Below are 134756 nucleotides of genomic sequence, written 5' to 3' on the forward strand. Positions count from 1 at the left end.
GTATTGGCAGCTCTCTTTCCTGGTTGGCTTAACCATAAGGAAAACCCTGACACATAGGACGCACTAAATAAATACTCATTGAATAAATAAAATGAAAACCCATGTCGGCCAGGTGCAGTGGCTCATGCCTGTAATCCCAGCACTTTGGGAGGCTGAGGCGGGTGGATCACCTGAGGTCAACAGTTCGAGACCAGCCTGGCCAACACGTGAAAATCCGTCTCTACCAAAAATACAAAAATTAGCCAGGTGTGGTGGCGCGTGTCTGTATTTCCAGCAACTCAGGAGACAGAGACAGGAGAATTGCTTGAATCTCGGAGGCAGAGTTTGCAGTGAGCCAAGATTACACCACTGCACTCCAGGCTGGGCGACAGAGTGAGACTCTGTCTCAAAAAAACAAAAAAAAAAAAAAAAAAAAAAAAAAAGAAAAGAGAGAAAGAAAGAAAGAAAGAAAACCCATATGTTCATGAAGATCATGGCAATAAATAAATAAATGAAAAGAAAACCCAGAAAAACTCAACATTATTTTAAAGCACTGAGGATTTTATTTCTGCCATTATGCATGAATTTAGAAAATTTATTCTTTTTGGCAAATATGAAGTGTCAGGGATAAGTGTAGTTACAGTAACAGAGTTTGGATCATGGGGTTGTTAAGCCTTCAGCCAGCTCAACAAGAACACCTGTGCCAATTGCACACCCCCGTGCTTGGGCTTGTCAGGTTGTAGGTGAGCTATGAGCATTCAGCTGGTGCTGCTTATCTCTGACCCAACTTCACCCTCTCAGCTGTCCAAGTGGATTAGTATATTGTCTTGGCTCCTGGTCAAGGCTGGCTTAAATGTGTATTTCTGAAATGTTTATGGCCAGTGAGATTCCTGCCTGAGTGATGCTAAGCACATTACTCTGCTGAGGTATCACCCCTAATAGGATATACATTCCAATGAAAAGTAACCTCTGGGAGAGCCATTCATTCCACTTGCAGTACCTGAAAGATTCCCTCCACATTGTTGGGTTTTCTCTGTGTTTCCAGCATTTTTGAAAATTGACCTTGTGAAGAAAATAACAGGCCGGGTGCAGTGGCTCACCCCTGTAATCCCAGCACTTTGGGAGGCCGAGGCAGGTGGATCACAAGGTCAGGAGATCAAGACCATCCTGGCTAACATGTGAAACCTGGTCTCTACTAAAAATACAAAAAAATTTAGCCAGGTGTGGTGGCGGGCGCCTGTAGTCCCAGCTACTCCGTAGGCTGAGGCAGGAGAATGGCATGCACCTGGGAGGCAGAGCTTGCAGTGAGGTGAGATCGTGCCACTGCACTCCAGCCTGGGCGACAGAGCAAGACTCTGTCTCAAAAAAAAAAAAAAAAGATAAGGAAAAAAAGAAAAGAACAATAGGTTTCCTGGAAGATCTATCACTTTTTTTTCTAAAGCAAATTTATTTAACTGTCAGATACAAGTGTCTTTTGGCTACCAGAACCTAAAAAGTATATACCTTAAAACACAAATCCTTTGAAAAAATTCATAAAACTGCAACTTTTATCTTTTTTTTTTTCAACAAGTTCACCTGCTGTCAAAAGCAACTTTTATCTATTCCAGCTGTACTTTGCTCATCTCTTCTGGACATTCATAGAACAGAAAAGAATATGTCTTTGATGTTTTAAATCAATAATCCATTTTTGAAGAGTTTTGAGGAATTGATACTGTCACTAAGTATCACCTTAAATAGCCTACTTTTGTTGTTGTGTTCCCTTTGGGTAATTCCCTTGAATATCCTGAGGATCTGATGCTAAGTGGATTTGCTTAAGGAACTGAAAGGATTCCAACTGTTTAGAAATGTGAAATCTATCCAATATTCTTCTAGAATTTTCACTGGATATCACAACTGTAATAGTTTATATAGTAGATCCTCACTATTTGCAGAGTTGGTCCTACTTCCTTTTGTTTCAGAACAAAAGATAATCCTCTAAATTTGTTTCTGCAGATTAGCTTTTTGAGCTTTGGGAGGAGACCATTTCACCTTGCTTTAAGTAGTTGAGAAACAAACAGTTAAATTGTTTATTATGAAAATATACAAGTTCCAATTTGACAAAATAAAGTGTCAAAGCAGACAGTGATGGAGCTGATACATACCCGGGAGGTTTTGGCATGCCCTAAATATGCTGTTTGCTTTCTCTATGCATTTACCAAATGAGATGTATCTTTTGAATAGTGTAGCACATCGATTTGGATGTGAAAAGCTTTTGGAATGTAAACTAAGACACAAAAAGGACACCTCTTCCCACAGAGTATTTTACATAGATATGTACTATTACCAAAGATAAACTAGCTCTTCATTTTTTTTAAATTTATTTTGAGATAGAGTTTCGCTCTTGTGCAATGGCTAGAGTGCAATGGCGCGATCTCGGCTCACGGCAAACTCCGCCTCCCGGATTTAAGCGATTCTCCTGCCTCAGCCTTCTGAGTAGCTGGAATTACAGGCGCTTGCCACCACGAGCAGCTAATTTTTGTATTTTTAGTAGAGACAGGGTTTCACCATGTTGGCCAGGCTGGTCTCAAACTGCTGATCTCAGGTGATCCGCCCGCCTCGGCTTCTCAAAGTGTTGGGATTACAGGCGTGAGTCCCCGCGCCCAGCCAATGATGATGATGATGATGATGATTATTATTATTATTATTATTATTATTATTATTATTATTATTGAGACAGCGTTTCACTCCGATGCCCAGGCTGGAGTGCAGGGGCACGATCTCGGCTCGCTGCAACCTCCGCCTCCCGGTTCAAGCGATTCATGTGCCTCAGCCTCAAAAGTAGCCGGGATTACAGGTAATCCCAGCACTTTGGGAGACGATGTCCGCTCACTACAACCTCCACCTCCCGGGTTCAAGCGATTCTCCTGCCTCAGTGTCCTGAGTAGCTGGAACTACAGGTGTGCGCCACCACGCTCGGCTAAATTTATTTTTATTTATTTATTTTTTTATTTTTAGTAGAGATGAGGCCTTGCTATGTTGCTCAGGCTGGTCTCCGACTCCTGAGCTCAAGCAATCCTCCAGCGTCAGCCTCCCAACGTGCTGGGATTACAGGCCAAAAAGCATTATATTTGTTACCTTTAAATCCAGATATCCAGGCTGGGCGCAGTGGCTCACGCCTGTAATCCCAGCACTTTGGGAGAATGAGGCAGGTGGATCACCTGAGGTTAGAAATTTGAGGCCAGCCTGGCCAACATGGTGAAACCCCGTCTCTACTAAAAATACAAAAATTAGCCAGGCGTGGTGGCAGGCCTGTAGTTCCAGCTACTTGGGAGGCTGAGGCATGAGAATCACTTAAACCCGGGAGGCGGAGGTTTCAGGGAGATTGCAGGATCAGCGCCACTGTACTCCAGCCTGGGTGACAGAGCAAAACTCTGTCTCAAAAAAAAAAAAAAAAAAAAAAAAAATCAGATATCCAGTGTCTTCACTGCTTTGATCTTGCATATCAGCTGCCAAGCTGAGTTTAGGAGTTTTAAACTATATAACACCAATTTTTTGTTTGTTTTGTTGTTATTGTTGTTTTGTTTTGTTTAAGACGGAATTTTGCTCTTGTTGCCTAGGCTGGAGTGCAATGGCGCGATCTTGGCTAACTGCAACCTCCGCCTCCCGAGTTCAAGCGATTCTCCTGCCTCACCTCCCCAGTAGCTGGGATTACAGGCATGTGCCACCACATTCGGCTAATTTTGTATTTTTAGTAGAGACAGGGTTTCTCCATGTTGGTCAGGCTGGTCTCAAACTGCCTACCTCAGGTGATCCGCCCACCTTGGCTTCTCAAAGTGCTGGGATTACAGGCGTGAGCCACCACGCCCGGCCATAAACACCAATTTTTAAGACTTATTAGGTGTTACTGACTCAATCTATTCTCTCAAATCACTGAATCTCAAATTATTTGAGGGAGTTGGGGGTTGGTCAGACACCTGTCTCTGTTCAGTTCTGTCTTGTTTTGCCACATTGACATCAATCCCCTTTAAACTTTTTATCCTTTCTGATGTGTTCCATTCTGAAACATTCCAAAGCATCTAGCCTGACCAACCAACATTCTATAAGTAGAATGTAAAGCTCACCTTTAGGCAATGATTAAAACCTCTGAAATTGATCCAAAACCATTTTCCTCTGTCCTAATTGTGTATTCCTCATTCTTATCTTCCTTGGTGTCTGACTCCTTCACCTCTGCACTTTCTCCTAATACCTGCCTTGGGGCACTTACTCACTCTGACCATTTTGGTCACACATCTCTGGGATGGTGCTGTCTTGGGTGGTGTGGATCCACACAGTAGTAGTTGCTGGTGAAGGAATCTGTATTCCCAAGCTGACACTGAAGACCATTCCCTGCTGCATCCCCAGGGGCGATCCAGAGGGTGCTTAGCTTCTGCTCTGGGTGCTGTTTAGGGTTTTAAGGTCATTACCTGCCTCCAGCTGTTTCTAATTAACCTTTTCAGGCTCTCCCTGAATGACTAACTCAGACCTTACCTTTTTAAAAAGCCCCCCCAAAATTACGGTTAATCACAAAACTAACACATTTAACATCTTTTTTTTTTTTTTTTTTTAAGACAGCGTCTTGCTCTGTCGCCCAGGCTGGAGTGCAGTGGCGCGATCTTGGCTCACTGCAACCTCCGCCTCCCGGGTTCAAGCGATTCTCCTACCTCAGCCTCACTAGTAGCTGGGACTACAGGCGAGCACCATCACGCCCGGCCAATTTTCGTATTTTTAGTAGGGACAGGGTTTCACCATGTTGGCCAGGATGGTCTGGATCTCTTGATCTCGTGATCTGCCCGCCTTGGCCTCCCAAAGTGCTGGGATTACAGGCGTGAGCCACAACGCCTAGATTTCTTTAAAATACCTTTTATTGGCCGGGCACGGTCAATAAAAGGTATGGAAAGTATTTACATGATGAAAGATTTCAGAACTTCAGTGGAATGGGCAGCTTCACATTGATGCCATTTCAATAGTGACTTATTTCAGTCTACATGCTTTCCAAGAATGTCACCATCTCGGCCGAGCGCGGTGGCTCACGCCTGCAATCCCAGCACTTTGGGAGGCTGAGGCGGGCGGATCACGAGGTCAGGAGATCAAGACCATCCTGGCTAACACGGTGAAACCCCGTCTCTAGTAAAAATACAAAAAATTAGCCTGGCGTGGTGGCGGGCGCCTGTAGTCCCAGCTACTCGGGAGGCTGAGGCAGGAGAATGGCGTGAATCCGAGGCGGAGGTTGCAGTGAGCTGAGATCACGCCACTGCACTCCAGCCCAGGAGACAGAGCAAGAGTGCGTCTCAAAAAAAAAAAAAAAAAAAAAAAAAGTCACCATCTCTAAATAAGAAATAATCCTGCTGGGCACAGTGGCTCACGCCTGTAATCCTAGCACTTTGGGAGGCTGAGGCAGGCGAATCGCCTGAGGTCAGGAGTTCAAGACCAGCCTGGCCAGCAAACATGGTGAAACCCCGTCTCTACCAAAAATACAAAAAAAATTAGCTGGGCGTGGTGGCGGATGCCTGTAATCCCAGCTACTCGTGAGGCTGAGGCAGGAGAATCGCTTGAACCCGGGAGACGAAGGTTGCAGTGAGTCGAGATCGCTCCACTGCGCTCCAGCCTGGGCGACAGAGTGAGACTGTCTTAAAAAAAATAAACAAATAAAAAAAATCCTTGTCATCTACAACTACTTTGGTGCCTCCATATTCTTGAAGAAGAACTTTATCTTCAACTTTCATGCTAACTGGTTGAATCTCTCCCCTTTTCTTTAGAACCCGATCCAATAGCGACTACTCTTGCTTGCAGTACTTTTCCTTGAGATTTTTCTGGAAGCATAATGCCTCCTTTGGTTACAGTTTCGGCAGTACTCCTTTCAACCGATACTCGGTCAGAGTGGAAGAAAGTTTCTAAAGGTTTGTCCCGACGTGACTCCCTCCGCCGCAGCCTCGTACTCTGCGTGCAGCGCCGCAAGGAGAGACCTCTTTCCCTTTTTTATATAAACTCAAGGGATACAAGTGAGGTTTTGCTACATGGGTATATTGTCTTGGCTTTTAATGTAACCATCACCCGAATAGTGTAACTTGTACCCATTAAGTGACTTCTCATTGTTCCTCCCCTTCCCACCCTCCCAGTCTTCCAACCCTCCAACTCAAGGGATACAAGTGAGGTTTTGCTACATGGATATATTGTCTGGGCTTTTAATGTAACCATCACCCGAATAGTGTAACTTGTACCCATTAAGTGACTTCTCATCGTTCCTCCCCTTCCCACCCTCCCAGTCTTCCAACCCTCCAACTCAAGGGATACAAGTGAGGTTTTGCTACATGGATATATTGTCTGGGCTTTTAATGTAACCATCACCCGAATAGTGTAACTTGTACCCATTAAGTAACTTCTCATCGTTCCTCCCCCTCCCACCCTCCCAGTCTTCCAACTTTCCAAAGTATAGTATCCCACACTCTATGTCCATGTATATACATTATTTAGCTGCCACTTATTTGTTTTGTTTTTTTGTTTTTTGTTTTTGTTTTTGTTTTAGATGGAGTCTTGCTCTGTCGCCCAGGCTGGAGTGCAGTGGCATGATCTCGGCTCACTGCAAACTCCGCTTCCCGGGTTCAAACGATTCTCCTGCCTCAGCCTCCAGAGTAGCTGAGATTAGCTCCCACTTATAAGTGAGAACATGGTATTTGACTTTCTTTGAATCCTGGCTTCCCCTGCTCAAGTGATCCTCCTGCCTCAGCATCCCGAGTAGCTGGGACCACAGACTTGTGCCACCATTCCTGGCTAATTTTTGTATTTTTATTTTATTGTATTCTATTTTATTTATTTTGAGGCGGAGTTTCACTCTTGTTGCCCAGGCTGGAGTGCAGTAGTGCGATCTCGGCTCACTGCAACCTCCACCTCCCAGGTTCAAGTAATTCTCCTGTCTCAGCCGCCCAAGTAGCTGGGATTACAGACGTGCACACCCGGCTAATTTTGTATTTTTAGTAGAGACGGGGTTCCACCATGTTGGCCAGGCTGGTCTCGAACTCCTAACCTCGTGATCCACCCACCTTGGCCTCCCAAAGTGCTGGGATTACAGGCGTGAGCCACCGCGCCTGGCCAATTTTCGTATTTTTTTATGGAGACAGAGTCCTACTATGTTGGCCAGGCTGGTCTTGAACTCCTAGGCTCAGGCTGCAATAAACGTATGAATGCAGGTATCTTCTTTTTGGTATGGTGATTTCTTTTATATTTTCTTTTCTTTCTTTCTTTTTCTTTTTTTTTTTTTAGACAGGGTCTCATGCTCTTGCCCAGGTTGGAGTGCAGTGGTGCCATCATAGCTCACTGCAACATCAAACTCCTGTTCCCTGGTCTCCTGCCTCAGCTTCCCAAGTAGCTGGGACTACAGGCAAATGCCAACATGCCCAGCATATATATATATATATATATATAATTATATATATATATATATAAAATATATTATATTATGTATTATATATTATATATTATATATATACATTATATATTATATAATATATAATATATATATATAATATATATACATGCCCAGCATATATATAGAGAGAGAGAGAGAGAGAGTGATAGAGTCTTGCTATGTTGCCCAGATTGGTCTTGTACTCCTGGGCCAAGGGATCCTCCCACCTCACGCTCCTAAAGTGCTGAGATTACAGGTTTGAGCCACTGTGCCCAGCCAACTATTTCTTTTCTTTTCCTTTGGGTAGATTGCCAGTAGTGGGATCACTGGGTCAAATGGTAGTTCTATTTTTAGTTCTTTGAGAAATCTCTAAACTATTTTCCATAGAGGTTGAACTAACTTACATTCCCACCTGGATGTGTAAGTGTTCCGTTCTCTGCATTCTCACCATCAGTTATTTTTAGTCTATTTATTTATCTACTTATTTATTTTATAAACAAGGTCTTGTATGTCACCACACCTAGCTAATTTTCAATTTTTTTGTAGAAACAGGGTCTCACCATGTTGCCCAGGCTGGTCTGGAACTATTGGGATCAAGAGTTCCTCCCCACTCAGCCTCCTAATGTGCTGGATTACAGGCTTGAGCCACTGAGCCTGCCCAGTCTTTTTAATAATAGCCATTCTAATGTGTAAGATGATATATCACTGAGGTTTTAATTTTCATTTTCCCTTTTTGTTGTTGTTTTGTCTTTTTGTTTTCTGTTTTTTGAGACAGAGTCTTGCTCTGTCGCCCAGGCTGGAGTGCAGTGGTGCGATCTCAGCTCACTGCAACCTCTGCCTCCCGGAATCAAGAGATTCTCCTGTCTCAGCCTCCCGAGTAGGTGGGATTACAGGTGTGTACCACTATTCCTGGTGAATTTTTAAAAAATATTTTTAGTAGAGACAGGGTTTGCCCCTGTTGGCCAGGCTGGTCTCAAACTCCTGACCTCAGGTGATCCACCCCCCTTGGCCTTGCAAAGTGCTAGGATTACAGGCGTGAGCCACATTGCCTAGCTGAGTTTTCACTTTTCTGATGATTAGTGATGTTGAGCATTTTTTCATGGGCTTGGTGGTCATTTGTATGTCTTCTTTTGAAAAATGTCTATTCATGTCCCTTGCCCACTTGCCTACTTTTTAATGGGATTATCTGTGGGATTTCTTTTTATTTTTTATTTTTAGGAGTGGAGGTTTAATAGGTAGAAGAGAAGAGAATGAGAAAAACCCAGCGGGCACGGTGGCTCACACCTGTAATCCCAGCATTTTGGGAGGCCGAGGCGGGCGGATTACGAGGTCAGGAGTTTGAGACCACCCTGGCCAAAGTGGTAAAACCCTGTCTCTACTAAAAATACAAAAAATTAGCGGGCGTGGCAGCGCCTGTAATCCCAGATACTTGGGAGGCTGAGACAGGAGAATCGCTTGTACCTGGGAGGCGGAGGTTGCAGTGAGCAGAGATCGCACCATTGCACTCCAGCCTGGGCAACAAGAGCGAAACTCCATCTAAAAAAAAAAAAGCCTTGCTGAGGACTCCTATACCTTTATTATCTGTCCAAGTAATTTCATCTTAACTCCTCCTGTATCATTCCCCTCTCCGGAGTGGTAACCCTAACTGCTGTTAGGGGTGTTGGACGATGATTATTTCTGGCTAATCCTGCCGAAAAGGGGTGTTGTATGGGGAACAGCAGCTAGGGCTCCTCCTGTGGTCGATCTAAGCATCCTCGGAAGAAAATTGTGTCCATTCGTGGTTCTGTCTACAGCACCATTGGAGTTAGATTGCTGTCAGCCATTCCAATGGGTGGTAACCCTGGTTTGCCTCCACCAGATGTTGCGTTTCAATGAATGTTGTACCTTGGTATCCCGGATGAGGGTCCCAGTATGAAGTGGCTACATTGTCTGGGGCATATACCCTGGGGTTCATCGTCTCCCATCAGGAAAATTTAGGACACAGACACACACAAGGAGTTTAGGAGCAGAGGTTTAATAGGCAGAAGAGAAGAGAAAGAGAAACAGCTCTCTATATGTAGGGAGAAGGATATCTGAGCAGAAAGGGCGCTGATACTTATTTATTTATTTAGAGATGGAGTCTTGTCTTGTTCTGTTGCCCAGGCTGGAGTGCAGTGGTGCCATCTCAGCTCAATGCAACCTCTACCTCCTGGGTTCAAGCAATTCTCCTGCTTCAGCCTCCCGAGTAACTGGGACTACAAGCGCCCAGCTAATTTTTGTGTTTTTAGTAGAGATGGGGGTTTCCCCATATTGGCCAGGCTGGTCTCGAACTCCTGACCTTGTGATCCGCCCGCCTCGGCCTCCCAAAGTGCTGGGATTACAGGTATGAGCCACCATGCCCAGCCTATTTATATCTTTTTAAAATAAATTGTTTGTCGTCTTTTGTTGAGTTGTTTGAGTCCTTTGTAAAATCTGGATATTAGTCCCCTGTTGGATTCACAGCTTGCAAATGTTTTCTCCCAATCTGCAGGTTGTCTGTTCACTCTTTTGACACCAGGTACTTACAAAACATCAATTGCATAAAGATAATGAAAAGTTTTTAAGTTTTCATAACCAAATGTGAAAGGGATTTTCTGTCCTGTGTAACACCCTCCACCCCCAAATTTTTAATATAAGGCCCCAGAACTTATGCCATCAAAGGCAAACAATTTTAGCAAGAGAAAGGTTTATTTTCTGCTTGTAGATGCTGCAGATGAACCTGAATGTTAAGGCCTGATGTCCTCCCAGGATGGAACCAGTGGCCGCAGTGTCAAGGACCCCTACTGTGTGGTGTATGTCAACAGGTTGGAGCCTGGAGTTTATCAGGGAGAACAAATGGGTAGAAACTGGGAAAATAAAAGAGACCAGGGAGAGTGTCTCTCTCGTGGCATACTGTGACCACTCATGACATACCTGTGAGTACTAAAGGCAACTCAACGGCAAAAGAAATGTTTTACATGGTACAAGTGTTTTCAGGTTCAGCCAGCAAAAAGATTGGTTGCTTTCCAGTAGAGAACTGTTATTCCACTCTTTCACAGGCTGTGAAGCACCCACCCATAACAATAGTGGGCTTGGGACTGAAGGATAAATGGAGATCCCACATACCTTATGTCAAAATATTTAAAAGTTACAAGTTAAGCCAACAAACTGTTGAATAAAATATGTCTGTCAGGTCGGGTGCGGTGGCTCATGCCTGTAATCCCAGCACTTTGGGAGGCCGAGGAGGGTAGATCACCTGAGGTCAGGAGTTTGAGACCAGCCTAACCAACATGGGGAAACCCCGTCTCTACTAAAAATACAAAATTAGCCGGGCATGGTGGTGCATGCCTGTAATCCCAGCTACTAGGGAGGCTGAGGCAGGAGAGTCACTTGAACCTGGGAGACAGAGGTTGCGGTGAGCCGAGATCTCACCATTGCACTTCAGCCTGGGCAACAAGAGTGAAACTCCATCTCAAAAAAAAAAAAAAAAAAAAAAAAGGCCAGGTGCAGTGGCTCATGCCTGTAATCACAGCACTTTGAGAGGCCAAGGCGAGCAGATCATTTGAGGTCTGGAGTTCAAGACCAGCCTGACCAACATGGTGAAACCCTGTCTCTACTAAAAATACAAAAATTAGCTAGGCATGGTGGCACACACCTGTAGTCCCAGCTACTCGGGAGGCTGAGACAGAATCGCTTGAACCCAGGAGGGGGAGGTTGCAGTGAGCTGAGATCCCGCCACTGCACTCCAGCCTGGTGACAGAGTGAGACACTGTCTCAAAAAAAACAAAAAACAAAACAAAAAAAAAACGCCGGTCGTGGTGGTTCACGCCTGTAATCCCAACACTTTGGGAGGCCGAGGTGGGCAGATCACAAGGTCAGGAGATCGAGACCATCTTAGCTAACACGGTGAAACCCTGTCTCTACTAAAAATGCAAAAAATTAGCTGGGCGTGGTGGCGGGTGCCTGTAGTCCCAGCTACTTGGGAGGCTGAGGCAGGAGAATGGCGTGAGCCTGGAAGGTGGAACTTGCAGTGAGCTGAGATCCTGCCACTGCACTCCAGCCTGGGTGACAGAGCAAGATTCCGTCTCAAAAAAAAAAAATAAAAGTTGTTTTGTTTTCTTTTGTTTTAAGAGTCGGCGTCTTGCTATGTTGACTAAGCTAATCTTGAACTCCTGGCCTCAAGCAATCCTCCCACCTTGGCCCCCCAAAGTACTCCAATACAGGTGTGAGCCACCATGTCCAGCGTTTTAAATTTTTTTAGGCTTTACCCCTTAGTACTTCAGTGACTATTTCCTAAAGATAAAGACATTCTCAGCCGGGCGCGGTGGCTCACGCTTGTAATCCCAGCACTTTGGAAGGCCGAGGCAGGCGGATCACGAGGTCAGGAGATCGAGACCATCCTGGCTAACACGATGAAACCCCGTCTCTACTAAAAATACAAAAAATTAGCCGGGCGAGGTGGCAGGCGCCTGTAGTCCCAGCTACACAGGAGGATGAGGCAGGAGAATGGCGTGAACCCCGGGGGGCGGAGCCTGCAGTGAGCCGAGATTGCACCACTGCACTCCAGCCTGGGTGAAACAGCGAGATTCCGTCTCAAAAAAAAAAAAAAAAAAAAAAAAAAAAGATAAGGACATTCTCTTACATAACCAGAAAGTCAGGAAATTATCATTGATACAATATTATTATTGATAATAGATCTTATTCAGATCTTTCCAGTTGTCCAAATAATGTTCTTTATGGCAAAAGAAATCCTACATCATGTATTGTGTTCAGTGAATATGTCTCTTTAGTTGTCTTTAATTGGAAACAATCAATTTCTTTTTTTTCTTTCATGACATTAATTTTTTTAATAGATATGGGGTCTTGCTATGTTGCTCAGGCTGGTCTCCAACTGCTGGCCTTAAACAGTTCTCCCACCTTAGCTTCCCAAAGTGCTGGGATTACAGGCATGAGCCACTACACCTGGCCAACATTAATATTTTTGAAAAATACTGGTCATTTATTTTCTAGAGTGTCCTTCAAGTTTGGGTTTGGCTGGAGCCTTATGATTAAATTCAGAGGAGGTATTTTTGGCAAAAACTTCACAGAATTCTCAGTGCATTATATCCAGTAAGCACATGACGTCAATTTCTTCTGATCTGGTGATTTTTAACTTTGATCTCAGGATAAGGATGTGTTTGCCAGTTTTCTCCACTGTAAGATAATTCTATTTTTCTCTTTATAAGTAAGATTGTAGGGAGCCACATGTTTCAGATGCTAGGCCTGATTTCTTCATCTTCGTGGTAGGAATAATAGTGTATATGAGGCTTTTCAGGCTATGACTCCAGCTCACATTCTCACCTGCTGAGCAGCTGGAGCTACAGACATGCACCACCATTCCTAGCTAATTATTGTATATTTTGTAGACACAGGGTTTTGCCATGTTGCCCAGGCTGGTCTTGAACTCCTGGGCTCAAGTCATCCACTCACCTCAGCCTCCCAAAATGCTGAGATTACAGCTATGAGCCACCATGCCAAAGCATTTTCCAAATATTGTCAATCCCTAGTTGGTTGAATTCACAAATGCTGAACTCACAGAGAGGGAGGGCCCACTGCAGTTATGTAATGATCAGTAGACTGCAAATTTCTTGGGGATAGAATTGGGTTTTGTGTCTTGGAATATGTTAAATTGTTACTGTTTTCATTTTGTGTTATGTTTGTTTGTTTTTTGAGACAGGGTCTCACTCTGTCATCCAGGCTGGAATTCGGTGGTGCAGTCATAGCTCACTGCAGCCTCAGACTCCTGGGCTCAAGGAATTCTCACTTCTCAGCCTCCCAGTACCTGGGGCTACAGGCATGCACCACCACATTTGGCTAATTTTTGTTTATTTCATAGAGACAGGGTTTCGTCATGTTGTCCAGGTTGGTCTGGAGCTCAGGCGATCCGTCCAGCCACTTCCGCTTCCCAAAGGGCTGGGATTATAGGTGTGAGCCACAGTGCCTGGCCTTTTTGTTTTTTGTTTGTTTGGTTGGTTTTTCTGGATGAATGAGTACCTAGGTAAGGAGACACCAGTAAAAATGATTTGCTTGGGTTTCAACGCTTATATCAGATCACAGTCTCTAGGCTTACAGAATAATGCAATGTAAAATGAGCCCTACTGAAAAATAACAATAAAGATATAAATCACCTCTTGATTCTAAATCAAACAATTTACAACTGGAAGAGATCCAATATTCAAATCTGCTATTTCATAATAGAAATTGAGGCATATCGAGAGTAAAGGATCCCCAAGATGAAGCAGAGCTGGGACCACACCTCAAACTTTGTGTCCAAGCCATTTCACAGGGCTAAATTCTTTTCAGTTTTGATCCAGCTCTTTACAAACACAAAAGAGGATGGATAAATTTCATGACCAGGAAAGATTTTCAGAGATACCAAATTAAGGTAGTTTCATTCATTTTTTTATTGAGGTAAAATTCACAGAAATAAAACAAACCATTAACCTTTTTTAAGTGTACAATTCAGTGGCATTTGCGGCACTAGTTTGTTGTTTCTTTTTCTCATATTAAAAAAATAAAAATTTCACACATGAAATTCCATTAGACCCTATCCCACTTAAGTTCTAGATAAAGAGTTATTTTCAGGAGGAGGATAGGTGAAAGCTTGTGTGGAGAAAGAATGTAATCAGTCCTCTCCTCTCTCCTCCCACACAGACTCCTTGGAAGGGGTAGATGCTGTGTTAACCCTTTAGTCAACACTGGCCAAAAACAGTAACTCCTTCTTCAAGCATACTATTTTATTGGAGAAGTTTATTTTTGTTTTGTTTTCTGTTAGGCTGTAAGGGAGAAAAACAAAACAAAATGAAACAAAACCTTTCCTCTTAGGTTTAGTAACTGGGGCCTGCAAATTAAACTCACAAAAGACATTAACAGTAGCAAAGGCATACGTTACTTTATTCTCTTTGTTTTCTGTTGCTTAGAGCAGAACACTGGAAACTGGATAATATATAGACAAAAAATATTTATTTTTTGTTTTTGTTTTTGAGACGGAGTTTCACTCTTGTTGCCCAGGCTGCAGTGTGGTGGCGCAATCTTGGCTCACTGCAACCTCCACCTCCTGGGTTCAAGCGATTCTCCTGCCTCAGCCTCCCAAGCACCTGGGACTACAGGTGCGTGCCACCATGCCCAGCTAATTTTTGTATTTTAGTAGAGATGGAGTTTCACCATATTGGCCAGGCTGGTCTCCAACTCCTGACCTCGTGATCCACCCACCTCAGCCTCCCAAAGTGCTGGGATTACAGCCGTAAGCCACCGTGCTCCGCCAACAAAAAATATTTCTTACAGTTATGGAAGCTGAGAAGTCCAAGGTCAGAGGGCTGCACTTGGTGAGGGCCTTCTTGCTGGTGGAGACTCTCTACAGAGTGACAAGGCAGTGTAGGGCACTGCATGGTGATGGGGCTGGGCATGCTAGCTCAGATCCTCCTCTTCTTATAAAGCTACCAGTCCTATTACCACACTATCCCACTAATTCATTATTCACCTCTTAAAGGTCCCACCTCTCAGTATTACCACATTGAAAATTAAATTTCTTTTCTTTTTTTAAATTTTTTTGAGATGGAGTCTCCCTCTGTCGTCCAGGCTGGAGTGCAGTGGCGTGGTCTTGGCTCATGCAACCTCTGCCTCCTCGGTTCAAGCGATTCTCCTGCCTCAGCCTCCAGAGTAGCTGGGATTATAGGCGTGCACCACCATGCCCGGCTAATTTTTGTATTTTTACTAGAGATGGGGTTTCACCATGTTGGCCAGGCTGGTATTGAACCCCTGACCTCAGGTGATCCACCTGCCTCAGCCTCCCAAAGTGCTGGGATTACAGGCGTGAGCCACCACACCTGGCCTGAAAATTAAATTTCAATATGAGTTTTGGAGGGGACAAATATTCAAATCATAGCATTTATTAATGTTAACATTTTTATGTGCACGGGGACTTTACAGAAATAAAGTGGAAACCCAAAGAGGTAGTTAGACCTAAGGGCTTATATACCATTTTAATGAAAAGCAATAACTGGTGGAGAAGTGACCAGACAGAGGAAAAAGAGTTTGGCCTTCTAAAAGTGGTAAATGGCAGGAAGGTGACCAGGAAATGTATAGTAGATAAGTGTCGTTTAGTAAGCCTTGTTATGCAAATAAGAGTCATTTTCCTCTCTCTGATATAGAAAAGGAAAACACCTTTACAAGGAGGATTTTATGCCCTGCTTTTAGGCAGAAAGTGGGAGGACACGGAGTTCTTCCTTCATGTGCTGCTTCCTAATTGCCATCAGCTCAAAATCATCTTTATGCGGAAGTGGCATATTTGGGGGTGGCAGATTCTGATCTCCTTCAGTGCCTTGAGGATTTCGTCTTGGGTCTAAAAACAGCAGGGGGCAAAAAGCCTGGCAGCTTTGATGAGAGTTTTAGTTGACTCATCATCCAACTGAAAAGAGTGGGGGTGGTGACTATTTAGGAACCCTGTGTAGGTGGAAGCGGTTGGTTTGTCGTTGTGTCTGACTCTTGCTCAGGCTTCACAGTCAGAGTAGGTTCTACCTCTCACTTGAGGCCCGCCCCCAGATCCCCAGCCCACCAGGATTTCCCTTCAGTGGCGCTTGCTTTGAAGGCTACTTCTTTGGCTCCAAGCACAAAACCCAGGGATTTTTAGTGGGTTGTGGTTCTTTTTCTTTTTCTTTCTTTCTTTCTCTCTCTTCTTTCTTTCTTTCTTTCTTTCTTTCTTTCTTTCTTTCTTTCTTTCTTTCTTTCTTTCTTTTTCTTTTTCTTTCTCTCTCTTTCTTTCTCTCCTTCCTTCCTTTTCTTTCTTCCCTCCCTCCCTCCCTTTCTTTCTTTCTCTTTCTTTCTCTTTTTCTTTCTCTTTCTTTCTTTCTCTCCTTCCTTTCTTCCTTCCTTCCCTTTCTTTCTTCCCTCCCTCCCTTCTTTTTCTTTCTTTTTCCTTCCTTCCTTCGTTTCTTTTCTTCCCTCCCTCTCTCCTTCCTTCCTTTCTTTCTTTTCTTTCTTTCTTTCCTTCCTTCCTTCCTTCCTTCCTTCCTTCCTTTCTTTCTTTTCTTTCTTCCCTCCCTCTCTCCTTTCTTTCTTTCTCTTTCAGTCTTTCTTTTCACTCGTTCTTTCTTTCTTCCTTTTTTAGACGGAGTCTCGCCCTGTGGCCCAGGCTGGAGTGCAATGGTGTAGTCCCGGCTCACTGCAACCTCTGCCTATCGGGTACAAGCAATTCTGCCTCAGTCTCCCGAGTAGCTGGGATTACAGGTGCGCACCACCACGCCCCGCTAATTTTTTGTATCTTTAGTAGAGACGGGGTTTCACCATGTTGGCCAGGCTGGTCTCGAACTCCTGACCTCGTGATCTGCCCGCTTTGGCCCCCCAAAGTGTTGGGATTACAGGCGTGAGCCACCGCGCCTGGCTCTTTTCTTTTTTAAAATTTATTTTGATTTTTTATAGATACGCGGTCTTTCTATATTGGCAAAATTCTTGAGCTCAAGCAATCCACCCACCTCAGCCTCTCAAAGTGTCGGAATTACAGGCATAAGCCACCAGGCCCACCCTGGTTGTTTTTAAAAATATATTCCTTGTTCAGTCTCCACAACTTCACTGTAGACTCTGTATTTGAAATATCTTTGTTTTTTCTTAACATACTACTTTTTATTTAATTTGACAAATATATGTTAAATAAAAAAATTTTTTGTTTTGTTTTGAGATGGAGTCTTGCTTTGTCGCCCAGGCTGGAGTGCAGTGGGGCGATCTCGCCTCACTGCAAGCTCCGCCTCCCGGGTTCACGCCATTCTCCTGCCTCAGCCTCCCAAGTAGCTGGGACTACAGGCACCCGCCACCACGCCTCAGCCTCCCAAGTAGCTGGGACTACAGGCACCCGCCACCACGCCCGGCTAATTTTTTTGTATTTTTTTTTAGTGGAGACGGGGTTTCACCGTGTTGGCCGGGATGGTCTCGATCTCCTGACCTCGTGATCCACCTGCCTCGGCCTCCCAAAGTGCTGGGATTAAAGGCGTGAGCCACCGCTCCCAGCCCTAAATAAATGTTTTAAGTCCTTTCCCTGTGCATCAAATTTGTCAGATCTGTGTCCAATCTAAAGTTTAAGTCCACGTGGCTCTTAATCTCTCTGAGAAGAAAAGTCTAGTAGGGAAGATAAATGATATGCTTATTTGATAAATATTTATTGAACTTCCTAATAACAGGAATGATGCTAGGCACTAGGGATGCAAAGGTGAATTGGTCAGGGTTCTGGTGCTGGAGGACTCAGTGTGGCGGGAATTGTCAGTTTCCGCTGACAATAATGTTACCAGCGGAAGAGATCAGAGTCATCCTGAGTTACCAGCCACCTATCCAGCCTTACATCTGTATAGGTACGCAGCAACTTTGGTTCTTGCCTTCTCAGAAGAAAGAATTCTACTGAAGGGCATAAGGAGCGAGACAATTTTCGGAGCAGGAATAGAAGTTTGTTTAAAACGGCTTTAGAATAGGAAAGAAGGAAAGCACACTTGGAAGAGACCCAAAGAACAAAAAGGGAGAGTCAAGTGCCCCATTTAACTGTGATACTAGGACTTTTTTTTTGAGACGGAGTCTCCCTCTGTCACCAGGCTGGAGTGCAGCGGTGTGATTACAGGCATGAGCCACCGCGCCTGGCGATATTAGGACTTGTATAAGCTCACCTCTTTCCCATGATTCTTCCCTTAGGGTGGGCTGCCCGCCTGCACAGTGCCCTCCTTACCCTTTGGAATTGAGCACAGCGCAGTGTGTTTAGGGAGTCATAAGCATGCCTATCTGAGGCTTTCTTCCTTTTGCCCGTGGAGTTTACCTGGAAGATCATACTTCGCCATTTTTGCCTCTTAATATGCATGCCCAGGAAGTTTCTTCTCCCTGAGGCTTGCATTCAATTAACATTTGATATTAACAGGTGTGGACCCTCAGGAAATGCCTTTTCCCTGGCGCTGCCGAATTATCGCACTCGGAGAGGCAATGCCGTAATTGCTGATAGGCTTAGTGGGTGGGGGAGAGCCCTCTCCTGTCTGGCTCCTGCCTATCCAACTACCTGTACGTAACAATAAGACTCACTCACTGAACTTAACGAAAAAACCTCTAAGAGATGTTCGAAATTTGCATTTAGACCAGGAAATGTGTGATCTTATAAGACATCCTCACAAAAACTTAGGACTAGGAGTTCTCTTAAGATCGTCTAACAATTATTTGAGTGATAAAGAACACTAGGCCAGGCCCAGTGACTCATGCTTGTAATCCCAGCACTTTGGGAGACCGAGGCGGGCAGATAATCTGAGGCCAGGAGTTCGAGACCAACCTGGTCCAACATGGTGAAACCCTGTCTCTACTAAAAATATGAAAATTAGCTGGGCGTGGTGGCAGGCACATGTAATCCCAGCTACTCGAGAGGTTGAGGCAAGATAATTGCTTGAACCCGGGAGTTGGAGGTTGCAATGAGCCGAGATTAAGCCACTGCACTCCAGCCTGGGCAACAGAGCAAGACTCCATCTCAAAAAAAAAAAAAAAAAAGGCCGGGCGCGGTGGCTCACACCTATAATCCCAGCACTTTGAGAGGCTCAAGGCAGGAGGATCACGAGGTCAGGAGTACGAGACAATCCTGGCCAACATAGTGAAACCCCGTCTCTACTAAAAATACAAAAATTATCTGGGCGTGGTGGCACGTGCCTGTAATCCCAGCTACTTGGGAGGCTGAGGCAGGAGAATCACTTGAACCAGGAAGTCGGAGGTTGCAGTGAGCCAAGATCGTGCTGCAGCACTCCAGCCTGCCGGCAGAGCAAGACTCCGTCTCAAAAAAAAAAACCAAAAAAAAAAACAAAACACTAATTGAGAGAGTAGAAGTCAATGAAAGGATGTTCTAGTTAGCTACAGGTTGGAACTCTAACCCAAATCACCATTTGCATTCTTAATATGCCCCCAGTTTCAGGCGATTTCTTTTTGGGCACACCAGAGATCAGACAAATGCCATAATGCCTACTCTGCCCCTAATGGGGATTTTCAGGTATAGCAAGTGTAAGTATAGTTTTTTCCAGAAGAAGCGGGGTTGGGTGGGAGGGGCAAAATCATACAATTAATTTTCATGACCGAGATCCCAAGAAAGAAAGTGGAGGTGCTTACTGTGATTTCAGTTTAATTAGAAACACATCCTGAATGTTAAGACAAAACCAAAATTGTTGGTTTCATTTGAACTTGAGAAGAATTGGAGACTATAGACTTAATTATGTTTCCCATCCCCATAGTAAACAATAAACACCTATTATGTTCTTCCAGAGTTAACCAAGTCTATGAGCCAATGTAATCAGTCCAATGAATGTGTTAGAATGGATACTACACATTTTGTGGGTGCTACTGCAGCTTGTATGTGTTGGCAGCAGTTCCGCTTTATTTCCTGCTGATTTTTTTTTTTTTTTTTTTTTTTGTACCTTCACTGCCATATAATGATTTAGGACTTTTGCTTCCTGAGGTCAGTGAGAACATTCATATCTGATACTTAACTCCAGAAGAAGATTCTTGTTTAGTTATGAGAAAGTGAATGGCTTTAGTGATGATTCGCAGAAATCTCCCAAGTGATGATGGAATTCTGAAAGGAAGTATAACGTATTTTTACTTAAAAACAAAAAACAAAAAACAAAAAAACCCCACAAAAACTACCCAGGACAAAAAAAAAAAAAAAACATTTAAGTTAACAGACCTCATATTTCCCCCAGAGTCCTTAAATTATTGTCTAAAACATTGTGTTAACTTACCTTCAAGTAATTTAAAACACATCAGCTTTAAGAAAATGTGGCACATATACACCATGGAATACTACACAGCCATAAAAAATGATGAGTTCATGTCCTTTGTAGGGACATGGATGAAATTGGAAATCATCATTCTCAGTAAACTATCGCAAGGACAAAAAACCAAACACCGCATGTTCTCACTCACAAGTGGGAATTGAACAGTGAGAACACATGGACACAGGAAGGGGAACATCACACTCTGGGGACTGTTGTGGGGTGGGGGGAGGGGGGAGGGATAGCATTAGGAGATACACCTAACGCTAAATGACGAGTTAATGGGTGCAGCACACCAGCATGGCACATGTATACATATGTAACTAACCTGCACATTGTGCACATGTACCCTAGAACTTAAAGTGTAATAATTAAAAAAAAAAAAAACAAAAAAAAATCACATCAGCTGTAGCTGTTTGGAGTCCTTGTACTTCAGAAAGGACAGTGGGAAGTGGCAGATGACCATATGATCTTTATTTTACCATAAGCCAGAAATTCTGTGTTAGCACTGAAATAATATCATATTAAATATTTGTGCTGTATTATATTAAATTAAATATTCTCTGGTCACAAGGGACTAAAAACTAAAACAGCTTAAGCAAAAAACAAAAACACAAGGGGGTAGAGGCACTACTAGAATACCAGAGCAACCCTGAATCCGGGGAAGAGTGGGAGACCAGGCCTCAAGGGGACAGAAGCCAGGGCACATCTGGAGAACTCTGTGAGCATGCACACATGCAGAGACCTTCTCCTTAGAGTGCTGCCTCAAGCGCTTCTTCATCAAAATGTCTACTTCCTGGAAAAGAGAAGCTAATTGCTCCTTCTGTGCTCGGGGTCACCTCTGGGCCAGTGAGCCATGATAATATGATAGGATAGAACCACACAGCAGAAACAAGGCTGAGAAGCATCCACTCCTGAGGACACATCAGGAGATTCTCAGAGAGCACTGGGGGCAGTGCATTGCCAACCACACATAGACTTTAATGTTATAATCATGTATTACAGCTAAAGGCAAGTTTTGCTTATTTTCTATATAGAGTGATCATCACATTAAATGACATGCTCTTTCCTAACATTCTATTATTCAGCCTTAAAAAAAAAATTAGGCTGGACGTGGTGGCTCACGCCTGTAATCCCAGCACTTTGGGAGGCTGAGGCAGGGCAGATCACAAGGTCAGGAGATCAAGATCATCCTGGAGAACATGGCGAAACCCCGTCTCTACTAAAAATACAAAAAAATTAGCCAGGTGTGGTGGCGGGCACCTGTAGTCCCAGCTACTCGGGAGGCTGAGGCAGGAGAATGGCGTGAACCCGGGAGGCGGAGCTTGCAGTGAGCCGAGATCGTGCCACTGCACTCCAGCCTGGGCGACAAGAAAGAGACTCCGTCTCAAAAAAAAAAAAAAAAAAAAAATTAATTAATTAAGGCTGGGTGCTGTGGGAGGCTGAAGTGGGCGGATCACCTGAGGTCGGGAGTTGGAGACCAGCCTGACTTACGTGGAGAAACCCCATCTCTACTAAAAATACAAAATTAGCCGGGCACAGTGGCACATGCCTGTAATCCCAGCTACTTGGGAGGCTGAGGCAGGAGAATCGCTTGAACCCAGGAGGCGGAAGTTGCGGTGAGCTGAGATTGCACTATTGCACTCCAGCCTGGGCAACAAGAGCAAAACTCCATCTCAAAAAAAAATAAATAAATAAAACACAAAAATTAGCTGGGCATGGTGCATGCCTGTTATAGCAGCTACTTGGGAGGCTGAGGCGGGAGAATCTCTTGAACCTGGGAGGCAGAGGTTGCAGTGAGCCAAGATCACTCCACTGCACTCCAGCCTGGGCAACAGAGCCAGACTCCGTCTCAAAAAATAAAAGCGAAAACAGCTTTGTTGAGACATAACTCACATATTATAAAATTTATCTACTTAAAGTGTATAGTTCAATGGGTTTTGGTATATAAAATTATTAATTTTTAAAAATTGTGAAAAATAAAAATTATGGTAAAATACATGCAACAAAACTTGCCATCTTCACCGTTTTTAAGTGTACAATTCAGTGCTACTAGTTACATTTATGATGTTGTGCAACCATTAGCACTATTTCCAAACTTTTTCATCACACCAAACAAAACACTTAGAATATTGCTCTATTATAACTAGGCCTTTTTTTTTTTTTTTTTTTTTGAGATGGGATCTCGCTGTGTCACTCAGGCTGGAGTGCAATGGTGCAATCATGGCTTCAAGGCTCGCTGCAGCCTCAACCTCCCAGGGTCAAGCCATCCTCCAACCTACCTCAGCCTCAGCTGGAACTACAGGTGAAAGTCATCACGCCTGGCTAATTTTTATATTTATTTTTATTTTTCTAGAGAGAGGCCTCGATATATGTCCAGGCTGTATTTTCTTCCCCCTTTTTTTTTTTTTTTTCGAGACGGAGTCTCGCTCTGTAGCCAGGCTGGAATGCAGTGGCACGATCTCGGCTCACTGCATCCTCCGCCTCCTGGGTTCAAGCGATTCTCCTGCCTCAGCCTCCTGAGTAGCTGGGACTACAGGTGTGAGCCATCATGCCCAGCTAATTTTTGTATTTTTAGTAGAGATGGGGCTTCACAATGTTGGCCAGGATGGTCTCGATCTCTTGACCTCATGATCCGCCCACTTCGGCCTCTCAAAGTGCTGGGATTACAAGCATGAGCCACTGCGCCCGGCCTCCACTTTTTTTTTTTTAATGGAAGCTTCACAAATTTGCATTATACTTGCACAGGGACCATGCTAATCTCTGTATCATTCCAATTTTAGTGTATGTACAGCCAAAGCGAGCACTATAATTAGGCTTAGACTAAAAGAGTTTTGTTTGTAAAAGAGGTTGTTTAATATCATCATCCTCTGCACATGGCTTTCCACCACAGGTGGTCTTACAACCGCGTGCCTGAGCTTGGTACCTGAGCTGACAGCCACAGCCTTGCCGTGACTCCTGGCATGACCTGCAGGCTCCATTCTGCTCTGCTCCTCTCCACACCCAAAGAATGCAAGGCTGGAGCTCCTTTCTCTTCTGGAGATCTCAGGGACAGAGGAAATGGCAGCAGGCACATTGGCCAGAGGCCTTCAGATACAAGCCCTGCATTTTGCAAAAGAGTTTCGGGGCCTAGACCTCGATAAAGGGATGAGGTTTCCCTTCACTATTTCCCAACTGCCAGTGAAAGCCACCTCTTCCCCTGGGGCCCCCTTATCTCTCCTGCCGCCCCTCCCACCTGTCCTCTGCAGCCTCCCCTCTCCCCCGTTTGTCCTCCTGGACACACCTCCCTGGCTTACATTAAGGAAAAATATACACATAAATTAATGATCTTATCTTCAATTAGATGTCTTTTGTGAGTAGTATACAGCTTATAAGAAACTATACTTCATGCCCTGGTTCCTCTCTCTTTTTAATTCTTTTTTTTTTTTTTTTTTTGAGATGGAGTCTTGCTCTGTCGCCCAGGCTGGAGTGCAGTGGCACCATCTCGGCTCACTGCAAACTCGGCCTCCCGGGTTCACGCCATTCTCCTGCCTCAGCCTCCCGAGTAGCTGGGACTACAGGCATCCGCCACCATGCCCGGCTAATTTTTTGTATTTTTAGTGGAGACGGGGTTTCACCGTGTTAGCCAGGATGGTCTGGATCTGCTGACCTCGTGATCCGCCTGTCTCGGCCTCCCAAAGTGCTGGGATTACAGGCATAAGCCACCGTGCCCAGCCTCTCTTTTTTTATTCTAAGTCACTATTCCAGAGGCTCTGTGTCCCTTAGGGTTCTTTAGAATCAGTAACAGAAGTTGATTCTGGCATAAGCAGAAAAGGACAGTACTGAAAACATTTTGGGTAGCTCACAGAATCACGGGAGGGCAAGAAGTCCAAGGTCAAAGGAGGCTACATACCAGGGTCCCATGATGTGTCTGAGCAGGTCATTGCTGCTGCCAAGAAGGAGGAGAGTCTACAGCTGCCACACTCACCAGCACGTAGGATGGTGCTGTCGTCCCCGCTGCCTTTTTTTTTTTTTTTTTCCAGAAATGGAGTCTTGCTCTGTCGCCCAGGCTGGAGTGCAGTGGTGTGATCTCCACTCACTGCAACTTGGGCCTCACAGGTTCAAGCAATTCTCGTGATTTAGCCTCCCAAGTAGCTGGGATTACAGGCATGCACCACCATGTCTAGCTAATTTTTGTACTTTTAGTAGAGACATGGTTTCACCATATTGGCTGGGCTGGTCTCGAACTCCTGACCTCAAGTGACTCGCTCACCTTGGCCTCCCAAAGTTTTAGGATTACAGGCGTGAGCCACAGCGTCCGGCCCCGACTGCCTTTTGAAACTGGGTGTGGCTACAAGAATGGATGCGCCTCTCTTCCATTGCTTTGACTGACTGGCTCCAAAGTCAAAATTCTGGAGCTAGGCATGGTGGCTCACACCTGTAATCCTAGCACTCTGGGAGGCCGAGGCAGCTGGATTGCTTGAACTCAGGAGTTTAAGGCCAGCCTGGGCAACATTTTTTGTCTCTACGAAAAAATAGCTGGATGTGGTGGTGCAGAGGTTGCAGTGAGCCGAGATCATGCCACTGCACTTCCCTGCCTGGGCGACAGAGCGAGATCCTGTCTAAAAAAAAAATCTGGAGCTGGTACACCTGATTGGCGAAACCTAGGCCTGCAAGAGAAATAGGTGGCTGACATGGGTGGATGGCTTTTTAGCATCTAGAGTGGGAGCAGGACCCTGTTTCTTACTAAGACTCAAATGGTGAGGAATTCCTCAAACATAGGAAGACAGTTCAGAGGGTGAGCAGCCAAAAAAATTGCAAATGTCTCCTGTAGGTAGGAAGCATCTGGTGTTCTGTTCAGATCTGGGTCACAGCATTATTTCGTCTAACTTAGAAAACTATTCTAAACTAAAGTTGGTTTGCTTCCCTTTCCTTCTGTTATTAAAATAAAAAGATACACTTGGACAATTTATTCTACCAAGTTATTATAGCGAGGTAAAAATTCTGCCATCAAAACCCCATAGTTTTTTATAGTTTGTCTTCTTTTCCAAGTTTACATTGTTGCTTTTGAATACAACTATGGAGCAAGTCTTTTCATAGTAAGCTTAGCTACAGCTTATCTCTAAGATTCTAATCGGATTCATATTCTAAGCCAATATTTACAGTTTTGAAATTTTCAAAGTTTATTTTCTATTTTCCTATTGCCTTTCCTTTCTAAAGCTGGCACTGTTTTTAAAAGTGTGTGGCTTGTATTACTACAAGTTAGAAAAAGAGAAGAAAGAAGTCAGAACAAGAAAGAAGTATAGGGAAAAAACAATGTGTTTTTTTAAAAAAAACGGAATCCTAGGTTAGCAAGAGATTTTTTTTTTTTTTTTTAGTGAAACAAACATCAGTTTATCCAGATAGCATTATTTCTCAGGCAAATAGGAGAATCATATTTCTTGTCTGGTGATAGCTAGTCTATATTTGTTTACTCATTAGAAAGTTCGCTGCTTATTCTGTGAAATCTCAAAATCTTAGTCTGCTTTGCTGATGCCCTATTTATTCTATATCTCTTTAATGAGTGAGGGATTTGAGCTGTCACTACTGTTTCAATTAAATGTCCCCTTTCACCATTTCCTGTGGCTTTATGGTGAAATACCCTACATTTACTGAATAATTTGGCATCTAATTTCTGCCCCCAAATCCTTAAATAAAATTGATGAGAGAGACTCAGTGTAGGAATTAGATACCTGTTGATCATTAGACAACTGTCAATTACAAAATGGACTGGATTCCAGAGCTATTTTCCTGGATAGAGAGGAAAAGATGTTTTAGGTAAGATAACAGGGATCACGGAAGGAGAGAGCATTGCTGATGGAGAGAGGAGGTAATTTGTGTAATCTCGTTTGAGTTTTAGAAATTCATGACTTAAGGTGCTGCTGAAGCCTGTTCTTGCCGCTTCCTAAGAAGGCAAATGTCTCTGGCCTCCTCAAGCCAGAGGGTGCAGGAAGAAACTGGCACTGGCGGCAAGGGGTGACCAGCCAGATGGTGGGGCATGGAGGCGAGAGTGGGGGTGGGGTGAGGGTGCTAATTAGCTTTTCTTGCCTCACCAGGAGCCAGTGACAAGCAGATGGCTGCACACTTAATGCCACCCTTTTTCTGTCTAGCAGGCAGTAGTGGTTGGTCTTGTGGTCATGTAGAAAGCACGCATTTTTTTTTTGTCTTCAGAATGTGGATGTGGTGCAGGGACATACAAAGGGAAAATGTAGATTAAAATATTATGTGTATCTAAGAAAAATAGATCTTATCTTCTTCCATTTTTTGCAATAACTAGGTGCCTGTTTATAGTTTCTTTTTTTTTTTCTTTTCTTTTTTTTTTTTTGAGACAGAGTCTCACTCTGTCGCCCAGGATACAGTGCAGTGGCGCGATCTTAGCTCACTGCAAGCTCCGCCTCCCGGGTTCACACCATTCTCCTGCCTCAGCCTCCCGATCAGCTGGGACTACAGGCGCCCACCACCACGCCTGGCTAATTTTTTGTATTTTTAGTAGAGACGGGGTTTCACTGTGTTAGCCAGGATGGTCTCGATCTCCTGACCTCGTGATCCACCCGCCTCAGCCTCCCAAAGTGCTGGGATTACAGGCGTGAGCCACCACGCCCGGCCGCCTGTTTATAGTTTCACAACATCAGCTGAAAGTGATTTATCCTTTCTATTATGAAAGTCAATTCAAATTAATCAAACTGTTCCAGGATATGTAAGAAATAATCACTAAAACGGTACAACTGGCTATGAAATCCAAACTCAAGCCACAGCATCTTGTGTTTGGAGAGAGGTTGGGTTACTAACAACGCAGGTCTTTCCTTGCACACCCTGTTAGTTTCTGTGTCTTGATCATTTCATAATTTCTCTGGAGCTGACTATAGTAACAGTAACTGAAAGTTTGTTAAATTGAATCAAGTTATAGTAAGTCAATCACTACATACGTTATTCAATATTTGTGTAAATATTGACTCCATGCCAATATAAACATTAGTGAGTATGGCAAGGTAAAACAGTTAACATTTTGAAAATGCAATGTGTAACTAGCACTGATTTTTATTATAATGCCTTATGGGCTAAATTAAATAGTTGCTTTCAAAATTGAGAAGCAAGGATCCTAATATCTATTTTTGTAGGGGAAGACAAAGGAATAAATATTTACTGAGTACTACCCTTGTGTCAGATACCCTTGGCATACATCTAACATATTCAATTCTTTCAACATCCCTATAAGGTAGTTCTTTCTCTGCTTTTTACAGATGAAAAAATGAAGGTTTGCAGATGTTAAGTAACTTGCTGGGGTCACAAAGGGAGTGACTGAGCAGGATTCTCACGTGGGTATGCCTGACTGTCCTGCTGTCCTGTACTGTCTTACTTTTATTTACCTGATCCTCAAAACCTCATTATTCCCTCAAATGCTCCCAGTTTTATCTGTCTAGAGATTGGTAAAATTAGCCCACTCTATCTCCAAAGCATTCTCCACATTTTTTATTGCTCCCAGTCCAAAGGCCAGAATAAGATCTGTAGCCAGATTTTCTTTTTTTTTCTGAGACGGAGTCTCACTCTGTCCCCCAGGCTGGAGTGCAGTGGCGCGATCTCAACTCACTGCAACCTCCGCCTCCCGGGTTCCAGCAATTCTCCTGCCTCAGCCTCCTGAGTAGCTAGGATTACAGGCATGTGCCACCATGACCAGCTAATTTTTGTATTTTTATTAGAGACGGGGTTTCACCACGTTGGTCAGGCTGGTCTCAAACTCCTGACCTCAAGTGATCCACCCCCCCTTGGCCTCCCAAAGTGCTGGGATTACAGGCGTGAGCCACTGCTCCCGGCCCAGATTTTCTTTCTTTTTTTTTCTGAGACAGAGTCTCACTCTGTCCCCGAGGCTGGAGTGCAGTGGTGCAATCTTGGTTCACTGCAACCTCTGCCTCCCAGGTTCAAGCAGTTCTCTGCCTCAGCCTCCCGAGTAGCTGGGATTACAGGTGCCCGCCACCATGCCCCACTAAGTTTTGTACTTTTAGTACAGACAGTGTTTCGCCATCTTGGCCAGGCTGGTCTTGAACTCCTGACCTCTTGATTCACCCGCCTTGGCCTCCCAACCAGATTTTCAATGGCTTAACTTTCCCACATTCAGATCATTTTTGGACTTTAAAAGACAAAGGGAAGTGAAATGGTGTATTGCCCGTGATCTATCACAGAGCAATAATTCTGTTCCTTATTTATTTATTTTTTTTTGAGACGGGGTCCTGCTCTGTCGCCCAGGCTGGAGTGCAGTGGCACGATCTTGGCTCACTGCAAGCTCTGCCTCCCGGGTTCATGCCATTCTCCTGCCTCAGCCTCCCGAGTAGCTGGGACCACAGGCGCCCACCACCATGCCCAGCTAATTTTTTGTATTTTTAGTAGAGATGGGGTTTCACCGTGTTAGCCAGAATGGTCTCGATCTCCTGACCTCATGATCCACCCACCTCGGCCTCCCAAAGTGCTGGGATTACAGGCATAAACCACCGCGCCCGGCCCAATAATTCTGTTCCTAATGTGCAATTCTGTAACCTCCTTTTACCAAATTCCCAAACCTTCACATTCATCTTGTGCTTATTAATATGTGATGTAGGTATCTTATTAGCTGAACATCTTTTAGCTCTAGTAAGATGTCTAATGTTAACTAGATTCTATTTGATGCAGCTGCTACATCCATGGCTCTCTCTCTCTCATTGCTTAGCACACTACACAGTATTTAAAGTATGCATTTTAATTAAGTGGTTGATTTCCTCCAGTTTCTTCATCAGTTGTCATGACCAGTTGATGAAGCATTTGACATGACACAGTAAACTTGAAACTGAAATAGTCTGGTGGTATTTAGAGAGCATAAGTCTTACATTACATGTTATTTACTATATTTGGTACTATCTTAACACGAATAGATATATGTTCACTAAAATAAACATTACAAATCAATTTCTTATTTTCAGACAAAAGTAATAGGAAATAGGATACATTCCACATGTAATTATTATAAAGAATTGTTGGCCGGGTGCAGTGGCTCATGCCTGTAACCAGCACTTTGGGAGGCCGAGGCGGGTGGATCATGAGGTCAGGAGATCGAGACCATCCTGGCTAACACGGTGAAACCCCGTCTCCACTAAAAATACAAAAAAAATTCTCCGGGCGTGGTGGCGGGCGCCTGTAGTCCCAGCTACTCTGGAGGCTGAGGCAGGAGAATGGTGTGAGCCCGGGAGGCGGAGCTTGCAGTGAGCGGAGATTGCGCCACTGCACTCCAGCCTGGGCGACAGAGCGAGACTCTGTCTCAAAAAAATAAATAAATAAATAAATAAATAAATAAATAAATAAATAAATAAAATAAAATAAATATTGTTTTGAAAAGTTTCAAAAGTATGTATCTCTTGATTCACGTCCATTAGGGTGCTTTACTCAAAGGAAGTATGCACAAGTATCTCTTTGATATGGTAGATTCATTATGAGGAATAAGAGACTGGTGAAAGATAAGGGTACTTAGATCTTCCATTGTCCTATATTGGTTCTACTTGCGTATGGGCGCTGGCAGACAGAAAGATGACATCATTGCATCATTGCATTGTCCCCCGGGGAGACATTCTGCTGCCTTAGAGTCATGATTTAGTTGAAAAGGTAGACTAAAAAGCAATATGTTGGGTTCCAAATGACTGCTGTAGTAGTTCATAGGAAGAATGGCGTCTTAATTCATCTGCAGTGAAGAAGATATTTTGATTCACTGTAATTTAAAAAATAAAAACGATGGACTCACCCTTCTAACTTCATGACTTCCCTTTTCCTTATGACAATAGAGAATTCATTTCTCCATCCTTCACTTTGAGATCAACCCAACTTAAACCTGTTAAAGGAAGTATATAGTAAATGAAAGTAACTAAGAAGTTACGATTGGAGAAATGAAACCAATTTCTTATAAATGACAACAGGTTCCTGAAAACCTTATGAATAAGTTGATTCAGGTTACCACAGGGTGATTTTCCCAAATGAATGTCACAGTGACTACTGAACTTTTCTTTTTTTCTTTTCTTTTTTTTTTTTGAGATGGAGTTTTGCTCTTGTTGCCCAGGCTGGAGTGCAGTGGCGTGATCTCGGCTCACCGCAACCTCCGCTCCTGGGTTCAAGCAATTCTCTGCCTCAGCCTCTGGAGTAGCTGGGATTATAGGCGCCCGCCACCACACCCGGCTAATTTTTGTATTTTTGGTAGACACGGAGTTTCACCATGTTGGTTAGGCTGGTCTCGAACTCCTGATTTCAAGTGATCTGCCCACTTTGGCCTCCCAAAGCGCTGAGATTACAGGCGTGAACCACTGAACCCAGCCAATTTTTTTTAGTAGGGATGGGGTTTTACCATGTTGGCCAGACTGGTCTGGAACTCCTGATGTCAAATGATATGCCCACCTTGGCCTCCCAAAGTGCTGGGATTATAGGCATGAGCTACTGCACCAACCATTTTATTTATTTTTATTCTTTTATTTTTTATTTATTTATTTTTTTCCAAGACGGAGTCTTGCTCTTGTTGCCCAGGCTGGAGTGCAATGGCGTGATCTTGGCTCACTGCAACCTCCGCCTCCTGGGTTCAAGCGATTCTCCTGCCTCAGCCTCTTGAGTAGCTCGGACTACAGGCGCGTGCCACCACGCCCAGCTAATTTTTGTATTTTTAGTAGAGACGGGGTTTCACCATGTTGGCTGCCTCGGCCTCCCAAAGTGCTGTGATTACAGGCATGAGCCACCACACCCGGCCTTTATTTTTATTTTTATTTTTGAGACGGAGTTTCCTTCTTGTTGCCCAGGCTGGAGTGCAGTGGCATGATCTTGGCCCACTACAACCTCTGCCTCCCAGGTTCAAGCTATTCTCCTGCCTCAGCCTCCCAAACAGCTGGGATTACAGGCATGCCCCACCACGCCTGGCTAATTTTGTACTTTTGCAGAGACCGGGCTTCTCCATGTTGGTCAGGCTGGTCTTAAACTCCCGACCTCAGGTGATCAGCCTGCCTCGGCCTCCCAAAGTGCTGAGATTATAGGCATGAGCCACCGCGCCCAGGATTTTTTTTTTTTTTTTAAGACGGAGTTTCGCTCTTGTCGGCAAAGCTGGAGTGCTATGGCCTGTTCTCAGCTCACTACAACCTCCACCTCCTGGGTTCAAGCGATTCTCCAGCCTCAGCCTCCCGAGTAGCTGGGGCTACAGGTGCCCACCACCAAGCCCGGCTAATTTTTGTATTTTTAGTAGAGATGGCGTTTCACCATGTTGGCCAGGCTGGTCTCCAACTCCTGACCTCAGGTGATCCACCCACCTTGGCCTCCCAAAGTCCTGGGAGCCACCACTCCTGGCTTTTTTTTTTTTTAATAGAGATGGGGGTCTCACCATTTTGCCCAGGCTCATTTTGAACTCCTGAGCTCAAGCCATCCTCCCACCTCGGCCTCCCAAAATGCTGGGATTACAGGTGTGAGCTACCACGTTGGGCCCAGAAAGTTTCTTAATGACTCTTTCCAATCAATTCTCAACCCTGTAGGAAATCACTGTTCTGATTTCTTTCACCATAAATTTGATTTACTTGTTCTTAAACTTATATAAATAAATCTTACAAGATGTACTTTTTATTACCTGGCTTCTATGGCTCAATATAATGTTTATGAGATTCAACCATGGTTAGTGTACCTGCCATTCCTTTTTTTAAAATTGCTAAATAGTACTTATACCACAATCCGTTTTTCTATTCTCCTGTTGATGAACATTTGGATCTTTTTCAGTTTTGGCTGTGTAGGGAGGACAAACTTTCCCCTACTCTTAGCTTCTATGGCTGGGCCTGAGAATTAAACTGACCTGATACATTTCTTTGTGGCGTGATCTTCGCTCACTGCAACTTCTGCCTCCCGGGTTCAAGCAGTTCTCTGCCTCAGCCTCCTCAGTAGCTGGGATTACAGGTGCCCATCACCACACCTGGCTAATTTGTGTATTTTTAGTAGAGACAGGGTTTCACCATGTTGGCCAGGCTGGTCTTGAACTCCTGACCTTGTGATCCACCCGCCTTAGCCTCCCAAATTACTGGGATTACAGGCGTGAGCCACCGCGTCCGGCCAACCTGAGACATTTCAATAGGATAAAAGTATACAAATTTTACTTAATATTTTTAATTGTACCAGAGGCTTCATAAGAAAAAACAAAGACCGAAGAAGTGGTTAGGACTGAGAGTTTATATAAATGTCCTTTCTTTTCTTTTTCTTTGAAGTGGAGTCACACTCCATTGCCCAGGCAGGAGTGCAGTGGTGCGATCTCACATTGCAACCTCCATCTCCCGGGTTCAAGCTGTTCTCCTGCCTTAGCCTCCCGAGTAGCTGGGATTACAGGTGCCTGCCACCATGCCAAGCGAATTTTTGTATTTTTAGTAGAGATGGGGTTTCACTGTGTTGTCCAGGCTGGTCTTGAACTCCTGACCTCAGGTGATCCACCCCCCCTTGGCCTCCCAAAGTGCTGGGATTACAGGCGTGAGCCACTGTGCCTGGCAGAGTCTTTTCTACATCTGCTGTAATTCCCAATTGGCTTCAGCTCAAAATAATCAATATGCCAAAAGCGACATATTCTGGGGTGGCATGTTCTGAACCCCTTCAGCTACTATGAGTAAAGCTACTATAAACTTCTTGTTCAAGTCTTTTAGTGTACATATGCTTTCATTTGTCTTGGGAGTGGAATTGCTGGACTATAGGATCCATTTTTACCTTTATAAAGAACTGTTAAACAACTTTCTTTCTCTCTCTTTCTCCTTCCTTCCTTCTTCCCTCCCTCTTTCTCTCTCTTCTCTCTGTCTTTCTTTCTTTCTTTCTCTTTCTTTTTTGAGTCTGGCTGTATTGCCCAGGCTGGAGTGCAGAACCATGATCTCGGGTCACTGCAACCTCTGCCTCCTGGGTTCAAGAGATTCTCCTGCCGGGCGCGGTGGCTCACGCCTGTAATCCGAGCACTTTGGGAGGCCGAGGTGGGTGGATCACGAGGTCAGGAGATCGAGACCATCCTGGCTAACACGGTGAAACCCCATCTCTACTAAAAATACAAAAAAATTAGCCGGGTGTGGTGGCGGGCACCTGTAGTCCCAGCTACTTCGGAGGCTGAGGCAGGAGAATGGCGTGAACCCCGGAAGCAGAGCTTGCAGTGAGCGGAGATTGCGCCACTGCACTCCAGCCTAGGCGACAGAGCAAGACTCCGTCTCAAAAAAAAAAAAAAAAAAAAAAAGAGATTCTCTTACCTCAGTCACCCCAGTAGCTGAGATTACAGGCACCTGCCACCATGCCTGGCTAATTTGTTGTTGTTGTTGTTGTTGTTAAATTTTAGTAGAGATGGGGTTTCACCACGTTGGTCAGGCTGGAGAACTGTCAAACAATTTCTGAAGTGGTTGTACTATTTTACACTCCCATCAATAGTATATAAAAGTTTCAGTTGCTCCTGTACTCTGTATGTGAATCGGAGAGGTCCCTATTTACTTTTCAGTGTTATCTCTTTTCAGAGACTTTAACAGAATGTATTTTGTAGCATTAAATTCCAAGTATGTGGGCAACCAAATCCTGGATAATTCTTGCCCAGTTACCAATATAAATTCTCAACATACACAAACACAATATTTCATACAAAAGATAGTCATCTCATTTTATGTGATAGTTTTATTCCTGAAAAACTTATAAAGCTAATTTGTGTAATTCAAATCATTAACTGAATGCATCTTCCCCTACTTCCATGTCCAGTTCAAATGGTCCTCTTGCAGGATGTTCTATCATGTTGTCCTGAAGTGAAGTGATTCCTTCTTTAAATTTCGGCAGTTTCAGCCGGGCGCGGTGGCTCACGCCTGTAATCCCAGCACTTTGGGAGGCCGAGGCAGGCGGATCACAAGGTCAGGAGATCGAGACCATCCTGGCTAACACGGTGAAACACCGTCTCTACTAAAAAGCACAAAAAAATTAGCCAGGTGTGGTGGCGGGCGCCTGTAGTCCCAGCTACTCGGGAGGCTGAGGCAGGAGAATGGCGTGAACCCGGGAGGCGGAGCTTGTAGTGAGCGGAGATCGCACCATTGCACTCCAGCCTGGGCAACACAGCCAAACTCTGTATTACCAAAAAAAAAAAAAAAAAAAAAAAAAATTTTAGCAGTTTCAGTGATTTGACACTTGTCATCAATGTCAGTTCTTTGGGCCTTCATCATTTATGGCATCATTGCTTACCCTATTTAATCACATGTAAACATTTTATTTACACACACACACACACACACACAAACAATACAGTGCCTTCACTGAAGGAAGGAACTATATCTTATACTTAAAAACAAACAAACAAACAAAACAAAAAACTCCTAGGCCAGGCATGGTGGCTCATGTCTGTAATCCCAGCACTTTGGGAGGCCAAGGCGGAGGATTGCCTGAGCCCAGGAGTTGGAGACCACCCTGGGCAACATGGCAAGACCTCATTTCTTTTCAAATTTGAAACAAAACAAAACAAAATTCAATCATCCAGTGGAGTGTCTTGCACATAGGAGGTACTCTAGCATTTCTTGCTTCATTGGTTTTTCTGTTTTTGTTTTGCTTTAGGCAAGGTATAACTGTTTTTTGTTTTTTGTTTTTTTTTTGAGACGGAGTCTCACTCTGTTGCCCAGGCTGGAGTGCAGTGGCACGATCTCGGCTCACTGCAAGCTCTGCCTCCCAGGTTCACGCCATTCTCCTGCCTCAGCCTCCCGAGTAGCTGGGACTACAGGTACCCGCCACCACACCCAGCTAGTTTTTTGTAATTTTAGTAAAAATGGGGTTTCACCATGTTGGCCAAGATGGTCTCAATCTCCTGACCTCGTGATCCACCCGCCTCGGCCTCCCAAAGTGCTGGGATTACAGGCGAGAGCCACCACGTCCGGCCTTTAGGCAAGGCATAACTGTTATGACAGCTTAAGTAATTTACTTTTTAAAAATTATATGGTAATTTTCTCAATTTTCCATTTTTCTTGACTAATGTAAGCCAGACCTAAGTTAAGATTATTGACTAAAATACACTTCTCTTACCACTTTACAAATTCCTAGTTTAAACCACCTCCTGCTTGGTGTGGTTTGAAATAAAAAGCACACCATAAGGAATTAGAGATTCTGTCTGGGGTTTCCCTCTAATTCTCCCTGGGGGCTGTGGGTTGCCATTTACAGCCCTCCACAAGGTTTTGAGTCCTTTTGCCAGTCCCTGGAGGCTGATATTCTCAGAAGCCCAGCTTAGAGATCATCTTGTCTGCTCCCTCCTCCTGCACACAGAAACTTGCTCCATCCTTAACATGCCTACACCGCTTTGTTCATGCCTGTTTAGTACTTGACATTTTGAGGCATAATTTATGATATACATGTTTGCCTGCCCATAGCTGGACCGTTGAGCTTCTCCAAGCAGGGATCATGTACCTTAGACATTCCTTGCTTGGCATGTAGTAAGTGTTCAACAAATGTTTGTTGAATAAATGCACGGATTAATGAGTGAGCAAATAAATATGACTTTTTTTTTTTTGAGACAGAGTTTTGCTCTTGTTGCCCAGGTTGAGTGCAGTGGCATGATCTCGGCCCCGCTGCAGCCTCTGCCTCCTGGGTTCAAGTGATGCTCCTGCCTCAACCTCCCAATTAGCTGGGATTATAGGTGCTCACCAGCATGCCCGGCTAATTTTTATATTTTTAGTAGAGACGGGGTTTCACCATGTTGGCCAGGCTGGTCTCGAGCTCCTGACCTCAGGAGATCCGCCCACCTTGGCCTCCCAAAGTGCTGGGATTACAGGTGTGAGTCACTGCATCCGGCCAGTTTTCCTAAAATTTGTGAATCTCTGGGCATTTAGGCCTGAAGGAGACTAGTTTCTCTTACTCAGGCTACATGAAGTAGATATACATATGGTATGTTGTTTTTGTTTGTTCAGCCTCTTCTTATCCCTTTTAGGCTGAATTCCTCATTCTTGTGGGAATCCCATGTGGTTTGTTGTCACTTGACTCTCCTTTACCCCTATTTCTTTTTTCTTTGAGATGGAGTCTTGCTTCATTGCCCAGGCTGGAGTACAATGGCGTGATCTCGGCTTACTACCACCCCTGCCTCCCGGGTTCAAGCGATTCTCCTGCCTCAGCCTCCTCAGTGTCTGGGATTACAGGCACCTGCCACCACACTCAGCTAATTTTTGTATTTTTAGTAGAGATGGGGATTCGCCATGTTGGCCAGGCTGGTCTGGAACTCCTGACCTCAGGTGATCTGTCCGCCTTGGCCTCCCAAAGTGCTGGGATTACAGGCGTCAGCCACTGCTCCCGGTCATTCACTCCTATTTTTTTTTTAATTTTAAAATTTTTGTTCTTACTCTCAGAATTTAAAACCCCTACCTATAAAGAAAAAAAAAAAAAAAAGAAAACAAGTTTGAGCAGTATAAAAACTTCAGGTGGCTGTGCTACCTGAATCCTCTTAAAGGTGGTAAATACACTTTAAAACTCCTAAGCTTTTTTTTTTTAACACAAAAATCAAAATCAGACTTGGAAGACATTCTGGATAGTCACTCAACCTTCTAAAACATGATGTCTACACTTTTATAATAACTGGAAAAAGTATCAAGTTTGTAAAATATATTTAGTCAAACAATCTGTTCCAGGAGAAGATCATGTATTCAGTTATTTCTTCATTCATCCATTCAGCAAACATATATTGAAGAGATACCATTTAGCAATTTTTTATTTCATTTTGTGTCGCAGTCCTAGCTATCCTATTTGTTTGCAATGTATACTCAATTTATCTGCCAGCTGTCACTCCCCTCTCCCGAGACAAAAGTGGGTTACTGCTAAGCTTTCAGTCTCTCCTCCCCGTTCCTTCTCACCCCATCCTAGTATGGCCCCTTCTCCCCAGATGTCTTATGTATCGTATATTTTTCTGTCCCAGATCCAAATGACATACATAAAGTAGGACAAATGTCAATTAAGTTCTTTACATGTAGTGAGGTAGCTGTAGGAGGAGTATGGACGAGGGAAAATGATGGCATGGCATTTTGAGACTTGGTGGGGATATATATGGTCTAACCAATAATCAGGACATGTGCCCTGACAAGTAAATGGAGGTGTATAGTAAAAACAAAGGCAGGATATTTGAAATCACCACTATCCTAGTAAATGCAGAAGTGTTGTCACCAAACTTACAAATTTGTTACTTCTAATTCACTGGGGAAAACTTTGGAGGGATAAGATTTCAGGAATTACTTGAATAAAGGGAGCTTGACTAACCTAGTATGAGAGTACAGAAGGCCATAATCCAGGTTTAGCATTAGGTATGGGAAACACCTAGAGAATAAGGAAAGTGTATATTTTGTAAAGTAGCTGACCAAAAATGTGCACAATTGTCTAATTCTTGTGTGTGTGTGTGTGTGTGTGTTGTTTTTGTTTTTTTTTTTGCTACGGAGTTTCACTCTTGTTGCCCAGGCTGGAATACAATGGCACTATCTCGGCCCACTGCAACCTCTGCCTCCCAGGATCAAACGATTCTCCTGCCTCAGCCTCCCGAGTAGCTGCGATTACAGGCGCCCACCACCACGCCCGGCTAATTTTTTGTATTTTTAGTAGAGATGGAGTTTCACTGTGTTGGCCAGGTTGGTCTCAAACTCCTGGCCTCTAGTGATCCACCCACCTTGTCCTCCCAAAATGCTGGGATTACAAGGGTGAGCCACTATGCCCGGCCACAATTACCTAATTCTAAGGCTTCAAGATTTTCCATTCTTTTTCCTTGATTTTCACTGGAAACACATGATTACTATTAGTAAGCGTTACTATTTAGCCTTCACATGTTGTATGTCTAACACACTGCATATATTGTTTATTAAATCTTTACAAATCCTGTGCAAGGTAAAAAATCATTCCCATTTTCTTTTCTTTTTTTTTTCTTTTCTTTTTTTTTTGAGACGAGTTTCGCTCTTGTTGCCCAGCCTGGAGTGCAATGGCACGATCTTGGCTCACCGCAACCTCCACCTCCCAGGTTTAAGTGATTCTTCTGCCTCAGCCTCCCGAGTAGCTGGGATTACAGGTATGTGCCACCACGCCCGGCTAATTTTATATTTTTAGTAGAGATGGGGTTTCTCCATATTGGTCAGGCTGGTCTCGAACTCCCGACCTCAGGTGATCTGCCTGCCTCGGCCTCCCAAGGTGCTGGGATTACAGGCGTGAGCCACCGCGTCCGGCCCCCATTTTCTTTTCTTTTTCTTTCTTCTCTTTTTTTGAGACGCAGTTTTGCTTTTGTTGCCCAGGCTAGAGTGCAATGGTGCCATCTCAGCTCACCGTAACCCCTGCCTCCCAGGTTCAAGCGATTCTCCTGCCTCAGCCTCCCGAGTAGCTGGGATTACAGGCATGCGCCACCACGCCCAGCTAATTTTGTATTTTTAGTAGAGACGGGGTTTCTCCACGTTGGTCAGGCTGGTCTCGAACTCCCGACCTCAGGTGATCCACCTGCCTTAGCCTCCCAAAGTGCTGGGATTACAGGCATGAGCCACCGAGCCCGACATGTGTTTTTTTGTTTTGTTTTGTTTTGTTTTTTTTGAGACGGAGTCTCGCTGTGTCACCAGGCTGGAGTGCAGTGACGCGATCTCGGCTCACTGCAACCTCTGTCTCCTAGGTTCAAGAGATTCTCCTGCCTCAGCCTCCTGAGTAGCTGGGACTACAGGCGCGCACCACCATGCCCAGTTAACTTTTTTGTATGTTTAGTAGAGACGGGGTTTCGCCGTGTTGGCCAGGATGGTCTCGATCTCTTCACCTCGTCATCTGCCCGCCTCGGCCTCCCAAAGTGCTGAGATTACAGGCGTGAGCCACTGTGCCCGGCTCCATTTCCATTTTCCTTGAAGGAAATCACGGAATAATTTTCTTAAAGTTATACAGCTATCAGTAGCACATCCTCAATTGTCTGACTCCAAGAAAGTTGTTTTATATAATAGGATATGTATAATGTGAGCCTCTTCAAATAATCTGAAAATTGAGGAACTCTATCAATAGAAAGCTTCAGGCCGGGCGTGGTGGCTCACGCCTACGATCCCAGCATTTTGGGAGGCTGAGGCTGGTGGATCACGAGGTCAGGAGTTGGAGACCAGCCCGATCAACATGATGAAACCTCGTCTCTACTAAAAATACAAAATTAGCCCGGTGTGGTGGCACACGCCTGTAATCCCAGCTACTCGGGAGGCTGAGGTAGGAGAATCGCTTGAACCCTCCAGGAGGTAGGAGATGGAGGTTGTGGTGAGCTGACATCGCGCCACTGCACTCCAGCTTGGGCAAGAAGAACGAAACTCTGTCTCAAAAAAAAAAAAAAAAAAGCTTCATGGGGTTGAGAGCAATAGAGATCATTGCTGGAATCACATATAATCTTAAAACTTAAAAAATGGACGGGAAATAATTTTAAAAGAAAACTGACAATTTTTTTTTTTTTTTTTGAGACGGAATCTCGCTCTGTCACCAGGCTGGAGTTCAGTGGCGCGATCTCGGCTCACGACAAACTCCGCTTCCCGGGTTCAAGCGAGTTGCCTGCCTCAGCCTCTCGAGTAGCTGGAACTACAGGCACGTGCCACCACGCCCAGCTATTTTTTTTTTTTTTTTGTAGTTTTAGTAGAGACGGGGTTTCACTATGTTGGCCAGGATGGTCTCCATCTCTTGACCTCGTGATCCGCCCGCCTCGGCCTCCCAACCAAGAATTTTTAAAAGACAGGTAAAGGGGAGCAAGGAATGAAAACCATAAAACCATATGGATTGACTATATCACCTGTCGTAGTGGAAAGGGTCTCACAACCAAGTGAGAACAAGCAGATTTACATTCCAATCCTGGTTCCACAGCCTGGGACCCAGCACTCACCTTCTTTTGGTCTAATTTCCTCATCGGTAATTTATTTTATTTAACTTTTTAAATTTTTTTTTATTTTTTTGCAGATAGGGTCTTGCTTTGACGCCTAGGCAGTGTCGCAATCTCAGCTCACTGCAACCTCTGCCTCTGAGGTTCAAGCGATTCTCCTGCCTCCTGCCTCAGCCTCCGGAGTAGCTGGGACTACAGGCGCGCGCCACCACACCCCGCTAATTTTTGTATTTTCAGTAGAGGCGGGGTTTCACTATGTTGACAGGCTGGTCTGGAACTCCTGACCTCAAGTGATCTGCCCAACTCGGCCTCCCAAAGTGCTGGGATTACAGGCTGAGCCACCACACCCGGCCGGTTTTCTCATCAGTAATTTAGATTTTAAAGTTCCCTTGAAGATTACTTGAATACTTAAAGTCTAAGCTTTTCGATTCTTTATTTCTCAATGAGGTTAAGAAAGGAAGTATTTCATGGCCAGGCGCGGTGGCTCACGCGTGTAATTCTAGCACTTTGGGAGGCCGAGGCGGGCGGATTGCCTGAGCTCAGGAGTTCGAGACCAGCCTGGGCAACACGGTGAAGCCCAGTCTCTACTAAAATACAAAAAATTAGCCGGGTATGGTGGCGTTGGTCCCAGCTACTCAGGAGGCTGAGGCAGGAGAATCGCTTGAACCCGGGAGGTGGAAGTTGCAGTGAGCTGAGATTGTGCCATTGCACTCCAGCCTGGGCGACAGAGCAAGACTCCGTCTCCCTGCCACCCTCCCTCCCACCCTCCCACCCCCAAAAAAGCAAGGAAGTATTTTAGGAAACCGGACAGGAAATAGAACCATTAATAAGGAGAATGTCATCATTCACAGAGTGCCAGAAATTGATCTGGGATGAATATGCAGCTCCCAGTGCTCTTCACTAATTCTTATGTACATGACTTGATTAACAGTTAAAGAATATCCTGGTCTCCATTTCTGCCATTTTAAAAGTAAGTAACCATTAATTACAGAAGCGTTCCTAATAGGTGGTAAGTTGGTCATCTAGGGTATAGCTAAGGGCCAGATTCGAGTCAATTAGAATCCTGGGACCTGTCAAACGCAGTCCTGCGGAGCAGCCTTCAGACAGTGAATCTATAAAATGGATGGTTTCTTTCTTTCTTTTTTGAGACGGGGTCTCCCTGTCACCCAGGCTGGAGTGTAATGGTGCCATCTCGGCTCACTGCAACTTCCCCTTTCCGGGTTCAAGGGATTCTCCCACCTCAGCCTTCCAAGTAGCTGAGATTACAGGCACCCGCCATCATGCCCGGCTAATTTTTGTATTTTTGTAGAGACGGGGTTTCACCATGTTGGTCAGGCTGGTCTGGAACTCCTGAGCTCAGGTGATCCTCCCCCCCTCGGCCTCCCAAAGTGTTGGGATTATAGGCGTGAGCCACCGCGCCCGCCCGGATGAATTTTCAAATAGAAACAATCCAGTTTCCCACATCACACGGAGATTGTGTGGATGGGTAATCCATGAAAAGCCTGGTGCTGGCACTCAGTCCCAATAAATGTTAGCTAAAAATTAGGAACTTTTCAAAGGGATGAATGTGCTTTCTAATAGAAGTAGCTGCCAGTGACATCTTGGGAGCCTCTTTTTAAAAGCAAAAAATTATTTCATCTTAAATTTTCACAAGTTCAGATTTTTATGTATCTGATTTTAACGGAGTATGAAACAGCTTGCTCTCGTAGTTACTCACCGACATATGTTAATCGTATCATTTCTGAGCTGTTTTTTGATTTTACAAACCCTTAAATTAAGAAACGGATTAGGAACCGCCCATTAACACTGGTGGCAAATGATTTAAAATTAGGGTTGCTGGTTTTTCTGTGATAATCTATCGGCTTCAAGACGCACAGATCTCAATTTCATGGAAAGAAGTTGCCTGATACAGTTTTCCACCGGAGAGAAAAATAAAAGGCTGGTACTTGGAACCTGCAAGCCGGGAATTTGGAACCTCGGACTCAAGTGCCTATTACGTAATTCCACAGCGTCCCGGCCTCCAGGCCGTTTCCCGAGCCCTCCAGCGGAGCGGGGGATAAGGTTACCACGCCCGCGGTGGCCGGGGACACTTTGAGTTTCGCGTGTGGCTTTTAGGGACGTTTATATTTGAATTTCCCTGAACCGCCGAGTGTGGGCGGTGGCGCAGATCCGCCCCGGAAACCTCCGGGCTCCTTCCCGCCTTTCTCAGGCCCGGCCCCTCCAAGGGGTCCCCGCGGGGCGGCGGGAGGGCCCGGAGGGCGCTGGGCCCAGAGCCGCGCGGGTGGGCAGTCCCAGGCGTCCTTCCTTACAGCCCTGAGCCTGGTCCCGGAACCGCCCAGCCGGGCGGGCCGAGCGGACGGTTGCCCGAGGGCCAGATTTTAAATTTACAGGCCCGGCCCCCGAACCGCCGAAGCGCGCTGCCTGCTCCCCATTGGCCCATGGCGGTCACATGGAGGCGCCGGGGCGCGCCGGCCATGTTGGGGAGTGCGGCGCCGCGGCCCGCGCCACCTCCGCCCCCCGCGGCTTGCCTCCAGCCCGCCCCTCCCGGCCCTCCTCCCCCCGCCCGCCGCTCCGTGCAGCCTGAGAGGAAACAAAGTGCTGCGAGCAGGAGACGGCGGCGGCGCGAACCCTGCTGGGCCTCCAGTCACCCTCGTCTTGCATTTTCCCGCGTGCGTGTGTGAGTGGGTGTGTGTTTTCTTACAAAGGGCATTTCGCGATCGATCGATTGATTCGTAGTTCCCCCCCCGCGCGCCTTTGCCCTTTGTGCTGTAATCGAGCTCCCGCCATCCCAGGTGCTTCTCCTTTCCTCTAAACGCCAGCGTCTGGACGTGAGCGCAGGTCGCCGGTTTGTGCCTTCGGTCCCCGCTTCGCCCCCTGCCGTCCCCTCCTTGTCACGGTCCCGCTCGCGGCCTCGCCGCCCCGCTGTCTCCGCCGCCCGCCATGGCGACTGCGACCCCCGTGCCGCCGCGGATGGGCAGCCGCGCTGGCGGCCCCACCACGCCGCTGAGCCCCACGCGGCTGTCGCGGCTCCAGGAGAAGGAGGAGCTGCGCGAGCTCAATGACCGGCTGGCGGTGTACATCGACAAGGTGCGCAGCCTGGAGACGGAGAACAGCGCGCTGCAGCTGCAGGTGACGGAGCGCGAGGAGGTGCGCGGCCGCGAGCTCACCGGCCTCAAGGCGCTCTACGAGACCGAGCTGGCCGACGCGCGACGCGCGCTCGACGACACGGCCCGCGAGCGCGCCAAGCTGCAGATCGAGCTGGGCAAGTGCAAGGCGGAACACGACCAGCTGCTCCTCAAGTGAGTGCTAGCTGGCGGCCGCGTTAGCGCCAAGGAGGGGCGGGGGCGCAACCGCGGCGACCAGCTCACCGGGTTCTGCCGTGGGGAGGGAGCAGAGGCCAGGATGCACGCGTCCTTCTGAAGGAACAGGGTCTCGGTCTCCGGAAAGGAGAAAGAATCTAGAGTTCATAGCGGAGCAGGGGTCGCGGAGGGGGCTCGAGCTGTAGCGATGGGGGGCCGTGATGCCCATTTCTAGGTTTTGGATACCCGCTGGGACGTGGTAAGTGCGCGCCTGGGACTGCCGAGAAGGAGCTCCCGCTTTCGCACTCGAATCCGGGGAGCCGGCGCGGAGAGGCGGCCCCTCAGGCCCCAGGTGCGGGGAGCTGGAGCGCGAGCGCGCGCTCGCGTGCGCGCCCCAGTTTCCGGCCGGCGCGAGACAAAGCGTCTAGCGGATTTGCAGTGCCGGGATGGCCGGCCGGGGAGGACTGGCAGCCCGCCTCTAGAATGAATGAGCTTCGCGCGGGCAGAGAGAGGAAGGGGAGGGACCTTCCCGCAGTATCCGCGTCTCCTGGGGGTGGGTCCCGCTTTGGCGCGCTCAGTCTTGGCCCTGTGACATTTTGCGAAGATTCTACGCCTGCTTTAGGCGGGAGAGAGAGGCGGAGCTTGATCCGTGCGCCTCCAGCCAGCCCCGGGCAAGTTAGGTTTGCTAGCTGGTTAGCTTTCTCTGGGGAAATGTGTCCTGTCCCAGCGGGGATGGTGCGGTCCCTCGGGTGGTTCTGCGCAGGGAAGGAAAGCTGGGTTTGTGCATGTCACGGCTACTGTTCTTAGAGTTGCGGTTCTCCTACCCCTCAGGCAGCGGCCCTCTGTCCCCAGCTTTTGCCTCCTCGTAGTATAGTCAGGCTTTCGGGTAGAGACTGTGCTTAGTACCCCTTAGTCGGCCACTGTGCAGATAGTAGACCAGGGCAGGTGACAGGGTGCTGTGTAAATGCTGAGTGTTTGAGCGAAGGAGAGTTTCTAATTCACCTAAGCGAGTGCGAGTTTTCATTCCAGTGCACAAGGATACATTTGCAGACCTTTGCTGGCCTTATTTTGACTTTCTGATAAGCAAAATGGCCTGTCATCAGTAGGCAACAAGTGTTGATGTCATGCTTTAGAGATTTGCAAAATTTGGGTCTGAAATTCATGGTCGCCATTAGCACTGCCAGCTGAAATTTCTGGAGGTACCTTATTCTCACTTTGACACCCTTTGCCCCTGGATGTCTTTCTGTCTGTATCTGCGTGAATGTCCCTGTCCGAAGTCTCTATGAGATTTTGTGTATTTTTACTTATCCCTCCTATCATATATTTTCGATTCATAAAAAAGCATGTGCACGTGGTAAGAATAAAATAGTATAGACCGGTTTGTAGCGAAAAACGATAACTGCACTACCTCTTTCCGGAGGCAATCACATTTATCCCTTTTTGTTTTTATTTCTTTGGATATTTAGTTATACAACTCGAAAATAATACTAAGCTTGTATTTCCCTTTCTTGGATTTACTAAGCCTTGGTTTCATCTTTTAAAATGAGCAGTCAGTTAACTCACACTATTATTGCTATGTTCCTCCAAATTTTTTGCCACTGAATTCCTTCAAATCTTAGATATCGTTGCTTGTAAGACTTGCCATTATTATGTGTACCACTAAGAAAATAAAAACATCAGGACCAACTGTGTAGGATCCATCCTGTTGGACCCATCACAGGATGGATCCTGGTTTCATAGATATTAAAATGTCACACAGGGCCGGGCGTGGTGGCTCACGCCTGTAATCCCAGCGCTTTGGGAGGCGAGGTGAGCGGATCACTTGAGGTCAGGAGTTCGAGACCAGCCTGACCAATATGGTGAAAACCCGTCTCTACTAAAAATACAAAAATTGGCCGGACGCGTGGGCTCACGCCTGTAATCCCAGCACTTTGGGAGGCCGAGGCGGGCGGATCACGAGGTCAGGAGATCGAGGCCATCCTGGCTAACACGGTGAAACCCCGTCTCTACTAAAAATACAAAAAATTATCCAGACGTGGTGGCATGCATCTGTAGTCTCAGCTACTTGGGAGGCTGAGGCAGGAGAATCGCTTGAACCCAGGAGGCGGATATTGCAGTGAGCTGAGATTGCGCCATTGCACCCCAGCCTGGCGACAGAGTGAGACCCCGTCTCAAAAAAGAAAAAAAATCCGGGCGTGGTGGCGGGCGTCTGTAATCCCAGCTACTGGGGAGGCTGAGGCAGGAGAATCGCTTGATATCCAGGAGGCAGAGGCTGCAGTGAGCCAGATGGTCCACTGCACTCCAGGCTGGGTGACAGAGTGAGACTCCGTCTAAAAAAAAAAATTAACACAGACCAAATATCTGTTGCGTACCAGTCACCGTTCTATGTTAGAGGATATGAAGATTTTTTTAAAAAAATGAATTACTGTTCTTTGTTGCTGAGAGTGTAGTGGGGGAGCTGTATCCCAGCAAGTAAAGAAAGATTGTCTTTTGTCTGATGTGAAGCATTTTGATGCTGGCGCTTTTGTAATCTTTCCAGGAGTTAGCCACAGGAGGTTTTTCACACAGTAACAAGGCTGCCACCTGGCTGACAGTAGTTGTAAATGTATCGATTCTAAAATGCATGCTGGTTTCAGCGGGGTTAAAAAATGAGAATAATGTGTATTAGAATCAATGAAATAATGCATGTGATACAATTTAGGTAATAGCAGATGCTAAGGGAATAAAAATAAAGCGGAGTGAAGGGTTAGTGTGATTAAGGAAGGCCTGTCTGAGGAGTTGACAGTACCTATTCTCTGAGGGTTAGTAGTGTTCTGGGATTATATTTTTCTTAAGTCTGTGCTACTGTGTGTATATTCCTATTGCCAGGATTAGATGACTCTTCTTTTCCCCCCAACATACCATCATTTGCTCAAAACATGCCACATTTTAGTTTGCTCCTTATTTGAATTAGGACTTTTTTTATATGGATTTATTCCTCAATAGCTTTTCATTTTTCTTGTTAAGAAAAATTTGCCCTCAGTGTGTTTGCAGACTTTTTGAAGATACTTAATCATAATATCTATCACATGAATCTGCTTTCTTCCCTAGAGTTCTCTTTGCTTAAGGTAGGCTGTGTACTGATGTCCTGTAACTTATTAAAGACAGCTTCCTGGCCAGGCACGGTGGCTCACACCTGTAAAGCACTTTGAGAGGCCTAGGCAGGTGGATCACCTGAAGTCAGGAGTTCAAGACTAGCCTGTCCAACATGGCGAGACCCCGTCTCTACTAAAAATACACAAATTAGCCGCGTGTGGTAGTGGACGCCTGCAATCCCAGTTACTGTGGAGGCTGAGGCAGGAGGCATTGCTTGAACCCGGGAGGCGGAGGTTGCAGTGAGCTGAGATCACACCACCGCACTCCATCCTGGGTGTATTTTCCTTTTCCTTGGTTTCTTCATATTTTGTTGAAGAACATCCTTAAGCAATTTATTCAGAAAGGATGGCAGGAGGTAAACTTTCTGAGTCCTGTACGTCTGAAAATAGCTTTGGGCTAGGTATAGAATACTAGGTTAACATTTTTCCAGAACTTGGAAAGTATTATTTTGCCCTATTGTCTTCTGGCATCTAGGGTTGTTAATGTCTTTCTTTTTTTTTTTTTGAGACGGAGCTTGGCTCACTGCAACCTCCGCCTCCCAGGTTCAAGCGATGCTCTTGACCCAGCCTCCCAAGTAGCTGGGATTACAGGTGTGCACCACCACACCCGGCTAATTTTGTATTTTTAGTAGAGACGGGGTTTCACCGTGTTGGCCAGGCTGGTCTCAAACTCCTGACCTCAGGTGATCCACCCACCTCGGCCTCCCAAGGTGCTGGGATTATAGGCGTGAGCCACCATGCCTGGCCTATATTTAATTTTTTATTTGGAACTAGAGTGTTTGTAATTAAGTATAATCATCATTTAGGTAGATTTAGATTAAGAAAACAGCTTTGAGAGAATTATAGATTCCAGGTTACTTAGTTTCTTTTTGGTTCCTCAGCAAACAAGATACCTTAGAGGCAGAGCATGGAAATGCTTGGTCTAAAGAGAATTTGGCAACAGTTTCCATGCAGGTGGTGTCTGAATCCATAGAAAACAGATCTCTTATGTAAGGTACAGTTACTTTGATTCAGTCCAAGACTGATTATATTTTGCTGAAAGCTTTTTTGGGAGAACAGTTTCCAAAAATGATGATGAATGCCATCACTCAACACTTTAAACAAAAAGTACAGAGAAATTGACTTGTTTCAGATTTTCACTGTTAACTATACGGGAAAACTAGATATAACAGAAAGTTAAGTGTTTACATCAGTCTTCAATAACTGATTTTGTGGATTCAGACATTTATTTTCCTTCAGTGATACAGGTCCCGTATCTTTTCTGTAAAACCCTGGGGGCCAGATGTGCTTTGGAAGTTAAAGCAATTCCAATTTAAGACGGTAATATGATGCACATACTGGATATGACACCCCCAGTGGGGTTTATAGATAGAGTTAGGGTAGATAGAGTTAGCACTCTATCATGAAACATTTCTGAGGGAAAGATATTGTCATGGCAAGTGGAGAAAGACAGATTGAAAATAGACCTGGTTTCAGGTCAGGTTTTGTCACTAAATGTGTTAATAAAAATGTTAGGTTTTCAAACTCTGGAAGTATAGATAAAAGATGGTGAATTTTTGTTTTTATTTATTTATTTTTTGACACAGAGTCTCGCTCTTTTGCCCAGGCTGGAGTGCAGTGACACAATCTCAGCTCACTGCAACCTCTGCCTCCTGGGTTCAAGCAATTCTTCTGCCTCAGCCTCCCAAGTAGCTGGGATTACAGGCACCCACCACCACGCCCAGGTAATTTTTATATTTTTAGTAGAGACCAGGTTTCACCATGTTGGCCAGGATGGTCTTGATCTCTTGACCTCGTGATCCGCCCACCTCTGCCTCCCAAAGTGCTGGGATTACAGGCGTGAGCCACTGTGCCTGGTCAAAAACATGCTAATCTTCTTTAGGAGTGTTTTCTTTGTACATAGGATGATTAATTGAAAAACAAAAACCTTTGGCTGGGCGTGGTGGCTCACGCCTGTAATCCCAGCACTTTGGGAGGCTGAGGTGGGAGGGTCATGAGGTCAGGAGTTCGAGACCAGCCTGACCAACACTGTGAAACCCCATCTCCATAAAAATACAAAAATCAGCCGGGCGTGGTGGCGCACGCCTGTAATCCCAGCTACTTTGGGAGGCTGAGGCAGGAGAATCTCTTGAACCCAGCAGGTGGAGGTTGTAGTGAGCCAAGATCGTACCACTGCACTCCAGCCTGGGCGACAGAGCGAGACTCTGTCTCAAAAACAAAGACAAACAAACAAAAAAACCACAAAAAAACAAACCTTCATCATCCTGTGTATTACTATATCTTTTTTTAATGTACTGATTTTGCCTTGTTTGAAGCAGATTGACAGTATACACCTTGGCCTTAATATAAGAGTTATCAAACTTTTATATTTTTATAACTCTTAAAATATAAGAGTTATAAAACTAGTTTTCTTTATAAGAGTTATAAAACTAGTTAAACTGCTTTTCATAGTTCTTTTATAACAGAGTTATGTTAAATGTTACTTTAATTTTCAAGGGAAGACTTGGAAGGACCAAACCCCTAAAAATGATTTAAAAGTCTAGGAAGCAGGTCCCAAGTAATTAAACTGTCATGACATTTCCTTCCCATGCTTTCAAAAGATGTTTGATAAAGCAAGATCTTTTGGAGTTGTTTATTTAACTTAGGGGATGAGACTAGGTAATATTTTGCATACCCAGATTCAAGGAAGTAAACAGGCAGAATGAAAGATAAAGCACTATTAAAATATGGTGGGTTTTTTCTTTTTTGTGTCTTTACACAGTTGCTGGTTATATTTATTCTTTCGTTTGTATAGATGGTGTCACCTCTGATATGTCTGAGTTAGAAATCTTCAGACTTTTTTTTTTATGCCATTAGTGTAAGTCTCTTTCATGTACAAATGTTGAGAATGAGCCTCAGGTATCAGTTGAGTAATGGGACCCTGTATAGGTCCCATTATTTTTAGGATCAGGGAAGTTTTTAAAATCAGTTTTAAACCCTTTTTACAGTGTACCTCTTTGATAAGGAGATTGTGCTTTGGCTGTCATTTGATTTTTTTTTTTTTTTTTTGAGACAGAGTTTTGCTCTCGTTGCCCAGGCTGGAGTACAGTGGTGCGATCTCAGCTCACTGCAACCTCCGCCTCCCGGGTTCAAGCAATTCTCCTGCCTCAGCCTCCCAAGTAGCTGGGATTACAGGCATGCGCCACTACGCCCGGCTGATTTTGTATTTTTTTTTTTTTAATAGACGTGGGGTTTTTCCATGTTGGTCAGGCTGGTCTGGAACTCCCAACCTTGGATGATCCGCCCGCCTTGGCCTCCCAAAGTGCGGGGATTACGCCACCGCACCTGGCCGGCTGTCATTTGAATTTTTATTATTTTATTTTATTTTTTTGAGGCAGGGTCTCGCTGTGTCGCCCAGGCTGGAGTGCAGTGGTGCGATCTCGGCTCACTGCAACCTCCGCCCCTCCAGGTTTAAGCAATTCTCTGCCTCAGCCTCCGGAGTAGCTGGGATTACAGGCACGTGCCACCACGCCCGGCTAATTTTTTGTATTTTTAGTAGAGACGGGGTTTCACCGTCTTGCCCAGGCTGGTCTTGAGCTCCTGACCTCGTGATCCACCCGCCTCGGCCTCCCAAAGTGCTGGGATTACAGGCGTGAGCCACCGTGCCTGGCTTGAATTTTTTTTTTTTTTTTTGAGACGGAGTTTTGCTCTGTCGCCCAGGCTGGAGTGCAGTGGCGCCATCTCGGCTCACTGCAAGCTCCACCTCCCGGGTTCACGCCATTCTCCTGCCTCACTCAGCCTCCTGAGTAACTGGGACTACAGGCGCCCTCCACCACGCCGGGCTAATTTTTTTTTATATTTTTAGTAGAGGCTGGGTTTCACCGTGTTAGCCGGGATGGTCTCGATCTCCTGACCTCGTGATCCGCCCGCCTCAGCCTCCCAAAGTGCTGGGATTACAGGCGTAAGCCACTGCCCTCCGCCCGAATTTTTAAAAATTAATTTTATTATTATTATTTTTGAGACGGAATCTTGCTGTGTCACCAGGCTGGAGTGCAGTGGCACAATCTTGGCTCACTGCAATCTCTGCCTCCCGGGTTCAAGTGATTCTGCCGCCTCAGCCTCCCAAATATCTGGGATTACAGGCACCCGCCACCATGCCCGGCTAATTTTTTTTTTTTTTTATTTCTAGTAGAAACGGGGTTTCACCATGTCGGCCAGGATCATCTCGATCTCCTGACCTCGTGATCCGCCCGCCTTGGCCTCCCAAAGTGCTGGGATTACAGGTGTGAGCCACGGTGCCCTGCCTAAAAATTAATTTTTTTTTTTTAATAACTGAGTCTTGCTCTGTCGCCAGGCTGGAGTGCAGTGGCACGATATCAGCTCACTACAGCCTCTGCCTCCCTTGTTCAAGCAATTCTCCTGCCTCAGCCTCCTGATTAGCTGGGACTACAGGCACACGCCACCACATCGGCTAATTTTTTTTTTCTTTTTCTTTTGTATTTTAGTAGAGACGAGGTTTCACCAGGTTGCCCAGGCTTGTCTTGAACTCCTGAGCTCAGGCAATATCTGCCTGCCTCAGCCTCCCAAAGTGCTAGGATTACAGGTGTGAGCCACGGTGCCAGGCCAAAAATTAAATTTTTTATACAGCAAATGTATATTCATTATAGAAAAGGAGAAAACACAAACACCAAGAAGAAAATTCTTGGTTGGGCCTTAGGGTGGGCCCAACCTAAGGGTTGGGCCCAGTGGCTCATGCCTGCAATCCCAGCACTTTGGGAGGCCGAGGTGGGCGGATCACTTGAGGTCAGCAGTTCGAGACCAGCCTGGCCAACATGGCAAAACCCTGTGTCTACTAAAAATACAAAAATTAGCCGGGCATGGTGGTGGGCACCTGTAATTCTAGCTACTTAGGAGGCTGAGGCAGGAGAACTGCTTGAACCTGGGAGGCAGAGGTTGCAGTGAGCCGAGATCGTGCCACTGCACTCCAGCCTGAGTGACAAAGCAAGACTCCCTTTGGGGGGTGGGGGAAAAGATGCAGGAAAAAAAAAAGCTGACATTTATTTTGTGCCAATTCTTTTTGCCAGGCATTACAGTAGATGCTTTACAGACATTATCTTTTTTTTTTTTTTTTTTTTTGATGCAGAGTCTGGCTCTGTCGCCCAGGCTGGAGTCCTGGAGTGCAGTGGCATGATCTCGGTTCACTGCAGGCTCCATCTCTTGAGTTCACGCCATTCTCCTGCCTCAGCCTCCCAAGTAGCTGGGACTACAGGTGCCTGCCACTACGCCCGGCTAATTTTTTGTATTTTTTAGTAGAGACGGGGTTTCACTGTTAGCCAGGATGGTCTCGATCTCCTGACCTCGTGATCCTCCTGCCTTGGCCTCCCAGAGTGCTGGGATTACAGGCGTGAGCCACCGTGCCTGGCCAGACATTATCTTTTAAGCTTATGATAACTGCTGACGAGTAAGGAAACTTCAGGCTCAGAGAGTTTAAGTATTTTGCCTGGTATTACTTAGCAAGTAATGAAAGCTAGAAAGGATGGTAGCCTGACTTCTAGCATTGTGATAGGGTTTTCACATACATAACCTTATTTCATCCGTACAACAGTGTTCTACAGGTATTACTCTGGTTTACCGACATGTAGCAGGCTCACAGAGCATCATTATCTGTGGTTGGTACTTGAAGTCTCAGATAGGATAGTTGATTTTCAGATCCCTTTGGGTGCTACTTTTGGAAATGCTACTAGTTGCATGTTTTTCACGTTGATAGTTTGTAGCCTTCAAGGGAGGTAATTTTGGATTTGTCAGAAGGGTAGTGGTCAGTAGTTGAAACAGCTGTTTGAAATACTGAGGGCTTCATTTGCTAAAGAAAGGTGAAGATGAATTACTGAAAGAGATTGCTTTTATCTTTTTTCTCTTCTTAAAAAGCTACTTTCCAACTTTATTCCATGCCTTAATAATTTAAAAGAAATTAAAACCTCTAAATAAATCTTTAATACTCATGACAGGGTGTTCTTTCATTCTTTATTCAAGACACATTTTTGTGGAACAGGTACTATATGCCAGGTCTTGAACCAGATGCTGGGAATAGAGAGATGGGATACTCAGTCCCCATTATCAAGTTACTTACAGTCTAGTGGGGAAGACAGAAAACCAACACTACAGGATTGTGATACTGTAAGTGCAGTATACTAATAAAATATATTCAGTGCTGTGATGCCAGTATCCAGGTGTTGCTGTGGAGAAACAAGGACCGCTACCTAAGGCAGGCTAGGAGCCCTGTGAAATTTTGAAAGACATCCCAGGGGAATCTGAGCTAAGTGCAGGGAGGTAAGTAGGGATTTGCTTCTAAATGGAAAATGGAGAGTGAGTTGTCCTGAATGTCAAATAATTTATATAACTGGAGCCATATATATGTGTATGTGTGTGTATATATACATCTTATATGTATATGTTATATATAACATATACTTTATGTATATGTTACTTATATATGAAGTATATGTTATATATAACGTGTGTGTGTGGGTATATATATATTTTTTTTTTCTTTTTTTTTTTTTTTTTTGAGATAGAGTTTCACTCCTGTTGTTGCCCAGGCTGGAGTGCAATGGTGTGGTCTCGGCTCACTGCAAGCTCCACCTCCCAGGTTCAAATGATTCTTCTGCCTCAGCGTCCCAAGTAGCTGGGATTACAGCCACCTGCCACCACACCCGGCTAATTTTTGAATTTTTAGTAGAGACAGGGTTTCAGTATGTTTGCCAGGCTCGTCATGAACTCCTGACCTCAGGTGATCCACCCACCTCGGCCTCCCAAAGTGCTGGGATTACAGGTGTGAGCCACTGCACCTGGCCTACTGGAGCCATATATATATTTAATACATGGGGTGGGGAAGGGGATTGTATTTTTAGTAATGAGTGGACCCAAGATTTTAAGGCAGAATTGTGACATGATCATTCTGGCTATGCTGTGGAGGGAAAAAAAGAGGAGAGGTACAAACACTAGTAAGAACACTTGGGGAGTAACAAGGCAGCCCTTGAACTGAGGCAGGTGGAAGAAAGGAGAGAAGGTGGATTTAAGAGATACTGAACATAAGGGACTAGGGAGAAGAAAGAGTCTAGGTGACTGCTTCCATGCTTGGGTGCCTGAGTAGACAATATTGCTCTTAACCGAAATTGGTGGGGAATGAACAGGTTTGGAGGACCCTAAGTCAGTGAATTAGTGGTGTTTGCCGGACTTTAGGTAGCAATGTTAGTTGGCAATTTGAAGTACTCAAGAGACATGGAAAGCATGCGCATATGAGGACTGGGTAGAGAAAGGATAACCCACAATGGGGATGATAAGTAATAGAGAGGTGAGGCTGGGCGTGGTGGCTCATGTCTGTAATCCCAGCACTTTGGGAGGCTGAGTGTGTGGATCACTTGAGGCCAGGAGTTTGAGACCAGCCTGGGCAACATGGCGAAACCCCGTTTCTACTAAAAATACAAAAATTAGCCAGGCGTGGTTGCACATGCCTTTAATCTCAACTACTGTGGAGGCTGAGGCAGGAGAATCACTTGAACCTGGGAGGCGGAGGTTGTAGTGGGCTGAGGTTGCAGTGAGCTGAGATTGCGCCTCTGCACTCCAGCCTGTGTGACAGAGGGACACTTCGTCCTAAAAGGTGAGAAAAGAGAGGTGAGTCATGGAACAAGGGTTTTTTGTTTGATGAAGCCTAAAAAGTATCTGTTGTCATTGGTGTTTTTGGTGCCTTAGGTGATTGTTGACTGAGAGGAGAGCCTTTGGTTAATAGAGGAAACCACTGGCCATAATTAAGGGGAGAATGAGAGGAAAAAGATTATGAGTTTAGAACACTTGTTTAAGAATGTTGGCAGTGAAGGGAAGGAGACAAGTTTTTTTTTTTGTTTTTTGTTTTGTTTTTTTTTGAGACAAGGTCTTGTTCTCTTGCCGGTGCTGGATTGCAGTGGTGCATGGTTCACTATAACCTGGACCTCGCAGGCTCAAGTGATCCTCCCACCTCAGCCTCTGGAGTAGCTGGGACTACAGGCACACACCACCACGACTGGCTAATTTTTTGTGGGGAGAGGGTTTTGCCATGTTTCCCAGGCTGGTCTTGAACTTTGAGCTCAAGCAATCCGCCTGCCTCAGCCTCTCAAAGTGTTGGGATTACAGGTGTGAGCCACTGTGTCTGGCGGGAGGGAGGCATTCTTAAGGGTCAATTTAAACTAGATTCTTACTCAGTGTTTATGTAACAAAACATTGGACAGGGGACCAGAACCCTTATCTCTCTAAGGTTGTGTCCTAAAATGTGATCATTTCTCCCCTTTTGGTATAAAACATTTTAGTAGCTTCTAGGGTAAAGACTAAGACCCTACTAATAGTAGGGTGACCATATAATTTAGCATCCAAATTGGGATACTTTTGTGTATGAAAGAGGAAGCTGTTAATAATTATGCAGTGACAGCTCGCATAAATGGAACTTGTCCTTGGCAATCTGGGACATATTTGCCCAGGTTATCCTACCTAAAAGTTCTTTCCCTACATGGGCTGGTCCCAGTCTGACCCTCCAGCTTCATATCATACCACAGTTGAACTTGTTTACTCCTCTTTAGCCATGAAATCCTTTATTCAGTCCCTTTTACTGTGATCCTCTTAAAATAGGGACTTTGCATTTGGAGTTTCCTTTGAATTTTTTTGTTTGAGGACGAGTCTTGCTGTGTCTTCTTGGCTGGAGTGCAGTGGTGTGACCTTGGCTCACTGCAACCTCTGCCTTCCAGTTTCAAGTGATTCTCCTGCCTCAGCCTCCTGAGTAGCTGGGATTACAGGCACTTGCACTGTGCCCAGCTAATTTTTTTTTGTATTTTTAGTAGAGATGGGGTTTCACCATGTTGGCCGGGCTGGTCTTGAACTCCTGACCTCAAGCAATCCACCTGCCTTGGCCTCCCAAAGTGCTGGGATTACAGGTATGAGCCATCGCATCCGGCCTCCTTTGTCTGGATTTCTCTCATCATTGGGTTACTTATCCCTCAGGTTTCCTCTCAATATTCATTTCTTTAGAGATGTCTTCCCTGACTTCCCTGATTCAGAGTTTTCTAATATGTATGTACCTTGGGAAAAAAACCAAAACCTATAACTTTCTAGCAGTGTGGTGCGTGCGTGTGTGTGTGTGTGTGTGTGTGTGTGTGTGTACATGTAATTTAAGGACTCAAAATATTTCTCCAAGATTTATCATGAGAAGGATTACTTTCACCTATTTTCAGTGCTTCTTTGCTATTTATTCTCGTATCTAGATGACAGTGCGATAGTGTTGACTTTGTGCTATGGACAACAAGGAATTGAGCTCTTTTATTCTATTGTCTTCATGACACATTTTTCTTCTCCTTATCCTCCCAATAGTCATATATTATATTTTAGTTTAGACCAGTTTTTGGTATCTAAAATATTGATTCAGTGTGTTCTGACACAAGTACTTCAGTGACATCAATTAGCTCATATGTGGCAGGTAAATAGAGAGATGATATTATTATAATTGGAAGTTGTATTGCATTATATGTGCCTCGTCCTAGTGAATCCTAGTAAAGGTGAGCCAGAATAGCTAGAGTATAGTATTAATCTTAAGAAGGAAAGAAGATCCTCAGCTTTGCTTTCACCTCTATTTTAAGAAAATTAAAAGTGAGTGCCCTGGGCTGGGCGCGGTGGCTCACGCCTGTAATCCCAGCATTTCGGGAGGCCGAGGCAGGTGGATCACGAGGTCAGGAGATTAAGACCATCCTGGCTAACACGGTGAAACCCCTGTCTCTATTAAAAAATACAAAAAATTAGCTGGGCGAGGTGATGGGCGCCTGTAGTCCCAGCTGATTGGGAGGCTGAGGCAGGAGAATGGTGTGAACCCGGGAGGCGGAGCTAGCAGTGAGCCGAGATCGCGCCACTGCACTCTAGCTTGGGCAACAGAGTGAGACTCTGTCTCAAAAAAAAAGAAAAAGAAAAAAGAAAAAAAAAAGTGAGTGCCCCCAGAGAGGTGCACCTCTAGCTTTGCTCTTGTAGCCAGTCTTATTCTTGTGTTCAGAGCTCTGTTTCTCTTTGTATTGCCTAAATTTTTCCAAACCAGCATTTCTACTCTGTTGTTTTTGTGCATTTTTTTTTTTTTTTTTAATTTTGAGATGGAGTCTTGCTCTGTCGCCCAGGCTGGAGTGCAGTGGCATGATCTCAGCTTACTGCAACCTCCACCTCCTGGGTTCAAGCGATTCTCTGGCTTCAGCCTCCTGAGTAACTGGGATTATAGGCATGCGCCACCATGCCCGGCTAATTTTGTATTTTTAGTAGAGACAGGGTTTCACCATGTTGGCCAGGCTGGTCTCGAACTCCTGACCTCAAGTGATCCACCCGCCTCGGCCTCCCAAAGTGCTGGGATTACGGGTGTGAGGCACTGTGCCCGGCCTTTTTTGTGCATTTTAAAACATCTTTTGACGCAGCTGTAGCCACACTAAACTGACTGCCTGGGCTGTCCAGATTACCTCATGAGATACTAATTCTTTTTAATAGAGACGGGGTTTCTCTATGTTGGTCAGGCTGGTCTCGAACTCCCGACCTCAGATGATCCACCCACCTCGACCTCCCAAAGTGCTGGGATTACAGGTGTGAGCCACCATGCCCAGCCGAGATACTAATTCTTTATATTATTGCTGGTGCTCTGTTTCAGAGTGGATAGGTTTTGAGTGGTCTATTTATTCCAGTGTTATTTTTTCTACTTACAATGTTATTTTTATTTTATTTTATTTTATTTTTTGAGACGGAGTTTCGCTCACGTTGCCCAGGCTGTAGTGCAATGGCACAATCTCAGTTTACTGCACCCTCTACCTTCTGGGTTCAAGCGATTCTCCTGCCTCAGCCTCCTGAGTAGTTGGGATTACAGGCATGTGGCACCACGCCTGGCTAATTTTATACACACACACACACATATATATATATATTTGTTTTTGTTTTTGTTTTTGTTTTTTCCTTGAGACAGAGTCTGGCTCTGTCGCCCAGGCTGGAGTGCAGTGGCACAATCTTGGCTCACTGCAAGCTCCGCCTCCCGGGTTCACGTCATTCTCCTGCCTCAGCCTCCCAAGTAGCTGGGACTACAGGCGCCTACCAATGAGCCCGACTAATTTTTTGTCTTTTTAGTAGAGATGGGGTTTCACTGTGTTGGCCAGGTTGGTCTCGATCTCCTGACCTCATGATCCACCTGCTTCGGCCTCCCAAAGTGCTGGGATTACAGGCGTGAGCCACCATGCCCGGCCTAATTTTACATTTTTAATAGAGACGAGGTTTCTTCATGTTAGGTTGGTCTTGAACTCCCGACCTCAGATGATCCGCCCACCTCAGCCTCCCAAAGTGCTGAGATTACAGACATGAGCCACTGAGCCCGGCCTTATTTTATTTTATTTTTGAGACAGTCTTGCTCTGTTGCCCAGACTGGAGAGTAGTGAGTGGTATGATCTCTGCTCAGTATAACCTCCATCTCCCACGTTCAAGTGATTCTTGTGCTTCAGCCTCTCCAGTAGCGGGGATTACAGGCGTGCACCACCAAGCCCTGTGAATTTTTGTATTTTTAGTAGAGATGGGGTTTTGCCATGTTGGCCAGGCTGGTCTCGAACTCCTGACCTCAGGTGATCTGCCTGCCTCGGCCTCCCAAAGTGCTAGGATTACAGATGTGAGCCACCACATCTGGTCTGCTGTGTTATTTTTAATTTGTGCAGAATGCAGGAGTTGTCAGAAGCAACATATGTTATAGCAGAAATACTTACATAGTCCCCAGCAGAACTCAGTAGTTTTTTTTGCCTATCACACCTTTTGATCACCTATAAAAATAATACTTTTTCCCACTTACTTTTTTGTATAATTATATAGAGTCTATGCCAGTTGTTAGAACATCAAATCATTTAGGATCATTTTTAAATTAATTTTACCTCGTTAAATAAAGAATTACCTTTGGGTACCTTGTGTTTTTCTACAGTCTAGTTGTATTGTATAAGCATTGATAGTTTGGGTATAGAATTCTAGGTTGTAAATGCTATTTTCTTAGACTTTTGAAGGCATGTTTTGGCCGAGGTGGGTGGATCACCTGAGGTCAGGAGTTCGCAACCAGCCTGGCCAACATTTGTACTCTACTAAAAGTACAAAAAATTAGCCGGTGTGGTGGTGGGTGCCTGTAATCCCAGCTACTCAGGAGGCCGAGGCAAGGGAATTGCTTGAACCCGGGAGGTGGAGGTTGCAATGAGCCCAGGTTGCGCCATTGCACTCCAGCCTGAGCGACAAGAGTGAAACTCTGTCTCAATAAATAAATAAACAAATTAACAAATAAATAAAATGAAGACATGTTCTTTAGTTTTCTAGCTTTCATTAGCTGCAGAAGTAATGACGAGTGAAAAATTTAAAAGCTTGTAGGATCTTCTTTTGATCCAGTTCTAAAATTTCACAGGGATGTTCCTTGTTGTAGATCTCTTTTCATCCATTGTGTTGATCATCTGATTGAATTCTTTTGGTCTTGAAATTTATGTCCTTCAGTTGTTGGAAATTTTCTTGAGATTTTCTCCTCTTTTATTACCATATGAGACTCCTATTATTCAAATGTTGGATCTCTTACATTGATCCTTTGGTTTTCTTCCCTTTTTTAAAAAATATTTTTTCTCTACTAAGAGATGTTCTCAATTTTGTTTTCCAATTTGTGCTATTGTATTTTAAATTTCTAATAGCTTCTTTTTATTCTGTCTCTTTTTTTTAAAGATAGGGTCTTACCCTTGCCCAGGCTGGAGTGCAGTGGCATGATCTTGGCTCACTACAGCCTCAACCTCCTAGGCTCAAGTGATCCTCTCACCTCAGCCTCTGGAGTAGTTGGGACTACTGGAGTAGTTGGGTGTGTGCCACTACACCTAGCTAATTTCTTGATTTTTTTTCATAGAGACAAGGTCTTACTATGTTGCTGGTCTCAAACTCCTGAGCTCAAGTGGTCCTTCTGTCTCAGCCTCCCAAAGTGTTGGGATTACAGGTGTGAACCATCACGCCTAGCCTTTTTTGTTCCCTTGATGTCTCTTTTTTTGTTTTTGAGGCAGGGTCTTGCTCTGTTGCCCAGGCTGGAGTGCAGTGGTGCGATCTTGGCTCACTGCAACCTCTGCCTCCGTGTTCAAGTGATTCTCATGCCCCAGCCTCCCAAGCAGCTGGGATTACAGGTGCCCACCATGACACCGGGCTGATTTTCGTATTTTTAGTAGAGATGGGGTTTCACCATGTTGGTCAGGCTGGTCTCGAACTCCTGACCTCAAGTGATCCACCTATCGCTGCCTTCCAAAGTGCTGGGTTTACAGGTGTGAGCCACTGCACCCAGCCTATTCTCTTCTTGATAGCTCTATAGCATTGTTTTTGTCTAAATTTGATGGATTTTTTTTTTTTTTTTTTTTTATGAGACGGAGTCTTACTCTGTCACCCAGACTGGAGTATAGCGGCATGATCCCAGCTCACTGCAACCTCCGCCTCCTGTGTTTAAGTGATTCTCCTGCCTCAGCCTCCCGAGTAACTGGTATTACAGACACGTGCCATTACGCCTGGCTAACTTTTGTATTTTTAGTAGAGATGGGATTTTGCCATGTTGACCAGGCTCGTCTTAAACTCCTGACCTCAGGTGATTCGCCTGCCTCCCAGAGTGCTGGGATTATAGGCGTGAGCCACTGTGCCTGGTGTGTTTGGTACTTTCTCTTATCTTTGCAGAAGTCTTCATTGTCCTTCATAGTCCCTCTTTGCTAAGTTAATTTCTTTTTCTGTTTAGGTCTTTGTGTCATCACTCAGTGCAGGGAACAGAAGGCAGTAGGGATTTTTTTTTTTTTTTTTTTTTTTTTTTTGAGATAGAGTTTCACTCTTGTTGCCCAGGCTGGAGTGCAATGGCGCGATCGCAGCTCACCACAACCTCCGCCTCCCAGGTTCAAGAGATTCTCCTGCCTCAGCCTCCCTAGTAGCTGGGATTACAGGCACGTGCCACCACGCCTGGCTAATTTTGTATTTTTAGTAGAGACGGGGTTTCTCCATGTTGGTCAGGCTGGTCTCAAACTCTCGACCTCAGGTGATCCACCCGCCTCGGCCTCCCAAAGTGCTGAGATTACAGGCATGAGCCACCGCGCCCGGCAGCACTAGGGATTTTAAGCAGAAAGGGAAACATATGAGATGTAGGTGCTTAGAAATGATTTTTAGAGGGGCTAGAGGAGCAATAATGATGCTTAGAACATTGTTGTAGAACTGACCTTCTTTGGGAGCTTTTATGTGTGAGGCCACCAATGGAACCAGTAAACTGTTTTAAAAACAGTATATAGCTACTATTCAGGACTAGGAAGCTGCCACTGCTATTGCTTTAGGAATAGCTGCCTCATAACACCCAGCAAACTGGAGAATGGACATTGGAACACTGTTTCAGAAATATTTTACACCCAGGTCAGTGCCTAGCACGTTGTAGATGAGTGACAAAGGTAGTAGTTATTGGTTTTTCTTTTTCTTTTTAAATGAATCAGTCATTTTAATTAAGACTTAATCTGTAAGAGTCTGCTCCACACTCCTGTGCCTGTTTATGTTACAGTGATTTTTTTTGTTTGTTTCAAAGAAGTGGTTTTGTGGTCCAGTTTCAATCTCATTTAGTATTTTTCCTAATTTTACCTGAGTTTCAACTAGGGTTTGCCTGAGTCTGATTAGGTTGTTGCTAATTCATTGACAGATTAGTTTATTCAGTGAGTAGCAGAATTTTATTGGCACCGGAAACTATCCTTTGTAACTTTGAGTTTATGCAAAAGCATCTTCTTAGTCTTTTTGCATATGCCAGAGGAGACCCTTGTTAATAGAAATTGTGATCACAAGGCCGGGCATGGTGGCTCACGCCTGTAATCCCAGCACTTTGGGAGGCTGAGGCAGGTGGATCTCCTGAGGTCAGGGGTTCGAGACCAGCCTGGCCAACATGGTGAAACCCCGTCTCTACTAAAAATACCAAAAATTAGCCGAGTGTAGTGTCGGGCGCCTGTAATCCCAGCTACTCAGGAGGCTGAGACAGGAGAATCACTTAAACCCAGGAGGCGGAGGTTGCAATTAGCTGAGATCGCGCCATTGCACTCTGGCCTGGGCAACAAGAGTGAAACTCCATCTCCAAAAAGAAAGAAAGAAAGAAAGAAATTGTGATCATAAGACCTTCTAGAGTTTTTGTGTAATTTTTTTTTTTTTGAGATGGAATCTCACTTTGTTGCCCAGGCTGGAGTGCAATGGAGTGATCTTGACTCACTGCTACCGCCATCTCCCGGGTTCAAGCGATTCTCCTGCCTCAGCCTCCTGAGTAGCTGGGATTACAGGCATGAGCCACCACGCCCAGCCAATTTTTGTATTTTTGTATTTCACCATGTTGACCAGTCTGGTCTCTAACTCCTGACCTCAGGTGATCTGCCCGCCTCGGCCCCCTAAAGTACTGGGATTACAGGAGTGAGCCACTGTGCCTGGCCGAGTTTTTGTGTATTAAGTTATATTTGTTTTAATTTCGGGGAAGTTCATTAATTTTCCTTTGGAAAAATACTGTGGATCACATCCTTTTTCCCTTTGGAAGGGAAGTTAACATGAGGACAGTGTTGAAGCTGATGAGTGGCTGTTGGAGCAAATGCATGCTTGATAGGCAGTTTGAGCCTGTTATGAAATAAAATTATCTAGTTTTAGGACAAGGTTTTTATGTGGGTATATTTTACTTTAAATTGAAAATAAGGTTTATTTTTTCTCTAAAGGTCTGGAGCATGGCTAGATATAAGAGACATGGCATGTTGATGCTGAGCTCTGGGTGTGAAGAGATCCCCAGACACGGATTTGTGTGATAGTCACTTGAGTACTGCACTAGTGTTGAGTGGTGTTCAGGGGCTACCAGACAGCTGTTCAGAAGAACCTTACAGTATATGAAAGCAGGAACAGAGCTTAGCCAGCTAGGCCTAATTGGCCTGGCTCTGTATGTACAGTGGGTCTGTTTTAAGGGATTTAAAAATCCTTGTTTTATGGCTTTGATTAGAAATAAGAATTTTGTATAGAATGATTTCTGTTAGCTGATTACAGGTGAAAAACTAAATGGCTTTTCTCTTTCATCTCCTGTAACATATTTGTTTTTCTAAATAAGAATGGGCCTGAGGTGAAATGTTAGGGATAGGTACTGACACAAACTGACCAAGAGAATGTTAACAGGTGGGCAATAATTTGCCATTACCAAATTAATTAAAACTATTCTGTAATGAGCTTCAGATTATGTTGTATTTGTCCCTGCAAGTTTACTTATTGATTTGTTTCACACTAATTCTTTGTTCCCTGTTTAAGTGGACAATCTTATTTTTTCAAGTGTTTATGGTTGGAATATGCTAACTAATTCCTTTTCCTTTTCCTTTTTTTTTTTTTTTTTTTTTAAATAAGGATCTTGCTCTGTTGCCCAGAGCGACAGTGGCTGGAGTGCCGTGGCATGACCACAGCTCACTGCAGCCTTAACCTCCCTGGCCCAAGCAATCCTCCCATCTCAGTCTCTCTAGTAGCTGGGACTACAGGCGCAGGCCACTACTCCCAGCTAATTTTTGTATTCTTTGTAGAAATGGGGTTTCACCATGTTGTCCAGGGTGGTCTCAAACTCCTGGGCTCAAGCATTCTGCCCATTTTGGCCTCCCAAAGTGCTAGGATTACAGGCATGAACCACCGGGCCTGGCTCCCTAATTCATTTTCAAGTAGTTATTGTTATTGCAGGCCTGGAATGACTTTCTGCATGTTATGTATGTGGTATGACTTTTGGAAGAATATACCCTAAAGTTATCACCTAGTAATGATATATTTCTCTAAGAGTTCCATTGAGGGTTAATTTTCCAGTGATTCTGTGATTGGATGTGGTTTTTTTGTTTGTTTGTTTGTTTTAGATGGAGCCTTGCTCTGTCGCCCAGGCTGGAGTGCAATGGTGCGATCTTGGCTCACAGCAACCTCTGCCCCCCCCGGGTTCAAGCGATTCTCCTGCCTCAGCCTCCCAAGTAGCTGGGATTACAGGCACGCACCACCACACCTGGCTAATTTTTTTGTATTTGTTAGTAAGACGGGGCTTCACCATGTTGGATCAGGCTGGTCTCAAACTCTTGACCTCATGATCCGCCTTCCTTGGCCTCCCAAAGTGCTGGGATTACAGGCATGAGCCACTGCGCCTGGCCCAGGATGCTTTTTTTTTTTTTTTTTTTTTTTTGAGGCGGAGTTTCACTCTTGTTGCCCAGGCGGGAGTGCAACGGCGCGATCTTGGCTCACCGCAACCTCCGGCTCCCAGGTTCAAGCAATTCTCCTGCCTCAGCCTCCCAAGTAGCTGAGATTACAGGCATGCACCACTACGCCCGGCCAATTTTGTATTTTTAGTAGAGACAGGGTTTCTCTGTCTTGAGGCTGGTCTCGAGCTCTTGACCTCAGGTGATCCGCCAGCCTCAGCCTCCCAAAGTGCTGGGATTACAGGCGTGAGCCACCGCGCCCGGCCCTGGATGCATTTTTTAATCTCCTTTTTTTTTTGCCTTGCCCTGTCTTCTTATGGTGCTGACTGATCTCTACTTTCTGACTGGTAGGACTAGTCTGGAGTAGGGTACACCTAGACAAATGAAGGACACCTAGGGAGTGAGAGAGAGTCATCCTCACAGAAGGACTAGTGCAGAGGCCAAGCAAAGTTCAGACACTAAGTTCCAGAACCAAGTAGTTCAATGCAGAAGCCAGGGTTGGAAATGACCTTAAAACAAGTCAAGGTCAAACTGGTGGCATGTTGAACAACCAGCATGATTAAAGCAGCAGAGTATATGGTATTGCTGGTGGTAGAAGGTGCCTAGGAGCAATTTAGAAAGTGTTAACCAACTGGATTTAGATTAGTTCTATAGGCCTCAGGAGAGGATAGGCATGTGTCCCAGATACATGGTACTAGGTTTTATTGGGAAAGTACAACCATAGTAAAGCTGTGTATGTTAGTCTTAAGTCACTGCTGTAGAATGTTAGCAGGAATATAAATACATCCTTTCTAGCTTATTTTCTTTTTCTTTTCTTTTCTTTTTCTTTTCTTTTTTTTTTTTTTGAGATAGAGCTTCGCTCTTTGGCCCAGTTGGAGTGCAGTGGCACGATCTCAGCTCACTGCAACCTCCACCCCCCAGATTCAAGCGATTCTCCTGCCTCAGCCTCCCGAGTAGCTGGGATTACAGGCATGGACCACAATGTCCGGCTAATTTTTGTATTTTTAGTAGAGACGGGGTTTCGCCATGTTGGCCAGGCTGGTCTTGAACTCCTGGCCTCATATGATCCACCTGCCTCAGCCTCCCAAAGTGCTGGGATTACAGGAGTGAGCCACTGCACCCAGCCTGGCTAATTTTCTTTTTAATGGCCAGATACTTGATTACACCTGGTTACTTGTTATGACGAATAAAATTCAAGCTTACTTGAAGTGAAAGCTAATTTGGTTTATTAAGGGAGGAAATTCTTAATTAGCATAGAATGCCAGTTACATTTATAAAACTTTATTTTTTTCTGGTTGCAGTTAGAGTTTGGTTCTTCTGTAAAACATCTAAAGCAAATGGGTATGTTTTGTGACTTATTTTCAGGAGCGTGTATATTTCTAGTATTAGATTCACATGTTGAATTTAACATAGGAAGATCTCCTTATCTGGAATATAAATAGTTTAATCAGGCAGGTGGATAACACAACAAATCCAGTCAGGAAATGGACTCAAAGTAAATGTATACTAATACCTTAAGTGTTAGATAGCTTCTAGTGATTTAGGATTCCTATCTAAATTGCTCTGTGTTTGGAGGCATTGTCAGATGTCATTCTGTGCTTAGGTAATAGCTGCAGCAAATCCATATATATATGTTTTAGGATATCAGTTCTACAGGTTTCTGCACTTTGACTATGTGCTGATAATTACACTTGGACTTTCTACATTATATTGATGAATGAAAAATAATATGGTTAGGAAATTATGACAAGAATATGTTCAGAATATTAACTCACTGCATGGCTCCCCATGTGTCCTTGACAACTCATGTGACGTAGAAGACTCATTGATTTGGCTGAGTGCAGTGGCTCATGCTGGTAATCCCAGCACTTCGGGAGGCTGAGGCGGACAGGTCACTTGAGCCCAGGAGTTTGAAACCAGCCCGGGCAACATAGGAAAACCCCGTCTTCCCATCTGCCCCCGCAAAATACAGAAATTAGCCGGGCGTAGTGGCACATGTGTATACTCCCAGCTTCTTGGGGGACTGAGATGGGAGGATTGTTTGAACCCAGGAGGTGTAAGTTACAGTGAGCCATGATCGTGGAGGATTGCTTGAACCCAGGAGGTAGAGGTTGCAGTGAGCCGTGATTGTGCCACTGCACTCCAGTCTGGGCAACAGAGCGAGACCATCTCAAAACAAACAAACAAACAAGCTGGGCGCGGTGGCTCACCGAGCCTGTAATCCCAGCACTTTGGGAGGCCGAGGCGGTTGGATCACGAGGTCAGTAGATGGAGACCATCCTGGCCAACACGGTGAAACCCCGTCTCTACTAAAAATACAAAAAAATTAGCTGGGCATGGTGGCGGGTGCCTGTAGTCCCAGCTACTCGGGAGGCTGAGGCAGGTGAATGGCGTGAACCCAGGAGGCGGAGCTTGCAGTGAGCCGAGATCGCGCTACTGCACTCCAGCCTGGGCGACAAAGCGAGACTCCGTCTCAAAACAAACAAACAAACAAAAAAACTCCAACTCATTGATTTATTGCTATTGTCTGATGGAGACATGGGTGTAACCTTAAGAATTTTTTTTCATGATTCATTCAGCCTGGGAAATTGGTAGGAAGAAAGAGAGGATACCCATGCATGTGAGTCTTAGAGATTATAGAAGCATCAGTTATTATTTTTTTCTTCTTGGAAGAAAATGATATTTTACATAGGATGAAAAAAGAGAAGTTGTGTGTGTCTGTGTGTGTGATTTTTTTTCCTTCCTGGAAAACACATGATACATTTTACATAGGATGAAAAAAGAAGTGTGTGTGTGTGTGTGTGCGCGTGCGCGCGTGTGCTTGTAACATTTAGCAAAATAGTCATTATCTGAGTTTTATGTGCAGAAGATGTAGGAATAATAAGTCATGGGCCTTGCCCTCAAAGGGTTTACAGTCTCTTGAGGTAGCTAAGCATATCCACAAATATAGGGATTTGTATGATCAATGCACTGTAAGTGCTGTATATGCAAGAGGAAGAGATAGTAGTCAGTTATTCTCTCTCTATTAGCCACTTTATGATGCATTGACTTTTTTTTTTTTTTTTTTTTGAGACAGAGTCTCGCTGTCGCCCAGGCTGGAGTGCAGTGGCGCAATCTCGGCTCACTGCAGGCCCCGCCCCCTGGGGTTCACGCCATTCTCCTGCCTCAGCCTCCAGAGTAGCTGGGACTACAGGCGCCCGCCACCTCGCCCGGCTAATTTTTTGTATTTTTAGTAGAGACGGGGTTTCACCGTGTTAGCCAGGATGGTCTCGATCTCCTGACCTCGTGATCCGCCCGCCTCGGCCTCCCAAAGTGCTGGGATTACAGGCGTGAGCCACCGCGCCCGGCCGCGATGCATTGACTTTTTCACTGTTAATATTGTGGCCTAAGGAGGAAGAGGAAAAATATATGAACACAGAACAATTTGTTTGTGGAGTTAAAGGGCTCACAATGTAAGGACAGCTGTAAGAACTGTCTGCCCTGAGCTCCCAGTGCAGGTAGCCCCACAAGTCCCTTTTCATCATTTTACTTCAGCATCTGCAAGATAAGCCTTTATGCTACCCAGACAGCTACACACCTAAGTGTGGTGACATGGCCTAGTGCCTGACCCTGAGCAGTAAAGGTACTGAGGGTCCAGAAGAAGGAAGGGAATACTAAAAACGCACTTAGCTGGGACCCTGTCTTATTTATTTTTCTCTTCCTGGTAGTACATAGTAGATACTCAGTAATGTCTGCTGGATTAGGTAAATATGTCTCAAAACTAAGGACCTGGACTGAGCCTTTCCCCACCGTCTCGAAACTCTCCTGTGTACCTGTGCATAAGAGTGCATATAAATGCCACTGTACATTTGTGTGGGTTAGAAAAAGCAAAAGTGTGTTCATAACCTCTTATGAGAAGAGACTATAAATTACTTTGCACCAAGGGCGGTAGCTGACTCGAGTTCTCTTCAGTGCCTGGTACAATGCCTGCTGCCCACCTGCTTGTGAAGGCTGTGGTGGCTTGTACAGGCACTGCAGGGCAGATTTAGATTGACTATTTGGGTCTCAGAATAACCTTGGTCCTCTGTAACAGAGGCTGAGTACTTATCTTTTCATGAGTTGTTATACTAAAGTAAAGTTGTAAGTACTGCTTTCCTGTGGCTTACTTCTTTCATTTTTTAACAGAAATTTTATTGAGTATCCCCACCCTATACCAGACATTGCCAGGCACTGAGGATCTGAAGGTAATCTCATTTTACCCACATTCCAGTGTAGGAGACAGACATGGAATCTTAAATTTTAAAAAGATGTATATACCATGCACCATATGAGAATGATGCACCAAGTGCTATGGAGCCCAGAAAGGTACATGATTTTTTTCTGCTAGGAGAGGTAAAGCAGGGAAGCATTACAGAGGAAGGATGACATTTGTTCCATCCTTGGTCTTAGTTTCCAATGGCAGTTGGTTAGGAATTAGATGGAGTTAGGAATGGGAATAGATGGCATGGAGTGGGGGAGAGTGAAGTCCGAGAATCAGAAGGTCTTTAGGACTTAGACCTGAAGGGCTTTCTAGGGGGACTGCCATGCCAAGGAGCTTGCATATTTCTTGATGGTCAGAAGTTTTCAAACTGTTTTGCAGAAAACTAGGACTGTTGGGATGGGGCTTGATGGGACACTGGACCCTACACTGTATCTTCTTCTTTTTTTTTTTTTTTTTTTTTTGAGACGGAGTTTCACTCTTGTTGCCCAGGCTGGAGTGCAACGGCACAATCTTGGCTCACCACAACCTCTGCCTCCTGGGTTCAAGCGATTCTCCTGCCTCAGCCTCCTGAGTAGCTGGGATTACAAGCATGTGCCATCACGCCTGCCTAATTTTGTATTTTTAGTAGAGACTGGGTTTCTCCATGTTGGTCAGGCTGGTCTTGACCTCCCAACCTCAGGTGATCCGCCTGCCTCGGCCTCCCAAAGTGCTGGGATTACAAGTGTGAGCCATTGCAGCCAGACTATATATATATATATATATATATATATATTTTTTTTTTTTTTGGTGGTAGGGTCTCACTCTCTCACCAAGGCTGGAGTGCAGTGGCACGATCAGGGCTCACTGCAGCCTCGACCTCCTGGGATCAAGTGATTCTCCCGCCTCAGCCCCTCTAGTAGCTGGGACTACAGGCATGTGCCACCACGCCTGGCTAATTTTTTTAATTTTTAGTAGAGATGGGGTCTCACCGTGTTGCCCAGGCTAGTCTCCCTTCCAAAGTGCTGGGATTATAGACGTGAGCCACCGCACTTGGCCAAGAAGTAATTTATAACAGAACAATTTATATTTTCATAGAACAGTGTTTTATGTGACTAAGAACTTGACATAAAATGAACAGTAGAAGCATTAGTCATGATTGAAATTAAAGTTCCTATAAAATTTCCACTGGTATCACTGGGTGGCCCTCAGGGTACCACAAGTAAATACTCTCTTCATCCCCTGTCCTCCTTATCTTCTTTGGTTTTTATTTTTATGGAAGAAATCACCATATTCTAGTCATCTGGGTGTACTGCCTTGGGTTAATTTTTGGCTTCTTGTGTTTTCTACACTCCACAAGATGTTGCACACAGTATCTTTCACTTGGTAGTATGACATCCTGAGTTTTGAGCGATTTGCATGTATTATTAAATCTGTGAAGTCAAATAAACAAGAACAATACTGCATAAAATGTGCCGATTTTACAGGTTGTTCCATACAATAACTTGTAAAGTTGACGTGCTGTTTTATGCAGTATCATTCTTGCTGGACCATTTTGGTCCCTGGAAGGCACAGGTCATTCTCCTGCCATGAGGCAGGATCACATTGAGAAGTACCACATTATGACCTGAGCTTTAAAAATTACTGTTTGTAATTGTTAAGTAATTAATTTTGAGTCAGTAGCTTTTGTAAGTATTGTGTAATACTGCATTTAAAATATGGTTTTATTTTCAGTCATATGTATTATAACATGTATCCTAGCCCTTCTGGTAGTTTTATAGTGGGGCAAAATAGAGGCTCCTTCACAAGTGTCAGTTCATTCCTGTGGAGACCCAGCACTTGTGTGAACTAGGCATTTTGGTTGTAAATTATTACAGTATGGGATTTTTTTTAACAGTTAATTTTTTCCTCTTCTGGACTAGTCTTCAGTTAAAGCCTGCCATCTTGTGGTGTTTTAAAGCATGAGATTTAAGCATGTGGCATGACTGCTGAGCTTTTATGATGAGTAAAAAGTGAATACTATTAAATCTTTTCATATGTGATCAACATTTGGCCAGTTTATTTCTTCACTTTATTTTAATATTACAATATTATTTTGAAATTTTTATTAAAGATTCCTCCTTTAGCCAGTCCTCAAACATCAGTAAGTAACAGTACTCTTCTATAATAGCTGTTTTTTAGTTTATTTTTAAAATCCTGTTTCTCCAAGAAAAATACAATAGCAGTTTTAAGAACAGGTATTAATAATTTTGATGTTATTATTATTTTTTGAGACGGAGTCTCACTCTGTCACCCAGGCTGGAGTGCAGTGGTATGATCTCGGCTCACTGCAACCTCTACCTCCCGGGTTCAGGCAATTCTCCTGCCTCAGCCTCCCAGGTAGCTGGGATTACAGGCGCACCCCACCATGCCCTGCTAATTTTTGTATTTTTTATAGAGACAGGGCTTCATTTTGGCCAGGCTTGCCTCAAACTCCTGACCTCAGGTGATCCACTTGCCTCGGCCTCCCAAAATGCTGGGATTACAGGCATGGCCCACCATGCCCGGCAATAATTTTGGTATTATTAAGGCTTCTCTGTGTAACTACTGTTAATAATTATTTGGATGAGAGAAATACTGACCTTTAAAATATAATTATTGGGCAAAATATATCCAAATGAACTATAATTTTATAATGTAGAACTCCATTTTTAAAAAAGTGGTTATTTAGAGGCTGGGTGCAGCAGCTCATGCCTGTAATCCCAGCATCTTGGGAAGCTGAGGCTGGCAGATCACTTGAGGCCAGGTGTTCGAGACCAGCCTGGCCAAAATAGGCAAACCCTATCTCTACTACAAATACAAAAAATTATCTCGGCCTAGTACTGCATGCCTGTAATCCCAGCTACTTGGGAGGCTGAGGCATGAGAACTCTTGAACCCAGGAGGCAGAGGTTGCAATGAGCCGAGATCGCCCCACTGCGCTCCAGCCTAGGTGATGGTGAGATGCCATCTCAAAAAAAAAAAAAGTGATATTTAGAGAAAAGGAAACTTCAATTTGAACCTCAGCTTGTTTTTTGTTTTTGTTGTTTTTGAGACGGAGTTTCACTCTTGTTGCCCAGGCTGGAGTGCAGTGGCACAATCTCGGCTCACTGCAACCTCTGCCTCCTGGGTTCAAGTGATTCTCCTTCCTCAGCCCCCCAAGTAGCTGGGATTACAGGCATGCGCGTCCATGCCTGGATAATTTTTTTGTATTTTTAGTAGAGACGGGGTTTCTCCATGTTGGTCAGGCAGGTCCTGAACTCCCAGCCTCAGGTGATCCGCCCACCTCAGCCTCCCAAAGTGCTGGGATTACAGGCATGAGCCACCACGCCCGGCCTGTTTGTTTGTTTTTTTGAGACAAGGTCTCTCTCTGTCACCCAGGCTGGAGTGCAGTGGTGCGGTCTTGGCTCACTGCAACCTCCACCTCCTGAGTTCAAGTGATTCTCCTGCCTGAGCCTCTCGAGTAGGTGGGACTACAGGCATTGCGCCACCATGCCCAGCTTAAGTTTTTGTATTTTTTGGTAAAGACGAGGTTTTACCATGTTGGCGAGGCTGGTCTCGAACTCCTGACCTCAAGTGGTCCGCCAGCCTTGGCCTTCCAAAGTGCTGGGATTACAGGCATGAGCCACCGTGCCCGGCCCTGAACCTCAGTTTTTTGGTAGTTAGTTTTATAAACTGAAATAATTTTTATGCAAAATATTAGGGAGGCTGTTATTTATTGTTACCTCTATGTAACAAAATGGGAGGTACTTGCAAGCTTGGGGTCAATTAGTTCTTATTAATATCAGGGGAGTTTCAGTATCATGCATTGGGTTATAACATTACTTTTTAAAATAACCTTTTCTTCTCATTTAGTGTAATTTGATTTTCTTTTTTTTTTTTTTGAGACTGGGTCTTGGTCTACTGCCCAGCTGCAGTACAGTTGTGCAGTCATGGCTCACTGCAGCCTCAACCTCCTGGGCTCAAGCGATGTCCCCGCCTAAGCCTCCCAAGTAGCTGGGACTACAGATGTGTGCCACTGTGCCGGGCTCTTTTTTTTTTTTTTTTTTTTTTGTAAATTTGGGGTCTTGCTATGTTGCCTAGGTTGGTCTTGAATTCCTGGTCTCAAGTGATCCTCCCACATCAGCCTCTCAAAGTGTTGTGATTACAGACGTACGCCACTGCGCTTAGCATGATATCCTGACTTACAGTTCCTGTATGTTTTGGCTTATAATATGCATTATATTTAAAAAATGAATTTTCATTTCTTCAAAAATATCCTGTGTTAGTGTGCCTCTTTATAGAACAAGGGGGACATGCAGTCTCACTCAGGGACAAGCAGGATTCTGGTACATTGGTCTTTAATATGGACGTCTTTGACCCATAGTCATTAGTAATCATGTGACATTGAAAGAGAATGGTAGCCAACAAAAACTCTAGATCCAATGCTTGTGAATTGCTTCTCTAATTTTGATAGGTGATGGGAACCTTTATTTAAACAACTACTTTTGTTTGTCCCTTCAGCAGAGAGGGAGAAGACCTCAAGTCATCAGTGTGGTTTGATGTCTTATGCTTTTTAAATCTGTTCCAGCTATGCTAAGAAGGAATCTGATCTTAATGGCGCCCAGATCAAGCTTCGAGAATATGAAGCAGCACTGAATTCGAAAGATGCAGCTCTTGCTACTGCACTTGGTGACAAAAAAAGTTTAGAGGGAGATTTGGAGGATCTGAGGGATCAGATTGCCCAGGTAAGGTCAAGTCTACTCTTGAGCCATATGTGACAGGTTAATTGCCTCATCTGCCTTAAGCCATAGTTTGATTGATTGATTGATTTTCAAATGTATTTTATTTTTGAAATTTTATATATTTGTTTTCTTGTGGTTTACTTGAAGAAAAGTCTTGAGGTAGCTAACGTGCAAAACATTATCACCTCCCAGGCATTATATCTGGATTGTCCAGATCTTGTGGTTCCCTTCTTCTTCCCTATTGTGCACACACTCATTCTGTCTCTGCTCTCAAAGCCTATTTTGTTAGTTAGGAAATAAGTAAGAAAAGAGATGCCAAAATGCTGCTCTCCACACAGGAAAAAATGAAAGTGGTTAGCTAAAATAACTAGTTTGATTTTTGAAATGTGAGTGAGTCATACGTCTCTATTCTATTCCCTGTTGCCAATTAACAATTTGACTGGTGGTTTGGTATGATACTCTGTGGGTGGGACCAGCAAATGAATACCCAGTTCTGTGATAAATGTTAAGATGAAGTAATTATACATTGATAAATATATAGGAATTTTAACACTTGATTTGATTTGATTCATAGATATCTTAAGTTCATTATTAAATGATTGCCATGTAATTTTTATCACAATTCTTTTTCCTTGTAATAGTTGGAAGCCTCCTTAGCTGCAGCCAAAAAACAGTTAGCAGATGAAACTTTACTTAAAGTAGATTTGGAGAATCGTTGTCAGAGCCTTACTGAGGACTTGGAGTTTCGCAAAAACATGTATGAAGAGGTAACTATATATAATGTTGCTTTGTAAAGGAATGGAGGGGTTCTAGAATGACTTTGTCATTCCTAAACATGTAATTATATTTTATTTATGATTTCTTTGCCACAAAAATATATCAGATAAAGAGATAATAAGGTTTGGGCATGGGGAGAAATTTTGCACGTAGATTATTCAAGCTACTGCTGCTAAAAGACCGCATTTGAGAACTCAAGCTGTTACTGTAAACAGATATGACTTCACTTCATCTTACTTTTTTTTTTTTTTTTGAGACGGAGTCTTGCTCTGCCGCCAGGTTGGAGTACAGTGGCACGATCTTGGCTCCTTTCAACCTCTGCCTCCTGGGTTCAAGCAGTTCTCCTGCCTCAGCCTCCTGAGTAGCTGGAACTACAGGCGTGTGCCACCACGCCCAGCTAATTTTTGTATTCTTAGTAGAGACGGGGTTTCACCATATTGGCCAGGGTGGTCTTGATCTCCTGACCTCATGATCCGCCCACCTTGGCCTCCCAAAGTGCTGGGATTACAGGCGTGAGCCACCGTGCCCGGCTCACTCATGTGGAAATCTTAAAATATCACTTATAAGCCTTAACTGCTGTGGTCAAGGGGCAGGGGCAAAACCGTTGTCAAACAAAGGAAGTAATAAAATTGAGGAAAGGGGAATGTATATTTCATGAAAATTGTAGAGGGTTGAAATCAACTCATGGGGGAGAACATGCTGTTAATGTGCTAGGCTTAATGTTTTTAGAAGTAGTGTAATTTTGAAAACAGTGACTAACAATAAAATAGGAATTCATTGTAGCAGTTAGCAAACCAGTTTTTTAGTTGGAGGAAAAATAATAGAAATCTGATTATTTTTTTAAATTACAGGCTTTAAACAAAATAGATATTAGTGCAAGGTGCACCAGACAAGCAGTCAGACCTTGGACAACTCTTAGTGTCAGTTTCTTATTTAAAATGAAATACTGATACTGCTATTTTTTTCTTCAATGAGTGGTAAGGATCAAAGTGGAATACTGTGTGTGAAAACTCTTTGGATACTGTAGCGAGTGCTGTCATATAATTGTTACTAAGTGTTGTTTTGTTAAAGCAGATATTTTTATATGAGGTTGACTTACATTTTTTTTTTTTGTAAAAATTGTGATTTATCATTACTTATTTCTGATGTTGTGTGTAGACAACCAGGAGTAGGGTTTTTTTTCTTTGTAAGGTCACTGGTTCTATATAAAAAATAGCATCAGTAAAAAGAAATTTAATATTTTTAGAGTACATAGCATCTTTGAATTTTTGGCTTTTGCCTTTTTGAGAATGGATGTTAAGATAGTCCTCTTCAGTTTGTTTTTTTTTTTTTTTTACTCTTTTTGGAGACAGAGTCCTGCTCTCTCGCCCAGGCTGGAGTGCAGTAGTACGATCTTGGCTCACTGCAACCTCCACCTCCTGGGTTCAAGCGATTCTTCTGCTTCAGCCTCTGGAGTAACTGGGTCTACAGGCATGTGCCACCATGCCCGGCTAAGTTTTGTATTTTTAGTAGAGACAGGGTTTCACCACGTTGGCCAGGCTGGTCTCGAACTCCTGAACTCAAGTGCTCCATCTGCCTCGGCCTCCCAAAGTGCTGGGATTATAGTTGTGAGCCACCGCACCTGGCCTTTTTTACTTTAAAAAAATTTTTTTTTGTGAGACAGAGTCTCACTCTGTTGCCCAGGCTGGTGTGCAGTGGTACGGTCTTGGCTCACTGCAACCTGTGCCTCCTGGATTCAAATGATTCTTGTGCCTCAGCCTCACGAGTAGCTGGGATTACAGGTTCACACCCTCACAACTGGCTAACTTTTTTTTTTCCCTTACTTTTTACTAAGTAATACCATGTTGGCCAGGCTGGTCTAAAACTCCTGGCCTCAGGTGATCCACTCGCCTCAGCCTCCCAAAGTGCTGGGATTACAGGTGTGAGCCACTACGCTGGCCTTAACTTTTTTTTTTTACATTCATGATATATATTCGGTAATAATATCTAACTTCCTTATTATGAACAGTTGGGGGAAAAAAGGAAGGAGAAAGACGAAAGAGGAAGGAGGAGGTAGACAAAGAGCAAACCATTAGCAGTCGCTCTCTTCAGTGTTTTCATGATTTAGGTATTATTTGCTTCATGAAATAGATGTGATCTCTGGGAGGGTGATAGCAGAATCCTCCTGATTTTTTTGATTTTTCAGATTTTGTCAAGTGCATGCTCCTGTGTAGTAGTTAAGAGAAAGATGAAGAAATGCACAGGAAAATACATGCACTAATATACACAAACAGCAACTTTGGTGGGTTATACTTCCCTCTTGTGGCTTCTTCAGATATTACCATTCTAATTATTATTTTTTTTTTTTTTGAGACGGAGTCTAGCTCAGCTGCCCAGGCTGGAATGCAGTGGTGCGATCTTGGCTCACTGCAACCACCGTCTCCCGGGTTCAACTGATTCTCCCATCTCAGCCTCCTGAGTAGCTGGGATTACAGGCACCCTCCATCATGGCTGGCTAATTTTTGTATTTTAGTAGAGACAGGGTTTTACCATATTGGCCAGGCTGGTCTTGAACTCCTCACCTCAGGTGATCTGATTGCCTTGGCCTCCCAAAGTGCTAGGATTACAGGCGTGAGCCACCGCGCCCAGCCTTCCATTCTAATTTTATTTAGACACTTCCTTAAAACAGAGTAAAGGAAAGGATCATGACAACTACTTCTATTCTTCAATGGTAAATTTTTCATAAATATTTGAGTTAGTCAACTAATATTGTTAATAAGATCCTGTGTCACTTGATAATGATAGCTTAATACCGGCTTTTAAAGAAGTCATGTAAATTAGCTTGTGCTGCCTATTATTATGTCTAAGAAAATGGTTTTATGGCTGGGCAAGGTGGCTCACACCTGTAATCCCAGCACCTTGAGAGGCTGAGGCAGATGGATCACCTGAGGTCAGGAGTTTGAGACCAGTCTGGCCAACATGGGGAAATCTCATCTCTACTAAAAATACAAAAATTAGCTGGGCATGGTGGTATGTGCCTGTAATCCCAGTTACTAGGGAGGCTGATGCAGGAGAATTGCTTGAACCCGGGAGGCGGAGGTTGTAGTGAGCTGAGATCATACCACTGCACAACAGCCTGGGCGACAGAGTGATACTCTATCTCAGAAAAGAAAAGAAAAGGAAATCGTTTCATTTCACATAAATCTTTACATGAATTTATCATGACTGTTAAGTTTAACTTTCCATGTGCTGTTTTTTCAGAGGTGTTCTTAAGATTATCAATGAAACAATTCAGAAAAATAATTTTTGCTTAGTGTTTAGTATAGTATACTGTGTATAAATCCTTGATTGCAGGTAGTTTTAGTAGGCCATCCAGGCCTTTTCTTGGCTTCAGAAAAATAAACAGCTATGCTCCTGAAAAGGAATAGAAAGTTCCTAAGGCTTGAGATGCTACCACTTCTGTCATTAGTTCCATTTCAAAAACCTTCTCAACTGAAAACTAAGAGGCAAAAAAGTGTTTATTCACATGACCGCCTGAGGACAAACAGGAGGAGGTTCGTGTGTAAAACTTCAGATGGCTGTGATGTCACTCAGATGTGTCCCAGTGCAGCCATGGTAAGTAACTTGGCTTTATGCTTTTTGTTTTTTCCCCAGGAGATTAACGAGACCAGAAGGAAGCATGAAACGCGCTTGGTAGAGGTGGATTCTGGGCGTCAAATTGAGTATGAGTACAAGCTGGCACAAGCCCTTCATGAGATGAGAGAGCAACATGATGCCCAAGTGAGGCTGTATAAGGAGGAGCTGGAGCAGACTTACCATGCCAAAGTGAGCTCTCTTCAGAAGATTCTTTTGAACACTTAAAATCATTACTTCACAATTCCCATGATGAACATGGCTTTATGTTTATTTTGTTATAGTTTTTAAAAATGATTCCCCTAGTCTCCATGAAATATATAGAAAATTGATTTTTTCAAAAAAGTGCAGTTTTCTATAAACTAAATGTTATTAAAAATTACTAGAAGAATGTAGGGTTGTTGCAATTTTATTAGAGGTTAGGTTTTGTCTTTTTGTCCCATTGATCATTCGTATTATGCCATAGTAGTTGAACCCAAACCATGTGAAATAACTTTCTTCCAATAACAAGTACTGATCATGCTGTCCTACATAAACATCCATTTAGTAATGAATGAATGTCAGACTGCATTAGATCTCACTTTCATGTCATCATTGTGCATAGATTGTGACTACCACACTTCGGGCTTTTTTGCATAAGGGCCAAATGGAAAGTCTCTGCTATTTCTTCTTCTGTCACTATTATTCACTTAAAAAAATATTGTAGAAACTTCCCACTTATATTAGCTGACCTTACAAGAATTCATAAAAATCACCAACTAGTACAGGCTTTCCCTGGTAAATGATTTTGCCTCGTGTTTTAAATGTTACATGATTTGATTAAAAAGACTTTTTTGTGGCTGACTTAGAATATTAGAGTCACAGAGTTATTGAAAATTTTCATTGCATGGCCTTAAACTGTTCATGTTGCTTTTTATCTATTGTATGAAGTAGCAGTTAGTGAAAGTGAAAGATCTTATTATAAGCAGTAACTTCAGTTGTATAACATTTATCTAATATCACACATTGAGCTAGACAGTGAAGGAGCTAAAGTAAGGATCAGTCACAGACTGTGGCCTCATAGGGAGCCAGGGAGGAGACACAGGAGCATGTGCCTGAGACACACATACACAGTAGTGTTAAGGGATTTGTATTTTACTCAAGGAGCTTTTTTTTTTTTTTTTTTTTTTTTGCTTCTGAAAGGAAGTGTTTCTATCTGGTTTGAACGAATCTATAAACTAGTATTTTCTGCTTGTTGGTTTACATTCTGTATTGGATTTGGTGGGTTAGGGATATGTGATGTTTCTTTTCTTACAGACACCACCACAGTCAAGTTGCTATTGCCCAGTCTTCTTATTATCAGTGTTATCTTAGACATTAAAGGTTTAATAGATGAAATATTGAAGTAATAAGCTTTGGGTAAAGGCCTAGGTATATTAGCATTCTTAAAGCTCATTATTTAGGAAGTGACTCTAAAAGTCACACAGAATTACCGTCATTCACACCATATCAGCAAACTTCATGATGCTTTTCCTGTGTTTCATCTACCAGTTACCAGCAGGACTTAGGTTTGAAATGCCTTGAGGTGAATCATGCTTCCTTTTTTGTTTCAGTTCTAGATAAGACTGACTATGCTTTGCTTCTTCTTTTAGCTTGAGAATGCCAGACTGTCATCAGAGATGAATACTTCTACTGTCAACAGTGCCAGGGAAGAACTGATGGAAAGCCGCATGAGAATTGAGAGCCTTTCATCCCAGCTTTCTAATCTACAGAAAGAGGTAAATAATCATCTTTCTGTAAGAAGTTAGACTTGAAGGCTACCTTCACCATGGGTACCTACCTGCTTTGCTTGGGCTGATGTCACTCCTCCCTCTGTTTGTTACAGAGGATGGTGTCATCCTGCGCTTTCGTCTTCACAGTACTTTTCTAGATTCGTTCATTTTGCATTGCATAAACATCCTGTGAGCAGATACTATTGTTCCTAATTAGTAGATTACACAGAGCTAAGAGACTTGCCCTTGAGGAAGGAGCCTGCTAGTTTATTCACTGTACTTACCCTAGGACCCGGATCTTCTGACCTAACAGCTTCATCTCTACAGAGTTATTCTCAACACATTCCTTTTTTATATCATTTGAAAACCAAAATGAAGAAAAACATGCAAAAATTCTTTGTGGGTGGTGAATGCTTTGTGTTTCTAGACAAATTCTTTAGTGCTTAAAGTATATAACAATTAGGATCCAGGAAAGTAGCTTTAATTTGCATATTCCGATAAGAATTTAGTGACTCATTCATTCGTTGGTACGCCTAAGTGACAAATGGCATTATTGCCAGCTGTGTTGACTGGCTGCCTATCAGGGTGTGATGGTGTGCTTCAGGTGCTGCTTAAGCAGGCATGGACACTACTTCAGATCAGTTTTAGCCTAGGGTGATGTCAGTGTGGACACAAAGTACATATACTCCATATACTGCATTCAGAATGATTCAGCAATTAACTCGTCACCTTAATTATTTTGGAAATAACTTCAGCTTCTATTTTCCTCAAGGGAGGAAATCTTGTTTTGAATTTTCCACATGAGAATAAACTTTATTTTACTCTTTTTTTTTTTTTTTTTTTTTTTGAGATGGAGTCTCACTCTGTCGCCCAGGCTGGAGTGCAGTGGTACGATCTTGGCTCACTGTGAGCTCCGCCTCCCGGGTTCACGCCATTCTCCTGCCTCAGCCTCCCAAGTAGCTGGGACTACAAGCGCGTGCCACCACGCCCGGCTAATTTTTGTATTTTTAGTAGAGACGGGGTTTCACCGTGTTAGCCAGGATGGTCTCGATCTCCTGACCTCATGATCCACCCGCCTCGGCTTCCCAAAGCGCTGGGATTACAGGCGAGAGCCACCGCGCCCAGCCTATTTTACTCTTGATTAGGCTTTTCTTCCTTCCTTTTTCTTTTTACCATTTTTAGTAAAATATTTTTCTAATTATAAAACTGATGACCTCTATTGCAGGAACTTAGAAATAAAGCAGAAAATGAGTCCCATAAAATGGGGTGATATAAAATAATTTAGTTAACACAGAGGCTTTTACACTGTCTATCATGTGCTTTGTTACTTACGGCACAAATTTTTAAATTATTTTAAACCTATTTCGTGCTGAGAGTGTTTTGAAGATTTTCATTTAATAGCAGAGCTGGAAGCACCTCTGAGTTCATTCCATATAACCACAGATCTAGGTGAGTTTAATGATTTGCCCATTGTCCAGAGGCTGCAGACTGATAAATGGATTTCTCTACTGCTTCCCAGTTTTTCCTTTTATACCTCATTCTCTTCAAAGAAGATTTACTTTTAGAAATTTAACAGATAATCTTTTTTTCCATTGCACCATCTATCTTAGTCCTTTTGGGCTGCTATAACAAACTACTATTGACTTGGTAGCTTATAAACAACAGATATGTCAGAAATTATTTCTCACAGTTTTGGAGGCTGGGAAGTCCAAGATCAAGGCACTGGCAGATTGGATATCTGCCTGGTGAGGGCTGTTCCCCGATTTATAGATGGTGCCTTCTTGCTGTGTCCTCACATGGTTGAAGGGTGAATGAGCACCCTTGGCCCTATATTATAAGGGCATGAATCCCAGTCACTAGGGCTTTCCTCTCATGATCTAATTACCACTCAAAGGCCCTACCTCTTAATATCATCACCTTGAGGGTTAGGATTTAAACATGAAATTTGTGGGAACACAAACACACAGACTGTATTACTGTCTTTGTTTTTCTTGTTGCTTTTTTTTTTTCTGAGACAGAATTTCGTTCTTGTTGCCCAGGCTGTAGTGCAATGGCGCAATCTTGGCTCACTGCAACCTCCGCCTCCCAGGTTTAAGCAATTCCCCTGCCTTAGCTTCCCTAGTAGCTGGGATTACTGGCATGCACCACCACACCCTGCTAATTTTGTATTTTTAGTAGAGACAGGGTTTCTCCATGTTGGTCAGGCCGGTCTTGAACTCCTGACCTTAGGTGATCCGCCCGCCTCAGCCTCCCAAAGTGTTGGGATTATAGGCGTGAGCCACTGCACCCGGCCTATATCAACTGTCTTAACAGGTACTTTTCCAAAAATGGGCCTCTCTGTTCTTGTACTGAGTTGGCATTTACTACTCTTTTCCATTTACTAATAGTAAGTTGTCTACTAGTTACTGTCTATCCCTCAATTTTATTTTTTCCTACTGTATTATTATTTTTTTGGCTGCTGCCTAATCCATTTGATTTACTTAGTACAGATCTTCTCTTGAGGTTGATCTTCACTGTGCTTTGGATGAGGAGACTGTTATTAATAAGTAGTAGTGGGCTCTGAAACTTAGTAGCTATGTGTTCTAACCTAGGTTCAAGGCTGTTTCCCTGTTAATTGAATTCCCATTTTTGCAAGTTTTTTTTTTTTTTGTTTTTTTTTTTTTGAGACAGAATTTTGCTTTTGTTGCCCAAGCTGGAGTGCAATGGCACTATCTCAGCTCACTGCAACTTCTGCTTCCCAGGTTCAAGTGATTCTCCTGCCTCAGCCTCCTGAGTAGCTGGGATTACAGGCACGCGCTACCACACCCAGCTAATTCTTTGTATTTTTAGTAGAAATGGGGTGCACTATGTTAGCCAGGTTGGTTTCAAACTTCTGACTTCAGGTACTCTGCCTACCTTGGCCTCCCAAAATGGAAGGGATTACAGGCGTGAGCTGCTGCCTTAAATGCTGGGATTACAGGTGTAAGCCACTGTGCCTGGCTGCAAGTTTTTTTTGTTAACCTTAGCTTAGTGGTTTTTAAGTAATGTTAGGCAGTGCACTGGGGGTTTCCAGGAGCTAACTCCTTAGCAGATAGGAGACGAGCAATCCCTTTAGCCAAAATAGTTTTTAATTTCTCTGTCTGGGGTGAATCTTTCCTCTGTTCATTATTGGTAACAGACTTTATGGTAAACAGTATATTTTGAGGGATATTTTTATTAGTTGATAAATTTTAGCCTTAGAAAAATCATCAAAAATAAAAATGTTATCTTTTTGAATATTTTCCTATTGTTTGTCTTAATAGTGTTTGTTGCTGAGTCATATCAGTTTCATCATGCTGCCTATTAGGCCATAAGAATTTCCTTTTGGTTAAATAACTCAGGTTAGTGAAGTACTTCTTAAATTTTACTTAAAATTGACATGGCTTTAAAATACTGGTTTTACAAGATATATTTAAATAATATATAGATGGTAGCAGTGTTATGTTTTGGAATTAGAAATTTTACATTGCTTATAGCATCTCTAGATTTTTGACTTGGGACCAAATGAATTGGTTGGTTAGAGTCTGCTTGCCTTAGAGAAGAGTACAGTATGGTACTTAAAAACACCTCTAATTTTTGTTTTTCTAACACCCAGATTCTGGAGACTTTGGTTGCAGCTAGACCTTAATAAACCAGTACAATTACATTACATACTATAAAATATTTAAAAACCCCAAGATCATCAGAAGTCATAAAATTTAGGGTTAGTGGCAAGATCTGAGAGATCATCTAGATAGTTAGAGCTCTTCATTTTCCTTATGTGGAAACTGGTTTAGTGAGGTTAGTTACAGCTTGCTTATAGCCTCATAGGTAGTTTCAATGGCAGAATTAGAAAGGAGAATCTAGGTCTAACTTCTCATACTGTGTTCCTTATATTTCACTACACAGGTATAAGTGCAGCTACTGAAAATAGAATTTAAATATTTCTATTTAAAATACAGAATGATTCAGAGTAACTTTAAAACTTCTATACCTAGATTTTGATTTCTCCCTCTTAAAGAGCTCTACAACATCAAAGGCAGTCAAACAGAGACATCATTGGGTTTATAAATCTCGGCTCAGGTTATCTGTGAATCTTGGGTAGTTTATATCTCTCATCAACTCTCCTTTAGATTCTGCCTTTTTGCCCATTCAAATATATCTTCTACCTCTGATATATGAAATAAAGGGAGGCATTTTGAACTTACATGACTTTTTTTTTTTTTTCTTTTGGAGAAAAAATACAAGGAACATGGTAGCGGGGAAATGGATTTCTCCATTTATAGCATGATTTTTGCAAACGCAGTTAAATGCAAGTTCTCTGAGGTTCAGGGACTACCTTTGTCATATCCATCTTAAGAGGAGTGCCTGTCTAAATAGCATGTCAAGTCATATACTACTCTGGAATTTAATTAATTGATTGGTCAATTTTTTTTCTTTAAAAATATATTTTTGTGTGTGCATGTGAACCAGGCACCCCCTCTGCCTCCAAATAGGTTTACAGTGACTCTTGATTATTTTTTAAATAACCTTGTTATTTTGGCATAATTTTAGATTTACAGAAAAGTTGGCAAAGTACTATAGACAGTTCTTGTTTTCCTCTCACCCATTTTCCCCTGTTGTTAGCATCTTATGTTACCATAGTATATTTGTCAAAACTAAGAAACTGACATTGGTATATTACTGTGAACTCGTCTCCAGACTATTTGGATTTCACCAGTTTTTCTGTTATCCTCTTTCTGTTCCAGGTGCCACATGCCTCCCCTGGTCTGTGACAGTTTCTTGGGCTTTCCTTGTTTTTTATGAGCTTGAGTCTTGAGTAAGATTGTCCAGGTATACTGTAGACTGTCCCCCAATTTGGATTTGTCCGGTGCTTTTCACGTGATTAGACTGGGGTTTTGGGTTTTAAGTGCCCGTTTTGTCACATCGTATCAGGGATTGCACGTATGTGATAACCACATGACATCACTGGTGGTGTTTGGTTTAAGATAGTGTTTGTCAGGTTTCTCCACTGTCAACAGCGCTACTATTTTTCCGTTCCCATACACTATTCATGGAAAACAGCTCACTAATTCCAGCCTACCCTCAAGGGTGAAGGACAGGGCAGGACTTAAGCGCCACATTCTGGAGGGAGATCTACATTTATTAAATGGCATTCTTCTGTAAAGATTTATCCATTCCCCGTTTGTTTGTTTATTTGTGTCGGTATGGACCGTGGGCATTTACTTTATACTTTGGGTTGTAAGCTAATACTGCAGTATTTACTTTTTTGGCTTAGATTGTTTCATATTTGGCCATTGGGAGTTCTGTCAGCTTGGCCACTATGTCCCATTGTTTTTTGAGCACTTTGTTGCTTTCTGGTACTATAACATGCTCTAGGCTCATCTTGCATTTTCCCTGCCCCAGTCCTAGAATTATCCAGTCTCCAAGGAGCCCTGGTTCTTGCTATTGGAGAATGGTATATAGAAATTAAGATCTGGGCACTGAGTGTGCTCACTGGTACTGGGTGTCACTGCTTCTTGGCCCTCTCACCGATAAACGTGGGTAACATTTTGTGTATGCTAACCCATGTGTATGCACATATTTATAACTTTTTCTGTCTAATCATTTGTGTTAAGATAAACATGAATTCATACAGATGTCTCTGACTTGAATCTAGTACGACAGGATTCATTTTTGGCTTCCTTTCTGACATACCTGTATCTTTTCTCTCTCAGAGTGAGAAACCTGGTTTTTATCATCCATTTACTTATCTGTTCAGCCCCAGTATATGTTAAAGCAGTTTCAAAATTTGGAACCTGTACTGCTGTGAAAAGTAAATTTACCAGCAAGAGTACAGTTTTTATGTATTTGGTAGCTCCTTTTTATCTCTAGCCTTCTAGATTTAGTTTTTGCACATTAGATGCCCTTTCTCTCCTGCTCTGTTGCAGGTACTTGTGATTCTGAGGGCCTAAGCTATCCATCAGTCTTTTTGAGTTGTCACTTTCTGAGGCTACTGAGATGAATTCTGTCATGGAGAAACACAGAAGAATAATTACCCAGCGAGCCACAAGGTTTCTAAGATGAACTTTCTGGTGTAGGATGTGTGATTTTTAATTTTTTTATGCCAAATATACAGCTTCTATATTCACAGTAATACTTTACAAATCACCCTATATTGTGTGTCCTTTGTGTGCTAACTGAACATGAGATAGCCCAGCAATCCTAAAGGGACACTAGGTAGTGCCTTCCACATAGTAACCAGAGTCCCTTTGCCTTGGTTTCTGAATATTCCTCAGCAGTCTGCTAAAACGTACTTTTACCCACTCTTAGGTTTATTTTGTCAGTCAGTGTTTATATCTTTTTTTTTTTTTTTTTTTTGAGACAGAGTCTCACTCTGTTGCCCAGGTTGGAGTGCAATGGCGTGATCTTGGCTCACTGCAACCTCCGCCTCCGGGGTTCAAGCGATTGTCCTGCCTCAGCCTCCCAAGTAACTGGGATTACAGGCGCCCATCACTACACCCTGCTAATTTTTTTTGTATTTTTAGTAGAGACGGGGTTTCGCCATGTTAGTCAGGCTGGTCTCAAACTCCTGACCTCAGGTGATCCGCCTGCCCCGGCCTCCCAAAGTGTTGGGATTACAGGCGTAAGCCACCACACCCAGCCAGTGTTTTTATCTTTTTAAGTTCTTTATTTAATTTATACTTTTGGAAGTAAAGGCTTTGTAAGGTAGCCAGACTTGACTTTTACCAAAACCACAGCTTAACATTTTTTTGGCTAAGTACAGAAAAATTATATATGTATTTACAGAACTTACATTTGTGGAATATGTCTTTTATTCTTTTATCAGCCAAAACTATCCTGAGGTCTGTGTTTTGTATTTGAGGAATTTGGGGTTTTAATTTCTTAAAATCTCTTGAATTCTAGTGAGTTAGAGATTCCATAGGGTTGTACTTGTTTTCCAGTCTAGGAAATGATTTAAAATAGCTGCCTGGTGCTAATGTTGGAATGTTCCTAGAAAGTAAATATGTTTCCTTGCATCTTAAGTCTAGAGCATGTTTGGAAAGGATTCAAGAATTAGAGGACTTGCTTGCTAAAGAAAAAGACAACTCTCGTCGCATGCTGACAGACAAAGAGAGAGAGATGGCGGAAATAAGGGATCAAATGCAGCAACAGCTGAATGACTATGAACAGCTTCTTGATGTAAAGTTAGCCCTGGACATGGAAATCAGTGCTTACAGGAAACTCTTAGAAGGCGAAGAAGAGAGGTAAGGAACTTAAGGGTCACCCTACCTTATGGTCCACTTTTTGCCCCTCACCCTTTTTATTGAAATGAAAATAAATAGCATTTTTAAAAGAACTTTATTTTCTTGGTCATTTCTTTTAACACCTAGGTATAGAAGTAGTAATAGATCATATTTCTACCTCAACGCAGAAAATGTTGCTCAAGTACTCTTAGTTTATTTATTATTATTACTTTAAATGCTGAACTGCATCAGGATGGATTAGTTCCTTTGAGATTTTAAGTGTTTTGGTGATTTAATATATTGTAAAATGCCAAACTGGCTGAAAGAGACTTTACATATTATTTATTTATTTATTTATTTATTTATTTTTGAGACAGAGTCTCAGCCTGTTGCCCAGGCTAGAGTGCAGTGGTGTGATTCTCGGCTCACTGCAACCTTCACCTCCTGGTTTCAAGCGATTTGCCTACCTCAGCCTCCTGAGTAACTGGGATTACAGGCATGTGTCACCACACCCGGCTAATTTTGTTTTTAGTAGAGACGAGGTTTCACCATGTTGGCCAGGCTGGTCTCAAACTCCTGACTGCAAGTGACCCACCCGCCTCGGCCTCCCAAAGTGCTAGGATTACAGGTGTGAGCCACCACACCCGGCTGGCTTTATATATATTTTAAATCTGGTCAATGTATAAATATTTTTGACACCTGTTCTCAGAAAAGAGTTGCAAAAGGGCCAGGTGCAGTGCCTCATGCCTGTAATCCCAGCACTTTGGGAGGCCAAGGCAGGCGGATCACATGAGGTCAGTAGTTCAAGACCAGCCTGGTCAACATGGTGAAACTCCGTCTCTAATAAAAATACAAAAATTAGCTGGGCATGGTGGCAGGCGCCTGTAATCCCAGCTACTTGGGAGGCTGAGACAGAATTGCTTGAACCTGGGAGGTGGAGTTTGCAGTGAGCCAAGATTGTGCCATTGCACTCCAGCCTGGGTGACAAGAGTGAAACTCTGTCTCACAAAAAAAAGAAAAAGAAAAGTTCCAAAAGGAAAGTGGCTGATTTAGGATAAAAAGCCAGATAATTTTAATATTATATCTGTTGTGATCATAAGAAAGTACAGGTACGAAAAGAGAAAAAAGTACACCAACTATAACAGTGGCTGTGGTGGGTGGTGGTAGATCAGATGACTTTCTACCCATTTACCAGACTTCTTGCATTATGGTTATATTACTTCCATCCCTAGAGAAAACATTCAGATTGTTATTTTTTAAAAAAGAAAATTGACGATGGGCACCTTATGAAGAAGTTTACATTAGTTAAGGTAAACTTTTGCTTTGACTAACAGATTGTAAGTAATATTTTGCTTTAGAAATGCATGGGTGGGATATTCTTCTTATTATTATTTTGAGACAGGTTTTCACTCTGTCACCCAGGCTAGAGTGCAGTGGTGGGATCTCAGCTCACTGCAGCCTCTGCCTCCCGAGTTCAAGCCATTCTCCTGCCTCAGCCTCCTGAGTAGCTAGTATTACAGGCGCCCACCACCACGCCTGGCTAATTTTTGTATTTTTAGTAGAGACGAGGTTTCACCATGTTGGTCAGGCTGATCTTGAACTCCTGACCTCAAGCAATCCACCTGCCTTGGCCTCCCAAAGTGCTGTTGGGTTACAGGCATGAGCCTCTGTGCCCAGCCCTTGTTTTGTTTTTTATTTAAGGCGAGAAGGGCATATGTGTTTTAAAAATGAATTGTTTTATTTTTCCCATATAGGTTGAAGCTGTCTCCAAGCCCTTCTTCCCGTGTGACAGTATCCCGAGCATCCTCAAGTCGTAGTGTACGTACAACTAGAGGAAAGCGGAAGAGGGTTGATGTGGAAGAATCAGAGGCGAGTAGTAGTGTTAGCATCTCTCATTCCGCCTCAGCCACTGGAAATGTTTGCATCGAAGAAATTGATGTTGATGGGAAATTTATCCGCTTGAAGAACACTTCTGAACAGGTAATAAAATAGACCCTTTTTTTTCTAGCAAGGCTTTGTGGATTGCTAGATTCTCTTGCAATTGTCATAGCTCCTTAGTTTTTGTTTGGATTCATTAAGTCTTCATGGAATAAGGGTTTATGTCCTTTTTACTTAAATTCATAAAATAAAATAAAAATTAAAATAGGAGGAGGAAGAGTTAGGTACCCTTAGTAGTTTAAAGATTTGCTTCATTAACCCTTCTTTAGAGGGCCAGGGCTTTTTTGAAAAGCATGTTCCTTTTATCACAGTGGTTCTGAGGATGAGTTATTATTATTCTCTGCCCTAGCCAAATTTGTGAAGAAGTTGGAGCAATTGGATGAAAATGGTGGATATTCTTTCGGTCATTAACTTAATAAAAAGCTTACTGAAAGAAGGAGATAAGAGCCTGGACTCAGATATTAAGGGAATATTTTTCCCTGCAAATAAATGAATGAACAAATGCTAATACTTTACATGAAAAATAGCATGAAGCCTTATTTTGAAATATGTTTAAAAGTAAACATGAAGTATTCATAGCAGAGATTTCTGAAATTTAGGGCTGGGGCTTTCGGGAGCTCTGTAGTGTGGGCCTTCCCTAGCTCTGCATCAAGGAGCTGGAGGCCATGATGGGTTGTGAGATGATACTAGAGGAAGGCATGGTCTGGGAGCATGCAGGCGGCAGTGGGATGGATGTCACTTCTTGAAACATATGTTCAGGGGCTGCTAAAAATAGTTTTGAAAATTAGTCTTACCACAGTTATTAAAACTATCTTGCATGTGGATGAATACATAATTTGGATGAGTGAAGGAGCACTAATGAGCACCAACAGTTTTAATGCTAAAGAGAATAGGCTCTAAGGTCTCCTTGTAGCATTTTTTTTTTTTTTTTTTTTTTTTTTTTTTTTGAGTCTTGCTCTGTTGCCCAGGTCGGAGTGCAGTGGCATGATCTTGGCTCCTCCACCTCTTGGGTTCAAGAGATTCTCCTGCCTCAGCCTCCTGAGTAGCTGGGATTACAGGTGCACGCAAGCACGCCTGCTGATTTTTGTATTTTTACACAGGGCTTCACCATGTTGGCCAGGCTGGTCTCCAACTCCTGACCTCAGGTGATCCACCCGCCTTGGCCTCCTAAAGTGCTGGGATTACAGGCATGGGCCACCATGCCCAGCCCCACTGACCCTTTTTTTGAGCCCCTTTTGCTTTCATGTACGAGAGCTGAATGTGGGCAGAAGTGGGACAGATGCAGGAGGAAAATGACAGATTTTCTTCTGTTGCTAAGCTTATGTGTCTATTTTAAAAGCTTGAAGTAATCCAATACTTGATGTTTAAAAATTGTGATTATGACAGCTAGATAGTGTTGTAAATTTGAAAGACCCACCTTATCTAGCATTGAATTTGACCATTTAATTTGGTTCATACCCTGTTCTTCCAGTTCTGTCCTCTTTAAAGTCAAGTACCTTACTAATTAACTCATTGTTGAAGTTACTGTTTGACAAAATGACAGAATCGTGTTTTCTTTTTATAGTAGGAAAACCTGAAATGTGGGAAGATGACCATAAAGCGGTCTTAGTTTAACTGCCTTTATGGATTAATTTATTTGATTATTCCACAACTTTCTTTATCTTTGAAGTAACACCCCTCACCCTCCTTTCTGTGTGTAGGATCAACCAATGGGAGGCTGGGAGATGATCAGAAAAATTGGAGACACATCAGTCAGTTATAAATATACCTCAAGATATGTGCTGAAGGCAGGCCAGACTGTTACAGTAAGTGAATCTAGTCATCATTTAATTTAACTTCATTGTGTTAACTAACAAAGTAACTCAAAAAGTTTTTTGGCTAAAAGAGAAGCATTTTAGAAATGGCCGTTAAAGTACTTTTTATATTATTAGGGCATTACAAGTGCTATAAAAGATTTTTAAAATTCTGTCTTATTGAGAGTAGTGAAGAATGGACCTTTGAATTATTTTTATCTTGTCTATTCCAGTAGATATAAAAGCTATCTCTAGACTGATACTTATAGCCCAGTGTCATTCAGGAGACACTGCTTGGCATAAAGAACTGTTAAGAATTTAGCATTAACATATGCCTAAAACAGCAATCTCTAGCCTTGGGTGAGCTTCAGAATCATTTGGGTAGTATTTTGGTGTTCAGGCCCTACTTCACCCTTTGCTATCTTTGGGGTTGGGGTAGGAGCCTAGGTTTTGAATAAAAGTCCTTAGATTATAGGCACCCTTGTAAATTTTCACTAATTGGCATTCTGTGTCTTGATTTCTAAATGGCTCTCTATTGGTATGTTCTGAAATACTACATCTTTAATAGTTACTGAAATATTATTAGCTTACTTTTTAGAGAAGTATGTTTCATTGAGTAATCAAAGATTCTTTTGCTTTTACTTAGTAGGTAGATTTAGCTAACAATAAAATATGTTAACTTTGATACAGATTTCAAAGAAGTCACTCTTTTCATCCTAAAAGAATGTAGAGGTGACTGTCTCTTTCCTTTTATATATTCTTTAAAAAATATTAAACGCATGTTTTAAATGTGTTTATAATTTTATGTTGATACAAACCTTACTGTTGAAGATCAAAGGCTCAGACTTCTCTTTAAAAAGGTGTATTCAGAGAGCATGATGCCACTTTGTGAAAATATCAAATGCTAATTTGGTAATAATGGGTAAAAATGGGATCAACTATCCTAACTACAATATCCTTTCTTCTCATTAGTAATTACTATAGTGAGAAAAAATTGCTCACTATAGCAATTGCTATTATATGTCTTATGGAAGCTGTATAATGTGGTAAAAAGAATCTGACATTTTAGTTCAGAGGATTCAGAATTGAGTGTGCTCTCTATCTCAGAAGTAATATGGAAGCCTTATGCCAATCATGTGCTTTTTCTACTGGGTATACTACCTCAGGGACTAAATACATGGATTCTAGAGATCTAGTGGAGAACTCAATTATCATATAAAATAATGTGATACTTTTTTCCCTTCAGTAACTGGCATTAAATGTGATAAGCAGCTATTTGGAACATGGTAGTAATAAGTGATCTTTCTGTAAAATTGCAGAGGCAAAAGCAAAGATCAGTTTAAAACTCTAGAATAGAAATATGAGAACCACATGTGTAATTTTAAATTTTCTTATAGCCGCATTAAAGTAAAAAAGAAAGACATGAATTTTAGAACTATATTTTATGAAACCCAATATATCCAAAATATTGCTTTAACATGTAATCAGTCTAAAAAGTCAGATATTTTTACATTCTTTTTTTTTATGTTTAGCTAAGTCTTCAAAATCTAGTGTGTATTTTACCCTTACAGCACATTCATTTCAGACTAGCCATATTTTAAGTGCTAACAAGCCACATTTTGCTGCGGTATTGAATGACATGGCTATAGGACATATTAGTTTTAGGTTAAGTTAGCCAGCAAGTATACTGACATTTTATGATGATGATTACTAACATAAACCAACTATGTGATTACATATAGGCTAGTGAGAAATATTGCTTACAATTAGGAAAACACTAACGTTCCACATAGTCTGAATGTTGGACCAGATTCAGTTCTTTTTTTCAGTTTAATCCCAGTTAATATCTTGTGCCCCTTTCCATTTGTAATGCTGATGAAAGATCTGGATGCTTCAGGGGAACATCTCAAAAGTAAGGGCTCTCTCCTAATCAGTAATTCATAGATTTTTTTTTTCCTGTTTCCACCCCACCCCCCACCCTTTCTTTTTTTTGATAGAGACAGGATTTCACCATGTTGCCCAGGCTGGTTTTAAACTCCTTAGCTCAAGTGATCTGCCCGCCTCGGCCTCCCAAAGTGCTGGGATTACAGGCTGGAGCCACTACACCCGGCCCCCATTTTGAAATATGCTTGTCTTTGCCATCTTCAGCTTTCCTTTTGCAGTCATAAAGTCTTTTATATTCTATAACAATGTATGGATTACAAACTTTTTTGTTTCTATTTGTTTTTAAATGATCTTTCTAAGAGATCAGGGCTAGTAGTATCCCTGTAGCTAAAGGCATTGAGTTTCCTAGAGGTGTAGTGATTTGTCCAGAATTCAAACCTAGGCTTTCTGACTGCCAGGTGTTCTTCACTCTATCCATTCTCTTTTGCCAGTAGATATATAAAAAGAATTTCATGCTCATGAGAAGGGAAATATAATTATTTCTTTGACCTATTTCAATAGCAATTATATTTTCCCTTGAACAGCGAGTGATTTATACATTTCCAGCATTCTTTTTGGAGCGCAGTCTCAGATACTCTAGGGTATTGTGACATTGTCTGTTTGGAGACGTACCAGTTTCCGTAAGATTATTCTAGATAGGCTGTCTGCTGCAGAAGGTCTCTTTAATTCTTGCTGTAGGCAGCCAGAGAACATTATTAGAGGGAGTCACAGAAGGCTCTAACATGGAAGGATGGCCTATAAAACCCACAGAGTAATAGAATGCTGAGGCTACCATTCACTGAGTTAGCCAGCCACTGAATGTGGGTTATCACTTGCTCTTTTCAATAATCGCACCTGTTACAGGTGCCATTTCTACCCTGTTTTATGGATGACTAAAGTAAGGTAACTTGCTCAGGGTCAGCTGGTGTGTAAAGGAACTAGGATGTGAGTGTAGGCAGTTTTACTTCAGGGCCTTATATATTATCATCTTCACTTATTAGATGGGGAAGCTGAGGCCTTGAGAAGCTCTGTGAGTTCTCCTGGCCACATAGCTGTGTATAGCACTCTGTAGCTGGGGCATAGTTCTCAGACTTCTAGAATCAAGTGTTTGAGTCTCATCGCATTGCTGTCATTGGCGTGTGGGAGAACTGGGTTCTGGGTGTACTGACATGCTTTGGTTTTTTACAGATTTGGGCTGCAAACGCTGGTGTCACAGCCAGCCCCCCAACTGACCTCATCTGGAAGAACCAGAACTCGTGGGGCACTGGCGAAGATGTGAAGGTTATATTGAAAAATTCTCAGGGAGAGGTATGGCCAGTTTATCAGGACCACCACAATGTTAATTTCACTTAAAGTTCACTGTGCAAGTATAATCAAGATCAGATTGAAACGTGCAATAACCGATTGCATAAACAGACCAAAGCTGCTAAGTAAATTGAACTGAAGCTGTCTTTAAGTTTTAGGAATAAATAGGAGTGTATTATAGAGTACTGATTATTAGCACAGGCTCCAGAACAGATTGTCTGTGTCCTGTTTCTGTTTTCACTGCACATTAGCTTTGTGACTTTGGGCAAGTTACTTCACCTCTCTTAGATTTGTCATTTAAAAATGGATATTAATGACACAATATCCATGAGCTAATAATAAGAATGAGACAGTACTTGGGAAATGCTTGGAATAGTATCTGGCATAGTACCTTTATCTAGTAAATGCTTAAATTATTAACCTTGTTACTAGCTCTCAGAATGTTCATGAAACTGTGAGTTTGAAGATTGTGGAGTGTACATCTTCTTGGAGTGTATGTTTTCAGTGCGTCAGTCTTAGAATCCTTGTCAAAGTACCTTACCTTCCCCATTGCCACGTAAAGACACTGCATATACCCCTACCAATACTAGTCTTAGAAATACTACTTCCTAATAAAGCAGCTAAAGTGTGCTTTGAAGCTAGTAAAACATGGCTTCCTCCTTGTCTTTCCCTAGCGAATCACCTTATCCAGGTGCTGTACAACGCATCACTGAGCCTCTGTTTAGAATTTGAGTCCCTCCTTTGTTGCTATTGCCATAAGCATATTAATGGAGCTTGTGTTGTGAGTTCAGGACGGTTTGTTCTTCTCATTTTCCTTTTAGTGGTAATACTGCTTTTTCATCCTTTGCCTACCAGGAGAGCTGTAAGTTGGCTTGCAAGGAAGCCATTGGTCATAACCTTGTTCTGACATGCTTACTGGTTCTGACCTTTTCACCCAGTTTCCAGGCTGGCAGGCTCTGCTGTTTGTACCTTACAACCTGACTGGGTATGCATTTCAGTCTGAGTGGTGCTGAAAGGAGATATATAGGGGGAATGTTAGGCTGGCAAACCTGGTAGGGAAGCTAACCATATTTACAAGTGCAGGGCTATTCATTTATTTGGAAAATCCTGAGTATCTGCTGTATGCCAGCCACTTTGTGTTAGGAATAAGCAGGAAAAAAGCCATACATGGTTTCTGGCATCATGGAGCCCACATTGTAAAGAGAGTAAGGGAGCCAGGGAATAAGATAAAGTGATTTTCTGATAAATGTAATAAAGATAAACTGTGGTATCAGGCCCAGCGCAGTGGCTCATGCCTGTAATCCCAGCAGTTTGGGAGGCCGAAGGTGGGTGGATCACCTGAGGTCAGGAGTTAGAGACCAGCGTGGCCAACATGGTGAAACCCCGTCTCTACTGAAAACACAAGAATTAGCTGGGCATGGTGGCACGTGCCTGTAGTCCAGGCTACTCAGGAGGCTGAGGCAGGAGAATTGCTTGAACTCGGGATGAGCTGAGATTGCGCCATTGCACTCCAGCCTGGGCGACAGAGCAAGACTGTGTCTCAAATAAATAAATAAAGTTACAGGACTCGCTGAATAAAGTTTGTCAGGAGAGGGTCCAGAATTGAGCCCTAGAAAATATTGACATTAGGAATAAGAGCAAAGGAAGTAGAAGATACAGCCAGTGAAGTCAGAGGAAAATGGTGTGTGATGTCAGGAAAGCCAAGGGAGGAAAGTATCTGTGAAAGGAGTGGTCAGCGGGTCAAATCACACCGTCCCCTTAGGGGTTTTTTGTCTGCTCCCATAGTGCCACGGGCAGGCCTCTAATCTGCGTGGTGCTCATCACATTGTTCTCACTCACTAGAGGAAGCACACTGAGGGCAAGGGCCTGTTCTGGTAGATCCTGGCATCACGCTTGGCACATAACAGGAATTCAGGAAGCATTTACTGGATGCATTTTTAAAAAAAAAAGACATGGACCTTGACTTACGTTCAGAGAAATAAAGCAATAGCAGCATTCATTATAGGAGTCTGAGGTGCCTGGATAAAAAGTTCTGTTCATGGCCATCTTCCTGTCTATCCCTCACTGTAACCATGTCTCTTGTGAAACATTGTTAAGAGTGGTGATTTGCTCAGATAAGACTGAAAAGCACTGTTATAAGGGGTACATGGCAGATTAAATGGACTTTCGTGAGCCATGGAATCTAGTCATTATTTATGTCATTTTTTTTTTCTCTGTGAAAGTGTGTTCCAAGTTAGAAACAATGTTATAGGAGGATATTTGGAATGGAGCAGTAGGTTTAAATGCCCCAAAAAATAGATACAGTGACATGAACAAAGTAGTAGATATTATGACATGGGATGCATCTTCAGACAGTATTACTAGTATTACTGATGACATATTAGTAAAGCTAACTGAAGCTTAGCTCCATTTCATAACTCAAACATTGAATAGTAGATTATTTGATTGATTGATTGGTTGGTTGGTCCATTCTTTTTTTTTTTTTTTTTGGTGAAGGAGTTTCACTCTGTTGCCCAGGCTGGAGTGTGGTGGCGTAGCACTATCTCGGCTCACTGCAACCTCCGCCTCCTGCCTCAGCCTCCTGAGTAGCTGGAACTACAGGTGCATGCCAACACACCTGGCTGATTTTTATATTTTTAGTAGAGATGGGGTTTTACCATATTGGCCAGGATGGTCTCAATCTCTTGACCTTGTGATCCGCCCACCTCGGCCTCCCAAAGTGCTGGGATTACAGGTGTGAGCCACCATGCCTGGCCAAGGTTGGTCCATTCTTTTTACAAACTTCTAATACCTTCAGCTTGCGAGGCTCTGTTTTAAGTGAGTTCTGTCAGAAATGAGGAGAGAAAGTATTATGAATACAGGTCTTATTTCATTAGACAGTTACTTTTGGCATTTATTCATTTAATTCGATAAGACCATGTTTGTCAGTAGGGACCAGACCACATTAAGGAACAATCTATAAACAATCCCCGCCATAAAGACCAGTTTGCAGTAAGATTGTTGGTAAGGCTTAGTCAGTTTTGTTTCTTACGTTTTTTTTTTTTCTTCTTGCTGGGGCATTGGAAATGTCAGAAAACCCAATTAAACTGGCTTAGAAATAATGGAAATTTTTTGGGCTCACATAATAAAAAATTTAAATAGTGGACCTAATCCAGTGGCTCACAGCATGTCCCCGGGGATCTGTCTGTTGTTTCTCTTCTGGTTGCCTCCCTTGGGGACGCAGGATAGCTGCTGGCTGCTCCCAGAGGTACGTCTTTTCTATTTGCTTTTTGTGGGAAGGTGATCTTTCAAAAAAGTGCTCTTTATGGTGGAGTTTATAGATTGTTGCTAACGTGGTCCGGTACTACTGACAGATAAACATGGTCTTACCCAATTAAATGAATACATACCAAAAGTAACTGTCTAATGAAATAAGACCTGTATTCATACCACTTTCTCTCCTCGTTCCTGACAGAACTCTCTCAGAACAGCCTAGCAAGCAGAAGGCAGTAGAAGTTTGTTAAAAGAATGGACAATCCAGCCCACCAAATAATCTGATATTGAGTGTTTGAATTATGGAGGGAAGCTAAACTTCATCCCCTGTGAGGCACCCATCCTGGGCTTCACTCACACTGGACTAGGGTGGGTCACGTGCCCACCTCTAAACCAGTTCCTGGAGTTGGGAGGGCGGAATTAGAGCTCAAGCCTTCTTCCTCCCCTCTACAGCCACATTGCACTGGGCTCCTTGTGACACACGTGTGCTCCATGGGGGGTGTGTACCCAGGTAAACCTAGGGGCTCTTACTCAGGAGGGAAGGGGCACTGGGTGGTTAAAAACAGCAATTGTCACCATGGCAAAAACAAGATGTTTTTTATGAGGGAAGTAAAAAATAAAGCAGTCCTTCCAAACTTTCCAGAATATAGATATAATGGAAACTTTTGTATATGCAAATAATTACTTATATATGTAGAGATGCAATATATAAAATATAAACAATCATCTTTCGTCCACATAAGATCGCCCTGATTTGTAGCATTTGCTGATTTCTGTGGTGTAAATACTTCTACCGTGGCTGATGCCAGGCTTCCAGCATTATGTGACTGAGCACAGAGCTGTGCAGTGATGAGCAGCATCAGCAGGTGCAGCCAGCTCCGGGCACCACTGCACAGATCAGTGTACCTTCATATGCCCAAGGCTCTGAGCAGGGGCGGACCAATGCTGCATTTTATAGACAGAGTAAAGCCTGTCATGTAAGACTATTTATGTGAACCTTTCAGGACACTTGGGGTAAACACATTTATTTAGTAGCATCTTGACTAATAACAATTTCCTTGATCTAAACCTCCCAACAGCTTTTTGGTTCTAAATTATTATTTATTATTTTTCTACCTAGATTTTTAGACATTAGCTCACCCATTTTTTATATGGCTTTCTGTATTAGATTAATTGGTTTTTGCATGTTTTCAAATGAAAAGTGCTTAACAGCAGGGTCACACTTAAAGTAGTTATGTTAAGGTAATTCATAATAATGAAGACGGGCAAGTTGCTGTTTTCTGAGGTTCTCATTGAGGCTAATAGTCTTAAGCTACATCATGAGCCTTAAGAGCCAATGTTTGCATATGGGATGTATACCACGAGCTTCTAGAAGCTGGAATGTGGTAATTTTGTTATAGAAGATTTTATTTGACTCGTTCCTCATTTTAAGATGAGTTGAGAAAAGCTGGGTACTCTCAAAGTTTTTTAAGAATTTATTTTTCTGCTTTATATGCTGCTATCTCCTAGTCGATAGCTTGAACGGTGGTTGATCTAAAGAATCACATTTTTTTTATTACTAATTTGGTTAAAACACTGATATTTGTGAAATGGCTATTTCTGTTTGTAAAGATAGACCAATTTCACAGAATTGAAGTTACTGGCTAATTGAGAGGCTCAGAATGGTCCATCTTCCTTGGTCCTGCAAGGGTAATAAAACATCCCCACAAAATACTGTTCTACCACCTTACTTTATTTACAAAACACATTATTGGGCATATTTCAAATCGAAGTCTCATTTCTGTGACACTGGGTTTTGATTTTCTTTCTCTGCCATTGTAAACTAGCTGGTCTGTGTTAGATAAGCTTTTACTGAAGTAATATTGTGTCTTCCCCTGTAGCATTCTCTTTCTTGAGTGACCTTAGGACAGGGTACAGAATAAAATTATATGCTCTGCAGCACTCTTGAGGACACACTCATTTACTTGCTGCCAGATCATCAGGTTAGCCTTGTGCTTAAGCAAAAACACTGCTGCATTTGTGCCAAGTCAGCATTTTCCACAGGAAAGTAATCTGTATTTGACCTTTTTAGTAGAAAATGGAAATAGTTGCTTTCTGTCATACCTTTAGTGAATGATAGGAGACCTATTTCTGTACAGAATACATTGGAACCTCACTAGTACGTTATTGGTAAATAGTGTACAGTGTTCATCTGTCTTGATTTTGTTTCATTCAAGAGGTATCAGTTGCTGAAAGGAATGAAAGGAGCTTGTCCTTTCTTCTCACTTATCAGCTGGTCCTGTTGCTGGTAGTCCCTGAGATCACAGTTGGCTTCCAGCTTCATTTTATTCAGCATTTATTTAGCACCTTATCTTTGCCAGGAGCTAAGATCTTTAAGCTGAATTCATGTTGAGTTTTATAAAGAATTTAGTATGTCAAATAATTTGTAGAATTCTTAGTAACAGAATAGGATAAAAAGCAGTGGAAACTTCTCAGCAGATATTTCGAATTGGATAGTACTTCCTCCCCTGCAAGAAATATGGAAGGTATAAGAACTGCTACTAATTATTCGGAAATTTCAGTTTAGTAACCAGAAAGTTACTGATATACAGCTCCCCCCGCCCCACCCCTTTAAAAATAATAAACAGGGGCCAAGTGTGGAGGCTCATGCCTGTAATCCCAGCACTTTGGGAGGCTGAGGTGGGTGGATCACTTGAAACCAGGAGTTCAAGACCAGCCTGGCCAACGTGGCAAAACCCCATCTCTACTAAAAATGTATAAAAATTAGCCGCACGTGGTGGTGCATGCCTGTAATCCCAGCTACTGGGGTGGCTGAGGCATGAGAATCGCTTGAACCTGGGAAGTGAAGGTTTCAGTGAACCGAGGTCATGCCACTGCACACCAGCCTGGGCGACAGAGTGAGACTCTGTCTCCAAAAAAAGGGATGAATAATAGTAATAATAATAAACAGAAATGCTGTCTCTTTTTTTTTTTTCTTTTTTTGAGACAGTCTTGCTGTGACACTGGAGTGCAGTGGCGTGATCTCGGCTCACTGCAACCTCAATGCAAGCCATTCTTCTGCCTCAGCCTCCTGAGTAGCTGGGATTACAGGCACGTGCCATCATGCCCAGCTAATTTTTGTATTTTTAGTAGAGACGGGGTTTCACCATGTTGGTCAGGCTGGTCCCTAACCCCTGACCTCAGGTGATCTGCCTGCCTTGGCCTCCCAAAGTGCTGGGATTACAGGTGTGAGCCACTGCGCCTGGCAAGAAATTCTGTCTCTTAAGCAAAGAAAAGGTCCCTCTCCCCCGCATTTGGTGATTTTAAGTGTGTTTTTTAACTTAAACTACTATTGTTTTTAGGAGGTTGCTCAAAGAAGTACAGTCTTTAAAACAACCATACCTGAAGAAGAGGAGGAGGAGGAAGAAGCAGCTGGAGTGGTTGTTGAGGAAGAACTTTTCCACCAGCAGGTATTACTTTATTTATTTAATATATTTATTTCAAATTTTATTCACAGAATTACATGAAGACCAAGAGTGTGGTTGGGTTTTTCCCCTATCAGTTGATGAACCAGCGCAGTTATCTACCAAGTGGGGTTTGTACTCCCCAAAGGGATATTCAAGGTGATACTTTAGGGTACTGGAAGAATATGTTGGCACTTTTATTTTTATTTTTTCTCATTTTACCAAATTTCAGTTTTGTCCTTTGTTTTCTAATGTGCATTATGTGTTACAGTAAAACATGTCTATGGATTGGATGTTTACTTCAAACTTGTTTACTCTGTAGGGTCCTATGATTAAAAGGTTTAGATCACTAATTTAGAGCAAGAATCTGCATATAAACTTTAAAAAAACAAAGTAATATTCAACTTCAGTGTGAAACAAAATTCTTGCTGTATTAAGTTCCTAATCATTATCTAATTGAAGATAGATTTTGGCTGATGGTTGGGCTTTTGAGAGCCCTTGAAATAAAGAAACTCCAAATTTGGTTTTAATTATAATTAAATTGGAATTATTAATAACTAATGAGCCTTCAGTTTATATTCTCAAGCTGTTTGAGTCCGATCATTAATCAAAGTGTCTACCCTTATCCTGATAAGACTTTGTTTCCATGGCTCCAGATTTTTAGTCTTAAGTCTGCTTTGCTTCATTAGCCCTAGTCCTGGTCTAAATAAACACTGTCTCATGTATTTAACCCCCAGGGTTGAGAACCACTGGAGGTGGGTTGCATGAAGTAGCATGAATTTTTTACCTGGATGCCTTCTCATACATTTTGGAGGAATATTTTAAAACACATATGTTACACTTAACTTACAAGAAACAAGCACAAGTTCCATTTTCTGTGCTTCAATGGGAACCATCGTAATTACTAGAAGTAAAATAATTATGTAAGAGATAACTCAAGGCACCAGACAAGAGGCTCAGCATGAGTTATATAGCATGTCAGATGCTAGAGGAGGTACTCCAGGCCAGCAGAGTAGTTGAGAAGAACTCTGTGAGGTGATGCTTGTCCACTGATTTGAAGGATGGGTGATTATTTGGTTATTGGAGAGAAGGCAGATGATGGTGCTCTGAGGATGTTGGAATTCACCATTGCTTCACTAACAGACCACCCTAAAGCTTAGTGGCTTAAAACAGTGATTTCTTACTTCCCATAATTCTGTGGTTTGACTGGGCTCAGCTGGGCAGTGTTTCTGTTCCACATGCTGCAGACTGAACTCAATCAAGCAGGCTGTGTTCAGTTCAGAGGTTGGCCTCGGCTGGAATATCTTTTAGGTCTCTTTCTGTGTGGATTTCTACGATTTAAGAGTTTAGTCAAAGCTTCTTTATAGCATGGCAATTGTCTAACAGAGTAAGTGGAGGGTACCAGGTTTCTTTCTTTCTTTTTTCTTTTTTTGAGATGGAGTCTTGCTGTGTCGCCAGGCTGGAGTGCAGTGGCGCAATCTCAGCTCACCGCAACCTCCACCTCCCAGGTTCAAGAGATACCCCTGCCTCAGTCTCCCAAGTAGCTGGGATTACAGGCACGCGCCACCACGCCTGGCTAATTTTTTATATTGTAGTAGAGATGGAGTTTCACCATGTTGGCCACGACAGTCTCAATCTCAAGAGAGTACCAGGTTTCTTAAAGGGCCCTTTGTAACATTCTCTTAGTCAAAGTCATGAGGCCAGTCCAGATTCAAAGTGGGGGTAAATAGTCTCCACCTGTTGGTGGGAGGAATGGCAAAGAATTCATGGTGATCTTTAACTCACTACAGAGGATATGTAAAGAATGTGGCCGGGTGCGGTGGCTTAACGCCTGTAATCCCAGCAGTTTGGGAGGCGGGCGGATCACAAGGTCAGGAGATCGAGACCATCCTGGCTAACACGATGAAACCCCGTCTCTACTAAAAATACAAAAAATTAGCCGGGCATGGTGGCAGGAGCCTGTAGTCCCAGCTACTCGGGAGGCTGAGGCAGGAGAATGGCGTGAACGCGGGAGGCGGAGCTTGCAGTGAGCTGAGATCGCGCCACTGCACTCCAGCTTGGGTAACAGAGTGAGACTCTGTCTCATAAAAAAAGACTTAATGCACCAAGTATATCCACTCATCCAGTTATTTTGTAGGGTTCATGTGAGAGTTAAATGAAGTTGAAAGATTGGAATTAAACTGACATAGTCTGGAATGCTTAGGGATGTAGCTTCTGTACAATTTGGAACAAAGGAGAAGTTAAGACTGCATTTTAAAATATCACTGGCCAAGCTGAATCAGAGGGACTAACTCTAGAGAGGAGATTCCAGAGGCAGTGAGGGAATATATAATGGAAATTTATTAAGGCTTAGTGACTAAACTTGAGGGTGAGAGAAGAAAAAAAATAAAGATGTATGAGGTTTTTAGCTTTTGTGATCACAGAAAATAATGATACCAAGGTTCATAAGAGGGAAGATGGAAGGGCAGAACAGGCGTTTGAACTTCATATTTGAGGATGAATCCAATCGCCTTTTGAATTGATTAGAAGTATTTTGGTGACCTTCAAAAAACCAGTTTTAGTTCAATCAGTGGTGAGTCACAAGTCATATTGTGAGGTTATATGAAATTAATGAGTGATAAAGAAATGGGTAGAGGAGCCATGTTGACTTCACCTTGGAGGACAAATCCACTGCAGATGGCTTGGGATGTGTAAGTTCAGGATCTAGCAAGCTGTAGTCTCCGATGTGGTTGTTAAAATCTGATCCACTGATCTGTTTCCTAAGTTATCAAAAGAGGTTATTGAACAATGGTTTTCAAATTGAGCTGCATATTAGAATTACTTTAAAATTATATATAGATAGCTACCCTTTCCCAGTAAAATGAGAAATTCTTATTTGATTGATCAAGGGACCTAGATCAGAATTTTTTTTAAACTCCTCAGGATCTGAATGTATAGCCAGAGTTGACAATTACTGTTCTGGAATTTGTTGGGGGGTATTCTAGAAAGAAGTCCATAAAAGAAGGTTAGAGGCCAGATACGGTGGCTCACGCCTGTAATCCCAGCACTTTGGGAGGCCAAGGGCAGGTGGATCACTTGAGGCCAGGAGTTCAAGACCAGCCTGGCTAATGTGGTGGTGATGCACACCTGTAGTCGCAGCTGCTCGGGAGGCTGAGGCATGAGAATCGCTTGAACCCAGGAGGTAGAGGTTGCAGTGAGCCAAGATTGCACCACTGCACTCCAGCCTGGGCAACAGAATGAGACTCTATCTCAAACAAACAAAGAAAAAGAAAAAAAGAAAAGGTTAGAAAAGATGAGAGATGATAAAGGGTCCATTTGAGGTTAAGTAATATGGTTTGGTATCCCTGTAGTTAAAAGTTTTTGTCTTATTTTAGAATACTGTGGTCTATTTCTTTAGTATTAATTTTTCCTTCTGTTTTCCTCATCAGGGAACCCCAAGAGCATCCAATAGAAGCTGTGCAATTATGTAAAATTTTCAACTGTCTTCCTCAAAATAAAGAAGTATGGTAATCCTTACCTGTATACAGTGCAGAGCCTTCTCAGAAGCACAGAATATTTTTATATTTCCTTTATGTGAATTTTTAAGCTGCAAATCTGATGGCCTTAATTTCCTTTTTGACACTGAAAGTTTTATAAAAGAAATCATGTCCATACACTTTGTTGCAAGATGTGAATTATTGACACTGAACTTAATAACTGTGTACTGTTCGGAAGGGGTTCCTCAAATTTTTTGACTTTTTTTGTATGTGTGTTTTTTCTTTTTTTTTAAGTTCTTATGAGGAGGGGAGGGTAAATAAACCACTGTGCGTCTTGGTGTAATTTGAAGATTGCCCCATCTAGACTAGCAATCTCTTCATTATTCTCTGCTATATATAAAACGGTGCTGTGAGGGAGGGGAAAAGCATTTTTCAATATATTGAACTTTTGTACTGAATTTTTTTGTAATAAGCAATCAAGGTTATAATTTTTTTTTAAATAGAAATTTTGTAAGAAGGCAATATTAACCTAATCACCATGTAAGCACTCTGGATGATGGATTCCACAAAACTTGGTTTTATGGTTACTTCTTCTCTTAGATTCTTAATTCATGAGGGGGGTGGGGGAGGGGAGTGGGGGAGGGAAGGGTTTCTCCATTAAAATGCATTCGTTGTGTTTTTTAAGATAGTGTAACTTGCTTAAATTTCTTATGTGACATTAACAAATAAAAAAAGCTCTTTTAATATTGATCTACTGTCCTTTTTAACGCTTTAGAAACAGATTTTGAGGGGAGAAAAGTATTGTTTCAATTTTGCTTTTGATAAAAATATAATTTGACTTGTTTGAACTGGATTTTTCTTTAAGGCTTTGCCAGTTGTGGAAGATAAGCTATTTTGGGGGTCTTTCAGTATTTAATTGTCATTAATAACAACAACAATAATAAAAGCAATAATAATAACTAATGTTTTTGAGCCAGATATCATGCTCAATGCTTTATTACATTTTTTAGCTTATTAACAATAAGGCCTTTTAAAATTTCTTCAGGAAAACCAAATAGGGACAGTAGAAAACATTGAGGAAGACATTCCTTTGGTTTTTTTTTTTTTTTTTTAAAAAGACAGAATCTCACTCTGTTGCCCAGGCTGTAGTGCAATGGCACGGTCTTAGCTCACTGCAGCCTTGAACTCTCCTGGGCTCTGCCTCCCAAGTAGCTGGGACTACAGGCACACACCACCATGTCCAGCTAATGTTTTTGTATTCGTAGAGAGCATTTTGTCATGTTTCCCATGCTGGACATTCCTAGTAAAAGAAAAAATGGGAAGAATATTTTAGAATGTAATTCTACTGTCTTTTAAAATAGGAAGGGCAGAGAAATTGATTAAAAGCCACCTTTTAGAGGAATAACATGAATGCTATGAAATACAAGTGTGCTGTGTGTGGGGTAGCTTTATTATGTATGGTGCTAATTATGGTGTCAATTCGTGTGGATTTGGGGAGGTTTTGTCTTGATTGCTTTAGTTAAGTGAGTTCATCTTATAGGAAGTGCAATATCTGAACTCTTCCTAGAATGGACAGATAATATTTCAGAAGCTAACCCTAGTCAGTGTTTGTTTTTCTCTTAAAATATTCCTGCAGTAAGCTGCACAAAGACTACCAGCTTTCACTTGAAAATAACTCACAAAGCCCCAGAATTACTGTGCTCCACAGATTTACTGCATACTTTGGTGCCGTCACAGACACAAGATAAATGCTGGGTTAGAAATTCTGTCTGGTAAAGCAGATAAAATGATAACTTCTCAACGCAGATTTATCTTCAGAGTGGGAATGGCATTACAGTACACAGCCAAACTCAGCTGTGAAACATTTTGCCACAAGATGGGGTTCTTGTCATCAAAATACATTCTAGGTGCTTTTATTGCTGGATAAATTAGGTTATAAAAGCCAACACTCTAATTAATTTGGGCATTAAGAAAAATTGGCAGTTGTAACATAGTAGAATAGTGTGTATGCTGGGGAAATTCAGAGTACAAATGCAGGGCTCAACATAAATAGTTTGTTGCCCCTGGATGTGTGGCAGTAGTAGATTCCTGAGTCTGTTTAGACTGACAAACTTTGGACTAAATTGAGGTTTTCTGAAATTGAGCTGCACCTAAGCCCATTCCCGCAGAATGTGAGCGAGCTAGAGGGCACGCTGCCATCCTGTGTATTAAAATCAGCATCTCCGCATGAAATTGATGTTAGGCATACAGCATATATATACATTTTTGGATTATTTATTTGATAACAAGCATGATTCACATTTTCCCCTTGTTTTGTCTTCAGTGTTTGTTTTCACCTCTGTTTAGGTATGGATTTATTTTATTATTTTATTTTATTTTATTTATTTTTTTGAGACAGAGTCTCACTGTTGTTGCCCAGGCTGGAGTGCAGTGGTGCAATCTCCGCTCACTGCAACCTCTGTCTCCCAGGTTCAAGCGATTCTCCTGCCTCAGCCTCCTGAGTAGTTGGGATTACAGGCGCGCACCACCACGCCTAGATATGGATTTATTTTTATTCCTCTTGTTCAGGTCTTATCTCTGTGTTCTTCATTAAGAAAATTTGGATGTTCTTATTTTGTTGAGTATTATCTCATCCCCACTGTCTGTTCTTTCCTTCTGGGGTTTCTTTTTTACCTATGTTGAACCTGTCCTGTTTCATATATTTTAGGTTTCTCCACACTATATTCTCTGTTAACTCCTTCGTATTTATCTCACTGATTCTGTTCTCAGCCCTGTCTTATCGGTTTATTCCAGCCATTGAACTTTTTAGGCTTCATTTTTTTGTTTCTGAAGTTGTCTTTGATTCTGTCTCAAATGTATCTTTTTCATAATTTTTTATTATAGTTTTTATTCTTTTTATGAATCATTTTAACCATATTTATTTTATAGTCTCAATTCTATTTTTTTGAGTTTTGGAGAATGCTAATTTTTCGTTAGCTGTGTCTGTTGACTCTCCTAATGGTAGTTGGCTTTCTCATGGAGTTTTTAGGATTGTGAACACATCTCCAGCAAGGGCTATTTTGTGAGTGATCCATTTCATGCGTGTCTGTGTGAAGAGACCACCAAACAGGATTTGTGTGAGCAACACGGCTGTTTATTTCACCTGGGTGCAGGCGGGCTGAGTCCGAAAAGAGAGTCAGCGAAGGGAGATAAGGGTGGGGCCATTTTATAGGATTTGGGTAGGTAAAGGAAAATTACAGTCAAAGGGGGTTTGTTCTCTGGCGGGCAGGAGTGGGGGTCACAAGGTGCTCAGTGGGGGTGCTTTTTGAGCCAGGATGAGCTAGGAAAAGGACTTTGACAAGGTAATGTCATCAGTTAAGGCAAGGACCGGCCATTTACACTTCTTTTGTGGTGGAATGTCATCAGTTAAGGTGGGGCAGGGCATATTCACTTCTTTTGTGATTCTTCAGTTACTTCAGGCCATCTGGGCTTATACGTGCAAGTCACAGGGGATGCGATGGCTTGGCTTGGGCTCAGAGGCCTGACATTCCTGCCTTCTTATATTAATAAGAAAAATAAAAATAGTGTTGAAGTGTTGGGGCGGCGAAAATTTTTGGGGGTGGTATGGAGAGAGAATGGGCGATGTTCCTCAGGGCTGCTTCAAGCGGGATTAGGGGTGGCGTGGGAACCTAGAGTGGGAGAGATTAAGCTGAAGGGAGGTTTTGTGGTAAGGGGTAATATTGTGGGGATGTTAGAAGAAACATTTGTCGTATAGAATGATTGGTGATGGCCTGGATACGGTTTTGGGTGAATTGAGAAACCAAATGGAATAACAGAAGGAGAAAAACAGGTATAAAAGGTCTAAGAATTGGGATGACTCAGGATATCTGATTAGAGAGTGCCTAAGGAGATTCAGCATAGTCCTGCCAGCAAAGATTATTTATTTACTTCAAGAGTTAAGAGTGGCAGTTTGGGGATAGCACCAGGAGATATCAGCTGTGATGGCTTGGAAAAACAGTGTAAACCGGCAGTGTAAACAAGAGCAGGGCATGTATGAGTAGTTGAGAACGGTGAATAGGAGTATGACTAGACAAGAGAGTAGGGATGACAAGTTTTTTGGGGGCACAGTCTAAGTTGGTCTGGTGTCTGGAATGAGACTGGGGCCTAATAAAAAGGAGCGTCTATACAGGAGCTTAAATGGGCTGTACCTTGTAGCAGTCCGAGGACAGGCCTGAATTCTGAGAAGGGAAAGTGGTAAAAGTATTGTCCGGTCCTTTTTAAGTTGGTGGCTGAGCTTTGTGAGGTGTGTTTTTTTAAAAGACCTTTAGTCCTACTTTTCTTGAAGACGGAGGACCGTAAGGGATATAAAGGTTTCACTGAATACTAAGAGCCTGAAAAACTGCTTGGCTGATTTGACTAATAAAGGCTCGTCTGTTATCAGACTGTATTGAGGTGGGAGGCTAAACTGAGGAATTATGTCTGACAGAAGGGAAGAAATGCCTGCAGTGGCCTTCTCAGACCCTGTAGGAAAGGCCTCTACCTATCCAATGAAAGTATCTACCTAGACTAAGAGGTATTTTAGTTATCTGACTCAGGGCATGTTGAGTAAAGCTAATTTGCCACTCCTGGGTGGGGCAAATCCTCGAGCTTGATGTGTAGGGAAGGGAGGGGGCCTGAATAATCCCTGAGGAGTAGTAGAATAGCAGATGGAACACTGAGAAGTTATTTCCTTGAGGATAGATTTCCACAATGGAAAGGAAATGAGAGGTTCTAAGAGGCGGGCTAGTGGCTTATACTATAGCATATCCTGCCTTTGCTGGTGTGTGGCGATTAGGCCTGGTGGACCCACCATCAATAAATCAAGCGTGATCAGGGTGAGGAACAGGAAAGAAGGAAATTTGGGGAAATGGGGTGAATGTCAGGTAGATCAGAGAGATACAGTCATGGGGGTCAGGTGTGGTATCAGGAATAATGTGGGAGGCTGGATTGAAGTCTGGGCCAGGAACAACGGTAATTGTGGGAGACTCAACAAAGAGTGAGTATAGCTGAAGGAGCCGGGAAGCAGAAAGTATATGCGTCAGGTATGAGGAAGAAAATAGATTTTAGAGGTTATGAGAACTGTAGAGAGTGAGTTGAGCATAGTTTGTGATTTTGAGGGCCTCTAAAAGTATTAGGGCAGCAGCAGCGGCTGCACGGAGACATGATGGCCAGCCTAAAACAGTAAGGTCAAGTTGTTTGGAAAAAAGCCTACAGGATGCGATCCTGGTCCTTATGTAAGAATTCCGACTGCACAGCCCTGCACTTCGGCTGTGTGTAATGAAAAGGGTTGGGATGAGTCAGGGAGAGCTAGAGTGGGGGCAGTTTCTAAAGCTGTCTTCAAGGAATGGAAAGAAGAGTGGGGAAAGGATTTAGGATCTATGGGGTCAGCTAGGTTTCCTTTTGTGAGTTTATATAATGGTTTTGTTAGGATGGCAAAACCAGGTATCCAAAGGCAAAAGTATCCAACCATGCCCAGAAAGGAAAGGAGTTGTTTTGTAGAAGGGGTTGGGGTTTGAGAGATCAGTCGGACACGATTGGCAGGGAGAGCACGTGTGTTTTTATGATAATTATGCCGAGATAGGTAACAGATGAGGAAGAAATTTGGGCTTGATTGAAGTAATGGGGGCTGTCTGTGAAGCTTTGCTGCAGTACAGCCTAGGTAATTTGCGGAGCTTGATGGGTGTCAGGGTCAGTCCAAGTGAAAGCAAAGAGAGGCTGGGATTAAGGGTGCAAAGGAATAGTAAAGAAAGCAGGTTTGAGATCTAGAACAGAATAATGGGTTGTAGAGGCAGGTATTGAGGATAGGAGAGTATATGGGTTTGGCACCACGGGGTGGATAGGCCAAACAATTTGGTTGATAAGGCGCAGATCCTGAACTAACTTGTAAGGCTTGTCTGATTTTAGGACAGGTAAAATGGGGGAATTGTAAGGAGAGTTTATAGGCTTTAAAAGGCCATGCTGTAGCAGGCAAGTGATAACAGGCTGTAATCTTTTTAAAGCATGCTGCGGGATGGGATATTGGTGTTGAGTGGGGTAAGGGTGATTAGGTTTTAATGAGATGGTGAGGGGTGCATGATCGGTCGCCAAGGAGGGAGTAGAGGTATCTTATACTTGTGGGTTAAGGTGGGGGGGATACAAGAGGAGGACGCAAAGGAGGCTTTGGATTGGGAAGAAGGACGGCAATGAGATGTGGCTGTAGTCCAGGAATAGTCAGGGAAGCAGATAATTTAGTTAAAGTGTCTCAGCCTAATAAGGGAACTGGGCAGGTGGGGATAACTAAAAAGGAGTGCTTAAAAGAGTATTGTCTAAGTTGGCACCAGAGTTGGGGAGTTTTAAGAGGTTTAGAAGCCTGGCCGTCAATACCCACAACAGTTACGGAGGCAAGGGAAACAGGCCCTTGAAAAGAAGGTAATGTGGAGTGGGTAGCCTCCGTATTGATTAAGAAGGGGACGGGCTTACCTTCCACTGTGAGAGTTACCCGAAGCTCGGCATCCGTGATGGTCTAGGAGGCTTCCGAGGCAATCAGGCAGTGTGAGTCTTCAGCCGCTAAGCCGAGAAGATCTGGGAAGGAGTCGGTCAGAGAGCCTTGGGCCAGAGTTCCAGGGGCTCTGGGAGTGGCTGCCAGGTGAGTTGAACAGTCCGATTTTCAGTGGGGTCCCACACAGACGGGACGCGGCTTAGGAGGAATCCCGGGCTGCGGGCATTCCTTGGCCCAGTGGCCAGATTTCCAGCAAGTGTAGCAAGCTCCTGGGGGAGGAGGTTCTGGAGGAACGCCTGGCCGCTGCAGCTCAGGCATTTGGAAGTTCTTGTGTGCTGGAGATGTGGCTGGGGTTTGTCTCACAGTGGAGGCAAGGAATTGCAACTTTTTTCTATTATTGTACACCTTGAAGGCGAGGTTAATTAAATCCTGTTGTGGGGTTTGAGGGACGGAATTTAATTTTTGCAGTTTTATTTAATGTCGGGAGCAGATTGGGTAATAAAATGTATATTGAGAATAAGACGGCCTTTTGACCTTTTAGGGTCTAGGGCTGTAATGTGTCTCAGGGTTGCTGCCAAACAAGTCATGAACTGGGCTGGATTTTTATATTTGATGAAAAAGAACCTAAACGCTATCTGATTTGGGATAAAGAAAAAGGAGCATTAACCTTGACTATACCTTTAACTCCAGCCACCTTTTTAAGAGTAAATTGCTGGGCAGGAGCGGGAGGGCTAGTCACGGAACGAAACTGTAAGCCGGACCAGGTGTGAGGAGGGGAGGTGATAAAAAGATTATAGGGTGGAGGAGCAGAGGCTGAGGAAGAATTGGGACCTAGCTCGGCCTGGCGAGGAGTAAGCAGCCTGGGGAGGAAGGGAGAGGTCAGATGGGTCTGTAGAAAAGGAAGATTAGAAAGACTCAGTGACACTTGGGGTTGGTACTGAGGGGACAGGCGGGAGGGAAAGAAGGAAGATTTGGGACGAGTTGCACTGGGCACAGAGACTAGGAAGGGACTGATGTGTAAAAGAATGCCTGGACGTCAGGCACCTCAGACCATTTGCCTATTTTACAACAAGAATTATCTAGATTTTGCAGGATGGAAAAATTCAAAGTGCCATTTTCTGGCTATTTGGAATTACTGTCGAGTTTGTATTGGGGTCAAGCGGCATTGCAGAAGAAAATAAGGCATTTAGGTTTTAGGTCAGGTATGAGTTGAAGAGGTTTTAAGTTTTTGAGAACACAGGCCAAGGGAGTAGAAGGAGGAATGGAGGGTGGAAGGTTGCCCATAGTGAAGGAAGCAAGCCTAGAGAAAAGAGAGTAGAGAAACGGAGGGAAGGGGTTCGGGGGTTCTTACCTTCCAGAAAAGTGGGAAAAGGGGTTGGGGCGCAGAGATAAGAGGTCGGGGTGCGGAAATAAGGGATTGGGGCACAGAGATAAGAGGTCGGGGTGCGGAAATAAGGGATTGGGACGCAGAGATAAGAGGTCGGGGTGCGGAAATAAGGGATTGGGGCGCAGAGATAAGAGGTCGGGGTGCGGAAATAAGGGATTGGGGCGCAGAGATAAGAGGTCGGGGTGCGGAAATAAGGGATTGGGACGCAGAGATAAGAGGTCGGGGTGCGGAAATAAGGGATTGGGACGCAGAGATAAGAGGTCGGGGAGCGGAAATAAGGGATTGGGGCGCAGAGATAAGAGGTCGGGGTGCGGAAATAAGGGATTGGGGCACAGAGATAAGAGGTCGGGGCACGGAAATAAGGGATTGGGGCGCAGAGATAAGAGGTTGGGGTGCGGAAATAAGGGATTGAGGCACAGAGATAAGAGGTTGGGGCATGGAAATAAGGGATTGGGGCGCAGAGATAAGAGGTTGGGGTGTGGAAATAAGGGATTAGGGGTTCTTGCCCCGTAGAAAAGCGGGACTTGCCACTAAGGGTGAAGGAGAAGGGGTTGAGTGGTACTTGCCTCTCTCCCAGAAAAGCAGAGAAGGGGTAGAGACAAGGAGAGAAGGGGTTGGGGTACTTGCCCCTTCCCCAGAAAAGCGGGACTTGCCGCTAAGGGTGAAGGACCAAGGCAGGCGTCCCTGCGTGGTCTGACACCCTTGAAACGTGGGTGTATAATCAGAGAGGTGTCCCTGCAATGATTAAACACCAAGGGAAGGCTGCCTTCCCAGTCCGTGACTGGCGCCGGAGTTCTGGGTCCACGGATAAAACGTGTCTCCTTTGTCTCTCCCAGAAAATGAAAGGAATTGAAATTAAGAGAAGGGAGAGATTGAAGAGTGGAAAGGAGAAAGTGGTTGAGGGACAGTGACAGAGGTTGGAGAAGAGAGTAAGAAGAGGCCGCTTACCTGATTTAAAATTGGTGAGATGTTCCTTGGGCTGGTTGGTCTGAAGACATGAGGTCATAGGTGGATCTTTCTCACGGAGCAAAGAACAGGAGTACAGGGGATTGATCTCCCAAGGGAGGTCCCCCAATCCGAGTCACGGCACCAAATTTCATGCGCGTCCGTGTGAAGAGACCACCAAACAGGATTTGTGTGAGCAACACGGCTGTTTATTTCACCTGGGTGCAGGCGGGCTGAGTCCAAAAAGAGAGTCAGCGAAGGGAGATAAGGGTGGGGCCGTTTTATAGGATTCGGGTAGGTAAAGGAAAATTACAGTCAAAGGGGGTTTGTTCTCTGGCGGGCAGGAGTGGGGGTCACAAGGTGCTCAGTGGGGGTGCTTTTTGAGCCAGGATGAGCTAGGAAAAGGACTTTGACAAGGTAATGTCATCAGTTAAGGCAAGGACCGGCCATTTACACTTCTTTTGTGGTGGAATGTCATCAGTTAAGGTGGGGCAGGGCATATTCACTTCTTTTGTGATTCTTCAGTTACTTCAGGCCATCTGGGCTTATACGTGCAAGTCACAGGGGATGCGATGGCTTGGCTTGGGCTCAGAGGCCTGACAATCCGTGTCCCAGGGTTTTGATGGTATTGCTACAGAGGAATTTGGGAGTTTCCTGTGCCAGAGTCCCAGGACCGTTTTTGGGTCACTTTCTCACCTCGTGGTAATACAAATCTACTGTGACACTTTTACATGCATGGTTGTTCTGTTTTTCTCAAGTAGCTTCCTCATCCTGCCGAAAAGCACCGCCTCTCCCGCCGCCCCGCCCCGCCCTGCCGGTAGTTTGTTTTTGCTCTGGGCAGACAGGCAGTATTCTGGTAGTGTGAGGCTGCAGGGAGCAATGGAAGGTTCTGTGCTTTGTTCAACAATCTTCTAGGTTTCTAGGTTCACTCCCTTGCAAAGACCTAAAGCTGTTTCCTGTCCCCAACTACCAGCCCTTAAGGCTTATATCCAGATTTTGAATTCTTTGTGGCACCTGGACATTTCTTGTTCTTTATTTACAGCTTGGCTCTTTTAAAACAAATTTCGTTCTATTTTCTCAATCTTGTAGTGGAAGGAGGGGTTGTCCATGTCATTTTAATCTGCTATCATACATGAATGCGTCTGTGTATATTTTTAAGAGAGATGATTTTAAGTCATGTTTCTCTTGGGTTTCAATATCTTACCCATCATCCTTTTCATCATATCTTAAATTACAAAGAAATTTATTTGGATGCCCCTTCTTTTCTTGCCAAAACACATGATAAAATGAGAAAAATTGAAAAGAATCTTTAAATAATCCATACCCTCTGGATCATTGGCTTCTAAACAAAATGCAGATTTTTTCTTTTTAATTCCATTGCTTGAAGTAACAACATGGAATTTTAGGAGGTGCCGCCAGAGGGGAATGTTTTTTAGGGTTCAAGCCTTTGAGTCCCTGAAGCAAGGCTCTAGTATCTGTGGTGTTTACACAGGAAAACCCAGAATTCTGAAGTTGGGACTGACTGTCCTTCCTTGTCTACCAAATTAGGGGGGAAAAATTCCATGAAAAAAAAGGTACTGAAGGAAGTAGTTTTTAGAATTTTGTGTTTCTTCTATTTGGCTGCCTTACTGAAGGGGACATTCAGAGCCAGATTGATGAAAATGAGGCAAATACGTGGCAAAATACATGCAAAACTCACAGAAGTTATATTTCAAGTTCTCAGGGAGAGGCGTCACATTAGCAGTATTGAGTGGGAAGAGGAATTAACAGGGAACAGTACTGTAAATGGATGCTGCTTTGCTGTCCTGGAGGGTCAGAGAGGACAGAGAACAATCTTAGAGGCAGATCAGTAACCAGTTTGCCCTGGAGCCATGCATGGGACCCAGAGTGTAAAATCCCTCACTGCCTACGTCCTCCTACCCCTCACTTCCACAATAATGCATTTTCTTTCACTTTTAACAGCATGGTAAATCCTGTCCTCCTGACATTTCTCCAGAGACAAAATACACCTCTCAATTTAGGGAGACAGCCTGCCTCAGTAGCTTAATTACTTTATAACAATAAAACACATATTCACCCAGATTTATGATGTGAGTGCTTCCTCCACCAATCTGAATTGGAATTCTCAGTTTAAATGCCAGCCAAGTTTGCTTTTAGAGAAATGCCGCTTCTGTTCCATTTTGGGTTTTTAAATACTTACTTTGGCTGTGTATTACTCCAAATGAGCTGCAGTCTGTGAAACCGGAAGATTTCTCTGCATTTATATGTCATTTTCTTAAATACTAGTGTTGTTTTTTTTTTTTTTGATGAAAAATAAATTCCTACTTGCCTTTTAAGACTTATCTTGTGACCCACTTGGCTTACAGCTGGTGGCCCTAATCCTCCCACTGTAGCATCTGCTGCTTTTCTGCATGGATCTGTCTTTGGGGGCAGACCTCACTGTGTAATTGTGATAGGGTGGAGGTCCCTTTGGTAGTGCGAGGTTTTCTTCAGTGTTTTCTGACTCAGTCTGGATAATGATTCTCAAATTGTCTGGTTTCGTCTGTTGAATACACGTGGATGTTTCCACAGCCCCTTCTAGTCCTGAGTCCCATGACTTAAGTTTAGCCACAAGTACTAGTTAAAAGTGTCCACTGTGACCAGAGGGACACAAATGTCTGACTGTGCTGAATGTGTTTCTCTGGCTTCCTAATGCAGTGGTTGAGAGTGATCTTCAGATGATCTGTTTTTTTATCTAGTTTCACAAACAGTCCCAGATCACTTGTTTTTCTCTTCTGATTTTCTCTGCATTGTCCACATTTAGGCCAAGGAGCCTCCCTCTCACACTGCGCTTTAGCGAGCAGCGTGACTGTGACCCTGGCAGTTAGTTCATTCTCTTCCTAGGACTGGGGTCATGACCCAGCCTTCCTCTTCACTGCCAGCTTTCACTCCCTTGTTACGATGCCTCTTCCAACCAGCAGATGCCAGGAAGGGACTCAACCCAAGCTCTTTCTGGATCATAGGGTTTTCACAGAATTTTCCTATGAACTGTTTTCCCAGCTACTGAATCAGATCATTTCTCTTTAAAAAATTTTTGTCTTGCTAAGAGGAAAATTGTTATGAAATTTGAACTCGGAAAAAAAAAATCAAGATCTGCAAACATTCATATTATGTCATAAAAGAAATAGTGAGCCTGGGTTCTATCCCGAGACATGTTGCATTTCATTACCAGGAAAAGTAATGTGTATTATTACAATCCTTCTGGGAGGGGTCCTTCCCTGGAGAAAGAAGGGCGTGGGTGCTAGAGGTGAATGCTTTGGGTCACTCAGGCAGACCTTATACCAGAAATCCCAGAGGGGATCTGAAGCTGGGCCCTTACCGGACCTTACAGCTGGGGAACACTGGGGACCCCACTGGGAGAAACCGACAGGGGCAGGGTCTGGAAACGCAGTGCTGCTCTGACATGTGGGGAGTACACACCAGCACGTGTTGGTCTCTGACACACGGGACATTTTCACTCTCACATAGGAGGGCAGAAAAGCAGCATAAGACCCATCAAGAGGAAGCAGGGTGAAAGGAAAGGGGGCAAACATTTACTGAATGTTCACTCTGCTTGAGTTGTCACATCAAACATTACCTTACAGCTCACAATACTGCATTATTAGTATTGTCCTTGTTTTGTAGATGGGATAACAGGCCCACAGGTTGTCATTTATTCACTTGTTCATTCCTTCACCAACCATTCACTGGGAGATTTAGTTTTGCCAGGCGCTGCTGAGCAAGGCATCAAGAATACCAAGATGAGACGGCCAGTTCTTTTCTTGAGGAACTCAGTGTGATCACAGTTCTATTATCCTTGATGACTATGCCTATTCTGCTATCCCAGGCAGCTGTCAAAAAATAATTAACATAGCCAGTTTACTAATGAAAACGGTGCTATTAATTGTTGAAATGAATGGGAACAATTCCAACTGTCGGATAATCCCCAAATCCCTATTTAAAATCTCTGTTGTTTCTAATGTTCTTCAAATTAATGGCAAATGTAATAAATATTGTTTTCATGGTGAGGTTTAGAAAATGCTTTCTTGTATATTAGCTGATTTGCACCTCTCAGCGTATGAAGATGGACTTAGGAGCAGGCACAGCTCCAGCTCTTGCTCAATCTGCCTTCCTCCCACTATTGCATCGTAAGCTCTCAGATAAGGCAGAAAGCCACAGCCCTGGTAGAATGACCTTTCCTAAACTGGCTGTTTCAGGATGCACTTTCCCTGACATCAGGGAGGTAGTTAAGTGTTCTGATTTAAAACTCTCCTTTGGGGGGTTAGTCACCATTAGGTAAGCTAACACACCAGCCAGCAAGTAGGTGAAAGCAGTTTGGACCCCAGTGATGCAATGTGTTACTGTATCTAGGAAGTGTTGAAAACGACCCAGAGGGTATGCAAGTACATCCAAGTTATCCTGATGGGGGTAGGGTGGGGATGCCGTGAATAACAGGAATTATTGGAACTGGTGATTCAGCTTTGATTGGAAAGGAAATAAATGATTTTTTAATGATAGAGAATTCAGTTATAGTCATGGGTTATATCCCAAATTTATACTTTCCCACATAGATGGGTCTTCTCCATAGATAGACTTCACGTAGAAAGAATAAAGAGCACATTGTTTTTGCCTTTGAACTAGGTCTGTGAATGGAAAACCCTTGATAAGAGAAGTAGTTAATGACACTAAGTTGCTGTCACTTAGTGATGTAAGTCTAAAAAAGCTAACATTCCTGCATCTCAGTTTCCTTATCTGTAAATTGGAACTAAAGATCCTGTTACGAAGAGTTGATAGTGGAATAAATGAGGCCATGTAAGATGGTCATACCAATATAGTAGGTTGTAAAGAAATAGGAATTTAAAACTAATTAACTTAAAATTTTTTGATCACGGGAATTAAGATGGGAAGTAAGGTGAGGCTGTCCTGTTATAAAATGGCAGGGCTGTTAATTATTGCTGGCTTAAGTAAGTCTATCAGCAAAAATAGTGCCAGTCAGAATTAACATTTCTCCTGGGTTTAGTCAACTGAGTGGTTAAACAAGGGAGGCCATTGAGAACACTGGAAACACCACATTTTACTCATTTTATTAATAAATATTAATATTAATTAAACAAACTTTTTTTTTTTTTTTTTGAGAGACAGAGTCTCACTGTTGCCCAGGCTAGAGTGCAATACAGCCTCTGCCTTCCAGGTTCAAGCAATTCTCCTGTCTCAGCCTCCCAAGTAGCTGGGATTACAGGTATGCGCCACCATTCCCAGCTAATTTTTGTATTTCTAGTAGAGATGGGGTTTCACCATATTGGCCAGGCTGGTCTCTAACTCCTGACTTCAAGTGATCTGCCCACCTTGGCCTCCCAAAGTGCTGGGACTACAGGCATGAGCCACTGTGCCTGGCCTACAACAAACATTGATTAATCACTTACTAAGTTGCATGCTGTGCACTGGCAATACAATGGTGAGCGAAAAGAAATCTCTGCCTGACCCTGGTTGGGGTGGGGGTGGGGGGCATCAATCAAATATTCACACCGATGTGTAGAACAACTGTGGTCAAGTGCTGTTATAAAAGGCAGGCACCACACGGCAGGCTTCAGGAGCACTGGTCTCTTATGGGAAATGGTCATTAGGAAAGAATTGTCTGGTAAGAGGCTGAGTTTCAAAGGTGAAGTTCTCGCCTCCGCAGTCATGACAACAGCTCCAAGGTTGGGGACGTTAAGGGGGAGGTTCAAATTCTTTGACTTATCGTTAAGACGATTTGAGCTTATTAAAAACTGGCTATGATCTCTCAGAGCATTAGCTAAGGGATACAGCTGGTGATCTTGATAGGGCATTTTGCTCTAACCTTGGAAGAATCCGTCTAGACTCCAGCCAGAACTTGATTGCAGACAGAACAGTGGAGAAAGAGGGGCCACAGTCCTGCAGCCTCAGTCTGTTTCCCTGGTGTCCCTGAGTGGTCCTGGGTGCTCACAGGCACCCGAACTCAAGGGTCCAGGTCAGTCCAGAGTGCTTTCATGGAAACGGCAGGCTATGTGTGCCGAGAATGTCACTCAGCCAATTGCGTGGAATTCAGAGTTCCCCTGAGGTTCCCTGAGACTTGGTTCTCCCTGCTCTGATGGGATTTGGGATAGAAAGTGGGAGTGCCTGGTTAATTTGGAGTTTGAGGGCCTAGTGCTTTCAAAGAGAGATCCCCACCTGAGAGAATCATAACTCACATCCTCTTCCACCCTATACCTACCTGGTTTGGACAAGTAAAAGCAACACTTAAGTTAAATAAGTGGCAAAATCTGCTTTTTTCCTGTTGCAAATTGAATATTATATGAGGGACAATGACTATTCCCAGCTTGATGCTTTGGAAAGTGCATTTGGATTTTTCCATTTTAGACAAATGTCAGCTTTCCCCCGAAGTGGCCTCCATCGTGCTTGTTTGTTCCAAATCATTTTTCAATGCTGTGATTTCCCTTCTCTTTGCTTTAAACACTCAGTCACGTGGCTTGTCTCCACTGTGTGGAGGTGCCGGGTGCCTGGTTGGGTCTCTCTGCATTTCTGGCAGGAAGGAGGCATTTGTGAATACTGTCGGTACTTGTGACAGGTCGGTCACATTGGAACCTTTGCCCCTGTTGTTTAAAACCGAAGAAGACTGTGACTGTGGAGGTGCCCCGTGTGCTCAGCGCTCAAATGGGAAATGGAGAAGATTCCCGGAACGTGTTTGGCAGTCACTTCTGAGTTTTCCATTGAGACCCGAACATGAAGAAAATCTTCTGGCTCCTGCCAGTTGGCCAACCTCTGTCTGCCTTCCCCAGCTCACAGGGCTGCACGCTGCATTGGGGCTGTCCTCCGCTGCTGGAAAATCACGCCGGTGCTCTGCACAAACACTGAACACTGGCCCTCTGCTTGATCCATGGAACCAAGATGACAGGATCTCCTGCCTGTTCTTGATAATAGCTGTAGTTTTATTTCAGATTTTCATTTAAACAAATAGTTTAAGGCCTCAGCTGGGAAAGAGGATTGAAGTATCCCCAATGGACAAAGCGTCTGGCACGCCAGAAAGACATGTGACTGAGCCTGAGTGACTTTCCTTCCTTCCCCACCCAGGTTGCTGGGAGAAATAACTATGGGTTTTTGACAACTCTTTCCCAAAATGAATAGTGGAAGGCTGGGAAACACTGAATTATGAAATAAAGCAAGGCAGTTCATTTTGTCATCCTTGGCACCTGAATCCTAAACTACCGTAATGAGATCAGCCCCTTAACGGAGTACTCCAGGGCACCTTGCTCTTAGGCAATTTGTTTTTCTGTGTGTGCTCTTCAACAGACTCTGCAGGAAGTGGCTGACTTGATGCAAATGACTTTTTTGTTTTGTTTTGTTTGAGACAGAGTCTCACTCTTGCCCAGGCTGTAGTGCTGTGGCACGATCTCAGCTCACTGCAATCTTCACCTCCTAGGCTCAAGAGATTCTCCTGCCTCAGCCTCCTGTAATCCCGGGATTACAGGTGTGTGCCACCACACCTGGCTAGTTTTTGTATTTTCAGTAGAGACGGGGTTTCACCATGTTGGCCAGGCTGGCCTTGAACTTCTGACCTGAAGTGATCCGCCTGCTTCCGCCTCCCAAAGTGCTGGGATGACAGGCGTGAGCCACCGCGCCCAGCCTGATTTTGGAGGGTTATAGTTGGGAAACTAGTTAGTGCGCAGATATTGTCTCTGGGGTAAACGAGGAAACTGACAGGATTCCAAAAGGCTGCTGTTTGAAGGGGCTCATTCAGTTCCAAAAAGAGATGGGAGAGGCAGGAAACGTGAACATATGTGCTGCCTGCCCTCCATTGATTTGTTTCATAACAAATTCACCCTGTCTGGGCTTGTGACCCCCCTCTCATGTTCGGAAGCGCTACTGCGGGGTTGTAGAGACAAATGAGTCATTTTCTCAGCTCTAATCCTGACCCCAGAGGGGCATGTGGCCACTTCTCCCTGACTTTTCCCGGGGGTGACTTGCTTCCGACACCTGCCGCCTTACTGTTTTTCCTCCTCACTGTTTTTCCTCCTCAAGCAAGCTTGTTGCAGGCACTTCTTCCTTACTTGGTGCTGAACTTAGCCACAAGGAGCTGTCATCACGAGTGTGGGAGAGGGAAGAGAGGGGATCACAGGGGTTTCAGAGGGCTCACTTTGAGACTTGCTGATACTGACAACAGAGTTGACCCGGCCCAGGATTCTTCTAATGCTGCGTGTGACTGTGTGTCTGTGCCATAGTTTTTCAGTGTGTATTCATGCATGATGTATGTGTGTGGGGTGTTGGGGGTGGGGGGAGGGCAAGAGCGTTATTTTCTGGGTCAGAATAACCTTTTAAAATGGTAAGTTTTCCGCTAGGAGAGGAAACCCATTTTGCTCATCTGTCTAGATGTTTTTCTTCACCTGGGCCATGGAGGGCTTTGTTTCACAAGCTTTTCTCCTGTTTCGTCGTTCAGGTGGCAGAGATCTTTGCTCCGCCCTGTGACACAGAGCCCACCCTGCAAGTCCCACGTTGGGATGGATTACAGAGGATGTGCCCTCCTAGTGGATCCCGCCAGCCACCAGAGTGAAGTTGATGCTTGGGTGCTATTGTGTCGGAAATTGGTGGGTTCTTGGTCTCACTGCCTTCAAGAATGAAGCCACGGACCCTCGCGGTGAGTGTTACAGTTCTTAAAGATGGTGTGTCTGGAGTTTGTTCCTTCTGATGTTCGGATGTGTTCGGAGTTTCTTCTTTCTGGTGGGTTCATGGTCTCGCTGGCTTCCAGACTGAAGCTGCAGACTTTCGCGGCAAATGGTTACAGCTCTTAAGGCTGCGCGTTTGGAGTTGTTCATTCCTGCCGGTGGGTTGGTGGTCTGGCTGGCCTCAGAAGTGAAGCTGCAGATCTTCGTGTTGGGTGTTACAGCTCATAAAGGCAGTACAGACCCAAAGAGCGAGCAGCAGCGAGATTTATTACAAAGAGCAAAAGAAAAAGAACTTCCGCGGCAGGAAAGAGGACCTCACCTGATTGCCACTACTGGTTCGGGCAGCCTGCTTTTATTCCCTTATATGGCCCCACCCACATCCTGCTGATTGGTCCATTTTACAGAGAGCTGTTTGGTCTGTTTTACAGAGAGCTGATTGGTCCGTTTTGACGGGGTGCTGATTGGTGCGCTTACAATCCCTGAGCCAGACACAAAAGTTCTCCAAGTCCCCACTAGATTAGCTAGACACAGAGCACTGATTGGTGCATTTACAAACCTTTAGTGAGACACAGAGTGCTGATTGGTGCATTTACAATCCTCTAGCTAGACATAAAAGATCTCCAAGTCCCCACCTGACTCAGGAGCCCAGCTGGCTTTGCCTAGTGGTTGCTGTGCCAGGGCCGCTGGGGGAGCTGCCCGCCAGTACCACACCATGTGCCTGCACTCCTCAGGCCTTGGGTGGTTGATGGGACCTGGCACCTCCTACCAGGGGGCGGCACCCGTCCGGGAGGCTCAGGCTGAGCGGGAGCCCACTGCAGGGGGGCGGGGGGGGGGCTAGGGCATGGCTGGTTATAGGTCCCCAGCCCTGCCCGGCTGGGTGGCAGTGGAGGCCCGTCAAGAATTTGAGCGTGGCGCGGGCAGGCCGGCTGTGCTGGGGGACCTGGCGCCCCCTCTGCAGCTGCTGGCCCAGGTGCTAAGCCCCTCACTGCCCCCGGGCTGGGGGCGCAGGCCGGCTGCTCGGAGTGCGGGGGCCTGCCGAGCCCACGCCCACCCGGAACTCACGCTGGCCTGCAAGTGTGCGCCCAGCCCTGGTTCCCACCAGCGCCTCTCCCTCCACACCTCCCCACAAGCAGAGGGAGCCAGCTCCAGCCTCGGCCAGCCCAGAGAGGAGCTCCCACAGTGCAGCGGCAGGCTGAAGGGCTCCTCAAGCGCGGCCAGAGTGGGCACGGAGGTCGAGGAGGCGCCAAGAGCGAGTGAGGGCTGCCAGTACGCTGTCACCTCTCACTATGAACAATTGGCAGGACAGTCATGGTCTGGACCTGATGAAGGTTTGCTCAGGGCTGACCTACCCACGAGCAGCTGCTCCTGGCAGTCTGAGCGCCTTTCATATTTCCTGTATTAACCTTGTGGCACACAAACACAGCATCTAGAACAAGCTAATGAGAATCATCCCCTCTCATCATGGAACCCGCATCCCCTGCCTGAAACCAAGCCATGTGCACATGCACACTTGATGATAGCAGAATCGAGGCATCAGAGGATCTTGTTGACGTTTGTCTTCTTTTTGTTTCTAGAGTGTGGTGGGATGCCTCCATCACTGTAGCACTGTCAGATGGGCAACAGCCTTATAGGCCGCCTCCAATCTCAGCAGGATGTGGGTTTTCTTTTTTAACGGGATGCTCTGAAGCCCTTTTGTCCGTGACCAAAAGCATCATTCTTGGCACTGAGCCTGAGGCCTCTTCTCTGACCTCTGCTTCCCTTCCCCTATCTACAATTACTGCACAGTCAGCCCATTGCCTTACTGTACTACTCTGATCATGTTTGATTTCATATACTTAACATCTCTATGTAAAATGACCAACCTTGAGCCTACAGCCTATGAGCTACAGGCTCCGTTCTGCTCAGCTCCCTGTCCCTGCAGAGCAGTGAATTCTTTTAGAGAGAGCATATATCAGGCAGCAGTGCCCAAGTCTTTTTTTTTTTAATACAAGTAATTTCACAAATGGAAAACTTAAACCTATATAAAACTGGAGAGTAGTATAATGAATACCATATACGCATCACCTGAATTCAACAATTACCTACATATGGCCAATCTTATTTCATCCATACTTCCACCTTCTACTCTGTCATCTATTGGATTATTTTAAAGTGAATCCCAGATATAGCATTAATAGCATGACTTTTTTTTTTTTTAGTTTGTAATACAATTTTACTCTTCAGAATATACTAAAGATAATATTTACATATGCGCTGTATGTCACATAATATTCTATTTTCTCCCGTTCACTTTATTGAGGTATAACTGACAAAAATTTTATTTATTTATGATGTAAAATGTGATGTTTTGACATATGTATACATTGTGAAATGATTACATCAAGCTATCTTTCTTGTGAAAACATTTAAGATCTACTTTTTTTTTAGCAACTTTCAAGTACACAGTACATATTTTATTTTATTTTTTATTTTTTTATTTTTTATTTTTGAGACAGAGTCTCACTCTTTCGCCCAGGCCGGACTGCAGTAGCGCTATCTCGGCTCACTGCAAGCTCCGCCTCCCGGGTTCACACCATTCTCCTGCCTCAGCCCCCGGAGTAGCTGGGACTACAGGCGCCCGCCACCACGCCTGGCTAATTTTTTGTATTTTTAGTAGAGACCGGGTTTCACTGTGTTAGCCAAGATGGTCTTGATCTCCTGACCTCGTGATCCGCCCACCTCGGCCTCGCAAAGTGCTGGGATTACAGGCGTGAGCCACCACGCCCAGCCTATTTTATTTTATTTTGTATTTTATTTTATGTTTGAGACAGAGTCTTGCTCTATTGCTGGTGTGCAGTGGTGAGATCTCCACTTTGAGACCAACCTGGGCAACATGGCAAAACCCAGTCTCTACACAAATACACACACAAAATTAGTCAGGCTTGGTGTTGCACACCCGTAGTCCTAGCTACTTGGGAGGCTGAGGTAGGCAGATCACCTGAGCCCAGGAGGTTGAGGCTGCAGTGAGCTGTGATCTCACCACTGCACTCCAGCCTGGGCAACAGAGCAAGACCCTGTCTTAAAAACAAAAAACAAAACAAAAAAAAAAAAAAAAAAACCACCCCAAAACAAGAAAACTGAAGTCCCTTGACTTTTGCAGACCATGGCCGAGACTGATTCTTAGCTCTTCTCATCTGGGATGAAGCAGATTTACTAACAAATGTTATCCTCTTCCTCCTAAGAGCTCCCACAATGCAAAGATTCTGTGGAGCTGCAAAGGTTGACCCGGCCAGAGCTGCCCCACGACCCTGGCGTACTGTCCAGAATGGTACATGCTTCTGGGGAATCTCTCCTCACATAGCAGACCTCCTAACTCAGGACTGCTAATTTTGCTGTAAGATGTTGCCCATGAGGACTGAGTCCTGGGCCCTCACACAGACTCTAGGATAGAGCCACCAATACCCAGATGATAGAGTCTTAGATGGCTTCCCTAGACTCTCCTTATCTCACCTCCACGTCTGGGCCAGCTCAGCCTGGTCTCTCTGGGCTCCTAGTGGCTGAGAGGCCCTTATAGAGGCAAGCCTTGAGTGAGCAGGGCACCTATCATGTGGTGTCTTATGGACATGGCTGAGCCGTGGGCACCCTCAGCTGCCAAACCAGAGGCATCTAACAAAGTTTCAGCCCTGCAGTTACGAGGCAGGGGGAGTGACAAGGAAGGTCAATGATGGAGAAAACCCAGTGACATTTTATACGTTAGCAAAGTTAATTGCCAAGTGCCCAAAAGCCTGTCTGAGTGTACTGTTTAAAGGCCAGGAAAACACGGTTCCAGTTCTTACGTTGTAAAAGTAATGCAGCTGACCCTTTGCTGGTGACATCCCCACCGCAGGCCTTCTTGCCGCCTGCCTGGCCTCCCTGTCATTGGCTGCACTGGGACCGGTGTTCTGCAGATCTGCCCTCATGGTGGCTTCCAGACATTCTCTCTCACAAATCTCAAGACTGACTTAAAAAAAATTCCTAACGTCAGCAGTCTTTAAGCCCTGAGAGTAAAACACAGTTCATATGTCTACTGAGCATTACTTATTTGCAGCTGGGTGAAAGTTATGGCTGCCTCCTTTCTGGCACTGGGGAAGGGATGAGAGCCAGGAATGCTGTGTGGGTGTCATTTTTATGTAAGACAGACCTGTGCGGTGCAGGCTTTTTCCTAGCAAGCACTTCATTGCTTTTGGTAAACACAGAGTCCCCATGAACCAGGGAACCAGATGAGGCTACCTAGAATTTTAGAATAAAACAGGACTTAACAAATTTCAACATTATCATTTTTAAGAGCGCAATCCTTTTCTTTCCAGTGAAATCTAGCCCAGATCCCCACTCTATAAAGCAGGAGAAACTGGCTGAATGGGGCCAAGGCACCAGAGCCAAGGTTATTGGTCTCTTTCCCATGGCCTGTCCCCATGGCAACTGCAGGATTCCAAGAAGGACTTTTGGAGAAGTGCTGATGGCATATAGTATGGCAAACTTACCCTGACTTTTGGCCCCCTTCCCCAATCACCCGTGCAAGCGCCAAATAAGTGAGATAATGGTTGGTGAGTCTGAGAAAAAAACCAAACCAAACAAAACAGGGAACACGGGGGCTACAGAAGGTGCGGGGAGAGAACAGGACACTACACCTAGGGGACAGGTATGGGCGGAGAGTAGCATCCTTGTCTCCCTCCTGTGAAATGCTTCTCCGTGGAAGCATCACACCCCAGAAAACAACGAATAGCAATAGGTGGCTCCCGGGCAGCAGGGTAAGATTAGGGCTGCATTCTACGCACACTGGGGCAGGTGCATACAAAATATGTGCAGGCAGATCTGCCAACCGCATGGAATTTCCTCTTCCCCCGCCTTCTCCTCTTCAAAGGCGAGCTGACTGCAATTCAGGGAGATGGAACTTCCGCCAGGATGGAGGTATGTGGCGGTTCCCTGAGGGCACAGTCACATGCTAACTGTGGCAAATGGGGAGTGGCCGAGTCCAAACGGCAACACCAGAGGATCTCCCACCCTCAGTGTGTGCCCCGCCCTCCCTGCTGACCCACCAGGAATTCAGCTCTTCTCACCCTGAATACTCACCACTAGCCAAGGTAGTCAAGATCCCCAGGAGAATATGAGATCACAGGGAAAATATAATGAGACATGAAAAAAGGTGGTAGTGGGCTAGGCATGGTGGCTCATGCTTGTAATCCCAGCACTTTGGGAGGCCGAGGCGGGAGGATCACTTGAAGTCAGGAGTTCGAGACCAGCCTGGCTACCGTGGTGAAACCCTGTCTCTACTAAAAATACAAAAATTAGCAGGGTGTGGTGGTGGCTGCCTGTAATCCCAGCTACTCGGGAGGCTGAGGCAGGAGAATTGCTGGAACCCAGGAGGCGGAGGTTGCGGTGAGCTGATTGTACCATTGCACTCCAGCCTGGGAAACAGAGTGAGACTCCATCTCATAAAAAAGAAAGAAAGAAAGAAAAAAGGTGGTAGAATTAACACCAACATGATAGTAAAATAAAAGTAAGTAGATTAAACTCATCAATCCCAAGACAAATATTTGCCAATTAAATTTTAAAAATAATATTTAACAGTATGTTGTCTATAGATGTAAGAGGTTATAGAAAGTTTATTAATTTTTTTCCATGGCCAGGCATGGTGGCTGATGCCTGTAATCCCAGCACTTTGGGAGGCCGAGGCAGGTGGATCATGAGGTCAGGAGATCAAGACCATCCTGGCTAACATGGTGAAACCCCTTCTCTACTAAAAATACAAAAAAATTAGCGGGGCGTGGTGGTGGGTGCCTGTAGTCCCAGCTACTGGGGAGGCTAAGGCAGAAGAATGGCGTGAACCTGGGAGGCGGAGCTTGCAGTGAGCCGAGATCGCGCCACTGTACTCCAGCCTGGGCGACAGAGCGAGACTCCGTCTCAAAAAAAAATTTTTTTTTTCCTAGTATTCCTTTATCTTTTTTTATTTTTCCATAGGTTCTTAGGGTACAGGTGGTATTTAGTTACATGAGTAAGTTCTTTAGTGGTGATTTGTGCGATTTTGGTGCATCCATCACCCGAGCAGTGTCCACTGCCCCATATTTGTAGTCTTTTATTCCTCATCCCCCACACTTCCACCCAAATCCCCAAGTCTGTTGTATCATTCTTACACCTTTGAGTCTTCATAGCTTAGCTCTCACATATCAGTGAGAACATACGATGTTTGGTTTTCTATTCCTGAGTTAGAAAGGTTGTAGAAATATTTAGTATTAATATCAGACAAAAGAGAAGTTTAAAACATCAAAGTGGACAAGCAGAATATTGGGATATTATATTTTGGTAAGAGGAACAATATGTCAAGAAGATATAATAATAAACATATCAACATAGCTTCAAATACATAAAGTAGCTACTAACAGGACTGAAGGGAGAAATAAATAAATCAGCAGTTGTAATCAGAAAATGCTATATGCTCCTCTCAGAGTTTGATAAAGCATGAAAAAAGTGAAGATGTAAACTACCCAATAAACTGTAGTTTATTTATAGACACATATATATAGCATGTATAGAATATATGCATATATATGTAGCATATATACATATATATTTGCAACAATCCTGTATTAAGCCACAAAAATGCCATACTTTCAAAGAATACATCATAGAGATCATAGTTCTTTGATCATAATGTAATAATTAAAATAATTAAAGCACAAAAGAATAACATCCTCCCTTCTGTTCATTTGCTGGAAGCTAAAAAAAACTCACTACTAAAGCATTCTTGGGTTAAAGAAGGAAGCAAGAGAAACTTAAAAAACATACTTAGAACGAAAATTTAAACAATGAAAACTTTAAAAAATTGTGTGAGATAAAGTAGTACTTAGAAGAAAATTTATAGCTTTAAATCACTCATCCAAAGGTTAAAAAAAAAAAGACTGAAACAAGAGTAAATTAAAAGAAGAAAGGAGGAAAAAATAAAGATAAAGCTAAAATCAATGAGATAGAGGACAAAGGAGGGTGAGAGAAAGAGAAGATTAAGAAAGTTCTAAATTTACTCTTCAAAAAGATTAGTGAATACACCGTTAATCCACTCCTCCTAGACAAAAAGTAAAAGAGAGGACGGAAATAAAACATCAAATGAAGAAGAGGATAACTGCAGGCTGAATGAAGGTGAGGAACACCCATTGGGTGCACCAGAGTTGTACCGGGATGAGGAGGGTGTCCTCATAGTGGGTTGGGGGTAGCCTGGTCTGGGTGTCAGAGCTCGAGAGCGGTGAGGAGGCCTTCTGTGCTGGGGAGGGGATGGCTACGAAGCCGGGAGATGGCTTCCACGCAGAGGAATTGATTAAATAGGCAAGTAAATCAAAGACAATGAAAGTCAAGTTTTCTCACTGTTAGGAAAGGGGAATAGAATATGGAAATAGAAACAAAATTCACCTCTGTGGTATTGAATTGCAATTGATGGTGTCACTGTGAACTCCTGGTTTTCCATATATGAATATAGATAGATGTAGAAAATTTTATTAAGTAAGATTTATCCAGGAATGAAAGGATGGTGCAACATTAATGTATCATACTACACTGGCAAATGAAAAGTAGAGAGTCACACAACTTTCTCAATGTTTTGTGAATTATACATAATTAATTATAATTATACAGTTTTATTAGCAGCTATCGATTATACATAATTATTATTGAATGTTCTTGAAAAGAATTTTTAAAACACAGAGTATTAGAATAGAAAGGAAATAGAATATAGGAAAAATGTAAAAAAAAATCACACTGGCAGAGAAACAGAACACACCCTTGAAGACTGGAAAACCAGCAAATATAACTGCTAACTAGACAGCAGTGGGAGAGTTGTGGAGCGCCTGGCCACTACATTAACACAGGAGAGAGCAGACCTAGCCAGGTATAAACAAACTGTCATGATCAACAAACTATGAGACTCCTACAGAGTTCAACAAAGATACAGCATAACTAGTGTACATCTACACTGGCACTAACCAACTAGAAAATGTAATGGAAGATAGATATTATTTATTTATTTATTTACAGACGGAGTCTCACTCTGTTGCCAGGCTGGGGTGCAGTGGTGCGATCTCGGCTCACTGCAACCTCCACCTCCCGGTTCAAGCAATTCTTCTGCCTCAGCCTCCCGAGTAGCTGGGACTACAGGTGTGTGCCAAAACACCCGGCTGATTTTTGTATTTTTAGAGACGAGTTTTCATCATATTGGCCACGCTGGTCTGGAACTTCTGACCTCGTGGTCCGCCCGCCTCGGCCTCACAAAGTGCTGGGATTACAGGCGTGAGCCACGGCGCCCAGCCAATATCATTTATAATAGCAGTACCAACTATAAAATTTGGGAATAAAGTTAACAAAGAACATGGAAGAATTTTATTGGAAAAGATTAAAACGCCATTACAGGACACAGAAAGCAGCTGAATATGTCGTGATATGCTATGATCATTATATGGGGTTACTAAAAATTGTAAAGATGTCAATTTTAATGAAATGAATTATAAATTCACTACAATGCCAGTAAAAATTCCATTAAGACCTTTTCAACTACTTAACAATTCTAAAATTTATACACAAGAATAAAAAGCTTGATCACAAATAACTAAGCCAATTCTGAAAAGAAGAGTAAAGTTGTTAAGGGGTTGGGGAGGAGTTGGTCATTCCACTAGGTACTGAGGCATGCTGTAAAGCCACAGTAAAGACCAGGTGCGGTGGCTCATGCCTGTAATCCCAGCACCTTGGGAGGCCGAGGCAGGTGGATCACCTGAGGTTGGGAGTTCGAGACCAGTCTTGCCAACATAGGGAAACCCCCTCCTCTACTAAAAATACAAAAATTAGCTGGGTGTGGTGGCAGATGCTTGTAGTACCAGCTACTCGGGAGGCTGAGGCAGGAGAATCGCTTGAATGCGGGAGGTGGAGGCTGCAGTGAGCCAAGATCACACCACTGCACTCCAGCCTGGGCAAGACAGAGCGAGACTCTGTCTTAGGAAAAAAAAAAAAGCCACAGTAAGATAAATGGTGAGATAATGTGGGAACAGACAAAAAGACTGAAACCATAAATTCAGTGCTCAGAAACAGACCCATGTTTATATGGAACTGGATATATGATACAGGTGACACTATAAATGAATGAGCAAAGGGTAGATTGTTTAGTGGATGATGATGAAAAAACTGCCTGCTTTAGAAGATAACAATGGATCCCTATCTTATACCATATACAAAGGTGAGCTCCAGACAGATTAGAGGCCTAAGGGTGAAAGATAAGACTAAAGCTAATGAGAGAATAACTTTGTGCTTCAGGAATGAGAAAGAACTTCTTAAATTTAAATAAGACTACCCATAGTACAAACTACATAGCAAAACTCACAATTGACTATGTCAAAATTAAGGATTTCTGTTCAATGAAGAATACCATAAACAAAATTAAGAGAGGGGTAAACAAATGAGAGACGACTTTGTCTGACATCAAACTGACTAAGGAGACTAAAAAGGAAAAGATAGGGAACCCAACAGGAAAAAAACCAGAAATGTAAATTTGAACAAATAAGCAATATAACAATAAAACACAGATTTATACTATCAGATTGGCGACAATGAACAAATAAATAATAGCTTGTGTTGCAAAGAATATGGAGAAATGGGAAAACTCAAGTATTACTACAGGGAGGGGTGTCTAAAGTGAAATACTCCTGGAGAACAAGACCAAAATAATGAAGTTAAATATGTCTTCGTCCAATAACCCAGCACTCCCACTGATGGACACTGATGCACTGAAACTTTCTGACAGGCTCATATGTGGATGAGCACGAGGATGTCCATCACAGCACTGTTGGCTGGGTCAGGGAGCTGGAGGTAACATTAAGGGAATGGAAAAGTAAAATGGAATCCCAAGCAGCCATTAGCAATGAGGTAGCACACGCAGCAACATGGAGGCATCTTAGAAACAGTGTTCAGTGAAAAAGGACAGTTGTAATATCGTTGATGTAAATTAAGACATACTTACAAAACAATATGTTTTGCAAAGAAGCATACATATTCAATTTATAATATCAAACATATTAGAGAGTGGGTGCCTAATGGAGGAAGGAAGGAGATAGGAGTGGAGATTAGAAGTGAAAGGGAAAATATTTAAAACTAGTGGCTGAGTCCATGCTCTGATTGCATGGTTCTGAATCCCAGCTGTGCCTCTAACTAGCTCTGTTACCTTGGGCAATTAACAACCTCTTTAGTTAAGTGTCCCCATCCCTAAAATGGGCTGGGGACGATAGGCGAAGACGGGCTCCAAAAAATTCTGTCCTGCCCTGTCTGCGTGTAGCTCCTCCCACAAGAGGCGGGCCTGTGACTGCTTTGACCAATAGGATACAGAGTAAGCACTGCCCTGGGACTGCCTAGCCCCGTGTTTAAGCAGGAGCCTTGGGCCGCTGCCACTGCCATTTCAAGGGGTCCTACAAACAGCTGCCACGTGGAGAGGCGGGCCACGTGGAGCAGCACTGTGCCATAGGACTGTGTAAGACACCTGGCAGAGGCACTGCCCAGCTGTGGCCAGATCAACCCGTGGAATAATGAGATACAATAACGTAGTTGTTTTGGACCACTAAGTTCTGTTACGTGGCACTAGATAAGGTTATGAGGATTAAATAAGGTAATTTTATTTTTTTCTCTTTTGACACAGGGTGTCGCTCTGTCGACCAGGCAGGAAGTGCAGTGGCGCCATCTCGGCTTACTACAGCCTCGACCTCCGGGGCTGAAGTGATCCTCCCACATCAGCCTGTTGAGTAGCTGGGTCCACAGGTGCATACCGACACACCTGTCTAATATTTTGTATTTTGTGGAGAGCTGGGGGGCGTCTCACCGTGTTGCCCAGGCTGGTCTCGAACTCCTGGGCTCAAGCCATCTGCCGGACTCAAGCCATCTGCCTGCCTCAGGCTTCCAAAGTGCTGGGATTGCAGGCGTGAGTCACCGCGCCTGGCCAGGAGGTAAGTTTTAAAGTGTTGGATAGGGCCGGGCTCATTGGCTCACGCCTGTAATCCCAGCACTTTGGGAGGCCAAGGCGGGCGGATGACGAGGTCAGAAGTTCGAGACCAGCCTGCCCAACATGGTGAAACCCCACCTCTACTAAAAAAAAAAATAATAATAAAATAAAATAAATTAGCTGGGTATGGTGGTCACGCGCCTGTAATCCCAGCTACTCGGGAGGCTAAGGAAGGAGACTTGGGCCTCCATAGCCGTTTCAAGAGGCCCTAGAAACAGATGCCACGGACTGAACCCTGGAGGTGGAGGTTGCAGCGAGCCGAAATTCCCCCACTGCACTCCAGCTCTGTACGACAGAGTAGGATTTTGTCTAAAAAAAAAAAAAAATCAAAGTGCTGGATAGTGCATGGCTCATGAGAAGGGCCTGGCACTATATACATATTTGTGGAATAAAAAACAAGGACCTAATGGCCACAGAAATAGTGTCATGACCAAAAATGTAAGATTAACTTAATTGTTTGCACATGATGTTCACAGATAAGCTAAAACCTCTGATAAAGACTCATATATTCATTTCCTTGATGGGAAAACTATGGCCCTGATTGATAGATGAAAACTGTATTCCAAAAAAGAGAGTGTCTCATAACGAAGCAGGGCTCCCTGAGCCAACTCTCCTTCTGTTGTCTTTGTGCACAGAATTTAGAGCCTCAAGAAAGCACTGGATGTATGAGCTCAGTGACTCACGAATGTCTCATTTCTGGGAACACAGACAACTGATGTGCTATATTCGTTTTCCTCTGTAGCACTAGACCCAGAACTAGCAAATTTTTATCTGTAATGAATTCTCAATTAACCCTAGGTCTTGGTATCAGGAAATACAGGGAAAACAAAAATCTACCCATAATTCAAAGATCTCAATCAAATCAGTAATTTCAACCTCCAGAAAGTTATCTTAATAGTTCTTTTTATTCCCAAGCACAGTGCACAATAAATATCTGTTGATTATTTAAAATTAATCCCTCTTCCTTTTGAATAAGAGTTAAAACAATTTGTTTATGGTCTTTCAAATTGATTATTAAAATTGTTCTTTGAAACCCTGGCTAGGGCAAAATAACCTAGATGGTAGCAACAGTGAGTGAAAGGATAGAAAGGGAGTGGCACCGCTGTTCATCTGTGAAGCGGGAGCTAAGCCTTGTGAATCTTACAAGAACTATATGAGGTAGATACTATCTCCATTTTACAGAAGCAAAAACTGAGGCTTAGGTAGATGGCGTCACTTTTCTGCAATCTGCAGCTGGGGCATTATGGAGCCAGGATTCAAACTCACGTCTTGGCTGTGCATGGTGGCTCATGCCTGTAATCCCAGCACTTTGGGAAGCTGAGGAAGATGGATTGCTTGAGGTCAGGAGTTTGAGACCAGCTTGGCCAACATGGTGATACCCTGTCTCTACTAAAAATACAAAAATTAGCCAGGTGTGTTGGTGGGCACTTGTAATCCCAGCTACTTGGGAGGCGGAGGTGGGAGAATCTCTTGAACCTGGGAGGCGGAGGTTGCGGTGAGCCGAGATTGTGCCACTGCACTTCAGCCTGGGTGACAGAGGGAGACCCTGTCTCGAAAAAGCCGCACAAAAAGCTTTCATGTAGCCTTACTCCCTAGCTGGTTCTCTTTTACTCTATCACGTTGGGAAGAGGAGACAGGATCACCCCAGAATGACTTAAATAGCAAGGGGAAGGCAAAATGTCCTAAAGCCAATTCCTAGACACTGAGACTTTTGTGAAGCCAAAAAAAAGGAGCGTATCATCTGAAGGCATCAATAAAAAAAGAAAAGAGGCCGGGTGCAGTGGCTCACGCCTGTAATCACAGCCCTTTGGGAGGCCAAGGCAGGTGGATCACAAGGTCAAGAGTTCAAGATCAGCCTGACCAACATGGTGAAACCCCGTCTCTACTAAAAAATACAAAAATTAGCTGGGCGTGGTGGTGCGCACCTGTAATTCCAGCTACTTGGGAGGCTGGGGCAGGAGAATTGCTTGAACCCAGGAGCCGGAGGTTGCAGTGAGCCGAGATCGTGCCATTGCACTCCAGCCTGGGCGACAGAGCAAGACTTCATCTCAAAAAAAAAAAAAAAAAAAAAAAAAAAAAAAAAAAAAAAAGAAAATTGGTGGATCATAGCCCATGTATTTCTGCAGAACTGACACATTTTGAGAGAGTTAGAAGTTGCCCAGATATCACAAGCCATAGTGCCAACTTCTCATGACTCCAGCCTCAGCAGCACCAGGCTTCATGTGGTCCGTCTGCCAGAAAGCAGGTCCTCATATGCTTGGCTGGGAAGAATGATGTCAAGCCAGGTCCATCATGGTCCCTAACTTCTTGTCCTAAAATAAGCCTGAACCTTGTCCCCATGCACTGGCTCAACTCCCATTCTACTTCAGGCATCAGAATCACAACTCTACATTTCTCATCTAGCACTAGGGACTACAAGTTGTGTGGCAGATCTTCAGGCAGCTTCTAGGAACACTCTGGATTGAAGTGGAAAGGAAGCATTTCCTGATTTCATTTTCTAGCTGTCTTTCCTACTCAGGTTCTTTGGGCCATGGGTCATTTCCTAGTGTGGACAGCTCCATAAGCTGTGTGGAGTGTCAGGCAAGGCTGAGCGGATTCCAATATGGGAGAAAGATGCACGGTGCAGGCGCAGACCCAGAGCCCAGCCAGGGTCAGTGTCCCATTGGGAACAATAAGGATCTAGGAGGAAGTGGAACCGGAAGCTGGCTGCTTGCCCAACTGTGGGGTCACTTGGGCTGCGATTTCACCTCCATTTTCTCCTTTGGCTCCTCCATGCCGCAGATGAATTATTTTCACTGAAAATGAAATGCCTATGGCTACAGCCCCACTGAAAGTGACAATCCACGGCAGGGCCCAGGCACTAGGGGCAGGGGAGACTAGGACAATGAAAGACAAATCAAAGTAACTTCCAAATCATGCCATTTATTTTTCCTTAATGGATTTTACAGCTCATCTGAGTCTCTGCTGTGTTCTCTGAGGAGCTGTAGAATTTGTGTCGATGCCCTGTGTCCTCCGTC

At 43.6% G+C, this 134756-nt stretch overlaps 1 protein-coding gene, 1 long non-coding RNA gene, 1 other non-coding gene and 1 pseudogene across 4 annotated transcripts; 1 reads left to right on the forward strand and 3 right to left on the reverse strand.

Moving 5' to 3' along the window:
- Positions 1-4973: 4973 nt before the first annotated feature.
- LOC107974570 (10 kDa heat shock protein, mitochondrial-like) lies at positions 4974-9353 on the reverse strand (annotated as a pseudogene).
- A 10183-nt stretch (positions 9354-19536) lies between these two features.
- Positions 19537-41972, reverse strand: LOC107974842 (uncharacterized). The gene is made up of 4 exons (XR_001717888.4): positions 41781-41972; positions 29981-30067; positions 23129-23304; positions 19537-20003 (listed from the first exon to the last, which is right to left on the reverse strand). It is a non-coding gene; the product is annotated as an uncharacterized LOC107974842 (long non-coding RNA).
- On the reverse strand, positions 22908-23009 carry LOC112207389 (U6 spliceosomal RNA). The gene has a single exon (XR_002941815.2). It is a non-coding gene; the product is annotated as a U6 spliceosomal RNA (small nuclear RNA).
- Positions 41973-42477: 505 nt separating the features above from the next.
- LMNB1 (lamin B1) lies at positions 42478-103924 on the forward strand. 2 transcript variants are annotated; one of them, NM_001280441.1, is given in 11 exon segments: positions 42860-43362; positions 72534-72690; positions 73329-73454; positions 77098-77268; positions 78708-78833; positions 85851-86071; positions 87805-88030; positions 89689-89793; positions 92893-93012; positions 99603-99710; positions 103133-103359. In NM_001280441.1, coding segments are annotated over 11 exon segments (1761 nt in total). In that variant the 5' UTR covers positions 42860-43003; the 3' UTR covers positions 103175-103359.
- The last annotated feature ends 30832 nt before the right edge of the window (positions 103925-134756 follow it).

This window comes from Pan troglodytes, chromosome 4 (assembly GCF_028858775.2).
Source record: "Pan troglodytes isolate AG18354 chromosome 4, NHGRI_mPanTro3-v2.0_pri, whole genome shotgun sequence".
NCBI classification, from domain to species: domain Eukaryota; kingdom Metazoa; phylum Chordata; class Mammalia; order Primates; family Hominidae; genus Pan; species Pan troglodytes.